This window comes from Trichosurus vulpecula, chromosome 1, assembly GCF_011100635.1.
Source record: "Trichosurus vulpecula isolate mTriVul1 chromosome 1, mTriVul1.pri, whole genome shotgun sequence".
NCBI classification, from domain to species: Eukaryota; Metazoa; Chordata; class Mammalia; order Diprotodontia; family Phalangeridae; genus Trichosurus; species Trichosurus vulpecula.
In genome coordinates this window covers 253991924-254135567 of record NC_050573.1, presented here as the reverse complement: position 1 = coordinate 254135567, position 143644 = coordinate 253991924, and the positions used below count along the sequence as shown (strand labels likewise).

Here is a 143644-nt window from a genome sequence, read left to right as displayed (position 1 = left end):
GTCAGGACTTGGACCCAGGCCTTCTGACTTCAAGTCTTGGACTCTTTCCAATAGACTATTTTGCTTATCCAATATTCATTCATTCAACAAATACTTACTGAATGTCAGGTTCAGAGAAAGTACCTTGCAACGGCCTATGGGAAATACAAAGTTCAAGAAGCATCTTTACCCAAAAGATTGACAATTTAATAGCTGATTTGTATACTTGTTAAGGGTGGGACTTCTAGTGGCTATTTATATCTTCTGTGATGATTTCAATAAGGATGAGATATTTTAATGTACTGCTGGTATAGCTGTGAATTGGACAACTCAAATTATGTAAAAAAAAATTATTAAACTCTTCATATCCTCTGACCCAGAGATCCTGCTATCAAGTTTAGACTTCCAAAGAAGATGAAAGTAAGATATTCATAGGTTTAAAATACACGTAACAGCATTATTTAGATGATTTCTAAACCTGTGATTTCATTGGTAGAGACAATTCCCATATGAGGGTACTCCCTCTACCAATGTAGTTTGGCTCCTTCTCTGCAACTGAGTCTTAGAGAATTGTCTCGAACACTGAGCCACTGAGTAACTTGCCCATAGCCAGTATATATCAGAAGTGAGACTTTAGATCTGGTCTTCCAGCTTTGAGGACAGCTTTCTAACCACCATGGCATGATTTTTCTCATTATTTATGCTAACAAAAAACCAGACAACTGGATGAGGCTAACAATTAGGGAAAAACTGAACAAATGGTGGTTTAAGAACATTGCTGAACCTCATTGTTTGGTAAGAAATGACAAATAAGAATTAGAGAACTGTGAGAAGACTTAAATGAAGCGATATAGAGTGAAGAAGGCAGAACCAAAAGAATATGCTACATAATAACTATAACTAATTAAAAAGACATCATGAAAGGACAACAGAATTCAGACCAAATTCAATGAGCAACGCTGATACCACACTATCAAAATTAGAGCACAATCCTTCCTTTGTGTTAACAAGGGGTAAATAACAAACCAATTGTTAACTGACAAAAGTAGAAAATGGTATTATGACATTCACAATCCTACAAGTTATCAGTTTTGGGTAAATTGTTTTCAAGGAATATACTTTGCTAGTGGTTTGAGTATTTGGTGGGAAGGGTTTTAGATCAAACAAAATGTATTAGTAAAAAAAATCTAAATGGGTGAGACTGAAATATAACCTAGAAGTAGATAGCTACTTCTCCCCTACTTGTTCCCACCTCTACCTCCATGCCCTAATAACCTGGGAAATACCAGAATGTTTTTGGTATACATGGACTCTGACAGTAAAACTCATGCTGGAAGAACCATTTAATGGTAAATCAGAATGGATGGTATGTCATAACTCCATCCTTTCCATTCTATCCCACGTGGAAAATGATCTTTTTCAGAAGTCGATAAGCCTTCACCAAGACTTCATCAGGAACAGGATTAAAAGCATTGCCAAGGAAACAGGCCACTGTCCCCTAACTAGCAACAATGAGGGTTAAATACAAGCAGGTCTTTGACTTCAGGTAACTTCTCAGCAGGGTGGTCTGGCCTGGGAGATTGGATTGTGCCTCTTCAGAGGCTTATGTGACCTACTCTCAGCAACCTTTATGTTTAGATTTGGATGAAAGGAGGCCCTTTTATACTTTTAGAATGGTTAGCCCCTGGCAGAAGGTAATGTTTTCCTGGGTCCTTGAGGGACATTTTTAATAGATTGTTTCTATTTTTAAAAATTCACAGTGAACAAGTACTTGACTCTTATCCAAGTAGGCAGAATCTGGGACTCAGTATTTATATCCAGTATCTACCAGGGAAATGATACTAGTGTTACTCTGTTCCCTGACTCTAACAATGTAAATGATTTAACATATTTTTGGAGGGTTTTCTGACCATTTCTCAGAAGGAAAACTTAGTGACTTCAGGACTCAGATGTAAATTAGTCATCCAATCTGAGTTAAGTGTTGCAAAGAGGTGGAAGAACCCACAAGGAAAAATTCTAGTCTGGGTTTGATTTTTTTTAAAGCTTTCCCATACTATTTCATTCATTCATTTATTTATTTGTTTGTTTGTTTGTTTGTTTATATTCTTTGAATTTTCCCCCAATTATATGTCAAGATAATTTTTAGCATTCATTTTTACAAGATTTTAAATTCCAAATTTTTCTCCCTCCTTCCCTCCTCCCCATTCTTAAATGGTAGGCAATTTGATATAGGTTATACATGGGCTATCGTGTAAAACATTTCCATATTAGTCACAGTTGTGAAAGAAGAAACAGATCAAAAGGAAAATAACCACAAAGAAGAATAAAGAAGTAAAAAAAAAGTATACTTCAATCTGCATTCAGCATCCCTCAGTTCTTTATCTGGATGTGGATAGAATTTTCTTTCATGAGTCCTTTGTACTTGTCTTGGATCATTGTATTGCTGAGAAGAATCGTTCATAGTTGAAAATGTTGCTAATACCATGTACAATGTTTTCCTGGTTTTGCTCATTTTACTTTGCATCAGTTCATACAAGTCTTTCCAGGTTTTTCTGAAATCTGTCTGTTCAACATTTTTTATTGCACAAGAGTATTCCATTACATTTGGATAGTAGCTTGTTCAGCAATTCCCCAATTGATGGATATCCTCTCAGTTTCCAATATTTTGCCACCATGAAAAGGGCTGCTACAAATATTTTTGCACATGTAGGTCCTTTCTCCTTTTTGTATAATTTCTTTGGGATACAGACCTAGAAGTGGTATTGCTGGATTAAAGGGTACGCACATTTCCATTGCCCTTTGAGTATACTTCCAAATTACTCTCCAGAATGGTTGGATCAGTTCACAACTCCAACAGCACATTAATGTCCTAATTTTCCCACATGCTCTCCAACATTTATCATCTTCCTTTTTTGTCATATTAGCCACTCAGATAGGTGTGAGGTGGTGTAATACCAATTAAGTTGGGACTTTTTTTTTTTACTGTTTTAGAATGATAAATTAATTAGTTGTCTTTGATTAAGCCTTACTAGGTGCAAAGCCCCAGGCCCAAACCCTTATCTACTAGGTACTAAGCCTATGTGGGCGTGAAGCCCTCAGGGTTTTAAGGGGAGTTGCTAAGACCAGAGCCAATAGTAGGAGCCTAAGTTCTGGTTGCTCAGATGACATTTGATGACAGCTAAAGAGTATATAAAAAGAGAAAACAGAGCTATTTGTGGGGGGCTCTGAGCCACAGGAGGAGTGGCTCATGACTCTGGGCCAGCCATTGTTATGAGCTCCCAGGCTCCTGAACTCAGATGTTTATGGTTCTTTGTTAACTATGAATTGTATTTAGTCTGTTTATAATGTATATTTGTAATTTGTTTGTATTTGCTCTGAAGTGCAGGGTGCTGGCTTTTTCCCTTGAACTAAGTGAATGAAATAAGATTATTAATCCCCTAACACTACTTTCCTTAGTGAAGCAGATCAAAAGAACCTATGCTGGCAGCATCTTTGTTGTTGGGCTTGTGTTGGTCTTTCACCCCCACAACAGCTGCTAGCCGAATTGTTACAACAGGTGGTACCTCAGTGTTGTTTTAATTTGTATTTCTCTAATCAGAAGTTATTTAGAGCACTTCTGCATATGCCTATAGATAGCTTTGATTTCTTCATTTGAAAACTGCCTATTCATATCCTTTGACCATTTACCAATTGGGGAATGGCTTGTATTTTTATAAATATGACTCAGTTCTCTACATATTTGAAAAATGACGCCTTTATCAGAGATCCTTGCCGTAAAGACTATTTCCCAGCTTTCTGCTTTCCTTCTAATCTTGGTTGCATTGGTTTTGTTTGTACAAACTCATTTTATTTTAATATAATCAAAATGATCTATTTTATATTTAATAATGCACTTGACTTCTTCTTTAAGAATTTGGATGCTATACCACTTGGTTCGTATATGTTTAGTATTGATATTACTTCATTGTCTATGGTACCTTTTAGCAAGATGTAGTTTCCTTCCTTATCTTTTTAAATTAGATCTATTTTTGCTTTTGCTTTGTTTGAGATCAGGATTGCTACCTCTGCTTTTTTTTTTCCGTTTTGCTGAAGCATAATAAATTCTGCTTCAGCCCCTTGCTTTACTCTGTGTGTGTCTCTTTGCTTCAACTGTGTTGCTTATAAGCAACATATTGCTATCTGTTTCCATTTTATGGGAGAGTTCATCCCATTCACATTCATAGTTATGATTGCTACTTGTGTATTTCCCTTCATCCTATTTTTCCTTTTGTTTGCCTTCTCTTTCCTTTTACCCTTTCTCTTCTTGGAAGTGTTTTGCCCTTTCCTCTGTCAGTCCTCCCCCTCTTCTTTAGTTAATCTCTTCCTCTCCAGATAGATTTCTATATTCAACTAATTGCATATATTATTCCCTCTTTGAGCCAATACTGATGAGAGTAAGATTCAAATGATGCCCATTGCCCACCCTCCCATCTTTCCCCCTCCTGTAATAGGTTTTTCACAACTCTTCTTGTGAAATAATTTACCCCACTCTACCTCTCCCTTCCTTCTGTACCTAGTATATTCCTCTTTCTCATCCCTTAATTTTTTATGTCATTCCTTCAACTTCATCTTATACCTGTACCCTCTTTCTATGTATATTCCTCCTAGCTGCACTATGAGTGGTACAATTTTTAAGAATTACAAATATCATATTCCCATGTAGGGATGTAAACAGTTCAACTCCATTGAATCCCTTATGTTTTCTTTTCCTTTTTTTAGGCTTCTCTTGGGTCTTGATATTCACTATCAAATATTTTGTTCAATTCTGGTCTTCTCCTTATGAAAGCCTGAAATCCTTCTACTTCATTTAATAACCTTTTTTCCCCTTGAAGTATTATGCTTAATTTTGCTGGGTAGGTGATTCTTGGTTGTAGTTCTAGCTCCTTTGCATTCTGGAATATCATGTTCCATGACCTCTGATCCTTTAATGTTGCAGCTGCTGTCCTGTGTAATCCTCATTGTGGCTCCCTGATATTTGAATTGTTTTTTTTCTGGCCACTGGCAGTATTTTTCCTTGACCTGATAGTTCTATAATTTGGCTATAGTGTTCCATGGAGTTTTTATCTGGGGATATCTTTTAGGAGGTGATCAGTGGATTCTTTCAATGCTTATTTTACCATTTGGTTGAAGGATTTCAGGGCAGTTTTTCTTGGTAATTTCTTGAAAGATACTGTTTAGGTCCTCCTCCTGATTATGGCTTTCAGGTAATCCAATGATTCTGATATTGTTTCTCCTGGACCTATTTTCCAGGACAGTTGTTTTTCCAATGAGGTATTTTACATTTTATTTTATTTTTTCATTCTTTTGAATTTGTTTAATTGATTCTTCATATCTTATAGAGTCATTAGCTTCCACTTGCCCAATTCTAGTTTTTAAGGAGTTGTTTTCCTCAGTTAGCTTTTGTACTTCCCTTTCCATTTGGCCAATTGTACTCCCTAAGAAGCTCAATTTTTCTAAATCTCTCTCCACTTCATAGCACATTGTCTCTGATTCTCATAACTACCCTGTGAAGTAGATTCTACAAATATTATTATTATCTCTTTACAGATAAGGAAACTGAGGCAGAAAATGTTTAAGAAATGTATTAATGGGTCACACAGCTGGTAATGGTTAGAAATAGCATTTAAACTCAGATCTCTCTTGTGAGTTCACATCTCTTATCCCATACAATATCCAGCACAGTGTTAGGCTCTTGATAAAGATTTGTTCATTGATTTATTCTTGTCTTTCAACATCCTGTCATATACACTCTGGGGACACCTTAGTTCAATCCCCCTCATCTTTTATCTTGATTATTGCAGCAGCCTCTCAGTTTGTTTCCCTGCCTTCAGTCTCTCCCCATTACAGTCCATCTTAAATATTGCTGCCATAGTATTTTGCCTTAGTTCCAGATCTGACCAGATCATTTCCCTACCTAATCAACTCCAGTGGCTCCCTATCACCTCTAGAATAAAATACAAATTCCTTTGCTTAGCTTGTGAGCCCTATACAACCTGGTCCCCACCTTTCTTTCTAGCCTTATTGGATATTATTCACCCTCGCCTACTCTTTGATCAAGCCAAACTGGCCTTGTTGGTGTTCCTCACACAAGACACTGCATCTTCCATCTCTGTAGCTTTGTCCTGGTCACCCCCGCCACCCCTCCTACCCATACCTAGAAGGCATTTCCTCCAAAACTCCGCATCATAGGGCCTCTTTCTTCCTTTAAGATCCAGCTCAGTCACCATCTTCTTCATGAAGCCTTTCCTGATCTTCCCCAACTTTGAGGGCTCTCCCTCCCAACTACTTTGTATTTAAATACTTCTCATTTATTTGCATTTGTTAACTTTATTCTATATATCATTTTATAAGTGCTTATGTCCTATCCATTAGAACATAAGCTCATTTTGAGTAGGGATTGTTTGATTCTTTGCACATGTATCCCCAGGTCCTGGTACAGTGATGGACACATAGTAGACATTTAATAAATATTTGTTGATTGATTGACAGGAGTAAGGGGTCCCTGACCTATATCAGTGCTTCCAGAATCGCAAGAGAGTCTCCCTTAGTCCTTCCACTGCTATAGCAGTAAGGGATGGATCTGGGACTTACTCCTTTTCCTTGGCATTTGGGAACCCTTTGGAAGGGGAAGCCTTGGCTGAAAGAATCACATGGGCTAGTGAACATCTGGGCAGTGGTTTGGTGCTGAGGCAATTGACTTGCTATATAAAAAGTTGTTCCCAACAACATCAGTGAAGCCCAGTGGTACATTAAGGCATCACCCGAAGCCAGTAAGATGATTTAGAGACAGATGATGGAACAATATCCTATCTGGGGTGGGGAACCTCCTAGGTACTTGAGTGTGGCCTTTTGACTAACCCTGAATTTTACAGCACAAATCCTTTTATTAAGGGGATTTGTTCTGTGAAGTTTGGAGTCAGTCAAAGGGCCACACTTGAGGATCTAGAGGACTACATGTGGCCTGGAAGCTGCAGGTTACCCACCCCTGATTAGGCTATCTTAAACAAGACTTACTTATGAGTACTTTTCCTAAAGGCTTGTGGAAAACTGGAAGTTTTTTGAACTTCTGAGTCTACAGATGGCTCAGTAAAAATGAACTGAGCCAAAAATGGAAGACGGTCAAGTAGTTACTTCCAACTTTTTTATGTTATGTCCTAGAAAATGTTGGTAATTGGGGTTTTCCCCAAAACTCCAGCCAGGGAATTTCCATGTTTCCTTTTTTTCTATAATAATGACAATAACTACTCACATTTTTATTGTGATCTGAGATTTAACTGAGCATTTTTTCCACAAGAACCCCTCAAGGTAGGTCATGTGGGTATTGCAATCCCCCTTGAAGACATGAAGACACTGAGGACCAGAGAAGTGAAGAGATTTGCCCAAGGTCATTGCCTAAAAGGAGGTAGACTTCCAACTCAAACCTATGCCTTCTAAGTCCAAGCTCAGTGCTTTTTACACTCCAGAACACTGCCTTCCCTGTTCTGGTGAGCTCAGGATCCTTTGGGGGAACTACTTGGGGTACAGAAAAAGGAATCAAAATTCAGGAAATGGGACATGCTTTAGCAAGAATGGTTTATTGACTTTGCCCAAGTTAATAACAAAGCGAAAATACTGCTTTGTGGAAAAATGTGATACTATTAACTCCATAAAAGGTGGTCCTTTCTCCCCTGTCAAACCTCTATTAATAGCTATTTGCCACAGAGAAAAATGACATTTATTTACTCTGTTGGATTGCTGACTACAGCTGTGGTTGAAAAAGAGTATGGACTCAGTTGGGCAGCAATGGTGTAATGGCGATGACCAGCATCATTGGCGGTGAACACCACCTGGAAGGCAAAGCAACCACTGTTAGAATCAGTGCCTGGAGAGTGAATGTTATAGAGGATCAGTTCAAAGTTTCTGTTGCAGGAACTTTCAAGCAGGTTTCCTCTTCCCTCATAATTTGCTCACCCTTTCACAATATGAGGACTTTTCCTAACAAGAAGAGCAGTGCTAGAAAATGAAATGAAGTAGTAAAGGTCCTGTCTATAGAGTTTGTGAAGGAAAAAGGAGGGGGGAGAGAAGAACCCCATTGTAGGACATGTTATAGATTCATGTTGCAAGTATGAGCTGGATAATGGGGCCTCTGAGTTTCTTTCTAATTCTACCATTCTGTGATTGTTAGACAAATTCCCTGCATGGACTGGTTTTTGCAGAAAGGAGTGGTATCATTTTTTTTTGTTGTTGTTGTTCAAACAGTTTGGAAGGGTTTTAACAAGGAATGGAAATCTAAATATATTATTGACTTAAATGACTGACCTTATGTTCCTTCCTCAGAGAAAAGAAAAACAGTTCCTCCCCAATACAAAGAAGAAAAAAAGAGACAGTTTCTGTTTTCAAGGACTTTAGAATTTACTATATTAATACTAATAACACTTAGAATTAAATAATGTCTTTATTTGTCCTCCCCCCGCAACTTTCTCCTTAGTAGAGACGTGGAAGAAGCCTATATTAGACATAGGGACCACTGTGGACACAAATGAATAGAGACAGAAGACTACAGGGGGTGGCACAGGATGGATAGTGGTCTGATTTGGATGAGAGAAGGGTGAAATAAAGCTGGAAAGGTAGCATGGAACCAGATTTGGGAGGTCTTTGAATGCCACAATCAGGAGTTTTTATTTTATCCCATATTCGGAAGGGAGTCACCAAAGCTTTTAAGGTAGGAAGAAAAGTCTCATAGTCAAAACAATGCTTTAGGAAGATTACCTTTTCAGATATATGAAGGAAATATTAGAGAGGAGGGAGACTAATGGCAGGAAGACCTGCTGGGATGTTATCACAACAACCCAGAGTCCCAAACTAGGGCAGTGATTGTGGCAATGGAAAGGAGGGGACAAATATAAGAGGTATTCAGATAAGGGAGGGGGAAACAGTGAGAGAGAAGAAAGAGTCAAATATGACTCTGAACATTGGGAGTTGTGTGAGAAATTATAGAAGGCTTCCTCAGTAGAAATAGGAAAAGTGGAAGAGGGGGACAGGTTTAGAGGAGACGATGATGAATTCCATTTTGCACATGTTGAGTTATAGGTGCCCTGGTGGAGATGTCTAGCAGGCAGTTGGAGAGGTAGCTCTGGGATTTAGGGAAGAGATTGGAGCTAGATGTACCAGTTTGGAAGTTTGTTAGATAGGATAAAAGGAAAGGTTATATGTTCTTTGTTTTTAAGAATATTGGAGATCTGAGCATGGTTACAGGCAAAGGGGAAGAAGCCAATAGAGGGGAAGCAAATGGGGATGAAAGAAAATGTAAGGCTAGTTGCTTTCAGAAGACAGGAGATGTGGCCAAGACTGAGGTGGAAGAGCCTTTACGAGGGAGACTACCACTTCATCTTCTCGGACTGAAGGGAAGAAAATGAGATTTTGAGGTTTGGAAGAAGGGAGGCAAGTGAAAGGCAAGGCCATTTGTTGAGGGTGAAGGAGGTAGGAGGGTGTTGGAAACTTGAGGAAAGATCAGAAGGTTGGAGACAGCATCTCTAGCAAGCAATAATATCAGTAAGTTATTTTTTAAAGGATCAGTGTGCTTCTGTGAGGGTCTAGCTGAAGAACAAGAATTTGTTGCAGGTCCAGTCAAGATTTTTTGTGGCTTCTCTCATATGTACTTTCGAAATTCAGCACTTACAAATCTGATTTACCTCGATCAAGATAGTGCAGGAATCTCTTCATGGGGGCAGAGGAGAGAGACAGAGAGACCTTTCTTATATTGGTTCTCTAGTAGTTTTGTAGACAAGGGACAAGGGAGCTTTGGGAACCAACTACTGTATGCTCTGCTGAGGGTGGGAACCTAGCATTACTTTTATAACTGGTTTTATTTTCAAACTGAAGAACAAGTGTTTATTATACACATAAAAAACTGTGATATTGAAGGGAAAGTAAAAATGTCTTAGGTGCCACTGACTACTACAAGTACGAAATAGAAATTCTGAAATCAAATACATTGGGTCGAGGTAAAATAATCCAATTCTACTTGGTCAAGTTAGTTGGTCAAATTTTTATTCCTCATGACAAACCCAGGATTGACCATGTACTAAAATGTGACCAAGCATCCATCTTCGAGCGATGCCTCTGTCCCCTTTACAAATGTTTACAGTTAGATGCATGGGATAATAGGATTCTCTTTCCCCATCGGAATGTCTTGCTCTTTAAAATCCAGGGGACCCAAACCTTTGCCTGCTAGGATTGTCTTGCTGACTCAAGGAAATACTTCATGGTCCTGACTGACTATGGGGTAAACTTAGTACTTTCTAGACATCTGTTTTCAAAGGTGAATCACAAATGGACTATTGTATTTTTCTTTCCCGAGATGAACTAAGAAGTATTAGTGTATGCATAGTAACGTCATCTGTTGGTCACCCGAATGAAAAAGAGAAACCCAGTGTTTCGTTATACTCACATCTGCATACTCATGGAATGGGGAAACACCCAGGGCTTTCCAGTAGGAGATGGTGTCAAATTGCACTTTGTATAAACCCTCTACAAATTTGTCATCAGTTGTGAGCTCATGGATCTCTCCATTGTCATTGGTTTTCCTGGACAATGTAAAAGTGAATGTTAAATAGTGTATGGCTCTACGGGCATCAAGGAAATAATTAGCAAGATGTCACTAACACTGGTAAAATATAATTATGTACATAATATAACCCAAACTACATTTCTGCTATTTAATTTCAGTCACTTCACTGCGGTTGTTTCCATAAGGGCACCAGATGTTTATGAGGCATATAATGGAAAAAAACTCCTCATTATTTTTAGTCTACAATATTATTTTCCTTTGTGTTGGAGGTGGAGAAAATATCCATGCATATTCATGCAGGAGTCCCCAGTGCTTTGCAGGGGACTAAGTGCTTAATCAATGTTTGTTGAATAGCATTATATACAGTGAGCGGCTTGGATTAGATGATCTCTGAGGTCCCTTTTAGCTCCAAATCCTACGAGATGAATTGAATAATTCAGTCTCCAAATGCAGTTCTCACACTGAGATTGCATTTTCCTCTCACATGCATGAGTTTTTTTTTGTTTTTAACAATTCAGGGAGATTTGGATGTGCAAGCAGACACCTAAGGTACGAAAAAGAACAGGAAGCTTATCCCTTTATTTGCTTAATCTCCCCAGTTACTGATTTACAAATGGAATCTGTCTGGTTTTTGTTGTTTCCTAAAGGTAAAGTGCAGGATCAATCCAATAACATCACTTGGGCAGAGGGTGAAGCGGTTGCAAAAAACAGAGGGACAGGGAAGGTGGCCATGTTCTTGATAGCTTTGTACCTTCTCTTTAGTCCTTTCTTTGATTGTTTTCATTTTTCTTCTAATACTGAAACAATAGCTCAAGTTGGATGCATTATTTTCTTTTCCTTGACAAGTCATCTGAATTCTCTGTTGTTGGAATGGCATTACCTGCTTAGAATACTCTATTGGCCTACTTTTCAAATTCTGCTTGGAATTTGTGTAGATAAAAAATGAACAAACAAATACAAATTCAGTTAAAATCCCCTCAAGAAAATAGACTTCCTAATGATGGGTGAAGAATCATAATGTGGTTATTGCAGATTCAATTAAACCACAAAAGTACTCTTTCCAAGGGACATAAATACTAAACAGCTTCTCTTCTTCCATTCAGTTCTGTAAGGCTAGGTTGGCTGCTCTGTCTCTAGATCAACTTGGGTTTCTTAACAGGTGCAATGATTTCTCTGAAGAGCTTCAAGGGTAGGGATGCCTTAGTGAGCAGGATCTAGCACTCACTTTTGTGTTAAATGGCAGGTGTTACCTGAAAGTAGACTATAGAATCATAGCTCCAGAGCTGGAAGGAATCTTAGAGGTCATTGAATCCAATCCCTTCATTTCACAAATGAGTAAACTGAGGTACAGAGAGATTGTGATTGCCCTGGAACATATATCTGCCTAGGTCTCAGGCAGGATTTGGGCGTATCTCTAACAGGTTTTTGAGGTATCTAACTGAGCACTGGCCCAAGTGTTGAGACTTGAAATTTAGTCCTGGCTCAGCTGCTTACTATCAGTAGGAGCTTAAATAAGAAATTTCATCTCTCTGGGTCTTATCTGCAAAATGGGGATTAAAAACATTTACACGACCTACCTCCAAAGGTGGCTAATGTCAGTAGAGCTTTTTTTTTGAAGTGTGAAGAACTCTACTCTTCTTTGAAATATCTGAGACTTCATGAATGTGAATACTCCCTCCACTGATTTAAATTACACCCCTTCTATGCCTAAGTAGATGGACTTCATGAGATGTTTGTGGCTAATCTTCTGATGATCTTTTTATATAGGAATTACAATTTTTGAGGGCAGGGACTGTTTCATCTTTGTGGCCCCAGTGCCTAGTATGCTTAGTATACTAAATGCTTAATAAATATTTGTTCATTGATTGCACCACTCTGAAATAACCTAGGATGGTCCTCAGACGACAGGCATATAATACAGTTAATCATTGGACCTGAACTAATTGTCTCTCTAGCTTGGTGGGATCTGTTGGAACTTTATCCTCTGCTGACATATGATTGAGGAGCCCAGGATTGACTACATACTAAAAAAAGTGAGCAAGCATTAATCCAGAAGTGATGCCTCTGTCCCCTTTCCAAATGTTTGCAGTTAGATGCATGGGATAATAGGATTTTCTTTCCTCATCTTTAAAAAAATGGTAGAGAAGCAACTGGAAAAATTAATAACCAAAGGCAACATTTATATAATGGATGTAAATCATTTTACAAAGGGCAGGTGCTGGTCACTTACCCAGCTGCAAAGAGCTCCCAAGTTTGCTCCTCAGTTTTTTTGAACACTTTCACATCCACATTGACTGCTGGCCTTCCTCGGACTGCATCGAGGACTTTAACCATCAGAGGGCACTTGGAATCCTCACCTCCATGGGGCTGTGGAAGGCAACAGAAAATCTCAGTGGGGTGTTGGAAACCTGATGTGAGATAGGCAAGTGCATGCTTTCCTCATTCTTAGTATTCCCCAAAATGACTTTGGGGTCCCATTGGAAAGCTGTTTCTCATGTGCGGCCAGCTTTTGCCCTGGGGTATCTTGCCACTGCAGCAGTATCTACAAAGCTCTTGGAGATGCTGAACAAATTAAGCCCATTCATCTAGATTGAATTCCTAGTCAGATGTAATAGGAGGGGCACCCGGACTCTTCAAACCTGTGGTAGGAGTTGCCCCGGAAAATATTGGATAATTGGATTATTTAATGGGGCAGCTGGGTGGTGTAATGGATATTGATGGACTTGAAGCAGAGAAGCCTTGAGCTTGAATCTCACCTTAAACACTTATTAGCTGTGTGACCCTGGGCAAGTAACTTAACTGCTCTCAGCTTCAGTTTGCTCCTCTGTAAAATGGGTATTATACTGGCACCTACCTCATAGAATTGTTGTAAGGACCAAATGAGGTAACATAAGAGCTGTGTAAACATTAAAGCGCCAGGTAGGTACTAGCTATCCACAATGATGATGATGCCTCTAGAGTAACTTTAGAGTCAATGGCGTATACTTTTTAAACATTGGATAATGATCGTTAGCTGATGCTTAATTTAAGGTTCGAAAAGTATTTTACATATCTTATCTCATTTGATCCTCACAATAACCCATCAAGTAGGTATTATTGTTAGCTCTGTTTTACAGATAAGGAAATCGAGGACGGATGAAGTTAAGTGACTTATCCAGGGTCACATAGTTGGTGTCTGAGACAGGGTATGAACTCAGGTCTCCCCAATATGCAAGCTTCCTTCTCAGGATAATTTTTACAGTAGATGAAAGAATTAGGTAAGAATGTGATCAAACTTTATCCTTTCCAAATCAAGAATCTTTAAAGGTTCAATGAGTATGTCACAGGATCGCAGAATTTCCAAGTTGGAAGGGACCTCAGGAGCCATGAAATCCAACCTGTACTTGAGTGAGACTCCCTTCTATAACATACTTGGCAAGGGTCATCCAGGCCTCACTTAAAGACTCTAACAAGAGGGGGTCCCCTCCAGCACAAGGCAGCTTAGTCTACTTTGGGACGGCTTTATGTTTTGAGAAGTTCTATTGCCTTCTGGGGCCAGGGGGATATGTTACGCAGCCAGAGGATTGCATTATAGTCTCATCTACATTTGTTCTCCATGCAGAAATTTTACAAAGGCCAGGACCCCTGGAAAACTAGCATTAATTCCACTCCTATTTCTATTATTCATCAGCAATTACTGAGGCACCAACTGTTCCAAAGAAGCAGTAAGAACATAGCGGAGAATGTTAAATTCCCTGTTCAATTCAGTTGACATTTGATGGAACTTAACCCTCTCTGGGGGTTACTTCAATTTAATTGCATTTTAAAAGATAGACCATTAATTATAAAAATTTTAAAAAGTAACTTAATCAGAAGAAGTCATTTTTACCTTGTCCACTATGGATATGAGAAGTTTACCGCAAAAGGACTACTTTCAGGAACCAAACTTACCACAGATGCAGCCTCAGGCACAAACAGCAGTCCAGTAAGGCAGAGGAGCAGCAGGGAATGAAAAGCCATTTTGCTGGTAATGAACAAATCTGTGTGCCAACCTCTCCCAGCTTGAGGCTTTTATACCCCAGTCCTTTGATTTAAGCCGCTTATCCTCGCCTAAAGGACCTCAAATCTGCTGATTCTGATTATTTACCTAGTCAACAGTAAGAGAATAAGTAACTCACTCAAATATGAACCTTGTCTAGAGAGATTAGGCTGTCAGAACATTCTCTCTATGGAAAATTGCTAGGATTCATTTGCTTGTAATAATAGAATCCATTTTCATTGGAATGCCATTGGAGATTGGATTATATTGGAATATCATTGGACAAATATCACTGGATATATTTGCATGGAATATCATTCTTAGTAGACTAAAAGATTCAAAGGGTTTAGAGCTGGAAGGGAATCTGAGTGTAGATCATCAAGTCTAGCTTTGTTGTTTAACAGATGAAGAAACTGAGGCCAAGGAAGGCTCGAACAAGGTCATACAGGTAATAAGTAGCATAGTCACTACCTTAACCATAACCTAGTATTCAAACCCAAGACAATTCAGATACATAAGCTGTGCAACCCTGGACAAGTCACTTAAGTTTTCTGTGCCTCAGTTTCCTTATCAGTGAAACTATGGACTTGGCCTTGATGATTTCTGAGTTTTCTTTTATCTTTGACTCTGTGATCCTGTGATTCTGTGACCTCTAACTTCAGGTTCAAGGCTCCTGCTCTTAGATTATGGTCTTGGTTGTTCCTTTATAGCCCCCCTGTATACTTCCATGTTTTTCTTGCTGTTTGTTCAGCTACAGATGAATTATTTTTTTCCTTCAACCACAGTGTTTATCTCTCTATGCTAAAACGGTGCATTAAAACACATCACATGCCTTTATATATAATGATGAGCCTACAGAGAAACCCACCCACCCTTTTCCTATGACAGCATCTGAATGTAAAAAGGTTTGGTTTTAGCCAAACTAATTCACCAGAATGCTTTGCCGTTGTCAGCATTTTCTCTCCCGATTTTTTGCGCTTCCCGCATTGAGACTACCTAAGCCCAAGGTAAAATGTCTCATGCCTAACAAGAATTGGCAAGAATGAGCAGCTGAGGCAACCAGAACAGTGGTGACCATCCAGCATCTTCTCTCCCCTGGCACACCCAGCCCCAGCCTGACCAGCTGCCTTCTGTCAGAATCAGAATTGCAGGGGTGTGATCAGACAGCTGTTAGAACTGGAGGCAGTGATTACCATAACATTACATTCATCTTGACAGTCTTGCAAGCCCAGGAACTGAAATCATCTGATTGCATTTATCAAATGCCAACCCATGTGCGATGCTGTTTAAAGTGCTATGCCGAGCAATTGAGACAGAGCTCATCCCCGATGGAGACACTGACATAGGCAAATATTGTTGAGAGCATAGAGAAGATGAAAAATACTCAACAAATATTTGGCCAGGGGATGGACATTTTGGAGCCAATCCATTGTTAAGTTTTCTAAGCGAGTATTTACACCTCAGATATTGGCAAGAGTTCGATTTATTATTTTGTGGATTGTCTACTTAAGAAAGTGTTAACAATGCAAATCCAACTTAAAAGTGTGTATGCATACATTCCCTCCTCCCCCCCAATTGCTTTTTGCAGGCAGCTAGGTATCATGATGAATAGAATTCTGGGCCTGCAGTCAGGAAGACCTGAGTTCAAAGTCAGCCTCAGATACTTTCTAACTGTGTGACCCTGTGCAAGTCACTTAACTTCTGTCTGCCTCAGTTTCTTCAACCGTGAAAAAGGGATCATAATAACAACTCCTTCACAGGGTTGTTCTGAGGACCAAATGAGAACACATTTGTAAAAGCTTAGCATAGTGTGGCACTACTTTCCCCTTCCCCTCTCTAGAGCTGGTTATTAAACTTTTATGAGCACATCCCTATTTTGCTCTATAAACATTGTTTGGACTCAGTAGTAGAAGAATCAGGGAATGGAGTCATCACCAGACTGCAGGCTAATAATATAATAACAATAATAATGAAAACAATCAAGGTTTGTGACATTCATTACATCCATTCTCTCATACAAGCCTTACAATATCCCTGGGTAAGAGCCATTAGAAACCCAATGTCCAATAAGGGGTGGTGGTCTATAGGAAGTCCTCATATTTCCTTTGAACAACCCATGGAGAATTGTCATACAAGCGGAGATGGAAGGGAACTCGAGGCACAATGTAAGTTCAATCACCTGGTTATACTCCCTCGTTTTTACAAATGAGGAAACTGAGGGTCATAGAAACCATATAGACAGTATGTAACAGAGCCAGTGTTCAAAACTATGTCCTTTGACTTGAACTCCATTGTGCTAGGAAGAGTCAAAGATGGGGAAAATGAAGCAGTTCTACCATCTTTGTGCTTAGTTTGGGCTGATATCGTATATTCAGTTTGAGATGGCTTGGAGATGGACTATTAGATGGAGTATTATGCAAGATAAAGAAATCTGCCTGTTATCTGCATGTGACTAGAGAAATTCATGGGACTGTGGTGGCAGCTGCAGAGATGGCCGTGGAGATGGGGTCAGAGGCCTCCGTGTGCCAGGAGGACTGGTGACTGCCTGTGTGAACAGAAGCCATCCTAATGAGGTACCCAGACTCAGGAAGTGTTTGAGGGGGCAAAGAGCAAGACAATGTTTTAAAGTCAGTTTTCAATTTTCTTTTTTTCCCCAGCTATGTATGTGTCACTGTCTTCTGGTTTTGAAGGCACCCCTGCTGATAGGGTTACACCTTGTCTAGGTAACTGAGATGAAAAAGACCATTAAGACTTCTGTACTCATCTTATTATCCCAGTTGATTAGTGAGTGTTGCTGGGATATTCGGCTGTTTAAGGACCCATCCAACCCTCTGACTCATAATAAACAGGTTTATTTCGTGTCATAGAGAAAAATTATAGCACCTACCTCACACAGGATCAGATGGGAACATATGCAAAACACTTCATATACCTTGAAGCATTACGTAAATGCTAGCTATTATTACTAAATTAGGTGATCTGACATGATGAGAGTGAATCTCTCCAACCTTTGGTCATGCACTAGTCACCATTAATGCCTTCTTTCACCATTGTTAGGGGTCAGCTGGTTAGAGCCACAGAGGTCAACTGTCAGTCTGACCAGTTAGGTCAAACACATAGAGAATATGGGTCAGAGATGAGACCTGAACTCAGGTGTTCCAGACTCTGGCTTTTTATCCATTACCTCATGTTGCCTGAAAAAAAATATAAGCTTAGGCTACATAATGTCCACAGAAAAGGAGGGAAAAACTCTTTGTCTGTTTTTAGATCATATCTGGAATACTGTGTTCAATTTGGATGACACGTTTGAGGAAGGCCATTACTAAGTTGGAGTGCTGCTTTAAGAGGCCAATTAGATAAGAGAATTGAAGGCCAATAACGGCGTGTGAGGATTGGGAGATGAAACTGGAGGTGTTTAGTTTGGAGATTTCTAATGCAATTGATAGCTCTCTTCAAGAATTTGAAAAGTTCATGTGGCAGAAGCCCAGAGGGCAGAGCGAGTAACAGTGAGTAGAAACTTCAGAAAAAGAAATTTCACCTTGAGGTTAGGAAAATTTTCCTAGCAATTAGAACCACCCAGAAATGGAATGAGCTGTCTCGAGAGGTGGTGGGCTCCTTGCCACAAGAAGTCTCCAAGCAAAGGCTGAATGGACACTTTGAGGGATGTCGTAAAGAGGAGCCTTAGGTATGGGTCTGAGTAGAAGATCGCTGGGGTCCTTGCCACCTCTGAGCTTTTTGTGTTTCTGTTCACATTAGATTGAAAATAGATTTCAGAAATACTGTTTTCCCATCTTTCACTCATATCTTTTGTGGAGGAAGCCTGAGCGCTTTGGGCTCAATTTGAATCAACATATGTATTAAATCTGAAATCCTTATGCATTAATCATTTGTCAAACTCCATTAAGAAAGGGTGACAAGAGAACATTTATCTCCAGCCTATGGCAAATTACCAGCATTGTCGTTTCTTGACTTCCCAACGTCTAAGAAAAGTGCCAATGGAATTCCTCCAAGTGTGTCTAAAAATTGGTGAATAGAACCTAAAGCATGTAAGTAATGGATGAAGCTCACGTGGGAGGAAGAATAACTCAACGGAATTGCCCTTTCGGAAATCTCAGCTTAAAGGAGTTTGATATACAAGCCTTCATGTGGTTAAAAGCATTGGATGTGTAGAAGCCAAGAATGTACTCCAGCAGAGCAGCGATACCCATGGCATGTCTGCCTCCATAACGCTTATCCCTGGCACCTCTTAATAGTATGCAAATGTGCAATTTCTAATATGTTGGAGAGTTGTGTACTTTTAATTGTCATTTGTGTACAATGTGTATCTTTAGTTATACTATAATTTATTATAATAATAATAACAGCTAGCATTTACATGCTTTCTGGTTCACAAGCAACTTTATAAATATTAACTCCTTTTGTTCTCACAGCAGCCTTGAAAGGAAGGTTCTATTATTATTTCCAATTTACAGTCTGGGAAACCGAGGCAGAGTTTAAGTGACTTGCCCAGGATCACACAGCTAGTTAGTGCCTGAAGCAGAATCCGAATACAGGTCTTCCTGACTCCAGGTTAAGCACTTTATCTCCTGCTGTCTAGTTTTCATACTGGAATATTAAATGGTGATTAGGATTGGTCTGGTAGATGGTGGGAAGCTAAGTTCTGCCATGGACTCAAGAATAATCATGTATTAAAGAGCTTTGTCCCATTTCAAAGGAATTTCAGGCATGTGAGAGGTTCCTGTGGTGGAAAGACTTTCCCTTTTTTGCCTATGAAATCACACTAAACCTACTCCCAAGACCCACCTTGAATGTCAGTCTTTTCCTTTCCTTTCTTTTCTTTTCTTTTCGAGGGAGGAAGGCAGGGCAATTGAGGTTAAGTGACTTGTCCAAGGTCATACAGCTAGTAAACGTGTCAAGTGTCTGAGGTTGAATTTGAACTCAGGTCCTCCTGACTGCAGGGCCAGTGCTCTACTCACTGCACCACCTAGCTGCCCCTTATTTAACTCTTTTAGAGTTTTCATTCTCTTTTCCTAAATGTGTCCCTAGGAAGAAGAATGAAGGCTGGCCTGGCATTGGCTGCTGGAGGGCCCCTGACTTCTCGAGCTGCAGAGAGGGAAGGCTATATTCTGCCATCACTGGCTATGTCCAGATAAAGCCCCTCGAGTTTGGAGCTCACTTTTCTCTTTGCTTCTGCCTGCTCTGGCCTCTCCTTTTGTGTCCTTTCCTTGCCTTCTTTCCTGCTTGAGAATAGATTGTTTTATCTCTTCCTCAGCTCAAACTTTGTTTTCCCCAAACCCAAAGGCTACCAAATGTCATGAATCCAGGGTCCAATCTCCCTCTGCTGTGCTATCATTCCTGCCTTGAATCTTTGCCTTCCGGCCGCCTGAAGCCTCATGACTCTGGGTTCTGCCGTCTCGTACTCTTTAGCACCTGAGCCCAGAAAGGGCGATGAATCACCTAGGGTATTGTTGAAGAGGAAATATGATACAGATCAGTCATTGTAGCTCTAGGTCTAGCCGTGGATAGAGTTTTGGACTTGGAATCAGGGAGACCTGAATTCAAATCCTGCCTCAGACACTCACTAGCTATGTGACTCTGGGCAAGTAATTTATTCTTTCTGTGCCTCAGTTTCCCTATCTGTAAAAGGGAGCTAATAATAGCACCTACCATTCAGGGTTGTTGTGAAGATCAGATGAGATGATGTATGTGAAGTGCCTTAAAACCTCATAGTGCTATATAAGTGCTTGTTATTAATAATAATCAAGAGATATATGGTATATAGTAGCCATTCTCAACCCTTGTGGACTGTGTATCCTTGAGATACTCTTAGAGTTGTTGCAAGAGGTCTACAAATCCATAAAGAAACAAATATACTGTCAACTGAATAAATGTACAATTTCTGAAATGTATGATGTCATAATTAATAAAATGCATTAAAAGGGCATTTCTGAATTCTTAATAGCTTTTAGTCGTTTCATGTTTTCTCAGTCAGCAGCTGTAATAGTACAGCCACCATGTGGTGGTGGTGGGAGAGGTGGCTAAAAAATCTAACACTACTAAATGTTCCTTATATTTGAAAAGATTGAGAGACACTAATGCAGCAAAAAGAGCATAGAATTGAGGACTGCTATATAATGGAGTGTTACAGTAATCAGAGTGAGGTGACTTGGAGTCAGGAGGACCTAGGATCAAGTTCTGCCTCTCACACTTAGTTATGTGATCCTGGGCGCGTTACTTAAACTCTGTGGTTCAGGAAAATCCGTCTGATGTCTACCAAGTCACAGAGGGGCTGTGATCTGCACTAACATGTAGAAAGTTCTTTACTCCAGGTAAGAGTGACCATGAATGTATCCCTTCCTCCACAATTGGTTGCCAAGGGAAATTACAGATATTTGCAGGCTTATTAATCAATTAATCAGTGTGGTATCCATGTGATTAAAGATCTTCCCTGCCCATTAATCCCCTTAATAGGCCTCAGGTGGAGCTAGTTAAGGGAAGCTTGATTAGGAGAGGCTTGTTTGTAGGAAGGCCCACACCCTTTTGCTCATTAGGTAACAAGAGGTGTGAAGTCCTCAAAAGTAGCTGTTAAGCTCTCAGAACTGCAAGGGCTTTCAGAACTGCAAGCTTTCAGAGCTGAGGGAAGAGGGGGCGCAGGCAAGCAGACAACTACAATTTGTGAGTGAGTGCTTACGGGAAGGCACCAGCAGAGGGGAAGGTTATGGGATGGCTTGGCTCCCTGCTGAGATACTGTGTTTTAATTTCCTTGCTGTTATAATGAAGTGGACTTACTGGTTTTGGGATACAATTGCTGCTATGTTGAATTGGGGCTACTGACTTTGGGATTTGATCCTCTGGTGTCTGAATAAATGTTTTACTTCTTTTGCCTTTTATATGGTGAGTCTCTTATATTCTGTAATACAGAACTATACAGGCATATTCATGGTCACCATCGATATTGTGACACCTGCAATACAGATACAACCAGCAAAAATGTTTTGAACACCTATTATGTGCAAGGCACTGTGCTAGGGCATACAGACAGACAGAAGTAAGAAACAAAGTTTATGCCCTGAAGTTCATTTGAATCCATCTGGGAACACCAAAGGTATTCTGCACATAAAACAAACAAAAACCAGTAGAAGGTCACAGGTAAATTCTGTGAGTGGTACAAATAATTCTGAAGGTGAAGGAATCATGTTGGGCTGCAGCAATCAGGCAGGAAAGGCATGAGGAATAGCTAGAGAAAAGTCTAGAAAGGGAGGCCAAAGCCAGATTGTGAAGGAATTGGAACACTAGGGAATTTGAGTTTTTCCAGTAGGCAAATGGAAGATTTTGATTCATTGGAGGTTTTGAAGGAGTGAATGTTGTGAAAGTTAAATTTAATAATGGTATGCAGGAGGGACTGGAGAGAAAGGAGATTGGAGGTAGAAAGCCTGGCTAAAAGGTTATGACAGCAGTCTAGGGGGAAATAATAGGTGATAAAGATCTGGTCTGGTAGCAACGGAAGTAGAAAGGAAGGAACAGATGTGGAAAAGAGCAGATCTTAAGGCATTGATTAGCTAAGTAGAGTGACAGGCAAAGGCAGTGGACTGAATCTAATAACATAAAAGCATAAATATAAAGTCTTATACTTGGATTAAAAACCCAACTTCACCAATATAAGATGTAAAAAGCATGGCTAAACAATAATTTGCCTGAAAAATAGTGTTATAGAGCTGCAAGCTCAAAATGAGTTCATAATGGGATGTGACAACCAAAAACAATGGAAGTGATCTTGAGCTATAACTAGGACAGAGCACTACTAGGATAGAATAACTAATTACTCAGGTCTGGAAGACCTGAGTTATAATGCAGCTTCAGACACTTCCTAGCTGTGTTACCCAGTTGCTTCAGTTTTCTCATCTGTAAAATGATCTGGAGAAGGAAATGCAAACCACTTCAGTGTCTTTGCCAAGAAAACCCCAAATGGGGTTGTGAAGAGTCACTCACACCTGAAACAAATGAACAACAAGAGGCTACCACAGAAACCCTGTGTCCAAAATAATAGAGGTCATAGTTGCACTCTACTCTGCCCCCATTAGACCATCCTAAGGGCTTTTTGTGTTCCATTCTGGATGCAATATTTTTGGAAGGACATTCATAAGCTGAACAGTAGCCAACAGGATGAAATTAGGGCAGTGAAGGGCTTCTAGACCCTAGAGAGGGATTGTAGAGAAAGGTTCTAGAGAGAGGTGTGAAATGTAATTGGAAAATGTAAAAATAAATTAAAATATAGTACAACATAGATAATGTTTATTTGTGGTTTTCTTGAGATTGATACCACTGCTCTAGAAGGCTCGCTGGTAGCAACTAGGGATGTTCAGCCTGGAAAAGGAAAAAAAATTAGGTGGATTCCATAGCTGTCTTAAAATATATTTTAAAAATTCTATTTATTTTTTAAATTTTTATTCATTTATTTTTAATTTATGGAATAAAACAAGCATTTCCATGACATAGCATAATAAAAAATGATTGCACATGAAACTCCAAATCTATTATGTACAGCTTGCTATTCCTATTAAATACATAATAAAGTTATCATATAAATTACTTTTTTTCCTTTTTCTTTTAAAGTCTATCATATAGAAGACTTATTCTCCTTAGCCCTGGAAGGAAGAACTAGGAGCAATCAATTAATGAACAATAATTTATTAAGTGCCTACTATGTTCCAGTCACTGTGCTAGGCACTTGATATTCCTAAAGTGTATGTCTGAACTATAGCATCCCTCTCTTCATTCAATAAAATCCAGTGGCTCCCTATTACATCTAGGATGGAATATAAAATTCTCCTTTTGGCTTTTAAAGATCTCCATAACCTGTCCCCTTTCTACATTACCAGGCTTCTCACATCTTAGTCCCCTCTACATACTCTAAGATCTATTGACACTGGCCTCCTATCACAGATGGTCCTCCACATCCCAACTCTGGGCATTTTCATTGGCTGTCCTCCGTGCCTGAAATGTTCTTCCTACTCCTCTTCACCTCCTAGGCCTGGATTCCTTCAAGTCTCAGCTAAAGTCCCGCGCTTTGCACTCTCTCAGTTCCCCTCAATACCAGTACTCCTTCGGAATACCCATCTGTCCTGTGTGTATTGTGTTTGTAACTGATTGTTTGCATGGTTTTTTTTTCCTCCATTAGCACATGAGCTCCTTGAGAGCAAGGACTGTTTTTTGCCTTTCTTTATATCTTTAGTATAGTGCCTGGCGCATAGTAGGCACTGAATAAAGGCTAGTTGACTGAGGATACAAAGATAAAAAGCAAGATAGTTCCTGCCCTCCAGGAGCTTACATCCTATTGGGTAGAAAATGTGGAGAGGCAGATTCCCAGCTTGATGCAAGGAAAAAAGCAGTGCTAGCCAAAAGTCGAATGGATGGTAGGTAATTCCTCACCAGAAGCATTTGAGAAAAGGTTGGGGATGTTGCAAAGGATATTTCTGTGAGGCTATGCTTTGGACTTGACCTCTGAGGTCCTTCTGACTGAGATTCTGTGATTTTATGAACATGGAAAGTGAAAACTTGCCCCCATCCATTCTTGTTTCCTTATATTTGGTAGGATGCAGAAGGACATAAGAATAAGAAACAACTTTAAATACTACATGAATGAAAACCATTATTTTTTTTTTCTGAATGGAACTGAACGGCACATGGAAACCGGATTGGTCTACTCCCATGGAGAAAACTTCAAGCCTCGTTAGGGTGGTGGATTTGTGATCTCATCAATGCCATTATTCCTTTCATTGACAGAGGTTTCAACTCACCCATTCCCTCTCCTTCTTCGTGATTTTTTGACCATGTTTTTCCATACATCCTCTAGAGAGAGATGACCCATAAGATTTACCAGACCCTCCTCCCCCTCCCCCTGGTAACTCTGGCTTTTTGAATATTTCACGGATGTCAATCCAGCAAGCGTCTGTCCATTATTTATCATCCTTGTAACATCTACATTTACTGTTTTATACATCCTTGACCAGAGCTTTTACATAACTTTTTACAGGCAAGTCTGATTAATTCCTGTGGTAGAGTTTCTAAGGGATGGCATCCGAAAAGTTTGAAATAAATAGGCCCCCTACAAAGATGCCTACCTGTTTACTGTGGGGGTCCAGGCCAGCCCAGCAATGTGTACCACTGGCCAAACGTGTAGCTAGTGTCTATTTGGAAAGAACAGGAGCAATCTGGGCCTCAGTTGAGTAAGCAAAAGTTAATGTCATCTCTTTCAAAGAGTCCAGGATGAACTGTGTTTATTTCAATGGGTTAGGAAGCCCTGGGTACAAGCACTGACCAGGCTAGAGGCCAAAAGCAAACAGAAATATCCAAATCCAGCTTAGCACAACAGTGGTGCTTTAGTTGCTTAGGAATTCAGTGGAGGCACCCATTTGCTGATCTCTGTTTGAAGAGCTTAGCCTGCAAGGTCACTGGTCAAAAAAGGTTTGTTTCTTCCAGGGAGGCTGGCCATGTCATTAACAGCTGGTACCACTAATGGATTCCCTTGGAACAAAACTTCTGTTCTTTCCCTTAATACATATTCAAGCTAACCAGCTAATCCTTCAGGCTAGACAAATGATTGCATGGGAAACAAAATTAATTTCTCCATAACTTTAATTGAATCACACACAAGCCCAGCTGGTGTCCTCCCCTCTGTTTGGCTCTGAGAATTGCTCTGAAGTTGTAATGAAGCTAAGTGATTCTGTTGACCCACTTAGCTTAGCTGCTTGCCTCCTGGCAGGTGGAGGTCACACAGGGGATTTGCATTCTTTTACCCTCCACCCAGAAGAGATGTGGAAGCTCTTGCAACTTCTAGAAAAATGCAAGCCCTTTTCATCTTGTGTAATGTCTATAAAAGAATGATATAGTGCTGGAGTTCTAATCCGAGGTCTGTAGACCACTAAGGGGTTCGCAAATAGATTTTGGGGGTGTGAACTGGGATGGTACAAAAATTCCTTATTTTCACTAACCTTTAACTGAAATTTAGCATTTCCCTCAATTATTTTCAAACATTACTTGAAGAAGGGGTCCATAGATTTTATCAGACTCCAGAGGGAGTCCGTGAAACACAGAAAAAAGTGAAGAACCGCAGGTATATTGAAAGGATTTTTGGATCTGGAGTCTGGATAAACCTGGAGCCAGGTGAATCTGGACTCTGGCACTTACAAGGCATGAGTAGCATCAAATTGCTTAACTTATCTGACCCTTAGTCTAGTAATATCTATAGTATCTACCTCGTTGGGTTATTGTGAGATCCAACTGGGAAAATATCTACAAAATACCGCCTGAATGTCATTATTATTCTTGGAGTTTATTCCTTGAACGTGGCTACAGAAATTCTGAGGAGTACAGAGCGTGTAACACCAAAGCTCTGTTTTTTTAAAGTGACCCATGAAAGCAGTCATACATGTAATAAGTCATACAAGTCTGAATACTGAAAGCCTCTTCTTCTGCAGGGCCATGATGAATGCATGATGACTGAGAAGCAAGTTCCAGGCACCCCACAGAGAGGCAAGATTCTACAGTATGTCTCCTCCACCTTTGTGCCCACCTCATAGTGAGTGCCTAGGGACACAAAGAGAGATAAATGACACAGTCTTAGCAATCCAGAAAGTTATGCTGACATTCTGTTTTAAAGGCAACTGTAATAAAATGAATGAAGAGCTGGACTTTGAGTCAGGGTGACCTGGGTTCAAATTCTGCCTCCGACATATTCGCACTGTCTCCCTGGCTGTAAATTGTAGAATAGCTGTTGATCTGCATTAGTAGAGGGAGTTTTCTGGGAGCTCCCTCCACATGATGAAATCATGGGTCCAGACCACAAATTAAGTACAAAGGAGTAGTGTGATAACCACAAAGGAGTGGTCCAGACAAAGTTCTAAGTGAAATGTGAGACAGGAAGGATAGTTTTTAGAGCAAGGGTGAGGATGTGTGTGTGGGGGGGGGGGCGGGATGGAGGACAGTTAGGAGTGAGTTTCACCAAAGACACAGCAGCTGAGATGGACCTTGAAGGAAGGAGGCACTTCAGCAGCAAGAGACAGAAGAAGGAAAGAGAACTATATTCCAGACACAGTTGACAAAAGGAGAGGTATAAAGGAGAGAAAAGAGTCCACTTTAGTCTGAATGCAGAGTTTGTTAGCGAAATAGTAAGTATGAGATAAGGTTGTAAGGGAAGGATGGAAGTGGATCACAGAGGGCCTTGATTGTCAGGAACAAGAGTTAATAATGAACTTGTTATGTCTACCACCTCCTTACTGGTGTTTCTCTCTGTCATCAGTGTTTCTCTCTCTCTCTCTCTCTCTCTCTCTCTCTCTCTTTCTCTCTCTCTCTCTGTTTCTCTTTCTCTCTGTCTCTCTCTGTTTCTCTTTCTCTCTGTCTCTCTCTGTTTCTCTTTCTCTCTGTCTCTCTCTCTCCCTCCCTCCTTCCCCCATCTCTTTGTCTCTTCCTCCCTCCTTTGTGCTCTCTTTCTCTCTTTCCCTCCTTACCACCCCCTCCAGATTCTCTCACTCACCTTAATTCATATGTTTGCTTACATGTTATATACCCCAGCAGAATATAAGCTTCTTGAGGGCAGGGAACATTTTCTTTTTCTTTTTGTCCTGAGGACAACTCTTGCACATAGGAAAGAAGAGGTGAGGGGAACAGACATTTATTAAGTACCTGTTATATGCCAGGCACATAAAGCTAAATGCTATACAAATGTTATTTCAGTTGATAGGTAGGTGCCATTATTATCCCCATACTGCAGTTGAGGAAACTGAGACAACCAGAGGATATGATTTGTCAGGGTCACACAGCTAGTAAGTATCTGAGGCTGGATTTGAACTCAGAACTTCCTGTCTCCAGGTCCTATCCACTTTACCAGATAGCTGCCTATAGCTACAAAGGATAGTTAATGAAAGATTTTGAGTAGAGGCCCAACATCAAAAGAATATATTATTTGGAAACTGTGAAGATGGATTGGAAGAGGAATAGATTGGAGGCAGACAGATTAGTTATTAGACTATTACAATAGGCTAGCTTAAAAGATATAATCAGTCAGTCAATAAACATCTATGTGTAGGCATTATGCCAAACAATGGGGATATAAAAAGAAGCAAAGATGGTTTCTTCCCTCAAGGAGCTTACAATCTAATGAGGGAGACAACAAGCAGACAAATATGTACAAACAAGCTATAGGCAGGGTAAATTAACAGAGGAAAGGAACCAGAATGAGGAGGTACAGGGAAAGGTTGGGATGGGATCTTAGTTGGGACTTGAAGGAAGCCTGAATAAGAACCTAAATGAACGTGGTTGCAGTTTGTGTGGAGAAGGGGATGGATGTGAGTGAAAGCAGTATTAGAATGGCAGGACTTGGCAACTGTTAATTTTAGCTGTCATTCATACATCCAAGAAAGCACTTTATGTACACTATCTCATCAGATCTTTACAATAGTCCTCTGAGAGAGGCAGTGCAGATGTTGCTTTCTCTCACTTGTAGGCAAATGACCGGCCCAAGGTAATATGGTTAGTGAGAGAAAAGGATCTTGAACCCAGGTCTTCTGACTTCGAATCTAATGCTCTGCTACAGCACAAGTGCCTCCTACGATGACTTAGATAAGTGAGGGTGAGGGCTGGGGAAAGAGTCAAAGAAGATTCTGATCTTAGGTGACTGGGATGATGGTGGTGTCATTAACATAAACAGGGAAGTTGGGGGGGGCAGGAGGAAGGCTAAGTCATAGAGATGAGTCCAGGTTTGGACGTGAGTTTGAGGGGCTGGAAGGATATCCCGGCAAAGACGTCCAGGAGGCAGCTGGAAATATATAGGACTAGAACTCTAGGGAGAGGTTTGGGAATCACCTTTCTAGAGGTGATCATTGAAATTATGGGAATGGATGAATTCATCAAGGAAGAAAGTGTAAAGAGGGAAGAGGACCCATAACAGAACCTTGGAGAACACCCAAGTTTAGGGGGTGGGAAGAGGATGAGGAACCTGAAAAGGAGACAAGAGAGGGAGAAGGAGAACTATGAGAGGGCATCTCTACATCAGTCAAAAATGGAGAGGCCATTAAGGGGTGGTCAATAGCATTAGATGCTGCAGTTGGTTTTAGGTATAGGAACATGGAAAAAAGTCCATCGTATTAGTCTATGAAGAGGTCAACAGTTGGATAGGATAATTCAAACAAGGCAGGAGTGGCAATCTCTTCACCAATCCTCTTCTGGCTTTTGCCTTTACCAGTCAGCTAGGAGTAAATCATATCTTCTTTCCCCCCAAACCCTCACCAGAAAATGGGAGGGCAGAGGAGGTTCAGTGATAGACCTGGCATGGAGCACGGGAGTTACAGTCATCACTAGAAGACTTCATGGAGAAGCAACCATGACGTTGGAAAAGGGGATGGAAATAAGGTGTCAAGGAGGGAGTTGATGGTAACTGTCAACTTCATGTGGGCAAGGATTCTGTGTTAATTATTTTTGTATTTTGTTGATAGTGAGCCCATAACTGTTGAATGAGTGAATGGATGAATGAATAAATGTTTGCTGAATGAAATTGTTCCACGTCGTGACTGCTGCTCCCTGGAGTCTTCCAGTGATGACAATAACTCCCGTGCTCCACGCCAGGGCTGTCATCACACCTCCTTTGCCCTCCCCATTTTCTGGTGATGGTTTTTTTTGGGGGAAGAAGATGTGATTTACTTTCAGCTGATTGGTAAAGACAAAAGCCAGGAGAGGATAGGTGAAGAGATTGTGAGTACTGCCTCATTTATCAGCCACACTTGTCACCAAATGCCTACTCAAGGCCAATCTTGGCTGTATCTGGATTTATTTTGTATACTCTGTATAGACAATTGCAGGCCTAGCCCTTCCTGGTCAGTTGTGTACTTTGCTCAGTTCCCTGCTGTTTTGGATAGCAAATTGGTTAGTCATACATTTCCCTGAAGGTCGGTTTAAAACCCATTGCATTTTACTCCTGAATGCTAACTCTGTCACAGGAAAATACTTAGTATGGGGAGGAAATTTTAATCTATGGTTTTCTTCCATTTGATAGGTTTCTGCTTCCTGGTATAAAGCACTGAGTTGAATAAATTCTCATGTCACCCTACTAGAGGTCTCATCGATTTTTGTGGTATTCACTGTGCAGAATGTCAATAACACAATGGACTGTTTAGTAGAAACAGTGGTGGTACTGTGAGCCAGGGAGGCAAACAGCCCTTGTGCTACTATTAACACTGTGATATGTCATCAGACTGGATGGGAGATCTGCAGCAGTGTATTGAACTACCCAATCTCATCACAGGCAAAACTGTAGAGGACTTTAAGGTTTACTAAACACTTTTTCTTGCAACAACCCTAGGTAGGAAGTGGAGCTCTCATTGCCTAGGAAGCCTCAGAACCATGACACAAACTGGGTCTCCTGACTCCAAGACTCGCCCCCAAACCCCTACCCTTACCCCAAGCCCTGTGAGCACTGGTTCATGAACAATCTCACCCAAATTAAATATCAATATTATTAGCTTTTCTAAAAATCCAAATATCTTTTTTTGTTTTTCACTGTCTGTGTTTACACTTCAGATATCTGTCTATCCCAGCATTTCTAGATTGCCTGACATTGTAGCATCTAGCAAATTTGTCAGGGCTGGTTGTTTGTTCATCAGTACAAGGAGCAGCTAACCTTTGCCCCAGGCCTCCAGGCAGGTATTCATAGATCCAAAAGTTCCTCTTGTGATAAGCTGAATGCTAGAACACAGAGAATTGATTTCTGTCTCATTTGGAGTTCGTGACAAGGGTATTTGGTCACAATGTTCAACAGTTACCCAGGCAACAAAAACAGCTCACATTTCTATGGTGCATTCAGGCTTATAAAGATTTTTCCTCGCAACAACCCTGTGAGGTAATAGCCTTCTCTCAAGGAACTCACCGACTAATGTAAGATAAGACATCCACACACAAACACTGTAATGCAATGGAGAATGTGACTATAGGCAAAGGAGAAGTCTCAGCAAAATGTTCTGAGAAGCTGATGTAGGTGTAGGGAGGTAGGGAGGTGTGCAGTTAGGGAAAGTTTGGCGGAGGAGTCAACAGCTGAGCTGGGCTTTAAAGGAAGAGAAGGATTTCAAAGACAAAGTAGGAGAGTAGAGAGAGTTCACTCAAGGGCAATGGCCCAGACAGAAGCATGAGAATGGGGGACAGCATGTAGTCCAGTTTGAATGGAACATAGAGTATGTGACTATAAGCTCTTTGAGAGCTGGGGCTGGCTTTTGTTTTTGCCTTTTTTTGTATTTCCCATGCTTAGCCTGGCACATAGTAGGTGCTTAATAAATGTTTTTTGGCTGACTGATGTAAGCGCCTGCAATGTGAATAATCTGGGAAAGACACAGCAGGACCTTCTAAAAATATGAATATACTGTAAATCTGTCCATTAACTTTCATTTTTATTTTCTTTAATTATGGATATCTTATGTATTTAATCACCTAATTTCTTAATGTATCCTCTTACCCAGTGAGTCATCCCTTGTAACAAAAAAATAAAAGAAAGGTGTGTGTGTGTGGGGAAGCAGTTAGGCCAAACTCATCAATGTGTCAGTCTAATTTGATAATATATGCAATGTCCCACATCCATAATCTTCTTCCTCTGCAAAGGAAGGAGAAAGGTACATTTTCCCCATGTCTTCTTTGGGGTCGAGTGACTAATCTTGATTTTAATAAGACATATATAGAAGCTGGAAGCAAAGACGTGACTAAGGGTGAATATAGGAACCGCATCAACCTGCAAGAATAGTGTCAGGACTGCTAAGCCTCAGAAAGAGCTGAGGCTGTTGATCAATGATTGCTAAGGATTGCCGCTTGAGGTTGGGGTATAAAGGCAGTGGGTATCAGATGGAACGGAAAGCAAGTCAAATTTTATATGAGAGGCAAAGCTACATAGTACAAAGATTATTGCACCTGGAGTCAGGAGAGACCTGTGTTTAACTCTTACTAATTGTATAACCATGAACATATCTATTGGCCTCAGTTTCCTCATCTCTACGATAAAGGTAATAATACTTATATTTATCTCACAGGGTTGTTATGTGGCTCATGTGATCAGTAAAGCATGATTAAAATGTCATATTTTGTTCCTGATTTCTCTACCAGAGAGAATGAACATTAATTAGATTAGTAAGAAGAGTGGGAAAGGGTGAACTGGGAGTTGATGGCAAAGATAAATGAGGAGTGGGTAAGAAAGCACCTAGTTGTGTTCATTGAGTAGAAGCCAACAGCCCCAGATGAACTACATCCCAGAAACAACTGCCGGGTTTGGTTGTTGAACAACCACTATTGATCTTGGAACAGTCATAAAGAACGAGAGAGAAGCTGCAGGACTGGAGATGGGCAAGGTCTTGATTTTCAAAATGGAAAGAGGGCAAAGTCTCCAAGTTACAGGCCTGTGAACTTGATTTCTATTCCTGGAAAAATTCTGGAATATACTATTAAAAGAATAGCTTGTATATATAGCAGCAGAAGGGAAAAATATTTCTCAGTAAGAGCCAGCATGACTTCACTGAAAGCAACTCATGCCAGATTGATGTCATTTCCTTTTTTGAAATAGGTTACTAGACTGAAAGGGTTACCAGACTGGTAGATCAGGAGGATACAGATATAGTATACTTGGATTTCGCCCAGGCAGTTGGCAAAGTCCCTCATGCCATTCTTGTGAACAAGATGAAGAAGATATGTAGGCTAAATGATAGTATAAACTGTAAAATTTAATCTGGTCAATGAATGAACCCCAAAAGAAGTCATTAATGGATAAACATTAATAACCTGGCAGTCACTGCTGGAGTGCTCCATGGACCTTTCTTTGGCTTTTCCACAACCTGATTGGTTCCGGAGAGGGGACCTGAGATTCAAATTCATCATTTTTATTATATTTTTTCCCTGTATCTCAACTCTGAGAGCAATTCAAGTTTTATATGCGAATTGGAATATATTCGAACAGAAGAGTCAAAGGAAAGTCTCACACAAGGTTTAGAAATTTCCTATGGATTTCTATGAGACTTGTCTTCCATTAGCAAAAAACAATCTAATCTTTATTGCATAATGGTTGCCAATTCAATCTTTTGCATAGCCTGGCATGCAAGAAGGCTCATTTTCCATTCGGCTGGGTGGCAATGGATCCAGTGCTGAAGAGGCAGGAAGATCTGAATTCAAATTCAGACACTTACTAGCTGTATAGCTGGGGAAAATCACTTAATCTAGTTTAGCCTCAAATAATAATACTACTTATGTGATCATGTTGCTGTAAGAATCTAGGTTGCTCGGCTCCTCTGTAGAGGAATCAGGTAGAGGAACTAGGTCCCCCAGTGTTCCAATTCTGCCCTCACCACAGATTCCTGAAAAAAAATTCTATTTTTGACTCTATTCTAAAATAGTCTAGTCTTCTCTAGTTTATCCTTCCTCAGAAGAGGAAAAAGTAGAAGAAAGGCAAAAGAAGCTGCCTAGAGTACAAACATGAATCAGAAATAAATCACGCTGTTTTATTCCCACACAGAAAGGCAATGTTAAGCAAAGGAGAATCAAAGAATGATTGTAATCAGTAGAAAGTTTAATATGCAAGCCTCTAGGGACCTTTGCTACTGTTCTGGAGATGAAACAGTTAATACTTCCTGGGCATGGTCTTGGAATCAGGCAGTAAGATGGCTGCAGGTAGGGAGTCAAGTGAAGTATCCTTCCTCCTCCCTATAGAGAGAGCCATCCCTTATAACAATAATCAAAAAAAAAAGGCAGGGGAGGAGGGGAGTTGTGTGTGACTAGAGAACAGTTCAATTAAAGTCTAGTAGTGTATGCAGTGTTCAATACCTATAGTCCTCTTGTTGTTGTTTGTCCTTTGTTCTCAAAGAGGACCATGATATCAGGAAGGTGATGCCATGCTGAATCGGATTTAAGTGATGGAGGGCTGTGGAATGTCACCAACCTCACTTTCTCCTCCGGAGCCATCTGGGCCCAGTGGAGATGGCCCAGGATGCAGTTGGAGACCTTGGCCTTTTTAAGCTAAGGTCTTTTCCAGGTCTCAGTTTGACTGAGGCATTCAGTGATTAAGGCTAGGTAAGAAATGAGACAAAGAATGGCCTCTTCTACCTAGTCAAAAAAATCAGTCTGGGAAGGGAAGATCCTCAGGGTTTCTGGTCAAAATAGAAACTAGTTGCTATTTACATTCACTCTGAGCCATCAGGGCCCAAACGATGACCAGGGGGGCTTGGGCTGGGACCTATTGTTGATCAATCAATGAGAGCCAGAGTGATTTGGGTTTAAGGCATGGTCCTAAAGCAAGAAATCTAGCCCATAAACCCCAAGATATCTTGTGAGGTTTCAGCGATCCAAAATTTACATTCCTTTGGGCAGAGTGCCCTCAAGGTAAGGGCATTATATGATGTGTGGATGGAGGAGAGAAGAGAAGAGGAGAGGAGGGAGGAGAAGGGAGGGGAGGGGGGGAAGGGGAGGAGCTTCATTGCCCAACTGGAATTAGCCAGTTGGGTCCCCAGTGGGGCAGGTTGTACTACTCACTGGTTGTTGTTTGCCCTTCATTCTAGAAGGGGACCGTGATGTCAGGAAGGTGATGCCATGACTTGCAAATGAACTGTTTCCTACCTCTGCAAAGAAGGGATAGGGGTGCATTCTGATATTTCTTGTGGAAGTGACAGTGGAGTTGTAGCAATAAAGTTACCAGTTTAGACTGGGACCACAAAGCATGTTTGAGCAAAGGCTGTTTTTCTGATTTCGTCACAGGGACAAACCTATGACTGGTGATTGATTCCTCCTTGCAATCCTCCTTCCACTGCCACTGTCTTCTTGGGAGAGGATCTGTATGTTCCTGAGATGTATCTATTTCATTAAAGTTTATTTATCTTCCTTTTTTACCTTGTCTTTAAAACCAGATATAAGATAAACGGGATTAGCTATTGCATTACTTATTATTTAAGTGGAGCAGAAAAAGAAAAAGTGAATGAGATGCTGGGACAAGAGAGAAATAGATTTCATAACTATTACATATAAATAGGCAACTGCAATATATGTACATATATTTATATGTATATGTGCATGCGTATACATACATACATATATACACACAAACACATATTTTTCAGAGTAGCTTTCCTTGTTGGGGGCTCAGGGCTATAGAGAAAGATTTGTTGATTCAATTTCATAACTCCCTAAAGCAGAAAGAGAAACTTAGATCGGTATCTTCTAAGTAATGAGTCAGTTAATTTGTCTGGGGGTGGCTATGATGAGCTGGGACTGATATGAGAGTTTGGGGGAGTGGGGTTTGGTCATTTTCCGTTGTATTCCAATGGCTGGTATCAAAGGAAAACTAAGCCTTGCAACTGCCAAGGGAGAAACTAGAAAGTCTTTCCTGAGAGGAGAAGCCTAGGAAGTAGCTTGGAAGGAATAAACTTAATCTACACAAAGGTGGAGGCCAGTGAGAGGGAGTGATAAACCCCACTACTAGTCTAGGACAGTATTATATTGCCACCACCACCAAGCAATCAATCAACAAGCGTGTTTTGAGTGCCTATGTTCCAGGCACTGTGATAAACCACTGCTAGACAACTATTATTTCTTTTCTCTTTGTTTTAACATTTGCCTTTCTTCTCACACAATAGGAAGGAGTTGTATAATAGAAAGCGCTTCCTTAGATAACTGAATGGTTTTATTTTAGGCCAATGGGACTTAAAAAATATATTTTCAATAATCCTAGTCATCTCTGAAGATTAAAGGCCTGACTCCAAAGTTATCTGACAAAACCTTTTTTACTTTGCTTTGTAAAAAGTACCCTTTTACCTAGTTGTGGTTACCAAGATGGTTTGTTCTCATCTTTCCTGACTAACCTATATGTTTGACCTGGTTCTAAAAGCAGTGCCCATCAAGCTGTGGTAGAAAGAGTTCTAGATTTGGACTCAAGAGCAACAGGCTCCAGGCCTCATTCTGCCACTGTATGATCTTGGGCAAGTCTATGTCTCTGGGGTTGTTTCTTCATCTGTGAAATGAGGATGTTAGACTAGGTGAAATCTAGGGGCTCTTTCACTTCTAACATCTTAGGGTACCACATGTTTTTGTATACACACAATTAAAGATACATATTTTAATAAATATTTATGCATTTGCACAGTCACATACATGGCTACATATGCATCTAGATAGATAAATAGATGGAGAGGTGATAGAGAGATAAATGGATAGATAGATATATGGAGGGATAGATGTAGCTAGATAGCTGATAGCTACATAGACAGATAGATGATAGATAGGTAGATACGTAGATTGATGAGAGATAGAGAAATGAATAAATGATAGCTAGCTATCTAGATAGTACACAGTATGGGGCCATTCCCCAGTTTTTCTGTCTTTCTGAGCTGGGGCTGGTGCTTTCACTCAACCTGCACAGAACACTGGGGTGGTTCTTCAAAAAGGTATGTAATACTGGAAATGTGTATGTGTACATACTCATATGTGTGTGGATACATAAATGTGTGTATACATACATATACATGTATATATACATACACATGCATATTTGTATATGTATATATATATATATGTATAGGCTGGGCATCCCAGCAGTTAGTAAAAACATGCCCTGTATGAAAATCAAACAATATATTAAAATATAACAGTTTTGTAATCTCTGCACTTTACAAATTCTTTTCTTAAAATTCAGAGATTTAGCATGATAATTTTCCTATTGCTTGTGGTTATGCTCCCATAAGGAGATCTGTCTCTGGGCTACATGGAACTGGTTCATCTTGGGAGTGAGACTGACCCCAAAGAAGGAGATCAGGTTTTTCTCAATTTGTCTAGCTCTATTTCCCCTCACCCTGGAGCAATAACTTTAGGGAAATATGTATGATGTGTATGTTTTTATTCACACTATTTTTAGGCTATGCATATTTAAATATATGTATATATACACAAACACCTATATGTATGTATATATACATACACATATGTATGTGTGTGTATATATGTATGTGTGTGTGTGTGTGCGCGCGCGCGCGCGCGCGTGTGTGTGTGTGTGTGTGTGTGTGTGTGTGTGTATACACACACTTCTCATCTCCCCCAGGAGAATATAAGCTCCTCGTGACTAAGCATTATATCATCTTTTGTCCTTGTATTCCCAGCTTCTAGTGTAGTTCCTGACATAGAGAAGGTACTTAATAAATACTTATTGATCTATAGAGATTGATTGAAATCTCTAAAACAAAAATTAGGTGTGGCTCACATGTAGGATCTCTGCAAGAAGTGGATAAGAGTGTCTTTCCTAGGGAAAGTACTCAGCGTACAACATGGGTACTAGGCATAGGTCAATAGCTTCTGTCTTCTACCACTGAAAATGTTTAAAGCCTAAATAACTCAAATATTCACCTTAACAACTAAAGAAAACATAAAGCAATAACCCATCACACACAACGTGCTCTCCCTAATCCCAGGAAGCAAAGATGATATTTCCTATCCCCCACAGATCTGTGCTGTCTGAGTAATTCTCAAGGACAAAAAGTTCTCTCAGCCAGTCAGAGCATGGCTTGGGCTTTTTTTTTAGGTGTTTTTTTTTCTTCTTTTGGATGTACCAGCCTTTTGGAGGTGACTTTTCTTCTGTTCTAAGAAATGGTGCTATTTTGGTAATCAGTCCTCAGTGGGCAGCTGAAAACGGATTCAAAAACTTTCAACCTCTGATTTCATAAGGTTCCCACCTGGACTAGAAACATCCATGTCTCATGATGGCTGTTTGCCATAGGAAGCAGGAAAAAAATAGTGACCAAGTGTGTTGGTAAGCAAAATGGGCTCTTAGCACTTAGTTCAACCAAGTGCCCTTAAAGAGTTTGGCTTTTGTTTCCTTTGAGTAATTCAGTGTATTTCATTGAGTCTTACTAAGTGCTAAGCCCCAGGCTCTAACCGCTATTAGGTGTTAACCTAACCTATGTGGATGTAAACCTCCCAGGGTCCAATGGGGAGGGGCTAACTCAAGAGCCAATCATAGGAGCCTAAGTTCTAGTCATTCAGATGATGTTTGATGACGTCTGAAATTCTATAAGAAGAGAAGACAGAGCCATTTGCACAGGGCTCTCACTCTTGGTGGCGTGTGGAGACTCCAGGCAGCTGTAGCTAAGAAACCCTCCAGCTTGTAAACCTGGATGTTGGGACTTTGTTAAACTCTGGTAACTATGTATTGGGATTTGAATCAGACAAGGTCTGTCTGTTGATGTTTGTAATTTGTTTGTATTTGTTCCGAAGTTCAGGGTGCTGGATTTTTCCCCTGAACTAAGTGAATTGTATTTGTATGCTGAATTAAAGTAAGCTTGTCAACCCCTTAATGTTGCTTTCCTTAGAAAAGCAGATCAAAAGAACCTGTGCTTTTGCAGCATGCTGGTAGTGTGCTTGTTGTTGGGCTTCTGTTGGTCTTTCACCCCCACAACAGCTGCTAGCTGGATTGTTGAAACACCAAGTTGGGCTGTCTTGCCTTGGCAAGCACATGTTTTCGCTGTCATGTGTTGATAGCTGCCATTTTGCTATTGGAGAGAAATCCTCTCTCTACCCTTGTTAGGAGTCCAAGAGAGAAAAAGAACTGGAGGAGTCCCCAAAGATATTGCTTCTTAGTTCTTTTTATAAGTCTTTCAAGTGGGCAGCTCTTTCTGACTCCTTGCCCAATCGATGCAACACCCATCAGTGCGGACCAATCACGAGTTGCTGCACCACTTCAACAAGGTTTATGTCCTTCAGCAAGGGAGAAGAACACATGCCCAGTTCCATGGGAGGTGTCCCATTTCAGCAATTTAGGGGATCCCTTTGATTGCCACCATTTCATGTACATTTTTTCTATATTTACTTTTATACCCATTAAGATGACTTTACAGTCTGAAGTCTTACTCCTCTCTACATACCCTGCAATCCATGAAATACTAGTTTGCAAAACAGGAACACTTAATCTCCTGACTCCAACTGGCTGTTCCCTGTATCTAGAATGCTCCTCCTCAGCTCTACCTCTTCATGGGTCTTCATGTCTTCATGGGCTTCTTTCAAGTCTCACTTGAAGTCTCACCTTCTGCAAGAAGACTTTGCTAGTCCTCAATGTCTACCCCCTGAGTCTACACCCAATTTATTCTGTTATATCTTATTTTCTGTGGTTATTTGCATGTTATCTCCTCCATTAACCTTGAGCTCCTTGAGAGCAGGGACTGGGTTTTGTTTGCTTGGTTTTCTTTTTTGGTCTTTCTTTGCATCCTCATTATTTAGCACAGTGCCTTGCACACAGTAGATAAGTAATAAATGCTAGTACCTATGACTGATATTTATAACAAGGAGTAGCTTGTGGAATTGTAGAAGATAACAACAGTAAAGACCAATATGAAGTGCAGGAGGCAGAGATTTGGGGAACAGGGTGAGGGAGAGGTCAGTAAGGGCAGGGTGTATGGTTACTGAGGCAAAGCAAGAGATCAGTAAATGGTGAAAGGTTCTTCCCACAGTTGCTATATTTGCAAATCAAAACAGCATCCACATATACCCAAAGTAGAAAGGGCTGGTGTTCATTTTTTCATCATAGATAACACTATTAGAGTAAATTGTGCATTTTATGCCCAAATAGAGCAGCTATCAAAGAGCGCTTGAAAGCTTCAGACACCAGGGTATTTTTTATCTTCTACTATGAAGAATGATGATTTGTTAGTATAAATGAAACATTCTTTAGTAATACTTGGCATTGTGTAGAAATATTGGCCAAACTTGATTTTTATTGGGTAATGTAAAAAAAATTAATTCACACCTATTTATGGAAATTAAAATACATTATCATTCATTAAAAAGTGTCAGTGGTAATGCCAGGGAGATTGGTTTCAAACAAATATAGGATTAGAGTTGATAACAGAAGTGTGTGTAGAACTCTTAATTATTGAACTGGATAATCTTTCCTGCTGACATTAACTGTTTTAATCTAGACTATAGTATGCATTTTCATTCTCTTCCTTATTTGGAAAGGCATAGGGTAACATAGGAAAAAAAATGTGTTGTACATTTCCAGAAATTCCTATCACAGTCTAATTCAACAACTTTGCTACACGTGAACTGGAATTTGCATGCTCTTGAGAACTGTATTTGAAACACTATAAATTACATTTTTCCATGCCATTGACCTGTCGATATTTATTTAAAATTGGAAAACATTGAAATACTCTACTGTTTCAAGCATTAACACATTTTTTTCTCTTGTTCTCAAGCCATGCAGTTTATTTATATCAAGTTTCCCCATCCTTGTGGCATTATCTGCTAGAACATTTACCCAACTTTCTCTACAGCTAGGTCTGTTTTCTTTTTTGAGATTGAGTTATTTAAAATCTCTTTATAGCCTTATGATAGTTTGGGTATTTTATATTTCTAAAGGCATTCTTTTATTTCTTTTATCTTCTCAGTTTTGTCAGCATATAATGGTGCATAATATGTTCTGATTATTCTTTTATCCTTGTTCTGTTGTTCTGTTGTGACTTCACCTTGCTCATTCGCTATTTTATTGATTTGAGTTTTTGACTTCTTTTTTAATCAAATTAGTTTAAGGTTTATCAATTTTACTTTTCCCAAAGAACCAGTTTTTATTTTCTATTATGTCTTTTTTTGTTGTTTCCAATTTATCTATTTCTCCTCAACTCCTACTATCTCCTCTTTTGTGCTTATTTTAGGTTTGTTTATTTGTTGGATTTCTAATTAGACATTCAGCTTACTAATCCTTTCTTTTTCTATTTTGTTAATGTATGTTTGCAGAGATATAATTCTTGCCCCTCCTCCAGGACTGCTTTAGCTACATCTCAGAAATTTTGATGTATTGTTTCATCATTTTCGTTTTCTTTCACATAATTATTATTTCTATGATTTGTTCTTTGACCCATTCATTATTCAGTATTTTTATGTAAAATCTCCAGTTGGGAATGTGTCTTTTGTTTTTGGTCTCTGAACCAAAGACTATTTTTATTATATCATGGTCTGAAAAGAATGTATTAACTATTTCTACCTTTTTGCATCTGTTTGCAATATCTTTGTGCATTGATACATGGTCAATTTTTGTAAAAGTTCCATGTGGTGCTGAGAAACATACATACACACAAACGTATGGATATAATATAGACACACACATATATAATATTATGTACATACATATAGGTATAAATATATGTTCTTTTGCTGTCCCATTTAAAAGGTCCCATAAGTCCTTTACCTCTAGTTTTTCCAGCAATTTATTCAGTTTAATATTTTCCCTTTTGTTTATCTTCCCATTAGCCTTATCCAAGATTGAGAGAGGGATATTAAAGTCTCCTTTCCCTGTTGTGTTACTGTTTATGGCTTTTTGTAGCTCCATTAATTTTTCCTATATAAATTTGGATGCTAAGGCATTTGGAGCATATAAGTTTATTACTGATATTGATTTGTTGTTTATGGTTTCTTTCACCATAATATAGTTTCCTTGTCCCTTTTTACCTTTTGAATATTTGTTTTTGCTTTGTCAGAAAGCATGATTACAGCACCTGCTTTTTTTGGATTCACTTGATGCGTATTACATTTTTTTTCATGTTCTCAGTTTTATTTTGTGTTATGCCTTTGTTTTTAAAAATGTGTGGTTTTTTGGTAAGCAACAGATTGTAGGGTTTTCTAATCCAATCTGTCATTCTTTTTGTTTTATTGGATAGTTTGACCTATTCATTTAAAGTTATGAGAATTATGTTTATATTTGCCTCTAATATTGGTTTTTTCCCCAAGTTATGATTTTTTTCTGTCTTCTGCTGTAAATATAGTAGTATGTTCCTTCAGTTACTTCAGCTTATTCTTTTTTTTTAAGATGTCCCTGTTCCCAATGATTCTCTTCTTCTTACCCCTTATCCCATCCTCCCATTAGTTACCCATTTCCCTTTGGGGTTTTGCTTACTAGTTCCTTTTTCTTTCCTGCCTCTCCTGGAAGATAGAAGAGATGACCATCTCTGTTTGAAGTTGAGGGAAAACCATTAGATTTAAGGAGATTGATTGAGGAATTGGAAAGCAAGAATATTTGAGAGAAAATAATATACAGTAGAATCTCGGTTTACGAGTAACCTGGTTTACGTATGCTTTGCTGGACAAGGAAAAATGTTTTGCAAAATTTGTCTTACAGGACAACCAAAAATTTTTAGTAGGAACATCATGTTTGGATTTGAAAAAAAAAATCAGTGAGTCAAAACATGAAAGTGATTCTAAAAAACGAAAAATAAAGTGAAGACAGCAGTGTTAGTCCTACTTCTAGTGAAAGTAGCATAAGAGAGCACTCCTGACATTGATATCCCTAATGTTATCATGGAAGGTGATTCTTCTTTCAAGCAATAACCCTGGCCTGGACCAGGGCAAATGGTGCAGAGAGTTCAATGCCCAGCAGGGAGGACTGCACTCACCCACTATGAATGTATTTATTTCTGATTCAAAATGCCAAGTCAGCTTAGATCCATGGGCCTGAAGGGGACCAACTTGAACTCGTTGCTGCTGCTGCTTTGTCTTAAGAGGACGCCCCCTCCCCGTTTGTGAATCCCTCCCCGTTGCTCACAGGCCATGGCCTGGGCTCTCCTAGCAGCCCCCGCACACCTCCTTCCTGCCATCTGAGTTGAGGTGGGAGGTGCCCTCTCCCCCACCTCCCTGACCCCCCCCCACCCCCGCCCCTGCTGCTGCCCCTCCTGCCCACGTGACCTGATCTTCTGCTCCAGTCCCAGCCCATTAAGGCCTCCTCCACGCTGGGTGCTCAGACCAGCTTGGTGCTTTGTGGTATCACTGCCAAGTAAAGAGAACAGATGTGGGGTGCAGGGGTTTGGGTTTTTTTCTTCCTTTTGTCACTTTAAAGACCAAAAATGTGTGCTTGTAGCCAGGCGACTGTCACTGGCTTAAATGTACAAAGATCCCAAATAAATCTGTGTGTCAGTAAAAGCCTCTACAAAAAATTTGTTTTATTTTCAGTTTATATTGTGTACCAATCATTGCTATTGTATTTCAGGTGTATTAGGGACAAAAAAACTTACTTAAAATTATAAATAATTATTTCTAAATGAATATTTTTGGGGATGTGGTACCAATCATCCCACTTCACATTATTTCCTATGGGAAAATTTTGCTTTCCAATAGGAACAAATCACATGATGAACAGAATCTCGGATCGAATTAAATTGGTAAACCGAGGTTCTACTGTATATGTTTAACTCCCTTTGCTGAGGACAAGAGTGGAGACAAAGACTGTGAACCAGGCAATGAATTCATTGAGAAAAGAGGGACAACGTCCTGGGAGTTGGTAGATTACAGATTCCAAGACCTGGACTGGGTGCTAATTTTGTATAGAGTGAACCCCAAAAGCTGATAAGTGATGATGTTAGAGGGAGAGTTTGGAAGCTTCAGTGGGGAGCAAGGAGTATCCCAAATTCCCCTTCTGGCATATTCTCTCATCCTTAGGGATATGAGAGAAAGGTAACCAGTATGAGAAAGGATGGACAGAGATGAAATATCATCTGGTGGGATCTAAGTCTCAGTGAGGGCTAGACAATGAAAAAGGAGTATGGGAGGAAGTGGTCTAAAATGAAGAGAAGTTTATTGATTATAAAATGTGAGTTCCAGAGGGCACAGTGGAAGGGGCGGGCAGTTCTAAAGTGGGAAATTACAGCGATATGGTTGCGATGAATTGAGAGAACCTGAAGGGTTGGGGATGGTGGTTTATTCTCAGGCAGTTAGGGACTCAGTATCACTGGAATTTGGAAAGTAAGAGGGGCCAGAAGTTTGCTAATTACTGGAGAATGCTTTAGTCCAGGCAGACTATCAGTTGATGGGAGTAGCTCTGCTCATGAAAGCGGGTAAGTAAAAGTTATTCAAGGTCTTGGCCTGGTCTTGGTGTTTTTGAGTTACATTATGGGAAAGAGGAATAGGACCTGGGATAGATGGGATGATAATAACTATTAACAGAAGACAAAACTATTCAGTTCACATTTATCAGCTTGGGAAGGAGAGAACAAGCTTGTTAACAGGATATTGGAATCCAACATAAGTTAATAGTTGGTCAGAAAACACCTAGATGCCCTCCAGTAGTTGAAATCATTAGAACAAGATAACAGCAAAGAATTGGGCAGGTGATTATTTAGCCAACAAACGTAGCCCTAGGAAAGATACTATGGGATTGGAGTCAGACAAATGTAATGTAATAATAGTAAAAAAAAATTCATGGACTCCTTATATAAGCTTCCTTTGTGTAGTCAAGATGCTTATATAAAAAGATTATGTTGATCAAAAGTCTTTTTTTTCTCAATCCTGTGTATAGATTGTTATAGAATTAATTTAATTAGTAAATCATCTTCAAAGAGGCGGTATATTAGGAAGGCAGAATTTATGATTTCAAAGAGAATCTCATATGTGCCTAAAAGGTCCGGAACCACAGGATATAAGGAATTCTCTAGGCAGAAGGCAGGAGAACTAAAGCATGTATTTACACTCCACAATAACAAGCCCACAAACCAGCGTCCCCATTTTGATATTTTCATCAAAAGCTTCCAGGCCCAATAAGTCCGCCTTATAAGGGTAACCAGGAGGCCACAGAGAAGCGAGATGGTATAAGGCAAAATCGTATACATGCTTCCCCTCTACAGTAAGAAGATTACCCACTAGCCTCTAGTCAGCTCTGCTACCGGCAGCTCAGCTTCGGCTGTAGGTGTCTCTGGCTCCAACCGGAAAAGGAAAGGAGGATCTTCAAGCTGTCCTCTCCCCTCTTATAGAGTTTTTGACATCATCAAGCGCCGCCTGAACGACCAGGGCCGATTGGTTCTTGACTTGGCCCTTCCCCCTAGCGTAGACCACGTTAACACACTTCCCCTCAGCCAGCCCCACGACTCATCACACAGGAAGCTCTGGTCCTGCCCCGGAAGAGCAAGCCCCAGCGTCCAGGGAAGCTCAATGAGGCAAGCTGAGTCATTCAAAGAAAACAAAGTCCATTCTGGCTACAGGCGGTGACCTTAACTTTGATTTCTGAAAAAACTCTAGAAGTCATTATTAAAGGCTTTGTGAGCCTATAGAAAGGGAAGCAGTACTCCGTAAGAGCCAGCTAGCCTATCAAGAACCATTAAATCATGCAGACTAACTGAATTTTTATTTTTGATAGATCAGGGGGATAGTATCAACACAATATATCTATATTTTGGCACAATAATTTGACAAAGTCCCTCCTCATAACCCTTGTGAATAAATAAAAGGGAATTTATTAAGTGCTTAATATGTGCTGAGTACTATGCTAAGGACTGGGGATACAAATATAAAAGCAAAGACAGGCCCTGCATTTAAGGAGCTTACTTTCTACTGAAGAGGAACAACTTACAAAGTAGATTGGGAGCCATGGAGGGGTACTTGGTCTTGAAAGCTACAGGTTTGGTGAGTATGACCAGCCCACAGAGGTGTGCACCTTGATATTCTCCAACCAAGAAAAATGACAGAGTGATTTGATCATGGTTTATGGCTCCAGAACTGATGTCAGGGAAGGAAGGGGAGTGAGGATGAAGGGCTACAGAGTAGGGACAAAGTGGTTGGCAAGGAGATGGATAGAATATAGAGAGGCAGGGAGTGGAGTGAAGTGTGTTAAGCGTGTTAAGGCTTTTCTGAAAGAATGGTCCAGAAGAGGCAAGGCACCAATCAGCACAGTGTAGCCACAAGGTAGGAGTGGCACTGAAGACAATATAAAGAAAATAGGCTGGACAATAACACAGTTAGGTGGATTTGGAACTCATTGAAGGCTTGAACTGGAAAAGTTTCAATCAATATACAGATGTTTCCTTGGAGGCAGGTTTCTTGCAAAGTGCTAGAGAATTCTGTCCTTGACCTAGTCATAGTCACAATTTTTATCAGTGACTTCAATGAAGACATAGATCACATGGTTAGAGAATGTGTAGGTGTCAAGACACTGAGAGGACACTCTGGTGGACAGAATCAGGATCCAGAAATTTTCCTTACAGTTTAGAGGAGTGGGTTGAATCCAAGAAAATGAGATTCAATAGCAATAAGTGCAAAATCCAACACTTGCAGGTTTGAAAAAATCCATTGTACAAATGCCTGTGGAGGTAGGGGCATGGTTAAACAACTGTTCATGTGAAAAATATCTGGAGATTTCATAAAACTATAAGCTTAATTTTAGGAGGTCATTAGTTTGATATATGGGAGCTAATTTGATCTTGACTTATATAATAAAAAGAAGCAGGCTGCCCAGACAAAGGAAAAGTGATGGCTCTCTTCAAATGCTTCACTGATCAAACCAGATTTGGTGTCACATTTTAGAAAGGGCCTTGATAATCTGGAAAATGCTCAGAAGAAGGTGGCCAGGATCACAAGGGGCACAGTACCACGAACGTGGATCATTTGGCCGGGGGCCAGGAGTGGAGACTGTATGGTGGAGGTTTAACTGCTATGAGAAAAGATCTAGAAGCAAAGTAATAGTTGTCTTTAGATAGTTGAATAGCCACTCTATGGAAGAGAGGAATAGGAATAGGCTTTTTTCACTTGACTCTATTGCACAGTTCTAGGAGGTATGGATGAAAGCTTCAGGGAGGTAGATTTCATATAAATATAAGGAAGAGTTTCCCAATTATAATAACTATCCCAAAGTAGAATTGGGTGCTGTGAGAATAATAAGTTTCACAGCGCTGGACATCTTCAAGTTTAGGCAAGATGACTACTTGTCAGAGACATTGTGTTGTGAAGATTTCTACTCAGATAAAGGGCAGATTAAGTGACCTCTGAGGTTTATATCAGCACTGAGATTCTATGAGAGAGAGAGCTTGGAGCTTACAGCCAAGATTGAGGAACCCTCATTTGATATTACTTTAAGCCTTGCAAAGTGATTACATTATCTCATTTGATTTTCACAACAACCAGGTGAGGTTAATACTGCAGATAATGCTATCCCAATTTTACAGATAAGGAAATTGAGTCTAAGAGAGGTTAAGTGGTAGTGTATGAAGTAGCATTTCAACTCCAGTCTTTCTAATTCCAAGGTCACTGTGTGCCATCTGTTCTAAAACCCTGCCTCTCAACATCACATGCCAGATGATAGCACAATTAGGTGGCAACTCTCATCCATTGGGAACAATTTAAATGTATGCTGGCTCATGGTGAGAGGATGGAGTGAATGGTTGAACTCCCCAAGGTCTTTTATAAGTTCTCTGAACATTTTCTACTTATTAGATATTTTTTTTTTTTTTGGTTCACTAGTGAAATTCCATCTTGACCTTAGACCTTGACCTTAGATCCTTTTCTAAGGATCTAAAAGCACTTTACAAACTATCTTCTTCATCAAGAGTTACGTTGTTTTCCATGTATAAAGTTCAGAGAAGTTGGGGAGGGTTGATGACTTTCTCAAGGTTACCTTGTAAATCAATTGCAGGATAAGATCTAGACCTACAGACTCCCACAGGCCAAGGCTCCAATGAGTTTGGCCATTCTAAAGCAGGGCATGCTTTTCTAGCCAAATTAAGAAAACTTGTGCTTTTGGGCAGGAAGTACACGTTCTTTTGGCATTTAAAGTCCCTGGCAGTGATTTGCAATAATATAGATCTTTTGAATAAAGAGAGGAATGTTAATCAACCTGGCTTGCTGATCTCTGTTTGTTGTCTTGTTGCTAAGTGATGGCTTAACGAAGATTAGCAAACCCAGGTGAATGGAAATTTCTATATTGTTCCTTTGTTTTCAGTTATGAAAAAGGTAGTACATTTGGGGTGGGGGTGAAGGTGGGAATTGATCTTATATTCATGTTGATCTTGGATTTTTAAAAATAAATTCTATTTTCCCCCCTTCCATCCCCTCCCCTTTGCTTTTCTTTGTGGTGTTGTTATTCCTTTAAAGTAGGATTGGCATATTTGACACCATTTCAAGATCAGAGTCACGTTATCCTAAAGTGAAGCCAAACGTTTGTTTGCCTAGAGGTCTCTGGGGAAACCTGCACATTCTGTACTGAGGAAGGAACAGAGAGACCCACTGCTTCTGGGAGTTCCAAGCAGTGGTGAGTCAGTGGTTTGGGTTCTGGTCTTGTCCATGCTCCACAAATTAGTGGTGTGATTGTGGACAAGTCTTGAAATGCAGATGATAATGCCCAGCAAGCTTATGTTGAAAGAGATGTCCAGAGAAGCACCTGATTTAAATAGCAATAGCTCAAGTTTATAGGGAGCTTTGCTGTTTGCAAAGCAGTTTCCTCATAGTCACCTGGTGAAGTCAGAAGTACAAATATTAGGTTTCCCATTTTGCAGAGGGGACAATGAGGAAGCTGAGATCTCTTGCTACAGCAAGTAAGTGGCAGAATTGAGGAACTGCCTAGGTCTGACTAAGCAGTTAGGGCTTAATATGTTGGACTTGAAGTCTGGAAGACCTGAGTTTTAATCCTGCTTCTGGCACTTACTGGTAGTATGAGTAGCAACTGGGAAAGTTGTTTAGCTTTTCTGTGCCTCAGTTTACTCATCTGTAAAATGAAGGTAGTAATAGTACCTACCTCTTAGGATTGTTGTAAGAATCAAATGAAACTACATATGTTAAGCATTTTATAAATGCCAGTTATTGATGAGGTGATGGGACCTGAATGGATTCTTTTGAGGCAGACCCCCTGTACCCTTGCATTTTTTGGGTTCCCAGTACCAATATTATTATTAAAAATATAAAACACCTCACAAATGTAAAGATAAGATGAAGAAATCATGTAGGGCCAGATCATTGGACCATTTAGCTTAGTGATGTCTCTGAAAATAGTGTAAGGAATATTTTAATGGAGGACATAGCTGTCTACTATGACATGAACCATAAACATTCCTGGCTTCTTCCCTTAGTAACTTGTTACAGACCTATTAGTTATATTTAAGACAGCTGAAAGCCTGAAAAAAAAATTTTAAGCATTTTCTGGTCACACGGACATAATAAAAATCAATTAGTCAATTAACATTAAGTGCCTACTATGTGCCAGCCACTGTGCTAAGCACTAAAGATACAAAAAGAGGCAAAAGACAATTGCTCTTGTGTGAGGTAAATAAAATGTGAAGATTTCACAGGGAAGATATGTACAAATATATATACCTATATCTATACTAAGAAATGTTTAAAAATCAAGAAATAGGGAAGTGAAAAAAAAATTATGAGGCCGTGAGAGTCTGATGGCTCAGGCTCTGGGAAAGTTTACCCTGAAACTTTTTGTTCTTTCTTCTGGTTCTGGTTTAAAGATTTGCTCAGTAAGGATAGGGTCACTATGACCTGCTTTCCTTTGCTGTAAAAGTACTGTAGAAGAATGGAGAGGGTCTCCCCCTCCCCTTATCCTATTCTCCTTCTTTAGATTTATAGCTGTCACCTCAGTTGTAATCATTAACTAAGGGAATGGGAATTGGAGTTTCTGTGCCTCAATTTCCCAGTTCTTTGTCTAGTCTTCATGCTCAGATTGTAAGCCCACCTCCCAGCCAATGTTGAGAAGGGTCAGAGGTGGGCGGGAATTCTCTTGCGTTAGGTATAATTATTGGTGCTTTGCTCCTTGTAAAGCGCCTCCCTTGCTAGATCTGTTCTAGCAGAGGATGCCCAGCTCTCGAGAATTGAATAAAATTTATTTCTGTTTCCACTCTGAGATGGCTTCTTATTATAAATTTAATTGGTGAGGGTCTTTCATCCCACACACTCTCTTCAAGGAGCTCACATTCTAATGGGAGAACAAACAAGCCATATTCAGGATAAATAGAAAATAAAGAGGAAAGGCATGAGAAGTAAGAGACATTAGGAAAAGCTTCCTGTTAAAAAATGGAATTTTAGTTGGCACTTAGAGGAAACCAGAAAAGCCAGTAGGGGGAGATGAGGAGGGAGAGCAAATCAAACATGGGGGACAACCAGTGACAATCTCCAGAACTGAGAGAGTGTCTTGTTTGTATAACAACCAGGAATCCAGTATCACTGGATCAAAAAGTAAGGTGTAAGAAGACTGGAAAGGTAGAAAACTTATGAAAGGCTTTGAATGATGAGAGGATTTTGCATCTGATCTGGAGGAGATAGGAGTTTATTGAGTGTGTGGGTTGGGGGTAGAGGGGTGACATGGTCAGACCTACATTTTAGGAAAATCATGTTAGTTTCTGGATGGATTGGAGTGGGGAGAGACTTGAGTCATGCAGACCCACCAGCAGGCTACTGCAGTCGTCTAGGTATGAGGTAATGAAGGCTGGAACCAGAGAGATAAGAATGTGAGGAGAAAGTATGTAACTATCTTGGCCCTTGGTTTTAACTTTGTGTCTCTGCTTAACTGTGTGGGAGAGCTGAAGTGGTTTTGAAACTAAGAAACAGAATTATGGTGTCCTATCTATCCTTGTCCTTCCCTCCCCTCTCCTTTCCCACATCTAAAGTGGATGTTAGATTATGCCAGGCTTTCCTCTTCTTTCCTATGATCAGATTTAAGGTGAAGCGATCACTTCTTCCTCCCCAAGGTCTCCATTGTTTCTATAGCAACCAATTCCTCTTGGTGAGTATCAGATCCTGAACATATTCTCTCACTATTTCCTCCACATTTTGACTGAAGCAAAACTTGATAAATACTTGTTGGCTCCTTGATTTCTTTTCTAAGTGCTCACAAACCATCTATTTAATAGATCATTTGCAAATTTAAGTCTATAATTCCAGGATCCATCTTGTTCCTCTCATTGAAAATTGGGACATTTGGAACTTATGGTTGTAGGGTCATAACTGGTGAGCCAGTAAACAAGTTGTGGTATGTGAATGTAATAGAATACTATTGTTGTGCTATAAGAAATGATGAGCAGGCAGTTTTCAGAAAAACCTGGAAAGATTTACATGAACTGATGCAAAGTAAAGTAAGTAGAACCAGGAGAAAATTGTACACCGTAATCAACTATGATTGACTTAGCTCTTCTCAGCAATACAATGATCCAAGACCGTTCTCAAAGACTCATGATGGCAAATGCTATCCACATCCAGAGAAAGAACTGATGGAGTCTGAATGCAGATCAAAGAATACTATTTTCACTTTCTTTATTTTTTTTCTTTTGCAAAGTGTATTTTTTTTTTTTGCAAACTGTTTCTTCTTTCACAACCTGACTATTATGGAAATAGGTTTTACATGATTGCATATGTAGAATCAAAATCAAATTGCTTACCATCCTAGGGAGGGGAGAGGGGAGAGAGAGAGGGAGAAAATTTGGAACTCAAAATTTTATAAGAATTAATGTTAAAAATTATTTTTACATGTAATTGGAAAAAAGAAAATACTATTTAAAAAAGAAAAAAAAACCTGGTGAGCCAGGACCTTGCTCCCCAATCCTGTTTTCAGACTCTCTCTCTATATCTATCACTCAGCAATCTCTCTTCTGAAGTTCATTCCACCCCAATTTATCACCTAATTCAGATTCTGGTAGCTGTTATCCACTGTGTGGGTCAGAGACTACTACTCACATTAAAAATATACAGAGACCATTCTTGAGAAAAGGCAAAAAGGAGTTTATTACTTTCTCATGAGAAAGGACACACCCCAGAGTGGCCTAAGATGATGCCAGCATGTGTGTGTGTGTATGTGTGGCATACAGCTCAAAGTAAGTTATATAGACCTTAACACAGAGTGCCCCCACCCTCTACTGGCTCTTCTTCCTATTGACTGGGTTTGGAGCTCACATTCTAAATGTGGAATCTTTTCCTGCAACAGAGAACAAAGAACAAAAAGACAGGCATGAGACCAGAGATTGGTATTCAGCAAAAAGGGAGTAAAAGCTAGATAAACAGGACCTTGCAGGTGTCTGTCCCCTGATGGAATTTCTTATCTCTACTTTCTCAGCAGAGCAGTTTCTAAAAATATAGAAGGGGTGCAGGGTGGGGGTGGATAGTAGGAGAGGTAAGGTCTTGTCCCATACTGAGGGGGCTTCACTATTTCAGCATTCCACTCACTATTACCCCCAGAACATTCTCTTTTCTTTCTTAATTAGTTCAGTGCCTGGCTTATAGCCTTCTCTGAACCCCAACTACTTCCCTCATTTTAGGGGACTTCACATACATGTAAATGTTTCCCCAAACATTCTAACTTCCCAGTTCTTCAATCTCCTCAACTCCTAAGATTTTCTTCTCCATTCCATCCCAGGGAAGGTCAGACCTTTGATCTTGCCATCATCCATACATCCAAGAACCCTGAATTTCCTTTATATGACCATGAACTTTTATCTTGCCATCTTTCTCTATTTCTCCCTCCTCCTAAACATACTTTTCATTTTCATCATAATCTCCAATTCGTCCATCCCTCAGTATTATCCCAGCTCATCAATTCTCTTCTGTCTATATTCTCCTTCCTTCCTAGTTTCCACTCTTTGGTGAACCAGTTCAACTCTACATTTTTCTATATTGTGTATTCTTGAATTACTTGTTCCATTGCACCATTGCCAATTATTCCTTGTCAAACCCCAACCCTGGCTTAGACCATTTGCCTACTTTACTTCTACTCTTATGCTGCTGAACTGGAGGAGATGATGAAATTGTGTTGACTGGGTCCACTATAAACTAATGCTATCTAATCTCAACTGATTCTTCTCTATAGCAAGACCCACCAGCAGGCTCCTCCTCCTCCTCCTAAATTGACTCTTTATCCTACTCACCATGACAGCTATCATAAACCTTTTCTTCTTTCTCAAGTCTCTTACAACATCTCTCCCCTCATTTTACTGAAAAACTTTAGTGCATTCACTGAGTTTCCTCTTCTCCTCTCCTCTTACCATATTTCACTGCATAATCATCACAGATTTTATGCCAATTTTTTTGCAAAAAAGTGGGGTGCAACCATTATGTGAAGCTTTTTTTTAAAATCATGCCTGTGTTACTTAAAAATCATTTATCACTATATTGTCTTTGGTGCAATATCAGGATGCACGGCATATTCATGAATATGAGTTAAAATTGGGCAGATGCAAGTCTTACCATATCATGGAACTTACTCATGGCAGCTTCACCTGCCCACCTGCTCCCCTTGCACTTATGGCTCTTCATTGGGTCGAGTGATGATACCGTTGGTATTGCAGCATTCTAAAAAAATTATGCAAGTCAGTTTTCAGAAATATACTGACAATGCGCATGGGCTGAGAATTCTAGGCTCCTGGCTCACAATGCACAAGAGATAAATGCGTATCCATATGACACTGGTGAACACATTGCTGCTTTGTTTACCTTTCATGATGAAAGGTCATAAACCAATTTTTGGACTGAAAAAACAGGGTGTGATGATTATTCAGTGGGGACGATTACATGGTGAAATACGGTAATATCTATCTGATAGTCCCTCACTATTTCCTCCATTCAAGTCAGTGGGGGCAGCTTGGTGGCGCTGTGGATAGAATTCTGGGCTTACAGTGAGGAAGACTTCTCTTCCTGAGTTCAAATCTAACCTCTGACACTTACTAGGTGTGTGGGCAAGTCCCTTAACCCTGTTTGCCTCAGTTTCCTCATCTGTAAAATGAGCTGGAGAAGGAAATTAAAAACCTCTCTAGTATCTTTGCCAAACAAACCCCAAAATGGAATCATGGAGAGCTGGACACAACAGAACAACAATAAAAGTCATTGAGGAAGAGGTGATCCTTCTGTGTGTGTGGTTTGTTCTTCATTGTTGAAAAGGATCAGGACATCAGGGAGATGACTTGTAGTTGACTTTGATTTAAATGAGGAGAGCTGTGCAAAGTCACCAGCCTCACTTTCTCCTCCAGAGCCATCTTGGTCCAGTGGCCACATATAGATCAGGACAACTGGAAATGGCCCAAGGTGCAGTGGCAGACCTTGGTCTTTTTACACTAAGGTCTTTTTGAGTTCTCACTTTGAGTGAGACAACACCCATTCAGTGAATAGGCCTCTTTAAGAAGTGAGTCAAGGGATGGCCCCTTTATTAAAAAAATCAATCAATCAATCAAACTGGGAGTGGCCGAAAGAGAAATAGTTACTATTTATATTCACTCTGAGCCAGGAGAGTCAAAAAATAAGCACCGAGTGATGTTTGGGCAGGAACCTATTGTCCAATAAATGAGACCCAGAATGAACTGGGTTTAAGGCATGATTTTTGACAAAGAACCCTAGCCAGTAAACCCCAAGTTATTTTGGTAGGTTTTTGGCCATCAAAATTAACCTTCCTTTGGGCAGAAAACACTGAGAGGAGGGGAGGGGAGGGCAGGGGAGAAGAGGGGAAGGGAGGGGAAGGGAGGGGAGGGAAAGGGAGGGGAGGGGAGGGGAGAGGATTTTACTGTCATAGTTTTTATTTTATGTTTATACTGGTGCAAAACTATCATTCAGCCCACATTTCTTAACATTGTTCACAGAGATTTCATAAAAGACATTTGTGAACAACTTACTGGACTCTATGGCATTCCCTACTCTACTATTCTGGTAACTTATACAAAAAAGAAGAAATGAGACTTTTTGCTTCTTTACTCTCCTCTTTAGAGGAAAAATTATCATATTCTGAAAAGCATTCTTTATTGAATGCAATGTCCAAAAAAATTGAAGCAGATTTAAATCAAAGGAAGGGGAAAAGAGCCCATTAGGACAAAATGCCTACTGAAAATATAAAAATGGAAAGTAAGCACCCCCATACAGTGAAGGGGGTGAGGACTTTAAAGAGGAGAGAATCTGGAAAATAGCAACATAAAAAAAAACAATCTTGTTGACTTTCTTGCTTGTCATATTTTGGAAAAGGGAAGGGACAGGTCATTATTAAGTTGTCCCTGGGTCCCAGAAACACCCAGAGCTAGAGAGCACAAGAACTGGCCAGCTGGGTCCCCTTCAGGCAGCTCAGACTACTCACAGGTTGTGGTCTGTCCTTTGTTCTCAAAGAGGACCATGATGTCAGGGAGATGATGACATGACTTGCAATTAAATTGCAAAGGCTAACCCCTCTACATTAACCTTTGATCCCATCCACTCCCATCTTCTCCAGCAGATTGTTTACTTTATCATTCCCATTCTCTAGCTAATCTTCAATCTCTCTCCTATCTATTGGTTCCTTCTTTGCTACCAACAAACACACCTGAGTGTCGCCATTCTAAAAACAGAACAAAACAAACAAAAAACACAACTTACTAGGTCAGTGATTCTTAACTTTTTTGTGTCAGGGACCCCTTCTCAGAATAACATTTTTAAACAATTGAAGGAAATGCCAAATTTCATTTAGAGGCTACTGAAAATAAAGGCATAATTCTTTCCCACCTGAATTCATGGGTCTCTTGAATTACAAGGACCCATTCACAGAACATGGATCCCGGGTTGCAAACCTTTGTGCTGTATCCTACCATGTCCTGTAGCTACCATCCTATGTTTCTCTTCTGTTTCTCAGCTAAACTCCTAGAAAAAAAAAACATCTACAATCTGAACTTCCTCTTTCTTTTCACACTCTTCTAAACCTGCAATCTGTCTTCTGACACCATTATTCAACTAGAACTGCTCTCTCCAAATTTATTAGTGATCTTTTAATTGCAAAATCTAGTGACTTCTTAATCCTCATTCTTGCTTTCTCTGCACCATTTGCATTGCTGACCATTTTCTCCCAAATACTGTCTCCCCTTTTAGTTTTAATGACTGCTTTCTTTAGTTCTCCTTTTACATGTCTGTCAGCTCCTTTTCACTCTTTGCTGGCTCTTCATGCCAGGTATGCCCACTAATTGTGGTTGTCCTGCAAGACTCTGTTCTGGTCCTTTTCTCATATGCTTTATGTTTTCCCACTTGGCAATCTCATTAACTCCCATGTATTTAAATTATCTCTAAGTTAATGATTTCCAGATCTACATATACAGCCCTAGTCTTTCTCCTGAGCTCCAGTCCTACATCGTCAACTTCCTATTGGACATTTTGAATTAGATATCCTGCAAGTGTCTCAAATTCAATATGTCCAAAATAGAACTCATTATCTTTCCCCACAAACCCTCCCCTCTTCCCATCTGTCCGATTACTGTCAAAGACACTCATTCTTCCAGTCACCTAGGTTCACGGCCTCAGCTTCATCTCCAATTCCTCTCTCTCACCCCACATATCTAATCCATCACCAAATCTTATAATTCCTTTCCCCAAAACATCTGTCCCCTTCATCAAATATATCTCTATATCTCCTCTCCACTCATATAGCCACCACTCTAGTTCATGCTCTTATCACTTTTTGTCTGTACTTTCCCTCTTCTTAAAGTTAAATTTTATTTTCAGATTCTTATTCTTTCTTTCCCCCCCTCCCAATGAGAAAAGCAAGGAGAAGGGGAGGGAACTTCTGTTTTAAAAATGTAGTCAAAAAACCCCACAAATTCCTACATTGGTTCTCTCTTTGTCTCTCTGTCTTTTACTGTCTGTCTCTTACTGTCTCTGTCTCTCTTTGTCTCTGTCTCTTTATCTTTCTCTCTCCATGCCTATATATATATATATATATACATACACACACATACATAAATGTATATATAATATATACACACATATGTGTATATACATATTTATGTGTGTGCACACATGCACAGACCCTTTTGTCTATCATCTATCTATCTATCTATCTATCTATCTATCTATCTATCTATACTGAATCCATCCCCTCTATCAGGAGGCAAGTAGCATATTTCATCGTGAGTCTGGAAATGTGGTTGGTGATTGTGCTGGTCAGAGTTCCTAAGTCTTTCAAAGTTTGTCTTTATTGTATTGTTGTCATTGAATGAATTGTTCTTCTGGTTCTGTTTATCTCACTTATACCCCACATCATACAAGCCCTGCAAGGTTTCTTTGAAATCGAAACCACTCCCTTCACCATTTCTTATAACAATAGCATTCTATCACATGCATTTAACTTTTCAGCCATTCCGCAAATGATAGACATTCTTTCAGTTTACAATGCTTTGTCTCCACCAAAAGAGCCTTTCACCTAGGCTGTTACAATAGCCTTCAAATAGTCTCCCTGCCTCAAGTACTTCCCCACTCCAATCTGTCCTCTAGACAGCTGTTAAAGAGATTCTCCCAAAGCATGGGTCTGACTGCGTCATCCCACCTATTCAGTGAACTCCAGTGGCTCCCTATTACACCCAGGGTCAAATACAAAATCCTTTGTTTGGCTTTAAAGTTCCATTTCTTAATTTTCTAGTCTTCTTACATTACACTTTCTTCCATATTCACTAAGATCCAACCATACTGGCCTATTTATTTTTTCCTTGACCAAAACACTCCATCTACCATCTCTGTGCTGTTCACTGACTCTTTCCCATGCCTGGAATTATCTTCTTCCTAGCACCCCACTCTTAAGATCTGGCTTCTGTTAAGACTCAACTCTATCTCGCCCTCCTCTAGGAAGCCTTTCCGGGTCCCTCCTGCTCCCAGATATTAGTACCAATGTCTCTAAGGTTACTTCCTAACTACTCTATATTTATCTTGCATGTCTGATTTCTATATGTTGTCCCTCCCTGTAAAATACAAACTCCTTGAGGGCAGGGACTGGTTTTGCTTTTTCTTTGTATCCTCCACACTTAGCAGAGTGCCTAGTGCACAGCAAACACTTAACAAATACTTGTTGATTGATTGGGAGAGTATACTTTTCTCATTTCTCTCCAATTCTCTTTTTGCTTCTCCCAGCAGTCTCTCTTGAATCTGAATAAGTCTCTTCTCCACATACACAAATCTGCAGCTTCATGGGCTCAGAGGTCTGTCTGTCCATCATCAGTCACCTCTCTGTCAGCCTCCTCTCAGGCAGGGCTGTTCTTCAGGAAACTGCCCCAGGCATGAGGAGACAGCAGGGTTACACTGATATTTCTGCATATAAAGTAGATTTTTACTGTCATAGATTTTACTTTATGTTTATACTGGTGCAAAACTATCATTCAGCCCACATTTCTTAATTTTGTTCATAGGGGGATTTCATAAGAGACATTTGCGAATAACTTACTGGATTCTATGGCATTCCCTAATCTACTATTCCAGTAACTTATAAAAAAAAGAAGAAATGAGATTTTTTGCTTCTTTACTTTCCTCTTTAGAGGAAAAATTATCATATTCTGAAAGGCAATAAAGAATGCAACGTCCAAAAAAAATGAAGCAGATTCAAATCAAAGGAAGGGGAAAAGGATAAAATGCCTGCTGAAAATATAAAAATGGAAAGTAAGCACCCCCATACAGTGAAGGGGGTGGTGGGAACACTGGAGGAGAAAGAATCTGGAAAATAGCAACATCAAAAAATCAATCTTGTTGACCTTGTTACTTGCCATATTTTGGAAAGGGGAAGGCGCAGGACATTATTCATTTGTCCCTGGGTCCCAGAAAGACCCTGAACTAGAAAGCACAATCATTGCCTTGCACCTAGTTAGGGTATAAAAAGTATCTGCTAAATTGGTTTGGCATGTTGGTCATAGTAATCAAAACCAATTGTCCCATCATCTGCTTCAATTAAAATAATTGTGGGAAGGCTGGCTTAGTGAGAATAGGGCCAAACCCTAAATTTCTGACATTGAAATATAAAACTATTAGATTTCCAATCCCATTCTCTATCCCCCAATCCACTTATTGCCAGTTTTATAAGCTAAGTTAGAGAAGGATTCCCCAAACAGTGTCACCATTTAGCAAGATCCTCTCCCTTTCTTCTCTCTCCATCCCATCCCCAGAGCAGCATGGTGCTGCTAACCTCTTAGCTGTCTCCATTGCTTCCTGGGGTATTACCTCATCCTCTCTCAGCCAAGAGCTCTCTGATTTCCAAGATGACAAACTGATAAATTCATTGGGTTAATGGGAAAAAGCTAATAAGCTCCCTCCACTTAGACTATACATGTGAATTAGAGCAAGGGCCTTCATAAGGCAATAAATAAGTGTTATTTGGTTTTTGTATTCTATTGACTTGTATCAATAAAATAAAATAATAGGAAATGTATAAACCAGTACATAACATAAGGGGAAGGACCATTAGAATGGGAGTTAGAAAACCAGGGTTCAGATCCATGGTCAACTAATTACTGAGGGACCATAAGCAAACATTTCAGTCTTCTAAAAATCACTAGATTGGATTAGATGACCTTTAAGACCCCTTCCAGTTACTATGCTATTATAATAACTGCTCTTTGGTTAAGAAGATGTAAAATCTATCTGCCATTGATTGAATATACTTGTGTGTGTATCTGTATTTTTCTCAAATATTTTATTTTTTTCCAATTACATATGAAAAGAATTTTAACATTTATTTTTAAAATTTTGAGTTTCAAATTCTCTCCCTCTTCCCCCCCCCCACTCCTTTCTTTCCTCAAAGATAAGGCAAGCAATTTGACATGGGTTATTATCTGTGTATTTTTTATGTCTTCATAAAATGTGGTTTTCCCTGGTTCATAGGAATATAGTATCACCTGAAGAACATTAGTTTTCAAAAAGGTGAGCCTTTGTTTCAGGGAGAAGCGTAAGTTTAACAAATGCACCATTTAGTTTCACAAAGGCAAAGCAGCCTAGTCTCCTTCAATTCCAATCTGGGCCCAACTGATTGTCCATTTGTAGTATCTGTCTAAGAGACAGATACAGTGATGAATCAGCTCACTTGGTTATCCATCCAACTGTACATGTCTGGTGGTACTTTTCACCTGCTCGATTTCTCCACATGAATAGTAGTATTTTTTTTTACAATGTTTTTAGGCTTGATATAATCAACATAGTGTCAGCTATCTGACAGGAGTATCTGAAGTATTTCCCCATTATAGGTAATTTTTCTTCCATTTGCATTTGGTGATAAATACATTCCATGAGGTAGCTGTAACAACAAGCACCCTGGCACACCCAGGATGGCCTGGTAGCACAGGTTTTATCTGCTTTTCTTAAAGGAAAGTAACTCTTAAAGGGGTCAACCATCTTACTTTAATTACATTCACTAGTTCAGGGGAAAGGTCAGCATCCTGAATGTGGAAAAAATACAAGCAGAGAAATTTGCACAAAGATCAACAGACAGGGTTCCAACTGCCTGACCAAAGTAATAAAGCCACCTACATACACCACTGGACAGGGGACCACAGATACATCTGAGTAGTTGGGAGGCTCTGAACAAATGGCTACTGAGAATCCTGTCCAGGGAATCAAAAGATCATTCTCACAAGTGAACCCTCAAAGCAAAATACCAAATATATATACACTTCTCAGAGCCAGAAGGTATCACAACCATCGTGACTCAATGCTTAATTAGTATAGTACCAAAAGGTGTGAAAGACTTCCTGTCAGCAAGCCTCCCAGTAAGCAAACCTCTCCCTAAGCAAGCTCCTCCTTAGGCAAGTTCTTCCCCCAACGGGCTCTATGTGACTACTGTGATTGAACACATGTGGTCATATTGGACTATTAATGGATGGGGAAGATCTTCCTATTCCATTAACATTACAGTAGCTAGTAGTGGTTACAGCACTAAACCTGGAATTGGGAGGACCTAAGTTTAGATCTGCTTCAGATATGGGCTAGTCACTTAAACTCTCTCAGACTCAGTATACTCATATGTGTAATGGGGATAATACTAAAACCTTCACAAAATTGCTGTGAAGGTGGTTTTACTAAAAAAAAAAATACAAGTAAAGTGCTCTATGCCTTCCAATTTTATACCTTGTTTGATATCAATATTCAGAGGAACATCAAACAAAATTACTTCTGTCATTGTCTCTTTCAAGGAATTACAGACAGCCAGATGGATAGAGCTCTGAATCTGAAGTCATAAAGACCCCAGTTAATATTTGGTCTCAGACACTTATGAGTTGTGTAGCCCTGGGCAAGAGTTTTAATCTCTGTTTGCCTCAGTTTCCTCATCTGTAAAATAGGGATAATAAATAGCACCCACCTGACAAGGTTGTTGTGAGGATCAAATGGGACGATAATTTCTTTTTTTTTTTTTGGAGGGGGGGAAGGGAGGGGAATTGGGATTAAGTGACTTGCCCAGGGTCACACATCTAGTGAGTATCTGAGGCCAGCTTTGAACTCAGGAAGGTGGGTCTTCCTTACTCTATCCACCAGGTCACCTAGCTGCCCTACTTGCACATAGTAGATATCAAATGAATGAACGAATATATTGGAAAAAGTCATGACTCAAGACCTCCCCAACACCCGTGAACAATTAACCCACATCCAGGTTTTCTTCCAATGTTCAGTAGTTTTTGCCAGGTATTGAGTGTCAGCTGACCTCAGAAGTCAGACCCTTTCTTTGTTAATGTAGCAGAGTAAGTTTTGTTAGATTCTTGCAATGTAGGGCTTATTTCCCAGATAATTATTTAGGATGAGAGACCCTGTCAGTGAGGAGCATAATTCATTAAAGATGACCACATCTTGTATATTTGTATATTTTTTGTATATTTCTCTGACAGTAATTAGATGTTCCCTTGGGGAAATCCTGTCATTTGACCTTGCTTCCTGATTGTGATGTGAGTGCCATCTGGTGGTCATAAAGTAGATGGCACATAGCTAAAGGGTCATCCTGAGCACCTTGCTTGGATTTGCCTGGGATGACCTGGGCAGATTTTGTTCTTTATTATGGGGCCATAGACAGTGGAAGCATTATGGTGTTTCGTGTTCTCCATTCTTACTTCTGCATTTCCATGTATCCAAGGGGGAAGGATAATTTTGACTTTGATCATAAAAGTGACCTTGGTCTATTTTGCAGAAGCAGAGAAACAACACATTTTCTGAGTGATATCTCTTACGCTACTTTTTGCCCATAAATCATTTGGTGATATGCCTGTAGCCTATTTATACCTCCCATTCACTTTCCCATTGGTCCACTTGTAATTTTAATTCTTTAGAGAATTTGATGTTCTATAAGTTGAAGTCACATAGCATCCCAGAATAATAGTATTAAAAATATTTTTGTGTACACACACATTTATGCCAAGGAGCGGCTTGAGACACAGGCTTAATGTGAACCTCGGATTTGAACTCAAGCACCATTCCTGGGATTAGCAAGACTAGGATATCTGGAAAAAGCCTAGCACTAACCATTTGGGTCCTCAGAGCCTGTGACTAGGGATGGAAACATCGGGACTTCAAACAAAGGCTTAGTTCCATCCCAAAAAGGTCTCAGTCACCAGCTTGAATTTGAAAATGACTAGAGTCATGGTCACTGGGCCTGACACAGAGCTGTTTGTTTCTTTGCTCTTTGCTCCTTTATGATTTAAATACGGTAGGCACCATCTATTAATTTAGTCAAGTTCTTGGGAGATAGACCTTTGCCACAAATTCCCTGCCACCTAGTTCTTCAGGATTTAGAGAAGGGGACACTTGCTATAGTGGAAAAAGCACTGGATTTGGGGTCACGGAACCTGGTTTCAATACTGGCTCTGCTACTCACTGCCTATGTACCCTTGGGCAAATAACTTAAATTTAGTGGATATTTCTGATCTGTAAAAATAAGGACATTTGGCCAGGTGACCTCTGAAGTCCCTTCTAGTTCCACACATGTAATCCTACAACTGGTCCTGACACCTCCCGACATCACGACAGAAACCTGAAAGGGTCCAACCAGCTAGGCTTTCTCCCAGGACCACAACGAGCCAATGTTTATGTCCTGATGATTTAGAGTTGCTAACTCCCAATGCAAAACTTCATCTTCCGCTGCAACCTCTTCCTGTTCTTGCCCCCATCCAGCTCAGTCCTAGCACTCTATACCATTCCTTTTCTCACCTGCCCTCCTGATTCATTGGGTCCTTTCTTTCACCCTTTCCACATGCTTGTGCTTATGGAAACCTGACTCCATCCAGAAAATATAGCAATCCTAGATGCCTTCTCCAGTGCTGGCTGCTCTTCCCGCATATCCCCTGATACATTGAGTCAGGAGGAGATGACGTACTCTTTACTCCCTACTGCCACTTTCAAATCCTCCCTCTGCTACTAAACAGAAACCTTTTCTCCTTTGAGATTTGCTACATCCATCTATACCATCTGTTCCGGATCTTTGTTGTTCTCATTTACTGACCTCCAGGCTGCTCTCCTTCCTTTCCCTGGTTTATAGTCATTCTTGCCAACCCAATCCTTTCTTGCTTGCTTAGGGAATTAAAAATTTTTTTTTTTCTCATGAGCAAGCATTTTTTTCTCTTTTCCTACTTCTCTCCATCCTGAGAAAAATACAAAATCAAAATCTTTGTGACAAATCTTCATGGTCATGCGGAACAAATTCTTGCACCTTCTCACCCTGCAAGTTTCATTTATCCCTGTGGCCTTCATACCCTGGAACAACCCTTTACCTCTTCCACTCCCTTTCCCATTGGTGAGTCCCTCCCAGAACCTCCATTTTGAGGAAGGCCCAGATGGGTCATGTTTTTTATTCTTGCTTCTGACTCTCTGAACTTCATCACCCTACCCCTTCACAGGTATCTATCTTTTCTCTCTTTCTTGCTTTTCAGCTCCCTTTTATGTGTTTTCTTCCTCCATTAGAATGTAAACTTCTTGAGAACAGATCTTTCCTTTTGCTTGTATTTGTATCCCAAGCTCTTAGCATAATGCCTGGCACATAAAAAGCACTTAATAAATTCTAATGGACTTGTGTTGACTTCACCATTCTGTCAGGAGATGGGTAGCAGGCTTTGTCATGGAATCATCATGGAATCTCTGAAATCATGATTGGTCATGGAGTTGGTTGAAGTTCCTGAGCCATTCAAAGTTTGTTTTTACAGTTTTATTGTTTTTGTATAAATTATTTCCTGGTTCTGCTCATTTCCCTCTGCTCCATTTTATGCGAATATCCCCAGGCTTCCTTGAAACTATCCCCTATATTTCTTGTAGCACAATAGTATTCCATTACATTCATACACTATAATTTGTTCAGCTCTTCTCCAGTTGACGGGCATCCCCTTAGTTTCCATCTCTTTGCGACCACAAAAAAATCTGCTATAAATATTTTTGTGCATATGAGTAATTTATCTATTTCTTTGATTTCTCTGAGGTATAATTCTAGTAGTGGTAGTTGGCGATTTCAATATACATTCAAATATCCTGGCCTTCTGCTTCAACAATCTCAAATCCCATGATCTATACCTTCATAGTACCTCAGTTACTCACAAATGTGGTTATACCTTAAATCTTACGATCACACATACATTTGTCATTTTGAACGCTAAAGTTTTAAACTTTAAAATTCTCTTTAACCATAAGACATGTGAGACATGAAGATTCAATCAAAAAAATCTAATAAAAAAAATAGAAGAAAATATAAAATACCTCATTAGAAAAACAACTGACCTAGAAATTGATCCAGGAGAAATAATTTAAGAATCAATGGACTACCTGAAAGCCAGAATCGAAAGGAGGACCTGGACATCATATTTCCAGAAATTATCAAAGAAAACTGCCCTGATATCCTAAAACAAAAGGCTAAAATAAGACATTGAAAGAATCCACCAATCACCTCTGGAAAGAGATCCTAAAATGAAAACTTCCAGGAACATTTTAGCTAAATTCCAGAACTCCCAGGTCAAGGAAAAATTATCGTAAGTAGCCAGAAAGAAACAAACTGAATATTGGGGAGCTACAGTCAGGATTACGTAGGACTTAGCAGCTGTAACATTAAAGAATTGGGTCATGGAACCTGATATTCCTGAAGGCAAAGAAGCTAGGGCTACAAACCAAGAATCACCTACCTGGTGAAACTGAGAAAAAGGAGGGGAATAGACTGAAATGGTGTTGCAACAATTCGGCTAGCAGCTACTGTGGGGGTATAAGACCCACCAACAACCAGCACACAGAAAGTTGCCAGCACAGGTTCTTTTGATCTGCTTTACTAAGGAAAGTAACATTAAGGGGTTAACAATTTCAATTTAATCAAACATACAAATATCATTCACTTAGTTCAGGGGAAAAAGCCAGCACCCTGAACTTCAGAGCAAATACAAACAAATTACAAACATCAACAGACAGACCTTGTCTGATTCAAATCTTAATTCATAGTTACCAGGGTTTAACATCCGGGTTTACAATCTGGGGTGGCTCTTAACTACAGCTGACCAGAGTCTCCACATCAGCACTCTGCCAAGAGTGAGAGACCCCTGCAAATGGCTCTGTTCTCTCTTTTTATACACTCTTTAGCCATCATCAAATGTCATCTGAGCTACCAGAACTCAGGCTCCTACTATTGGCTCTGGTCTTAGCCACTCCCCTTAGGCCCCTGAGGGCTCCACACCCACATAGGCTTAGCACCTAGTAGATAGGGGTTTGGGCCTGGGGCTTTGCACCTAGTAAGGCTCAATCAAAGACAATTAATCATTTTAAAACAGTAAGAAAGTCCCAACTTAATTGATATTACAAATGGAAGGCTTTAAAGTTTTCCTAAGAAAAGACCAAAACTGAACAAAACATTTGATTTTCAATATCAAGACACAAGAGAAGCATAAAAATATAAAAAAAGGAAAGATAAAACATGAGGGATACGATAGAGCTAAAATGTTAATATCCCTACAAGGGAAGATGGTACTTGTAATTCTTAAGAATTGTATCACTGTATTTAGAAGGAATGTACATAGAGGGCATGGGAATAAGGTGAATTTGAGGGGGTGACATGAAAAATTGATTAAGGGGTGAGAAAGAGGATTGTACTGAGAGCAGAAGGAAGGGAGAGGTAGGATGGAGTAAATTATCTCACATGAAGCAGTGTAAAAGATCTATGATAGTGGAGGGGAAAATGGGAGGGTGAGTGATGGGCATCACTTGAACCTTATTCTCATCAGTATTGGTTCAAAGGGGGAATGACATGCATAATCAGTTGGTTATAGAAATCTATCCTACGATATGGGGAGGTAGAAAGGAAGATTAAATAACGGGGTGATGGCAGGAGGGAGGGCAAATTGGGAGAGCTGGTGGTCAGAAGCAAAACACTGTCTAAGAGAGAAAGAGTGAAAGGAGAGAGAGGACAAACAGGAGGAAAAATAGGATGGAGGGAAATATACAGTTAGTCATCATAATTGTGAATGTGAATGGGATGAACTCTTCCATAAAATGGAAGCAGAGAGCAGAGTGGATCAAAAATCAGAATCCTACAATATGTTCTTTATAAGAAACACATTTGAAGCTGAGGAATACACACAGAGTAAAGGTAAAATGTTGGAGCAGAATCTATTATGCTTCAACTGAAGTTGTTGCTGTGTTTGTCTTTCCTTTTTGAAGAGGACTATAGCATCAGGGAAATGATGACATGACTTGCAGTTGACTTTGATTTGAGGGAGGGAGGGCTGTGCAAGGTCACTAGCCTCCCTTTCTCCTCCAGAGCCATCTGGATCCAGTGACCAGATATTCATCAGGATGACTGGAGATGGCCCAGGATGCAATGGGAGACCCTGGCCCTTTTAGGCTAAAGCCTTTTCAGGTACTCAGAATGAGGCAATGCCTATTCAGTGAATAGGCCTCTTTAAGAAGTGATGGCCTTTAAGAAGGGATGGCCCCTTTAATTAGGAAAAAGAAAAAAAATCAAGCTGGGTGGGGAAGACCCTCCAGGTTGCTGTTCCAAAGAGAAACGGTTTCCATTGACATTCACTCTAAGCTAGGAGGGCCCAAAATACAGCCATTAAGTGGAGCTTGGGCAGGAATCTATTGTGGTCCAATCCATGAGCTTCAGAGTGAACTGGGAGAGATGGAATAAAGAAAGGAAGAAAGAAAGAAAGAAAGAAAGAAAGAAAGAAAGAAAGAAAGAAAGAAAGAAAGAAAGAACAAAAGAAAGGAAGGAAGGAAGGAAGGGAGAGAGAGAGACAGAGAGAGAGAGAGAGAGAGAGAGAGAGAGAGAGAGAGAAAGAAAGAAGGAAGGAAAGAAAGAAAGAAGGAAGGAAAGAAAGAAAAAAGGAAAGGAAGAAGGAAAGGAAGAAGAAAAGGAAGAAGGAAAGGAAGAAGAAAAGGAAGAAGAAAAAGAAGAAGGAAGGAAGGAAGGAAGGAAGGAAGGAAGGAAGGAAGAAAGAGAGAAATCTAGGCAGTAAACCCCAAGTTAAGTGGGCAGCTTCTGGTCATCAAAATTTACCTTCCTTTGAAGAGGAGAAGGAGAGGGAATGGAAGAGGAAGAGGAAGAGGACTAGCTGAGTTACCCAACTAGCTGGGTCCTCATTCAGGCAGCTTGGTCTACTCACAGGTTGTGTTTGTCCTTCATTTTCGAAGAGGACCATGGCATCAGGGAAATGATGACATTTAAAGAAAAAGAAGGGTTAGCAATTCTGATCTCAGACAAAGCAAAAGCAAAAATAGACTCAATTAAAAGAGATAAGGAAGGAAACTACATCTTGCTAAAAGGTACCATATGATGAAGTAGTATTACTATAAACATGTGTATACCAAGTGACATAGCATTCACATTCTTAAAGGAGAACTTAAGTGAGTTACAAAGGAAATAGATAGCAAACCTATACTAGTGGGGCACCTCTCAGAACTAGATAAATCCAACCAAAAAATAAGCAAGCAAGAAGTTAAGGAGGTGAATAAAATTTTAGGAAAGTTAGAGATGAAAACTGGAAAAAATTGAATGGGAATAGAAAGTAATATGCCTTTTTCTCAGCAGCGCATGATATATACACAAAAATTGACTAAATATTAAGGCACAAAAGCCTCAAAATGCAGAAAAACAGAAATATTAAATGCATCCTCTTTGGATCATAATGTAGCAAAATTATATTCAACAGAGGGCAGTGGAAAGGTAGATTAAAAATTAATTGAAAACTAAATAATCTAATACGAAAGAATAAGTGGGTCAAACAACAAATCATAGAAGCAATCAATAATTTTGTTAAGGAGTATGACAACAATAAGACAATATACCAAAGCCAAAGCAGTACTTAGGGAAATTTTATTTCTCTAAATGTTTACACCAATAAAATACAGAAAACACAGATCAATACATTGGGTATTCAACTAAAAAAAAACTAGCAAAAGGACAAATTAAAAATCCCCAATTGAGGACCAAATTGGAAATCCTGAAAAGCAAAGGTAAGATTAATAAATTGAAAGTAAGAAAACTATCAAGCTAATAAATAAAATTAGGAGTTAGTTTTATGAAAAAAACCAAAAAGATAGGTAAAACATTGGTTAATTTGATAAAAAAAAGGAGAAAACCAAATATCCAGTATCAAAAATGAAAAAGGTGAATTTACCACCAATGAAAAGGAAATTAAAGCAATAATAAGGAAATATTCTACCCAATTATATACCAATAAATCTGACAACCTGATCAATGAATATTTGTGAAAATCTAAATTGCTCAGATTAACAGAAGAGGAAATAGAATAAGGAAATAACTCCATCCCAGAAAAAGAAATTGAACAAGCCATCAATGAACTCCCTAAGAAAAAATCTCCAGACCAACATGGGTTCACAAGTGAATTTTACCAAACATTTGAAGAACAATTAATTCCAGTACTATATAAACTATTTGGAAAAACAGGCAAAGAAGGAGTCCTACCAAGTTCCTTTTATAACACAAACTTGGTGCTGATACCTAAACTAGGAAGAGGTAAAACACAGGAAAAAAAACTATAGGCCAATTTCCCTAATGAATATTGATGCAAAAAATTTAAATAAAACACTAGCAAGGAGATTACAGCAATATATCACAAGGATTATACACTGTGACCAGGTGGGATTTATGTTAGGAATGCATGATAGGTTCAATATTAGAAAATCTATCAGCATTTCGATAACAAAACAAACAGAAATCATATAATTATCTCAATAGATGATGAAAAAGCTTTTGACAAAATATAGCACCCATTCCTTTTAAAAACATTGGAGAATATAAGAATAAAGTCAGCTTTCCTTAAAATGATAAGTGGTATATATCTAAAAACATCAGCAAACATTATCTGTAATGGGCATATGCTAGAAGTTTTCTTTATAAGATCAAGGGCGAAGCAAGGATGCACATTATCACCGCTATTGTAAATAAACCCACATAAATCATCAGCATTTCTATACATTACCAACAAAGCCTACCAACAAGAGATAGAGAAATTCCATTTAAAATAACTGTAAAGGCCACTGCTGCCGCCCAGAGACCTCTGAACCTCCCATCCATCAGTCTGCCGCCGCCACTCACTCTGGGCACAGAACATTCAGTCATGGATAAAAATGAGCTGGTGCAGAAGGCCAAATTGGCTGAGCAGACTGAGAGATATGATGACATAGCAGCATATATGAAGTCTGTAACTGAGCAAGGAGCTGAATTATCCAATGAGGTGAGGAATCTTTTCTCTGTTGCTTACAAAATGTCATAGGGGCCCGAACGTCATCTTGGAGGGTTGTTTCAAGTATTGAGCAAAAGATGGAAGGTGCTGAGAAAAAACAGTAGATGGCCCGAGAATACAGAGAGAAAATTGAGACCGAACTAAGAGATATCTGCAATGATGTACTGTCTCTGTTGGAAAAGTTCTTTATTCCTAATGCTTCACAAGCAGAAAGCAAAGTTTTCTATTTGAAAATGAAAGGAGACTAGTACCGTTATTCGGCTGAGGTTGCTGCTGGTGATGACAAGAAAGGAATAGTGGATCAATCACAACAAGCATATCAAGAAGCATTTGAAATCAGCAAAAAAGAGATGCAACCAACGCATCCTATAAGATTGGGTCTGGCTTTGAACTTCTCTGTGCTCTATTATGAGATCCTGAACTCTCCAGAGAAAGCCTGCTCCCTCACAAAGACGTCTTTTGATGAAGCCATTGCAGAATTTGATTCATTAAGTGAAGAATCATACACTAATAATGCAATTACTGAGAGACAACTTGACATTGTGGACATCGGACACCCAAGCAGAGGAAGCTGGAGCAGGAGAAGGAGGGGAGAATTAACCAGCCTTTCAACTTTTGTCTGCCCCATTCTAAAATTTTCACAGTAGACCATTTGTCATCCATGCTGTCCCACAAACAGTTTTTGTTTACGATTTATGACAGGTTTATGTTATTTCTACTTGGATTTCTATATTTCCCATGTGGTTTTTATGTTTAATATTAGGGGAATAGAGCTAGTTAACATTTGGGGAGTTATCTGTTTTCATCTGAGGTGGCCGATATGGGGATATGGAATTTTTATATACGTTTTACACGTTTGGCATAGTACTTTTGGTACATTGTAATTTCACAAGGCTAGTGATAAAACAGCTTCCATGTCTAAGCAAAGAAAACTGCCTACATGTTAGTCTGTCATGGTGGGGGGATAAAGGGATAATTGGTTCCAGACACAGGTATAGTTACTGTGGGTACTTTAGGGTTGGAGCACTCACGGCTGTGGTAGAAACAGATGTCCCATAGGTACTACATGTCATTCCATGTGTATCTGTGGAATACACAATCTCAACATGTACACCTTTATGATTGCAGTTACAAAAGTGTTCCTTAAGACAAAGTTTTAACCCAGTCAATTTACTCTGGAGAAAGGCAGAAATGGTTCACATTCCATTATTTGTACAGTTACCTGCTGTTCGCTTACATTATTTTTGCTACACTCCTTTTATTTGTATTTAAACGGTTTAGGCAACCTAAGAACAAATGTACAAGTAAAGATGCAGTAAAAATGAATTGCTTGATATTCATAAAGTCACTGTATACCAAGCACAGCAGTAAAACAAAAAACCCATGTATTTAACTTTTTTTAGGTTTTTTGCTTTTGTGATTTTTTTGATACTTGCATGTGCTGTAAAAATAGTTAATAGGGAAATAACTTGAGATGATGGCCAGCTTTGTTTAATGTCTTATGAAATTTTCATGAACAATCCAAGCATAATTGTTAAGAACATGTGTATTAAGTTGATGTAAGAGGAATAAAAGTTTTATGGATGGAAAAAATAACTGTAAAGAATAGAAAATACTTGGGAGTCTACCTGCCAAGACAAACCTGGGAACTACATGAACACAATTATAAAATACCTTTCGCACAAATAAAGTCAGATCTAAACAACTGGAAAATGTCAATTGTTCATGGGCAGGCTGAGCCAAATATAATAAAAACGACAAGTCTGCCTATACTAGCTTACTTATTCAGTGCCATATCAATCAAACTACCAAAAATTATTTGAAAAAGCTAGAAAAAATAGTAACAAAATTCATCAACAAAAGATCAAGAATATCAGTGGAATTAATGAAAAATAAATGCAAAGGAAGGTAGTATAGCAATACCAGATCTTAAACTATATTGTAAAGCAGTAATCATCAAAAGTATCTGGTACTGCCACAAGCAAATTAGGATAGCTTGGAATAGCTTATCTGTCAGATCTATAGCTAAGGGAAGAATTTAGGACCAAAGAAAATATAGGGAGCATTACAAAATGTAAAATAGATAATTTTGATTATATAAAATTAAAAAAGTTTTGCACAAACAAAACCAATGTAACCAAAATTATAATGAAAGTGGAAAACCGGGGGAGGTGGGCAAAATTTACAAATACCTCTGATAAAGGCATTTCTCAAATATATGGAGAACTGAGACAAATTTATAAAAAATACAAGTCATTCCCTAGCTGATAAATGGTCAAAGGATATGAATGGGCACTTTTCAGAAAAAAGAAATCAAAACTATATATAATCATATGAAAAAATGCTCTAAATTGCTACTTATTAGAGAAATGCAAACTAAAACAACTCTGAGGTACCACTTCATGCCTATCAGATTGGCTAATATGACAGAAAAAGAAAATGATGGATGTTGGAGGGGATGTGGGAAAACTGAGACATGAATGCATTGTTGGTAGAGTTGTGAAATGATCTAACCATTCTGGAGAGCAATTTGGAACTATGCCTAAAAGGCAATCAAACTGGGCATACCCTTTGATCCAGCAATACCACTGCTAGGTCTATATCCTGAAGGCATAAAAAAAGGCAAAGGGATTTATTTATATAAAAATATTTATAGCAGCTCTTTTTGTGGTGGCAAGAAATTGGAAATGGAGGGGAAGCCCATCAATTGGGGAATGGCTGAGCAAGCTGTGGTATATGAATATAATGGAATACTCTTGTGTTGTAAGAAATGACAATCAGGTAGATTTCAGAAAAACTTAGACTTACATGAACTGATGCAAAGTGAAATGAGCAGAACCAGGAGAACATTGTACACAGTAACATCAACACTGTCTGATGATCAACTATGAATGATTTAGCTCTTCTCAGCAATACAATGATTCAAGAAAATTCCAAAGGGCTCATGATGGAAAATGCTATTCACATCCAGACAAAGAACTGATGGACTCAGAACGCAGATTGCAACATACTATTTTCTTTTTCTTTTGGTCTGTTTCTTCTTTCATAACATAACTAATGTGGAAATATGTTTTATGTGATTGCATATACACAAGATGAGAGGGGAGGGTTGTAGAGAGAAAAATTTAAAACTCAAAATTTTGCAAAAGTGAATGTTAAAAATTTTCTTTACATATAATTGGAAAAAAAATGCTATTAAAAGAACTATCTGAGGTCAAATTTGAACTCAGGTCTTCCTGACTCCAGGACTGGTGCTATATCCACTGTGCCACCTAACTTTTAACTAGCCCCTAAAAGACACTAAGCCCCACCCCCAATCTAGGGCTATTTAGTAGTGTATGCGGAAATCAATCAATATCAGTCAATTAAAACAGATGTACCCACCTCAGAATGGAAGCAATCAGTGACAGCATAGTGCCATAAATGATGTTCACAGTGAAGACCTTGAGTCACTGAGAATTCAACATATGTGTTTAAAATTTTTTTCTATTCTGAACTTAATAAATACTAAATAAAAGGGCATTTCCATATTCATAGAAGAGAGCTGTATCTGAAACTGCAGATCTCAACAATGTGCAGTTTGCTTTTCTTTTTAAGTAGGTAAATTCAAACTGTAGCATTCAAAACTATTCTGCTTATTTGCACTTTTTTCTGAGAAAAAAAAAAGATGCTTCAAAGACCTTCTTTCTTTCATCCTTAGTTGCCTTATTTCTGTTCCCTGCACACTCTTCTACATCCCCAGTGGAAAAAGAGAAACCAAACCATTGTATGGTCAAACAAAACAACTGCCCACTTCAACTCAAAAATTTTTTTTATTTCATAGCTTGAGTTCATTACCTCTCTGTCAAGAAGTGGTGGGCATGCTTCATTATCATTTACCTGGAAGTGTTGTTGGTGTTTGCATTCATTGATCGGAGTCCTTAATTCTTCCAAAATTTTCTTTATAATGTCACTCACTTGGCTTTGCATCAATGCATCCAGGTCTATCCAGGTTTCTCTCAGGTTACTCATTCCATCATTTCTTGGAAGCCATTCCCCAAGATTGGCATTTTCTCTTCCCATTTTCTGTGCTACTGAAAAAACGCTGCTATAATCTTATATAGTCTTTTTCTTTCTGGATTTCCTTGGGGTAGAGGTCAAAGGGTGTACACAAAATAACTTTAAGGGAATAGTTCCAAATTGCTTTCCAGAATTGAGGGGAGGGACCAATTTATAGCTCCACCACCATTTGTGTCCCTTTTTTCTTTTAGCCCTTCCAACATTTGGGGCTAAATAACATTCAATTATACTTTTAAGAAGCTGTGAAATGTGCAATAAGGTTTTTAAAAGATTTACTTCAAAATGATTTAAAATACACCATTTTGTCTCCTAGAAGGGTGTTTTAATTATCTGCAAAGTTCTTTTCATGTTAATGCACTGATATAGTACATGATACAAAAAGAGGTGAAGATTCACTTTAAAATAATCTTTTTTTCCTTTTAGAAAGATTGTTTTAGTTATCTGGAAAATTCTATGTACGTTTTGTTTTTTAAGTTCTATGTATTTTAATGCACTGATATACATGGTATATAGTATTTGGGGCAAAGATGTCCCAACCTATCAGTTGAATGCATTGTTAATGTGTGACTACATGAATGCAGCAACATAACAGTATGCTGACCTTCACGATATTTTCTCCTCTACCTTTTTAACTACTCTTTTCCTCCAAAGCATTTCCTTATTTGTACAGTGATTTCATTTATTTAGTGAAAGATTCCAGCCTCTCCTAGCCAAGTTTAACTGGTTTCCCCAGCTTTGTCACCTATACAAAAAGGGGATTTTGGCCTGTAGAATCAGCGAACTATGACCTTCCAAGGAAAGGAGCTAAACAGTAAACTAACTGGAACTTCAGCAGAGAAAGCCTAATTCACACTTGTCTTTAGGGCGTCACCTCTATCTGGCACTTACGACTGAAACCTAGTCATTTAAAATGTCACAGAGCAATGAAAAACATGGGAAAAGGTCACTGTCATAGTCTTTTTATTGAAAGTTTTCATGACGATACATACAAATATAATTATCCAAAAGAACAATGTAAAAACTAACTAGCTACCCCCTCAGGAACAAAGAAAGATAACTTCAGTGTGATGACCCTAAATACAGGCTGAAAGTAAAGTACGCAAACTTTTACAATTTTAATATTTTGTCCTTTTGAGTCTCAAGTTCTACTTAAGCCAGCTTCAATTTTTCTCCCATTTCCTTACATCTCAAATTTCACACACAATTTGCTCTGGTTTTAGTTTTGGCAAAATGCCACCAAGTACACTGTTTCATTGGGGCATGGGAAGTGTCCTTGTATTCTCAAAGGGTATACCAACAGAATGCAAACACTGGCCAGATCCATTCGAAGCTGGAAAGGCTCAAGGCAAGGAATCAGACTAAGTCTCTTCTGAGGCCCAGCCCAGGCAGGTCTGGTGAGGATACCAGGGGATGAATATTTTTGGTCACAGCAACTCACTAGATTTGTCCACTAAGGAGAGGAGGAATTATGGTCTATGCCAGTGGACTTGAGTGCTCACCCAAAACAGATTAAGGACCCATGAAATAGAAGTAAAATGTCACTGGCAAAGCTACAAATGAAAGTAAAAAATGTATACTACCATAGTGGGAAAAGCAATGCATTAGAAGACCACCTGTGTTTGAATCTTGGCTCTGTTACTAATTGTGTGATCTTGGGCAAATCACATATTGGGACCTCTGTTTCCTCATCTGTAAACATGAGGGGGTTGGATGAGAAAACCTCCTTTTAGTCCTAAAGTTCTATGATACGAGCTACTTAAAAAAAATCAATAGGAAGGAATTTTGCGATATGATAGATTTTGTCATTTATAGGGAAAATTCCAATTCTCTGGATTTGGGACATTTCTTTGCCTTAGTCATGATGGGCAAATCATTCATATCCATTTTCCTGCACAGGGGTGGGGAAATCAAAGCTAACATAAATCAACTTTTATCTGGCTAACAGGAGTGAGAGGAGTGTCTAAAGTTTATTGAATTTGTTAGATGAAAGGAATCAGGAAAATCACTTATGTTAAATCAATAATACAAATAACCACTATTAATTGAGAATTTAAAAAAGTTATTTTCTCAGAAAAATATCTACGAAGTCCTGAAACCACAAATTCTTTAATGCTCTATTGTAAATTACCAAAATATTTTTCTGTGTAAGAAATATTTACATGTATGCATATTCATGTATTCTGAAACATATACATTATCAACACAGTGTTGACCTTAAGTACACATAGCAGGCACTTGATAAATTTAACTGGAATTGAATCAACTCTTAACTAAGTTTTCTTTGGTAAAGGAGTCTTCAAAAATTGAGAACAAACTGAATTTTATCACCAGGCAAAGTAAAGAGTAGGAGCTAATTAAAACCAAAGTAATTTTAAATGGGAAAAGTGCAAATGTGCAACTCATTCTAAAGTTCCTAGCATGTAGAAAGCAGGTCAGATTGCTTCAAGCTGAAGCTTTACAGTTTTAGATAGGACCCCCCAAATTCTATTGGAATTTGCAATTGGATTTGGGAGGCAAATTCCATGTTATCATTGGCAGCTTTTGGAGAAGTTAGAGGAGGGAAGGGGATTGTTTGCAGAAAAATAACTGTAACAAAGAATCTATTGACTTAGCTAGATTGGGTCTTAGCTACCTAGTTTAAAAAGAGATATCCTATATACTTGCTTCATGCTACAGGAAAAGTATTCCAAATTAACTTAGAAAAGGAGCGGCTAAGATTAAGCACTTGAGTTTTAAGTATGTATTTTTAATGATTGCCTGGGAGGAAAAGAAAATGTGTGGTGCTTTCTGTAAAGCCCAAATCTGATACAATATAACTCAGTGTGGTCAGATGAAATCCTCAAAATCAGTTCATCTCACAGATGGATCAGAATCTTTGGGTAACCACAATGGCGGACTTGAGAACAAGGTAAGACTGGAATAGGAAACTGCTGAAACAGGTTGTTGTAGGTAATCTAGTATAAGATATAAGGCCTCCAAATAGTTTATGGGGATGAGAAAAGGGGAATAAGGCAATAGAAGCTCACCCAGGTTAGGGTAACTTAACTCTACTTTTCAACAATGTTCTTCAGTAGGTATTTTCCTCCTCATTAGATCATAAGCTCCTTGAAGGTGGGGGCCGTATTTTATTTCACCTTTGTATCCCCAGGGCCTTGAGCACTTAATAAAAAAAAGTGACTAATTCTTGGGTTCAAATCCCCTGTTGATTGCTATTTGTGTGACTCACGACGTCACTCAGCTTGCCTGGGTCAATTTCCTGATCTGTAGAATGGGTGTGTTTGTGTGAACTAAACAGCTTCCGAGTTCCCTTCTTTGTCTGCACCGATGAGTTAAGGTACTTCACGTTTGCTGAATTGAAGGTGGATTACATCTGTGTAATTAGCTTCCTATATTGCAGCTAACCAATCTCCTTCCTCCAGTTATTTTGTTTGTTGGCAGCTAGGTGGCACAGAGAAAGCCAGGCTTGGAATCAGGAAAACACGAGTTCAAATCCAGCCTCGGACACTTACTAGCTGTGTGACCTTGGGCAAGTTACTTGATGTCTGTTTGCTTCAGTGTCCTCACCTGTAAAATGTAGCATCTACCTCCCAGGGTTGTGGTGAGGATCAAATTAGATAATAATCGTAAAGCACGTAGCACAATGCCTGGTGCATAGTAAATGCTATACAAAAGTTAGTTATAGTATTGATTATTATTAATACCCTCAGTAGAACACAGGAGGTCCCTGAGAACAAGGTTGGTTTTCTTTCCTATCTTTATATCCTCAGTATGTAGCAGAATGCCTCATACAGAGAAGGCACTTAAGATGTGCTTGTTGAGTTGAAATGAGAAGAATTATCAGGCCACTTAATTAACATGATCATTTTTATGCCCCCAGCAGGTCAGAAGGCATTTCTGCAACACAAGCTTAGAAGCAGACAGAGGACTCTGCCCTCCAGGCCTCTGCTCATTAACTCAGGATAGCTGCTCTCCAGTACTAAGTGACTGGACACCTGCATCAGTTCTACAAGCAGGGCCCACCCAGGGACTGGACACTTTGAAAACATAAAATCATTAGCTGCAAGTGGAGGGGCTGACTGCTGTTTTATGAATAAGAATGCTGGACACTGCTACGCTTGGTGACTCTGGTAGAAGACGTGGTTACGGTAGAATTTGATGGAACGGATTCCTGTAAATCTAAATTTTGCAGGGGGGCTGGTGTTCCAGCTCCAGACACCACAGTCTTTGAGGCTTGCAGATTGGAGGCAGGTGTGAGCACTCTTTCTGTTACTGTCATATTCTGTCCTACTGCTAAACTGGGGACATTCTGAATGGGCTGCAGGCTTGAGCTTGGGGCTAGGATCCTCTCTCTTTCCTTCACGACAACATAGTGAGAATCGGGCAGATCCTGAATGCTTCCTAGACCACTAGCTATGCTGCCATTAGGCTGGATCACATGTTCGGTGACCACTACATTGCTTTCACTGGCATGCTTCTGGACAAACTGCTGGTCTACCAAACTAGAGGCAGGAGCGTACACCCTCTCTGTAACCATGAGGTTCTGTGGTTGGTTGGCATCGAGGATCAGAGTACTTGGTGGTAATGTGGAGCCAGTGGCATAGGACGTTTCTGTTATGACAATATTACCAGCAGGTAATACTGGATCAGGGAGAGGTCTTACGACCTTCAGCCCCTGCCTGTTAGATAAAGATCTTTCAGAGACTAATTCCTGAGTCAAGGTCTCTGAAGTTGACTGGCTCATTGGCTTTGGAGCCTGCAGGCTGGTGTGAGAGGAGGATGAGGAGGAGGAGTGGGACTTTTCTGCCTGAAGAGTATTCTGCTCATAAACTGAATGTGAAACTGTATTCATACTGGCTGGGGCGGGAGGTTTGTGCCTTAGGTCTGTTTCGCTATCTGTCTCTATTTTTTGGCCTGTGCATATTTCTGCTAGTGTCTTGAACTTGATTCCCAAATCATCCAGGTAACGGTCATCCCAGTCTGCCTCGATGAAGCTGCAACAGCCAACAGAACCATGAAGAGATTGCGTTTCTTCCTGAGAATAAACTAGAAGACAGTCTTTCCCTGTTAGAAGTTCATCATTGTCATAATAGGAAGCAGCTTTCTAAAAAGAAAATGAAAATAAAAACATACATAGTTTACAAATAATGTCACTTTCAAATAATTGTGTATATCAGAATTTAGAATAAAGAAAAATAATTAAGTAGGGCCCCAAAATCTTGGGGAGTTTAGAAAAACAAATGCCTTTTTCCTATTTCCTCTATTTTCTTAATTTTACCAAACAAGAGCACATTGCTTGGCACATAGTAGGCTTATTTCCTCCCCTCTCCCTTTCCAACTATAAGCACACCCTTATCAATCTATTACTCTGGTAATTTAGACATGACAGAGCAGAATTAAATTTGTAGAAAGAACTAGAGAAACATCTCTCAAGCTTCTTGCTCCTTTTCCCCAAGCCTATAAATTCAACCATAGTACCTATGGACAGTCAGACACTATTCTAAAGAACCCCAAACTCTTAAAAGGAACCTGTCCTCATTCCTGCCCTTAACTCCCAACTACCAAGAGAGAATATTTGGGGAAAAATACAAAAAAAACCAAAACCCCAAACCAGTCAACCAAACCAAAAAAGCCACCTCCATGTAGCATTAGAGCATCATTTCCATTAATTAAAAAGGAAAATACAAATGGTAATAACAGTTACCCTCCTTTTAATTCCCTTTAAATTTCTCATGAATAATTTTAATTATTTGCTATGTACTATCATGTTAATAGTAAAATCAAATATTTCAGTTCAGAACAATGTAACATGTAAAGGGTTGAGGCCTATTTTTGCTCATTATTTCTAAACCTGCTTAAAAAAACTGAATTAGCAAATGTCTATTTGGTTTTAAGTTTGTGACTATTCTTATAAACTTGTCACATTCATACACACATGATCCCCAAACTGATCCTTACTTCGTTGAAGTAGCTTCTCAGAAATTCTTCATTTACTGCAACAGTGGTTGTCCTGGATCCAGCAGTCCCCATGGTTGCAGCTGCCCCCACTGTTGCAGCACCACTCATGGCTCCAGAAACCCCTACTGTTGCAGCACCATTAATAGCTCCAGCTGCTCCTCCAATTCTTTTAATTCCACCAGTCAGAAGGCTTCTGCGCTCTTCCCATGCTCCATCTACCAGAGTCATAGTACGCTGGCCAGAGCTACTTTCCCTCCTAGTTGTTTCACTGCCTATCATGACTCCTGTTCTACTTCCTCCTCCAACAGATGGTCCAAAATTTCCCCCATGATCTGTTGTCAGGAAAGATGTCACAATCTATGAAAACAAAAAGTTACATTAGAGATTCAGAAGGGGTATAGGATCAATATGTAGTTTTTAGACCCTGGGGCTCATGAGAATATGGGCAGAATGAGTGACTTACAGTATCTGAAAGTAACAGGACACTTCCTTGCTGAGGAGGGGGTGGGGCTTAATTTGGACCAATTCCCTTTCTTTTCATTATGTTCATGGTAGTGTCTCTTGGAGCCTTTGAGTAGCAACCCAATGCAAGAGTATCTATAATGGCCCTTTATAAGTCTGAGATGTTACGCTAATGCTCTACAATATAACTGAAATTCAAAAAGAAAATATTTTTATAGCATCTAATAGACATGCCTTGTCTTCAGGTGGTGCCCCTTCATTGTTCCATGGATGCAGCATCTCTACAGTACCAGGTATGGCTGTGAAGCCTTTGGCTCCTCCTCCTGCTCCTCCACAATGGCACAGAAGTAGTAAGAGGGGTATAACTGGAGAGAAGGAAAAATTAAGTAGTGGATAAATTAGTTTCCATATGCTAAGAATAGCATGCATTCAATTCAGGCTTAGAAATAAGTTTGGCATTTATTCCTCACTGTGCCCTGTTAACTAGATCACAGCTTGAGAGCTGGAAGGGAGGATGTCTAGTCCAATCCCTTCATTTTATAAATGAGGAAACTAAGGCACATATGGTACATCCAATATTTGAACCTATCTCCCTAACTTCAAATCCAATAGTCTTTCAACTGACCCACAATGCCCCTATTTCTCACACTCTACACCTCATGGCTAAGTTCTTCCTCTTCATCTTGTCTCTCCTCACACTAAATTTGTTTTGTTATGAGCTCAAGCAAAGACTAGGGACTGCTGGCCAGAGGTGTCAAATAAATTGTTGGCCGGCACAACACTCCTGAGTGCTGTCCAAACCAGATCAAAAATTGGAAAATAAATTTAACAAAATAAATGAAAGTCCCAAAGAACATGGATAATGTTAATATGTAGTTTTCTAAGTCAATGTAGCTCACAGACATCCTTACATATGGTTTAGTGGCTTCCATTTCTATTTGAGTTTGACACCACCACTCTTGGATGCATGAGAATGTCTCAAAGGATCAAAGTAGACCGTTTCAGTTCCATGAAGACTGTCTAAGGCTGCTGTGTGTTTTAATGGAGTGGAAGGACATTTATTCTGGAGCCATCATAGAATATTTCTATCTCTTCCCTATTTTTCAAGATGTTATTCATGAACATGGGCAGCTGACTGGTGCAGTACGTAGAGTATGGGGCTTGAAGCAAGGAAGATTCTTCTCCTCGAGTTCAAATCTGACCTCAGATACTTCCTAGCTGTGTGACTCTGGGCAAGTCATTTAACCCTGTTTGCCTCAGTTTCCTTATCTGTAAAATGAACTTGGGAAGAAAATAGCAAAACATTCCAGCATATTTGCCAGAAAAACTTCAAACGGGGTCACAAAGAGCTGGACACAATTGATAAAAACTGAACAACAAATTCTTCAACAAGGCACTCACTCCTATTTTCAGGCTCTAAGTCAGGGATTCTTAACCTTTTTTGTGTCTTGGGACCTCCCTTTTGGCAGTCTGGTCAAACCTATGGAACTTTTCTCAAAATAATTTTTAATGCACAAAATAAAGTACACAGGGCATAAAAGAAATCAGTTATATTAAAATACTTAATCAAAATAGATTAAAAAACCAAATTCATGGACCCCAGGTTAAGAACTCCTGCTCTAGCTTATAATATCTGAATACAATAAATGTACTAATATCTAAATAATCACAATCAATTTTAAGGTTCATTGCTAAGTCTTAGAACTTGACAGGGAGATCTCTAATATGGGCCAACTTCTCTAAAAAAAGAATATTCATAACACAAGAAGAAATCTTCTGAGTTTAAAAAAAAACCACAAAGCAAACTACATTTGAACCTTGCCATAGTTTCATTAGAAAGCAAAATTCAAATTCAGAAGCACCAAAAGAATTGCACCTTACATAAGGCAATTTCATATCTTAGGTAGTTTCAGGTCACAGGCTTCCATCTTGTTTGGGTTCTCAATGAAGAAGGAAAGATGATCTCTATTTTACAGAAGAACAAATCAATGTCATGAGAATTACTGACCTGATGAGATTCAAACAAGCCTGAAGTTGTGATAAAAACATAGATGGGTATTTCTGAATTCCTTAGTCCAAGATGGCTGCCTCAGCATTGGCTGATTCATCATGTCTTTCTTTTACCAAAAGGTAGAAACATTTATTCTAACAATGGCAGGCAGCCGATTCTGCGTCAATTTATTTTGCTGCTTTTGCTAACTTTATGTGAATTTACCACCTTTCATAATTCTTCTTTAATGTAGAAGAGCTAGCAAAAAAAATGGTGTGTGTGTGTGTGTGTGTACACACACATATCTGTAAGGCCATTATAAGCAGTGAAAAGACTGGGATTGAATTGCGGTAATGTCCCGGTCTAACAGAACAGGCACCCAGGATGTTGTCTTTTGGCCCAGTGTTCAAGCCTGTCAAGGTTCTTAAAATACTGAGAAGTCAATAAAGAGAGGTGATTTTAATACTTACGCAGCAACAGAAGAAGTGCGAAAATCATGAGCCCAACTGCTCCAGAGCCCAGCCCCACATAGGGGTCAGTCAATGGTTGAACGCAGCCACTACCACTCACGCAGCTGCAAACTGTCAACATAAGGATCTGCTTTTCAGGACAGCTTAGTCCCTGATTATCACTCACTGACAGGTGGACTTCACTTCTGCCCACTTTCAATTCTCTTGGTATCAACCATGCGCTTGTATCTGGGGTGTACAAAGGAGAGAAAGAGGAAAGTGAAAAATAATGTTTAATAATAGGCATTTTTTCCAGTCACTAAAAAATATTCTGCTCCATTCATAGATTTAATTTTTATTTCTGTCCTTACTTAATGAGTTCCTACATATAAACCACACAGTTTAGTAGAGAAGGATCAAAACTGCATTAGAGCCAAAAATGATCTATTTGAGCAAAATGACATTTCTATTATTTTTTCTGCTTTTCACAACAACCCTGGGAGGTCAGTTTGTAACAAGTCCAATTCTTCTTCCCCTACTATGTCACTGTACGTCTCCTGATACTGCCTCCTCTAACATGCTTTCCTTGATTACAAAACCAGAAATTACCACTCCCTCTTCTGAACTCCTTAAGCATTCCATTTCTTTCATGCTTAAAGCAATTATCTTTAACTACTTTCAAGTACAGTTGGTACTTGGCACTGGTTTTTGTCATCAGGAGAGATTTAAATTGTACCTCTGACACTTATTAGCCATGTATTTTGGGCAAGTTATTTATTTATCCTTTCTGAGTTTCTGATTCTTAATCTGTAAAATGAGGAAAATAATAGTTGTAGCACCTGCCTCTAACAGGTTTTTCTTTCTTTTTTTTTGGTGAAGATCAAATGATATAATGCACAAAAAGATCTTTGTAAACCAGTCCTATTTAAGTGTGGGCCATTATTATTGTGTACATGCTTATCTCTGCTATTAAATTTTTTTTAAATTTCACAATAATTTATACATCCCCTGTGGTACCTATAGCATCTTCCACACCGTAGATAGTATCCATGTATTCGCTATAATATAGATGTTATTATCCTTTGACCACAAAATTACCATGAGATTTTGCCATAGTGACATTTCAACCTTTACTTCACGTTATTACTCTATGCTTGAGACAGGGGTTTCAGTCAAGTTAGGGCAAAATGAGTTCCTCACCTGAGCACCGACTATATTTAAGAAAAAGTGAACCTTCCCTCATACATCCCTAAAACTTTCCCAAAGATAATCACAACAGATTTTAGGCACAGCAAGAGCAAGTGATTTCTGAGTTTTGATACTATTCAGAGTCTCAACTGAGTTGCAAGTAACTCAGGAGGGACCTTAAGAAGACTGCAATCATCAGGATGCTAGGGTCCCCTACCCTTTCTACTGCTACTAACAACAGCTAGCATTTATATAGCACTTTAAGGTTCGCAAAGTGTTTACAAATATTTTCTCATTTTATCCCCAAAACAACCCTGGGATGTATTACTTTCTGTAGTTACCCTTCCCACTACTAACTATGGCTAGCTTTTATATAAATGCTTTCAACTCTGCAAAGCAATTTACAACAATTATCACACTTTGTTCTCCTAACAGCCCTGGGACACAGGTAACTACTCTTTGTAGCTACAAAAGAGAAGTTATTCCTTCATTTGAAAAGCTGTATCAGAATACATCTATGGAGCTATAGAGTCTCATTTTAATGTGTAGATGTCTAATATTTAGGGAAATATGAGAAAGATGAGTCTGTTTTGCAAATAAAAAGGGAGCAGTAATTATCAAAATGAAACGGGGCTTCCTGATTGTTTACCTTCTTGGCGTCCAAAGTACCAGTTCTCTGCCATTCCAGGCGGTTCGTCAATGACAGCAAAGCTGAAAGGAGAACTATACGGATGACCATCCAAGTCCTTAGCAGTAACATTCACATACTCTGAATCATCACAGATAGTTTGTACTGGATTTACGAGTTCTGGACAGTTATCATTAAAATCTTGTACCACTATTTCAATGGTACCAGTGGCTGTCCTTCTAGGAAAATCTGAAAAAAAAATATACACTGGTTAAAAATCTTGAAAGAAGTCTGCATTATGGGCTTTCTTCACAATCAGGTATAATGAGGAAGAGAATCTCACAATCACATCTTTTTTCACATATCTCTCTCTCTCTCTCTCACACACACACACACACATACCCCTCATTCACATGACATAAGGTTTTTAATCATGCTATAAGTAAGAGGTGGAGGACCTGTGGCCTTCTAGGTCCTTGGGTGCAGCCTGTCCACTGAGTCCAAGTTTTACAGAACAAATCCTTTTACTAAGGGGATTTGTTCTGTGAAGTTTGGATTCAGTCAAAAGGCTGTACTTAAGGACTTAGAGCAGGGGTGGGGAATCTGTGGCCTTGGTTCCCCACCCCTGACCTAGAGGGCTACATGTGGCCTTGAGGCCGCAGGTTCCCCACTCCTGCTCTAAGAGAACAGAAGTGCCAGTATTATATACACTTAGAAGATTATCCGACCTCTTACACAAAATCAGAAAGTAGGTTTGAGTATCAGGAAAAAAACCAAAATGACGCAACTATTTAAAACCTTACCTTTAGTTATAGCCAAGATCTTTGCAAAGTAAGTGCCATTAGTGACATATTTAGACTCATAATCAGGAATTTTAGCAAGTTTGATTTCAGATGTGACTGAATCCACCGTAAGCCAATTGTCGAGATCTCCTTCTTTGGCATACCTGTTCAGAGATTACAAATAAAAATGATTAGGTTGTGAACAAATTGGCCATTCTCTTTTTACAGAAGATATGGAAGAGCCAAATTTAAATATGATATCAAGAAAAAACTTCATAATGATTACAGCCATCCATAAATGGAATGAACTGTTTTCCTTTAAATCCCAGCTTCTCTTCTTCTATAAGAGGTCTTTCCTAAGCTCTCTATTTTAGTACCTTTCCTGTTTATTATTTCCAATTTATCCTGTGTGTATGTACATATATATGTGCACACATATACATTTCTTTATATCTGTCTGCACATTGTTTCCTTCATTAGATGGAGAACTCCTTGAGAGCAGGGACTGTCTTTTGCTGTTCTTTGTATTCCCAGTTCTTAACACAGACCCTGGAACATAGTAGGTGCTTAATAAATATTTATTGATTGTTTTAAAGAAGAAGGGGTGGGCTCCCTTTCAGCAGAAATCATCAAGAATCAGGCTAAATGGCCATTTGTCAGGTATGCATCTATTTTTTTCTAGGTATGGATTGAGTTAGATGGCTACTGGGGTCCCTTCTAACTCTCAAATATTGAGATTCCTTCACTTCCAATTCCAGGATTCCAATATCTGTTTCTTATGTGTCACACACACACACACGCACACACGCACACACACACACACACACACACACACACGTGCGCACACATCTTACCAAAAGAAACTAACTTATTACAATTTCTCTTGGAATGAAGGAGACATGGTACGTATGAACACATCCGGAGTACTGTGTTCAGCTCCGGAAGGTCACTGACAAACTGAAACACACCCTGAGCCAGGCAACTGGGACAAGGAGAAGCCTGGAGACCATGTTATAAAGGGCAGATGGGAGGTACTCAGGAAGACCTAAGCAGCTACATACTGTCTGGCCCTGGAAGGCAGAGCTAGGTGAAACGAGAAGCTTGCAGAGGGTCAGATTTATGCTCAATATTGAGAAAAACAAACAATTAGCACTGTTTGAGGTTAGAACTTAGCACGGTGCCTGGCACCTAGGGGGCACTTAACAAATACTGATTGACTGATTGAAAGTGAAATGGACTGCCTCAGGAGACAGTGGAGTGTTTTTCCCATCCTGGGAGGTCTCTAAACCAGAGTAAGTTGAGCTGCTTTTCAGGAACGTGAGAGAAAGCAATCTTACGTGAGTATTAGAGGTTTCTTCTTTGGAGCAATACAAAGAGTAGGGCCTGGAGATCTCCAATGGGATCTCCAAATTCCATCATTATCTTAATGAAAGTTAGAAACAACTTATACAAAAAAAAAAACTTAATAAATATCTTACGTTACTTGTGCTACTTGTCCAGTGTCCTCATCGTGGGCTTGAAATCTTCCAATAGTTTTACCTAATTCTGATCTCTCCATGTGTTCACTGGTTTGAATCACGATTTTTCTGCTTTTAAAATAAGCACCCTCCACAACATTTTTCACATTGACCTTGACAGGAATGGGTTTTGCTACAAACTTATTTCTAATTGATTTGTGAAATGGTGCTTTGTTGGTGACAATGATCTTCAAGTCAAGGGTCTTCATTACTTCATAATCCACTTCCTAAGAAAGACAAAAATGGATGCCTTTTTGCTTTTATTAAAATCTTCACGACCCGGGCCTAATGGGGAATCATTACTTTTAGCTTAAATTTGCAATCAACATTTTCCAACCTTTTAAAACTCGGAACACCTACCTTAATAAGAGTCACAATTCCTTCATTTGTTTGAGTATCTGTTTGTACGTGGAAATAACCCCCTTCATTTCCTGAAAGGAATGTAAAATTTGCCAGCCAATTATCCGAGCCTACTTCATCCAAGTCAGTTACTTTTATACGCATGACTTCCACGTTCACTTGATTTTCTTCAATTGTTCCCTCATACTACAACAGATGGACACATTGCTTTGAGTTAATTAATCTTCATTCAGTCCAACTTAACATAAGCTGAAATTATTTTGTTATGGTTAGATTGCGTTAGTACACAAACACGTATACATGTCTGGTGTAAATACTCACCGTCTCAAATTCAGCCACAGGTATATTGTCATTGACATCTAAAATGCTAATCTGCACTTTGGCTTGATTCACTGGCTTGTCTGTTTTTTCTCCATTTCCATCAGTTGCTGCGACAACCAGACTGTAGTGGTTACATTTCTGTTTTTAGCAGTGAAAAATAAGCATCAATTAAAGTCAATTACGCAAATCTGAGTTTCTGGTATAATGGAAAAAAAAAAGGATTTAAAAGAATCAGGAGATGTGGGTTTTAGCTCTGGGTTCTGTCAATTACTAGTTGTGTTTTAGACAAGTCACTTAACCTCCTTGGGCCTCAGTTTGCATGTCTGAAAAAATCAGAGGATTAGATTAAATAACCTTTTAGGCCTCAACCTTCTAACTCTTCAGGTTTATCATCATCTGGTTTTGATTATTTTCATAAAAAACCACTCCTGTATCTTTGTGTTGAGCTTGGCCTCAGACACTTACTAACTGTGTGACCCTGGGTGAGTCACTTAACATCAGTTTCCTCATCATTTAAACAGGGATAATGATAGCATCTATTTCCCCGGTTTGTCATGAAGACTAAATGAGGTACTATCTGTAAAAGTGCTTCACAAACCTTAAAGTGCTTTATAAACAAATGCTTAGCTATTAATGTAGTATTTGTTGGTGTAGCAATAAACTGGTCCAACCATTCCATAAAATAATTTGAAATTATGTGAAGAAAAGTGACAAAGATATCCCACGTTTGACCCTGAGATCCCACTAGTAGGCGTGAAGAGGTCTGTGATAAAAAAGGTCCCTCCCCAGCCCCCAATTACAGAGCAGCACCTTTTGAGGTAGCAAAGAAGTAAAGACAAAGGTGCTCATCAACTGAAGAACGGCTACCAAAAATTTGGTTCAAGAATGTTGTGAACTACTACTATACCGTACGAAATTATGAATGTGATAAATACATGTTAGCATGGGAAGACTTGTGTAACTAATGCAAAGAGAAGAACTGGGCAAATGACGTATAAAATGACTACGCAGCGTAAACGTAAAGAATGACAACACAACAACTGAAACCGAATGCAATAAAATTACTCTTGCCAGGGCTGGCTCCACAGTAACGTGAGAAAGGTACCTATGTTCATGTACACAATATTTTAGTCACTTCCCAATCAGTGGGCATCCACTTGGTTTCCAGGTCTTTGCTACCACAAAAAATGCTGCTATGAATATTTTGGTGTAAATGGGGCCTTTCTTTCTGTCTTTAACTTGTTCAGGATAAATGCTTGGCAATGAAATCTGTGCTTCAAAACGTAGGGCATTTTAAGTCATCTTTTACATATTATTCCAAATTGCTTTCTAAACTGTCTAGAGCAATTCATGTATCCTCCAATGGCACATTAATGTGCATTTTCTTACTCAGTAACCTCAATCGTTCCCACAGGTTTAATTATCATCTTTATGCGGATGATTCCCAGATCTGTTTATCCAGCCCTTGTCTCTCTCATGAGCTTCAGTCTCACATCACTAAATGCCTTTTGGACATCTGGAATTGGATGTCTCACAGGCATCTCATACTCATCATGTCTAAGAGAGTTCATTTGCTCCAACCAGCCCAGCAGTGACTCAACCAAATAACAAGGGTCTAGAGATGCCAGCTCAGAATTCTATACTGTTGGCTTTGGACCTGAAGAACAGAGATAAATTATGAGTCTAATTCTTTTCTTTGTCCAGAGGCTGAGGTGGCATAGGATGAATTACGGGGGCAGCTAGGTGGCACAGTGGATAGAACCCAAGCCTGAAGTCAGGAAGATTCATCTTCCTGAATTCAAATCTGGCCTCATTTACTAGCTGTGTGACCCTGGGCAAGTCGCTTAGCCCTGCTTGCCTCAGTTTCCTCATCTGTAAAATGAGCTGCAGAAGGAGATGGCAAACCACTCCAGTATCTTCACTAAGAAAATCTTAAAATTGGACAGAACTGAAACAACTGAACAACAATGAGAAAGGGTAGATTACGCTCCCAAGGTGTTGGGGAAAATGTTTTAATATTTTTTCCTTAGTGTACCTTTGAAGCAAATAGCCCTCTGTAAAAGTGGTTAAATGGAAATGGAGTGCTAGTCACTGGGTCCCTAAAATTGTGGGGAGCATATTCAGTTGGGCCTTAAGCCAACTGCAGAGAAGAGAAACTTCCCAACACCTTCATGGTTCCAGAGAATATGGTGTAGGTTAAACTCTTACAGGCCTTGCCCTCAGTGAGGAGTCAGTGTCGTTAATGTTACAGAAGCCTGTGTTGTGACTTCTCGAAGGGGACACTGAAAAACTACATGAACTGCCCATAGGGATACCTACTTACTGACTTCTGAAGTCAAATATCAGTCTTTGGGAAGTTCTCTTGTGTGTAAACACATGATATAGTATTTAAATGAAAGTTTTACTATTCCATGACCAAAAGAAACCCTAAAAATAAAAGAGCTCATTATCCTTTTCCTCCAAACCCTACCTGTTCCTGAATTTGCCTATTGCTGTGGAGGGCACCACCAATCTTCTGGTCACCCAAGCTATCAAGCTTGGTGTTATTCTTGACTCCTCACTCACATTCATCCCACATACCCAACCCTTTGCCAAATCCTGTCATTTCTACCATCACAACATCTCTCATATATAGTCCTCCTCTCCATTTACATAGCTACTACCCAAGCACGGTCCCTCTTCCCCTCTCAACTGGATTATTACAATACCTGTCTGGCTGGTCTTTCGAGTGTCTTCCTACTCCTCCTGTTCTAATCCATCCATGATTTTCCTAAAGTGGGGCTCTGACCACACCACTCCCCTACTCAATAAACTCTAATGGCTCCCTATCACTCCTAGGATCAACTAAAAAATACTCTGGTATTTAAAGCCTTTCGCAATCGGGCTCCTTCTTACCTTTTTTAGGCATCTTACATTTTACTTCCCCACCCCTCCCAGCCCATGTAATCTACAATCCAGCTGCACCAGGCTACTTGCTGTTTCTTGAGTATGAGATTTCATCTCTTGGCTAGAGCTGTGTATGCTGACTTTTGGCCTTGTCTGGAATGCTCTCCCTCCTCATTTCTGCCTTCTGGCTTTCCTGGTTTCCTTCAAGACGCAACTCACATCCCACCTTCTTTCCACTGCCTTCACCCACTGCTAGTGCCTTCCACTTGAGATTACCCTCCATTTACACTACATATATCCTGAACTTACACTTTTTGCATAGTGTCTCCCTCATTAGCTGGTCAGTTACTTGAAAGGGAGGAGAAGGTTTTCACTTGGTATGTATCGAGTACTTAGTAAATTTGTACTGACTGACTGACTGTTTTAGTGGAGGTAATAAATAAAGCAAGATAGAACAATGAAGGTGAAAGTAAAAAAAAAATAGAAAAATGGAGGAGACTAAAATACACACGAGAGTGTCTGGGCCTGGAGAGTTGAAACAAGAATATCAAAGTACTATTTTACCTCTCTATCCAGAAGAAATGTTGTTGTTAAAATCTCTCCTTTGTCTTTATCGAGGAAGAAGACAAAAGGCTGGGCAGGCTCCTGAGAGACAATCTTATAAGAAATTTGGGAATTGATATGACCTTTCTCATCAGCATCTGTAGCACTAACTTTCATCACAAGAGTATCTGAAACAGAACAAAAATATTTTCCACTTGATTCAACCTCTTCTTTCCATAGTTTTATACTTTACGTGGGCTCTAGTTTAACTTTGATTTTCAGGCTGGCATGCCAAATGTGTGAATATAACCAAAGAAAACTAACTCTTTACTTTCATTTTGTATTAGAGGTAAGTATGCTTGTTTTCCTATTTCCAAAATGTGTATATTTATACCTATCACCCCAACACCACCCTGTGTGCACATGCACGCCCACCCATATATATATATTACATAAACCCTTTTGAGCTTTTCAAAAGAAAGATTGTACTTAGCCTAGAATAATTTTATTTTTAAGTATTTATATTCACGATAGTTCTTTTATTCCAATAAGATATACAAGGGTTAAGAGTACAGTTACTCAGATACTTTAAAAGTACTTTAAATGTTTATTAATAAAATAGCAAGAACTTACTTGCTTGGCTTAGTTCTTCAACAGATCCAACAAAGACATCTTGGGTGAATACTGGCTCATTATCATTTATATCAAGAACCTTAATTCTCAATTCCAGCGGTTTTTCCACGTTGTTCCCCCTCTCATCCAAAGCATAGCCTGTTAGCTAAAATTATATTGCACAATTAAAAAAGGAATTAAATATTTCATGTTAAATAAAATTAAAAGGTGATTGGAAAACTAAGGTAACAAATTTCACAACATCAAAACAAATGGGTAGCAGCTGATTAAAACAAATGCAACATAAACCCACTTACTATATACATTGGAACTTCTTCTCGGTCAAGAATCTTTGTAACATTTAATTCACCAGTATTTTTATCAAAGACAAATACACCGAAAGGTGGATCTGTAATCCCTTGTCCAGTGTAACGATATGTAATTTTTATGTTTCTTTCCTGGGCAACATCGGAGTGTATCTGGCAAAAAATAACAGATTGAACACATTTATACATTTTTTTTAACCCTTTAAATTTTTAGGTAAAAACTTTGGCAAAGGAAAATTTCCTTTGAATGGGTCAAGATGCTACAAGGTAGGGTTACTTTCTTCTTGAATGTTCTTAAAATCTGGAAAAAGGTATTGGATTTTTTTTTTTTTAGAAATATGAATAGTGATACCTCACCTTTTTGAAGAGAACTAACTATCCAGGAAAACAAGCAAGAATGATACCTCTGAGATGTAGATACAGCTATTCAAGTCCCTGCACTAAAGCTAAGGGAGTTTATTCAAATGAGTGCCTTAGGCCCTTACACCTAAAACAAGGCCTCTTGTTTTAGTTTAGTTATTGTGGTTTAGTCAGTTTTAAGGTAACTTTCTCTTATTTCCTGGACCACAAGAAAATAAAAGAAGACAATAGGAAGGGCAGGACTCAATCATATTGAAGGTGACACTGCATAAGAACTGAAGTCTTTGATGCTCAGTCTATTCATTGAGGAAGTACTGAAGTATTTTTGGAATGCCTTCCATCAGAGACTGCTCAGATAATAAAGGGGACTAAATAAATGTTACCTGGAAAATTCACTTATGTGAAATATGAGAATACCTCATTCCCCAATGAGGTTGGACAAAAGATACATTGATGATCTTGGATAAAAGAGTATAAGCTTTAATACTAGTCCATGGTTTTTGAAAACTAAGGATGTTATAAACCAATAACTTAAGGCATCATTTTAACATTTACCCAAGATCTAGGATAAAAACCTGAATTCGGTCCTGCCACACAATCCATGTATTTCAAATAGCACATGGGCATTTACCTTGCCTCTCAGACTTACTTTGGCAATTGGATTCTTCTTTGAGAGGTCCTCCCCTTCCCTAAGGGACACAGGGGCAGTGATCCACTCTCGCTTTTGTCGAAATAAGAACCCTTGTGGAGAGATCTGACCATTTTCATTACTCGAATGTAAAACCTATGAAGATAAAAAATAAGATAGAATTCTGAGCATCTTAACTCTTTGAAGTTATACTATAGATATATACACAATTTTTAAAGAAAATTATACTGTAATAATAAAAATATACTATAATAACAAAATGGTAAATTATATAATAATAAAAATAAAAGTATACTCTAAGTTTATTTGTCCAAACTAACTTTCAAATGCCTATTTTTACCCTCTAAATTACATAAAAAGAATATATACAACTTTCAGTTGTAGAATACTGGTTTTTGTTTTTTATAGTAGTAAAACCTTTGTGGCCTTTACTTCATTTTCGCTGAAGGCTGAAAGGCACACAAGAATTAATAGAGCTTACGAACTAGTAAAGTACTGGTAATTAGTTACATCACAATTTATTATTAAATAATATCTGAGGTTTCATTTTTGTATTAAATTTTAGAGTAACCGCTGGTCAACTGTTCAAAGTTATAAGAAAAAAAATCTTAATGAAAAGTTGACTTAACTTTGGCTAATACCAAGTAAAATTACTGGCTTATAACAAATTTTATAAGATTTAAGGAATGACAAAGGGAATAAGTTTCTCTTGCTTTCAGAAGCCATCTTGGCAAGCTCTTGAAAATGTTAGTTATTAGGGGCAGCTAGGTGGCGCAGTGAGTAGAGCACCGGCACTGGAGTCAGGAGCACCTGAGTGCAAATCCGGCCTCAGACACTTGACACATTTACTAGCTGTGTGATCTTGGGCAAATCAATCACTTAACCCCAAATGCCCTTCCAAAAAACCAAATTATTAAAAAAATGCTAGTCATCAAAGCAGTCAAAATGACTTTCAAAAAATCAAAATAATAACCTTTTACCGGAAAACTAGGCAACTTAACCAAGATCAGACCATGATACAAATACCTCAAAATTAGGTCCTTTCCCCCCTCATTCCGATGTTCAAAATCACATGAGTAATGGGGGAAGGTAACATTAAGTGAGAGCTTATTTTAAAATTTTTACAATAGCCGTTACAAGGTCTTCTCAAGACCTTTATAACAGGTGAAACATTTCTTTTATCAATAAGCTTCTGCTCTCCAAATAAACTATTCCCTTTCCCCCAACTCAGGTGCCTACCTCTAAGTGAAGTCCATTTCCAAGGTGAAAGCAGATCTGTAAAATAAAGATATATTTTTTAATTATAAGACATATGTTTACAGAGTAAAGATAGATGTTTATTTACTTTTATACTCAATACATCCTATCACCACGATGGCTTGCTGAGTAAAGCAGTACTATTTTAAAGAACAGTATGATTAAAAAACACAGCTTAGGAGGTTGTAGAAAGGAAAAAAATTACCATTATTTTCATGACCACTGTTATTGTACTTCAGAATCAAAATGGACTTGAATTCAACACACTAAACAATTTGTTGTTGAGTCATTTCAGTTGTGTCTGACTCTTTGTGACCCCATTTGGGGTTTTCTTGGCAAAGATACTGGAATGGTTTGCCATTTCCTTCCTACTTTTGCTTTGACCGCAGTAAGTGAATTTGGCTTTAAGGTCATCAGTGGCCTCTTAAATCCCAACGATGAACTCTGAAACAAAGGATGTTGGCCTTGGGACCGTAGACCATCCCCTTCCTTTCAAACCTCTTTTGTCTTTTAGGACATTTCAGGAGCAGAGGAAAGTAATGGGGAAACAGTTTTGTACCTAGAATAAGGAAAGACCCATGTTTAAAACCTGCATCACTTAATTTCCCCTTGTTACTGTTGTTCAGTCTTTTGGTCACGTCTGATTCTTCGTGACCCTGTGGACCGTAGTACTGTCCATGGGATTTTCTTGGAGTGGTCTGTGTATCAGCTATTAGTTTGCCATTTCCTTCTCTGGGTAACCTTCCTTAGTTTCTGCTAATATGTGTTTCATCTATTTCACTGGCTTTTGGTGAAGAAACTGCTATTAACTGAGTTATTTCTCCTACCTCCAATTCCTACCTGCTCCTCCTCTATTGGCTCCTCTTTCTTCTCACACTTCCCAAGCTTCTTCCCGAAGCCTTCTTCTCAAAACAGCCTTTCCTTACAATCTCATTCTTATAACACCTAGAACTTACCTTTAGCCTGGATGCTCCTCAAGTCAAAGACTCATATTGCTAATAGCCTGCTGTAAGGGATAGCACACTGGACTTGATGTCAGAAAGACCCATCATGAACTTCTGCTCTGGAGGCTTATTAGCTGTGTGACCTTGGGTAAGTCACCTTCCTCACTTCATCAATAAAATGAGATGGTTACACTCAATTCAGTGGCTTTTAAAGTACCTTGCTCAGTTTTAACTGAGTATTGACAAGAGCCTGAATTGTGGTGTGAGGACTACAGGACAGACGCTATTCATTTTCTCCATTTTCAGATGAGAAATTGAATAGTGAGTGTTTGAGGTAGGATTTGAATTCAGGTCTTCGTGACTCCAAATGCTCTATCTACTTATGCCACTAAAGCTGCCATTCAAAACCCATTATCATTAAGGCCTCTGAAAATTAGATTTTTTTTTTTCCTAACAGCCTCCTAAATGTGTGGTGAAGGAGAAGGAAGGCTCGATTTGGAGCCAGAGGACCAGGATGGCTGACCATGCTTCTTTGGGCAAATCACTTAGCTTCTCTGGGCCTTAGTTTCACCATCTGTCAAATGAAAGGACTGGATGGTCTAGTGACTTATGAGGTCCCCACTAGTCCTAATTCTTTTCCTCATGTCTTTAGAGTTCCTTGTTACAGACCATGGACAAAAGTATTGTGCTCAACTCTGTTTGGTGTCCCAGTTCTCTTCCAGAATCAAGACTGTATCTGATCAGAAGGTGGGAACTTTGGCAATCAAAGGTCAGCCCCAAAACAGCCTTTCCAGGATCTGTGCCTGAAAGGTCATCGTTAGTTCTTTCTTCAGAGCTTTGCTATGCAGATGGAAAAGTCTTCCTTATTCATAGTAACAGCTGCTGACAGTGGTATATCTTTATTAAACTTATTTGTTCTAGATTCAGAGGCACAAATTATAGAACACAATTATAGAATGATTAATAATGTAACCTTTCATTTATGGAAATAGTGGCTTAATCCATCATAAACAGTATGCAATGAGGGCCCATTTCTTTAATAGATTGCTTTTTTATAGTATTTTAAGGGTTGCAAAGCTCTTTACAAATATTATCTCATTTATCTTCACAACAACTTCGGGAAGCAGGTGTTATTATTAATCCTCATTTGACATATGTAAAAAGTGAGGTTGACAGAGATCCACTGCTTCGCCCAGGATCAAACAACTAGTCACTGCTTGAGTCTGCATTTGAACTCGGGTCTTCCTGACTTCAGGCTCAGCACTCTAGCCTATGCCTCCTATGCTATTTGTCCCAATGGTCTCAATCTATAGTGGACATGAAAACTCTGGATTTAGATCCCAGCCCTCTAACTGCAGGTTGTTAGCCCAGCTTCAGTCAGGGAGGAAGGTCATAGGAGTTCCAGGGCCATATAGAAACTAAATCCATAAAACTCCAAAATGCCTGAAAATGTTGATATCTTTTCCTCCTTTCCCTTTCTCCCTCCCCTCCATTTTCCCATACTGACATTTATCCTTACATCCTGTAGGTACCTCCATCTCATAAACAAAACATCCCCAGGAACCAAATCTGTCTCATCTAGCACCCTAGCCTCACAATTTCTGACCTCCCTACCTCCATGTCCTTCATTTAAGTCTCCCCTTGAGCATATTCTAATTTGTCATTACCCCACCTCAAAGATCTCAAGCTCCCAGCTTCACCCCTCTGACCACAGCTTATTTGCTTCCAATCTATCCTACTCCTTTTCTCAATTACTAAATCTGATCTTTCTCTCTCCACTCTAATTGCTCTGATCACAAGTCCTCTTCTGGCTTTATTTATCTTTCAACTTAGCTTGGACACCAAAGATCGTAATTCCAAAGATGACCTTACTAATGCGTTAGAACAGTGCTCCGCAAATCCTAATTCTGAGTCAACAAATGATCACCCGATTGCTAATTCCAATGGTATTTTCTAAATTCCACCTGACTTTTGAAGGAAACTCAAATGTAATACATTAAAAACCAAACGTCTCTCCTTTCCCAGAAAACAAAACAAAACAAAACCTTTTTCTTGATATCATTATCTCTGTTAATGACATTTACACTCAGGCCACTCTGGTTTAGATACCGGCCACCCAGAATCATTCTCGACTATCTCTTCCCTCAAATGGCCGAAGAATCACCATTATTAAGATCCATACCTACATTTCCAGCCTCCTATTGGACACTGCTAATACACTCTGCTCTAAACACCATGCCTAGAGTCCTGGATCCAGATCTGTGCTATACTGTAAGAGGAAGCCACAACGGTCATGGGATCAGAGATTTAGAGCTAGAAAAGAGCTCAGGGGCATTCTGGTCTGACCCTCTCACTTTACAGATGCGGAAACTGAGGCCCTGGAAGTTAATGTCACACAGGTAGTAACTATCAGAGGAAGGATCTGAACCCAGTTCCTTTTACTCCATTGCCAGTGACTACTCCTCCCACTAGACCAAAACCATGCCATAGAAAGTTAGCTGGAGAAGAACAGACTTAGCGAAGCATGTTAGTCCTTCCCAAATATATGACAGGTTGCCATGAGAGGGAGTATAGTTGTTTTTGTGAGATAATGAGTTCCCCATCAGTGAAAGTACACAAATAAAGACTGGAAGTCCAACTGCCAAGAATTACTGTGCAGACTTAACTCCAGGTTTGCTAACAGGAAAATAGTAAGAGTCCGTGTGTTCCCTGCCTGAAAGAAAAATTCACAACTGAATCCTATTAACACTGAATGTGTTTTGGGAAGAACCATTCAAGCAGAAGGACAGAACTCGGGGTAGGGGGTGTGAGTGGGGTCAGAGGGAAGGCACTAAGCTTAAGGAGGACCAGGAAAGGCTTTTTGCAGAAGATAGGACTTTAACTGAGACTTGAAGGAATCCAGGAAAGCCAGGAGGCTGAGATAAAGAGGGAGGGCATTTCAGTCATGGGGATATAAGAGTCTGGGGTAGAATCTGAACTGTGGTCTTCCAGTATATAAATCCAACATTCTATCCACTATAACACAATGTATTTTTGTAACTCCCACCATTTTCATAAAATCAAATTTCACTTTACCAAAATAGCTGCATGGCCCCTCCAATAACATAAGAATTAACAAGTAATAACATTGATGATAACTCCCTTCTGGGCAGTACTTCCAGTGATTTAACTAACTCTAAGAGCCTTGGGGAAAAAAAATGCCATTTAAGAGGTTTGCCTTATGTTCACCAAGACCTCATGGAAAAACATTTTTCCTAATATTAGTTGGGACTAGAAGAGTATAGAGAGCATCTGCCTAAATGCTCTTATATTTATGGTTACTTTATCTACCCTGGAAGTCCTTCGAATTAAAAAAAAAAAAGTTATCTCCTTTTCCTACACAAACTACCCTAAATCTACTGAAGTATTTTTTCAGCTACTGAAATATGATCTATGCCTTCTGTTTGATAATGGCTAGATAACTTGCACAAGTTTAGAACAAAAAATAGGCAGAGGAATGTGGAAAAATTTAAACAACTTTACAAAAACATAATCCAAGCTGCTAAATGCTCCCTTTGTTCAGAGAGAGAAAAACTTCAGAAAGGGTAGCTGGTTTTTTCTGTTGACGCACCTCAGCTAGCAGAACACTGTTTCCCTAGTAAACTCAAGCACATTGCTATACCACCACCATAGGGTGCCCCACTGTGTTCAAATATTGACTGGGACTTCCTGGAACCATCACTAGAAACCCAATGATGTCCTGATTTGCCTCAAGAAAACATGGTTATTTCAGGCAAAAACCCAATTCGGTTCATTTTAGGTGGAAAAATACAAAAAAAACTACATAATTAAAATATAACGCTTCATTCCTGGAATACAGTACTCCAATCATGTGTTAGCCTCAAGCTCTCTGAAGTAGAGTTTGAATGCTTGGCAGTTCAGTTCGAGTAAGGACCTCAGTGTCTGGTACCTTATCCTGCCAGGTTATCTTCAGAATCTTCCTAAGACAATTCAAATGGAAGCCATTCAGTTTCCAGGCATGGCACTGGTAGACTGTCCAGGTTTCATAGGCATACAACAATGAGGTCAGCACCATGGCTCTGTAGACCTTCAGTTTGGTAGGAAGTCTAATACCTCTTTTCTCCCACACTAGCTCTGGCAACACACACGTCAACCTCATTATCAATGTGTACATCCCTGCAAAGTACACTACCACGGTAAATGAACTTATCCACAGCATTCAAAACTCCTTCATTTGCTGTAACTGATGGTTCCATGAATGGACGGTGTAGTGGTGGCTGATGGAGCACCTGACTTTTTTTGCTGTTAATTGGTAGGCCTGTGGGAGAGCATTCCAAGCTTGCATTGGTCTGCTCAGCCACAGCTGGACACCTTGAAACTTGACTCTAGTATAGTGATGTCATTTTGGTCCTCTTCGAGAACAAAGGATAACAACCAACCAACCAGCTCCAAGTCAAAATGAACCTGAGCTATTTACAATTTGTCTATCATCCTGATCATGTAATGAAAGACAAAAGACAGTGATGTTGGTGTTCAGGTCAGCAATTCTAACTACCCCGACTTTTCAACAAATATGTTCTGTGGCCATCAAGCATGGGAGTGAAAAATTCTCTCAACACTTGCAGAGAAACATGAGAAATAAGATTCAACCCATTTCAACAATTAACTGTTTTTTATGTGCAAAGCAATGGGGATTAAAAAAAAATGAAAAAGCAGAGCTAGTCTTCAAGAAGTCTGCATTTCGCCAGCAGGGATTGCAAAAAGATAAATATCTGTGCAGTTTTCCTGCTATGCACAAAAGATAAGTATATAGATAAGTGAGTTATTTGTAAATTTTATAGAGATATAGCAACAACTAAGGTGAATCAAGAAAGGCTTCATGGAGGAGGTGACACTGAGTTGAGTCCTGAAAGGAGATAAGGATTCTGAGAGGTAGAGATGTGTAAATGTATGGAGGCAGTATACAGAATGGTATGTGGAAGATCCAGTACTTCCAGTCTGGATGGAATGTGGAGTTCCTGGAGGGGAGTAATGTGAAGTATGGTTCTAAGGGTAAACTGAAGGAAGGTTGTGGAAGCCTTGAAATGGGAGATCTCAGTGCTTTAGGGGTGACTAGGTGGTGCAGTGGATAGAGTGCCTGGCCTGGAGTTAGGATGACCTGAATTCAAGTCCAGACTCAGACACTTACCAGTTGTGTGACCCTGGGTAAGACATTTAACCCTGTTTGCCTTAGTTTCCTGATCTGTAAAATGAGCTAGAGAAGGAAATGGCAAACCACTCCAGCATCTTTGCCAAGAAAACCCCCAAATGGGGTTACAAAGAGTCTGAAACGACTGAAAAAACAACTCAGTACTTTATTCTAGAGTCAGAAGAAAGTCCCTGAAAGTTTTTGACCAAGGGAATGAATGACACGCTCAGACTTATGCCTTAGGAAGAATACTTTGGCAGCTGTGTGGAGGATGGGTGGCAATGGGGAGATGATAATGGATTGAACTGTGATGGCTGGATGAGTGGAAAGAAGAGAAAAGGAACTGATGGGAAATGGAGGTAGGATCAATAAGACGTAGGGAGTGAATGGATGTAATTAGGGACGAGAGATTGAATAAATTTGGGTGAGTGAAAGGTAACTTCAATAGAAATAGGAAGTTTAGATGTGGGAGGGGGGAATTGAAGGAAAGATGATGGATTCTTTGGGAGGTAGACAAACATTCAGATGGAGATCTTCCAGGCAGCCTAGTTCAGGGAAAAGAATATTGCCTCTGAATTCAGAGAATCTCAGCTCAAATACTGCTTGTGATGCTTACAAACTATATGATATTGGACCAAGTGATTTAACCTTCATGGGCCTCAATTTCGTCATCTAGAAAAACGAGGGGTTTGGCCTAGATGCCCTCTGAAATCTCCTTCCTCTCTAAAACTATGATCCAATGTTTAAGCTATGATCCAATGTTTGCCAAGTAGCTGTGGTGTTGGACCACAGTTGGAGAGAAGGATTAGGTCTTGATGTCAAGAGGGATTGCTCGGGGCAGTCTGCACAGAGATAGGAGGGAACCTGTAGGAGAAGATATTGCCAAGGGAGAGAGATGCAAATACGGCCCAAGACAAAGATTTAGAAGATCCATCCTTGGATGGAAAAACGATACAACAAGGTAGACTGAGGACGGGTCAAACGAGGAGGAAGGGAACCAGCAGAGGACGAAAGGATCCGAAGGGAATGAGATTATCAACAACATCAAAAGCTGTAAAGAGGTTCAGGAGGGTAAGATGTCAGGGGAGAGCATTTTCAGCAAATCGATGATGTCAGAAGCCAAACTGTGAATGACTGGTGAAGCAGTGAAGACAATTAGTGTAACAACTGGAGAAGTTTGGCAGTAAAAGGGAAGAGAGGTATAGGACTAGATGACAAGGTTAAAGTAAGATTTTTATTGTTTTATTTTAAGATTGGAGGAGACCACAGCACATTTGTAGGTAGCAGGAAAACAGCACCAATAGATAGAAACAGACTGAAATTATTGGTGGAAGAAGTCATCCCTAAAGTCTCTTTTACAGTAATTAAAATAAAATATTTTGCTCTCTATTAACAAATGGAGATATCTACCTGTGGTTGGCTTTGTCCTGCTTGACCCCATATGATCAATAACAATAATACTATGATAAAAGGTGAAGACTGAGTAGTTTCCAATACCCCCTCCTGGATTAAGGAAATACCCATTAAAAAACATACTGTCCCAAAGGAAAAGTCCTCTATACACCAAATATTCATAACAGGACTTTCTGTAGTAGCAAAGAACTAGAAACAAGTGCCCGTCAACCGGGGAATGGCTAAACAAAATGTGGTACGTAAACGTATCGGAATATTACTGTATTATAAAAAGATAAATGTGAAGAATCGAGACAAGCATGGGAAAACATGAACTGACGTAGACTAAGTAAACACTGGTGATACCTAACATTTATACGGCATTTGCTATGTACCCAGCAGTACGTTCAGTGCTTTACAACTACTTCATTTGATCATCACAATAACTGCAATTTTACCAACAAAGAAACTGAGGCAAAGGGTTAAGTGACTTGCCCAGGGGCACACAGCCAATATCTGCAGCAGGATTAGAACTAAGATCTTCTTAACTCCAGACCCAGCTATAATCATCTAGCTGCCCCTCTGTGGAAAAACCAGGGAAACTGGAGAGAACAAAACAATGAAACTGGGCACTGTATAATTATAATGACCACACCTGGATCCTAGGAAGAAACGAGGAAATCCACCTTCCCTGTCTTTTTGTTATAGGCGGGGGGACTATGGGATTTGCTTGTTTGTTAGTTTTGCTGAAGTGTCTCATCTCTATTTTAAACAATTCTTTGTTACATGAGGTGGCTTACTGAGTTATGGAGGGGGCAGAATACGCTTGTGAATGAAGGTCATGTAAAAATAAATATCAATAAAAATTTTTTAAAATGGACTGCCAAGGCCTTATGCATCCACAAAGCTATGCAGAGTGTAAACAATGAATTTTATTTCCACAAGGTGTGATGGCTTTGCAGTGATCTAGCTACCGTCTCTCTGAGCCCCTTTAAATGGAGGTACACACGCTTTCGGGGTTTCATCTCAGCCAACAGAACAGAACTGTCATTCCTGGAAAGATCTCCCTTCTCATCTCCACCTCCTGGCTTCTCTGGCTTCCTTTGAGACTCAGCTCAATCCATACTTTCTGCAAAAAGCCTTTCTTTCTTTCTTTCTTTCTTTCTTTTTTTTGGTTAATTTATTTCTTTTTAGTTTTCAACATTCACTTCCATAACTTTTAAATTTTCTCCCCCTTCCCTCCCCAAGGCAGCCTGCAATCTGATATGGGCTCTACACATATATTCCTATTAAACATATTTTCACATTAGTCATGTTGTATAGAAGAATTATAAAGAATGGGAGGAACCATGAGAAAACAACAACAAAAAGAAAACCAAACAGCCTTTCCTCCTTCTTCTTACTCCCTTCCACCTCCCCCAGCCCTCCAAGCACCTTCTCTTTGGGTTTTCCATTAATGTACATATCTTGTAGGTACATAGTCATTTACACGCTGTTTCTCTCATTAGAATGTAAGCTCCCTGTAGGCAAGGGCTGTTTCTGCTTCTCAATGTATCCCCAGTATTTAGCACAGCACTGGCACATAGTAAGAGCTTCATGGATGCTTGTTGACTTGATCTGAAACTAAAAAGCTAACAGAAGGACTGAACCCAGGTCACTGGCTTATTTTGGTCTCATTTTGAGGGGCAAAAAAAAAACGTAGGTAATTTTATTTTGTGTTTTGGATATAACGGGTCTTGGACAGAATGCCATTTGGGGGGTTTAGGCTCTGAAAGGGAGGGAAGATAGAGGATGAGAACATGAGGGGATGGTAGGGTCAAATGAAGGAATTTTTTTTTTAAGGACAGGGGACTTGGGGATGTTTACAGGCAGCAGAGGAGTCCAAGAGACAGAGAGAGATTGGAAATTAGAAAGAACTGGGCACGATTACTGGGGCAAAGTTCTAGAGGAAAAATGAGAAGTAGGGCTCAAGGGCACAAGTAGGAAGGTTAGCTTTGTTGAAGAGGGATTAAAAGAGGAGAAAATGGAGGACGAGTTCAAGAGATCTTGAGATAAAGATTAGGGGGGAAGAGGAAACTCACCGTGAAATGGCTTCTACTCTCTCAGGGAAATATGAGGCAAGGTTCTCTGCTGAATATTATTCACTGAGTATCCTCAGAGTACTGAGCACATCACAACCAAATTATAACCCAATGAAGTTCTGGAGACATTATGAGCAAAACGCTGAACAAAAACCTAACGATAACTATGGTAAAATAAAGCAGAGGAGTTTGTGGTTTGCCACGAATTTCTTGAACAGTCTAGAAAGGACCTACTGAGTTACTATGTCTTTTCTCATTTAGTAATTCCACAAAAGATTGCTGAGGACTAACTCATAGAGTAGAATAAGATAAAGCTTAGATCCCTGTAGCTTAGCTACATCTATAAGTAATAGGATACATAAAAGCCAAGTACAACTTTTCTGCTTCTCAGAAAATAGAAATTTCCTCAACCCTGAGCAAGACCGTCAGCAAATATCTCAGTTAACTCCCAAGTTCTAAGCTACAAACATAATGAAGTCACCCTTTTGTGCCTGTGGGCTGAAATGTGGTTTATTGTACCTGTAGTAGCCACCCTGAAAGGGTGAGAAATGGTTACTAAGTGACTGAGTCATAAAATTTTCATGTCAAGGACTATTCCTGTTAGGACAGGCCACCTCCTATGAAAATGTTAACCATCTCTGTACCAATTTCCTTGGAAATTATTACAAAGTACAGTACAGGTGCTCTTTAAAAGCAAGTGGAAATAAATGAGGGTTCTTAATGCAATACCTGGGATAGAGATCTAGATAATATCTTAGCTGATTTGCGTTTTTTACGTTCAGTTAACACCTACAAAAATGTATTATTACTAATATGCATTCGAAGTCTAAAACAAACAAACAAAAACACACCATTGAAGGGTCTGACCATAAACTAATCTGGTCAAACAAGAAGCACTAATTTTTAATATTTCTTTATTATTATTTTTATTTTGAGGAATAATGCTGCAGTTCTACCACTTCAACAGGTCGTTGTGAAATAAAAGCTTTATTAACTATAAAAGCACTATATAGACACAGCAGAGTGTAGCAGATATGGCTCTGGCCTTGATGCCAGAAAGATCTGGGTTCAAGTCCTGTCAAGGATAGATTATAGTTGTATGAGCCAAGATAAGTCCTTAATTTCTCAGTGTTCTGGGCAACTCTCTAAGACTGTAAATTGTAGAGATGGTGTTACCCTGCACTGGCCAAGGGAGTTCCATTACCCAGAAGTTATCTACTGTATAGCAATTAAATGACAAGATTAATCATTAACTCTGAAAAAAATTAAACAAATGTGGGCTATTAAAATTATTACAGTTTTAGGAAGTATTAAAGACCTTTAGTCAGTTAGATACAATGTTTATTGTGTTCCTACTATGTGCAAGGGATTTAAGAATATGTCTTTGCTCTCAATTTGCAATATTTACCACTATGCCTCCAGAAAAGAGAAATATAAACAGGAATGCTAGAGTAATTCAGTAAGTTTTAGGAACTAGAAGGAGCGAAGGAATTTCTTTAGCTTTTATGAAGATTGGTTCTCTTCAAAGTCAGTTTCACATGAGGGCAATCACAATAAGCTATTTCATCAATACAGATTAATTTTGCATGCTTTTCTTTCTCCTTTCAGATACTAAAGAATCAAGTAACAGCTGGGACAGAAAAAGAGCTTGTTCAGCTCACTTGTAAACCTTTTCAGTCATAATGGTACAAAAGCTAAAACAGCCAAACAAACAAACAAAAAAAAGTTCAATGATTTGCTGCTATTGTACACGATTTAAAAGTTATTGCTCTCCTTTGAATGTATTTTAGGAATTATAGCATTTCTAGAGGAGTATCATAATCATTAGGGGCTGACCTCAGGAGTTAGAAGTGATCTGATGTTGCCTCTAGGCCAGAAGGAAGTCATTTTAGGAAGAGTCTTCCAGTGTGCCTAGCAGTCTGAAAGAGCTGAACTATCAAAGGAATGAGTGCAGAACAGAGTGCGACAGATTCAAACACCCCTGGTTTTTTGCCTTCTTTTCTTCTTTGTTAAATTTCTGCATTTAGTGCTTAGTTATTACCTTATCTCCTAAATAAATTAATGACAATTTGATTTAAGTTTTTGAAACTATTGACAAAGAACCACCACCAAGAGACAATATTCTGGTTTAATGGTTAATGAAGTGAGCATGAGACAATATTCTGGTTTAATTGTTAACGAAGTGAGCATTATAAAAAAAAAACGACTAGCTGCAGTGATATAAGTGGTCATTCTTTAGAACACAGACCTATTTACAAATGTGTCCAACACTACAAGAGAACCATGATGTGATGCTACATGTGCAGGAAAGTACAAGGGACCCCCTTAAAGCATGATAATGTCCTGTCTCCCAATACGATTTGATTAACACTAAAAGCCAAACATGGATGTTATCGCACAGACTAAAACGGGGCCAGAAAGTACTCTGGTCATAACCATTTGATTTCTTCCATCTTCAAGAAGGCACTTTCCGGTCTGCAGTAAAGAACTTAAAATCTAAAGTCAACTCTATACATAGCTACTTATATTTACTTCAGTCAAGCAGAAATGGTAAGCACAACAGGCTATTACATATGCCAACTTCCTATACCTTATATTTTGAAATACCCTAAATAGGAACTGTATAAAACACAGGGGAGAATATGAAGATATGCTTAAGTCTAACACCAAGAATTTTAAGGTTAGTCCAGTGGGAAAAAGAGGAGGGGAAACCGTTAGGTACATCTAATACTTAAGATCTTACATACTTTTTGGTTCCGTGATTTTTTTAATGCTGATTCAAGCGTATAATTGCATGTAGCACATGAAATTTTACACCACAAAGGTAATTATGAGCCAGTACAGGCACATTTTAAATCTCATGATGTACAAAAAAGTTTAGAAGTAATCCCCATGACCACAGAAATCCTAGTACTCAGTGCTCAGTAAAATAACACACTCAGTCCTCTGTACCTATCATGTCACCTACTGAGGATACCTCTTGCCAGAATCCTCAATGGATGTGAAGTACCATATTAGGAGGATTAGTTACCTAAGAATACTTAATTAGGTATTTCCAAGTGTTTTGTTATATTGCTAGGTTCCAGGCCTTTAAACCCAATCATGAACCATCCTTCTTCCTCCCCATAAATTACTGAAGGGACAAAGTCAACTCTATTTCAATAAAATCATTTTATAGTCAGTGATAGTGGGGGGGTGGGGAGAAGGAGAGCATAAAAAACTACAATGTAACTTTAAAGTTATACTACTTGTGCCTCTGAAGGGGACTTTAATTTTAATTTGACCCCACTGTAAAAAAATTTTAAAAATATAAAATATATTATTTTAAAAATAATAAATAAATAAATATATAAAAAATTATCAGGATTGAAATTTGAAGCTGTTTAAGCATCATCTGCCCAAGATTACTGAAGTATAGCAAGGAGATTAGAGAAAGGAAATGGTGTTAGTGAATCCTTCATCAAATTTTGGCCTCCATTTCAAATTCCTGCTTCAGACTTTTCAAGTAAACATGCACATTTCCAAAACCATGGTACTTATCTATATACACCAATACACCAGCTGTACATTGTCCATTTCGCTGCCTACAAGAGCTGCAGTTGCAGATTCCGTGACAAGGTAGGCAATGTCAGTTTGGGTCCTGCGATGATATTGCGACCTCTTCACCATAATGATTCTGAAGACAGAGCCCATAGAACTGTCCCCAAACTCCAACCATTCTGGGTTTCTGAAGTTTGTCTTGGTGTCAACAGTATTCTGGCGACACAGTTGGCAGGTGGCACCTAATATTTTCCAGCTCTTCCTCTTGTAATCTCTTTCACTGGACTAACAATATGACAAAGGGTCATGGTGCCTGGGCAACAACTTCCGGGTGTGGCATCATCATCCATATATCCATCGACGCTCTTCCTTTTTCTCACCAACATGTACTTGTCCTCAAAATCTACTCGTCTTCTAAGTGCAGATTTGGAGGTCCTTTGATCAGAGACTATGAGCTCTTCCTTCAGAGTTTCTCCTTGAGGCATCTCTTGGTAAGGGGCTCCTTCCATATGGCTTCCACCTGAAAGTGATCTCCCCAGGAAACTCTGTAATTCTGACATTAGTTCTGTAAGCACTGACTTGTTTTCCCTTTATATTTAGCACCCTCTTTTCCAAAAAACTTGAGGCTTTCTCTTCTTTTGAGTTGGAATCAGAAGTGGAAGTGGGAACCTCTGGGGCTTTGGGAAGGGCTGCTTTCTGCTTCCTTGCCCCTTTGAGGTCTTGGGTTGGAAACTTCAGAGCTACCTGAAAAGGACTCAAACATTTAATTTGACTTCTAGTCCTCCTCCCTTCATCATCAGAATCCAATTTCATTCCATCTTGTATCTCAGTTTCTGAGAAGCCAAAGAATGATTCATCATCAGAGTTGGCATAAAAAACAAAGGCCAGTTCCGTAGTGGTATCTGCCCCGAGTATGGGTTTGCGTAAAATTCCTCAATCCTCTCCTAAGGTCTTGTGCCTTATTTTCTGGAAAGTTACAGAAAGATTCATTAACAGAGTCCTATAAAAAATATCTGCTAGTTTTTCATTGATATTTGACCTGAGTTTAGGCTTTGTGTTTGCAAAATTATCAGAAGCAAACTGTCACAACTGTCATCAGAGGTTTCCATGGAAGGCAATTTCACATTTCTGAAATCTGTGAAGTTCTTTACAGAAAGGTCTTTTTGCTGCATGCCTAAAGGATCCATGAGTGGTGGTGGGAGTCCGCAAGGAGGGTGCTTTATTTCTGTTTTCCAGGTGTCTATGTACTAGATGAAAACTACCTTCATGTAACAACTGCAACTCTATCTTTCCCAACTACAACTTAACAAGGCAGAAATTTTCTTTAGAAAATGGACTTTACTTAAGTTATAAATTAAAAAAAATTAACCGCAGGGTTTATTGACCAACATACAAAACACATGGATGTATACACATACAAGAAAAAGACAAGGAGATTATGACTTCTGTTTAAAAGATAAGCTCCTTGGGGCAGCTAGGTGGTACAGTGAGTAGAGCACTGGCCCTGGAGTCAGGAAGGCCTGAGTTCAAATTTGACCTCAGATGCTTGACATGTGTGACCTTGGGAAAGTCACTTAACCCCAATTGCCCTGCCTTCATCCCTCCAAAAAAAAGATAAACTCCTTGCATTTGTATGCCCACAAATACAGACTGAAGCAGGCAGCTAAGAAGCCCAGTGTATAAAGCATTGATCCTGGAGTCAGGAAGACCTGAGTTCAAATTCAGCCTCAGAGATGTATTTACTGTGTGACCCTGGGCAAGTCATTTAAACAGTCTGCCTCAGTTTCCTCAACTGTAAAATGAGGATAATAATAGCACCTACTTCCCAGAGTGGTTGTAAGGATCAAATTAGATAATATTTGGAAAACCCTTGGCACATAGTAGGCACTTCATAAATGCTCCTTTCCTTCCTTCCTCTCTTGTAAACTATAAAGAGCTGCACAAATGAAATGTCTTATTGATAGTTTTTAAAGGCCTGGTTTGTATGTATTGAACCATTAAGGAATGGTGGAACAAATTAGGGTATATTAATATAACACGATCATCACACTGTAAGAAATGAGAAATTTGAAGAATTTACAGAAATATGGGAAATAAATATGAAGTGAAGCAAAGCCAAAATAACCTCATCTCTGGCACTTATTATGCTGATCAAGTTGCCTAAACTCTGTGGGCCTCGGTTTCTCTATCTGCAAAATGAGGGGGGTTGGACTAAGTGACCTCCACGGTCCCTTTCAGGTCTACATCTATGATCTGATGATTCTTCACACTGATTCAAATTCTCATAGGGTAGAGAAGCTCTTGGTGGGGAATGGTAGGCTACAGGATATTTTCAATGATGATCAATCATTCAGAAAATGCATTAATAGAAAAGCAGGTGAGCCAGTCACATGAGGAGAGTGAGGGACTAAAGACTGATAATCTGGGTGTTGTACTGATATCCATTAATGTAGAAATACTACTTTTAAGTAATAAATCAAGGTCATCTCTAGCCAAGTACAAAGTACTTATTATATGTGCACTTTCTTCTAAATAAACACACTTACTGGTGTCATATTTAGCGTGCCTAAGATAATGTATTTTATTCTAATTAGAAGCCATTTTTGTTCATTCACTAAAATATAGATAGATACGGGCCTCCTATTGAAGAATTGGCTTCTCCTTCCCTGACCACCCAAAATGTAGATCAAATTACATTTGAATACTATTATTTTTACACCTGACTACACATATGTCAATTTGGGTCTTTTCTCCTGAATTACTGTTATTATATGATCCATAACAAGCGAATTTAGTTGCTGTTTTTTTAATGCAGAGAAATTTTAATTCTAGCAAAACTGTCCCCCAGACTGAAAATAATACACCGGCTGAATTCTCAGGCTGCTTGTTCTGAAAAGAACTGGGAAATCTGTATAATAAAAGGGAGGTAGAAAAGCAGGGAACCACGAGCATATATTAATCTGACTATAGAGCTGTAATTCTTCCCTTAAATCTGGCTTATATAAGACCAGAAAATGGGTAATAATCTGTGTTATCTGTTCAGTGTATGCCTATGTACTTTTTCCTCCCTTTCAAAAGAGCTCTCACTTTGGGGGCATTCAATCTGCATTTGGCCAACAATCTTCCCCTGCCCCTCCCCCTTTTTTCTTCTAGCGCAGGAAGCGAAATAAAGAGATCATACAGGAGGCTACCACCATGCTAAATTGGAATGACTGAAAAGATTAACTTGGGTTTGTGAGACTAAGAAGAAATGGTGGAGGACAAATTTTGTGGCCTTCAAGCAACGGGGGAAGCCAGGGCCCTTGGCAAAATTGAAAAATTTGTCCCATTCTGAGCCCTGCTTCCATCTTTCTGCTATTGCTACTTACCTTTCCATGTACTCATATTCTAATCTCCCAACCAGCTTCTAGGTCCCCAAAGCACAGGACGAAGGCACCCTAATTTAAACTCAACAACCTGGGGGTCTCAGATGACCTAGTTCTGTTATTTTAAAATAGACTCAATTGTAACCCAAGAGTTGAAGTGATTCTCTAATTCATTCTTGATGTCAGCAAATGGGGGTTGGGGAGGAGCTCCTTGGATTTTATGAGAAATTCTGAAAACTGTGTTACACTTTGGAAGGTGGCTTCAGCAGGCTACCAGAATGAACCATTTTTTAACCTAAGATATATAAAAATATATAAAACTAGTTTATCGTACTACGTTACAGAATGGTGTTAGTTTTTAATGAAATGAACAAGTCACTTAATCTTACTTAGTCTCAGTTGCCTCCCATCTATAAAACGGGGATAATATCACTTAACTTATGGAGTTGTTGTGAGGATATTACCATCCTCAAAGCGCTATAAAATGCCAGTAACTGTTATTAGTGAAATCAACCAAATATTATTTTACATATTCATTAAAAGGCAACTTTTGAACACTGAATTTTAAACAGGCATTTTCATGTTGAAGATGCTGAGGACAAACCTATATCAGCCAAATGAAGAACTGAGGACATTGAGAACATTATTCTAGCAAAAAATTTTATTTTTCACTTCGTTTGAGATATTTCAGCAGGAAACTTTTTTGAGGACTGGAATGTACATATAATTTTGTGGGCATGATGAGGGTACAGTCTCTGGGAACCCCCTTGAACTCTCCTTGAATCTTCCCACTAGCTCAATAGATTGAATCTGGCCTGCCTGTGAAAACAAGCGTCACAAAGGGTGGGATTTCTTAAGACAACCCAATATGGTGAATCCTTAACAAATTTTGTCTTTTTCCTTGGCTGAGAAGGCTTGAGTCGAATTCATTTAGCAGGACACAGCGTGTAGGTATTTTGGGGTCTTCAGCACCCCTAAAAACCTATGGTTGGTTCCCTTACTTCATCATTTTTATTTAACCTCATCAGGCATATATGCATATACATGTACACACACACACACACACACACACACGAGTAATCTCACAAACTTGAAATTTAGCTCAAATGATAATTGGTAAAAATTTCCTTTTGTAGATTATATTTACTATGACTACTTACTAAAAACCCTTCTGCTTTATTGAAACATTATTTTTAATCTAACGAATTTATCACCGATAGGCCAAACTGAAGTGGATAAGCCTCTTGGTTCTAAGCTAGGCTTGCCAGTACCTAGACATCAGATGCTGATTTTTTTGTTAAGCATTCTTTTCCATGAGTCATACTTTGGCTGTTAAATGTGATAACATATGAGCTAGCTAATCTTGCCTAAAAATAAATATCTAGATTCTTAGATGAATATAACATTTAAAAAATGAATGAGGAGTGTTCAGTGCAAAAAGCTCTGGATTAAAAGTCCGAGGTCCTGTTACACCCAAACTGAAGCCCACCATGAAGCCCACCATTTGAGCCCACCTTTAATCCCCTTTGAGCCCATCATTAATCCCCTTTATATTCTCGTCTTTGTCTCTGTCCTACACCCTGAAATGGCTTGAAACTGCTTAAGGCATAATTCTGGGTACTGCCCAAGGCTAGTCCCCTGACCCCCACTTCCTCATGATTCAGCATTCTGTATATTCTCTCTACAGCAGCACCAGGTGCAAGGATCAGTTGCTAGGGTAAGGTATGGGTTTATTTTGGGGAGGAGCCCCCCGGTTGCCAGGTGGCCCCACACCCTGGGTTATGGTGCAGCCATTCTGCTGGCCAACCCAGGTCCCTCTACCCAGACCATAGCTGATCAAGTAGAGGTTACTTTCTGGGAAATTTCACCCTGAACCCTCCACCCAGTTATAGGTAACCGATTACAACCCAAGAGGGCCACCCATTCTAGGAAACTGACCACCCTGTGTCACAGGATGGTTGCACCCCTGAATCTTGCCATATTTCCAAACTAGCTCTTGAGCTGCTTCTGCTTCTGCTAACTGTGTAATTTTTTTTTTTTGCCTTTATGAACATTGTAGTCCCCCAGTTCGGGGCTGCCTGATTTGAGTGTATACTCTAGGTAGTCTCGCGCTTGGCCAATAAATCCACACTTAAATTTACCTTGAACCCAGGTCTCGGCTCGCTGTTTTTTCTACACAACAGTCCTACTTTCAAACCTCAGCTCAACTACTAACTACCAGTATAAACTCAGGCAAGTCATTCACCTCTTTGGTTTCTTCAGGTGTAACACCAAGAAGGTGGACTAAGTAGTTCCTAAGATCCTTTCACATTATAAATTTGTGATCACGTGAGTGCTGATATTTTCAAGTGTGGGAAACCAAGACTAGTACAAGAATTTTCCTATTCCCCCATTAAGAGCAGGGAATGTTTTTTTTTTCCTCCTGTCTTTATATGTGCTTAGCACAGTACCTGGCACATAGTAAGAGCTTAGCTGACTGATTACACATCTTAAAACGACATATGAAAAATCCCACAGTTAAAGAATTCAATACAAATGGAAAAGCTTGAGTTGCTAAAGGAAAAAATATGTTAAATTAAGTATCCATTGTTCTTCCGATATGTGCTTTCCTTCAGGCAGGCTCATCCCAAGCCTTGAATTAGTTCACTATCATATATTTTCTTATTTAGTAGTAACTAATAAACATTTTTTTTGTTTTTTTTTTTGGCAGGGCAATTGGGGTTAAGTGACTTGCCCAAGGTCACACAGCTAGTACATGTGTCAAGTGTCTGAGGCCGGATTTGAACTCAGGTCCTCCTGACTCCAGGGCTGGTGCTCTACTGACTGCGCCACCTAGCTGCCCCAACTAATAAACATTTAACATCCAAAATGTGCTAGGTAGCTTACTAATCTCTGTTTACTATCTTTATACACTACCAAGAACTTTTGTTTGCTTTGTTCTTTCTTGAGATAAGAATGAAACACAATTTTAAAGTTATAAAGGTTTTATAACAGTGTCTGAATGTGCAAGGACTTTAAAACAGGTAAAAATGGAGGGTTGATGAGATGTCTGGATAATGGAAGAAAAAAACTGGTGAAGAACTGAGAAAATTACTTAGATAATGAGAGAGAGAATGAGAGAGAGAGAGAAAGAGAGAGAGAGATTGATTGATTGATTTAAAGGATAATTGTTCACAATTCCAGTCAAGCATATTTAATTTAAATCGCAAACAGAAGGACTTGATTTCATTGCTTTTTCCCCTAAAATATATTTTTTGTAAGTTGATATAACATAAACATGTTACTTCAGAAATAAATATAAGGTTGTTTATGAAAGCTGTGTATCATTCATTTGGAAGAAACAGATTAAAATTATTTTACTAAAATATAACAAAGCAATGCTGATTTAGTTTTGGGCAGTTAGGTGGCACAGTGGATAGAACACTGGGCCTGGAGTTGGGAAGACTCATCTTTCCAAGTTCAAATATGACTTCAGACACTTACTAGCTGTGTGACCCTGGGCAAGTCACTCAACTCTGTTTCCCTCAGTTTTCTCATCTGTAAATGACCTGAAGAAGGAAATGCCAAACCACTCCAGTATCTTTGCCAAACAAACCCCAAAATGGAATCATGGAGAGTTAGAAACAACTCAACAACAGCGATTTGGTTTTATTATTTACCGAACTGAAACTGAAACAAATTATTTGCAGTCACTTGAGTATCCTTCATCTTTTTAGCTACCCCTATATGAGGCCAGAGAATCCTTCAAAGGAAACACTCCTCCACAATCATATTCGTGTATTTCTGGCTAAAATGATTTTAACAAAACAGTCAAAAATATTTTACAAATTTTTTTGGCCATCTGCCTTAAGTACAAAAGGTACAGATTTTTTTAAGTAAAAATCAAATAAATCTATTTCGTCCAGATTCAATCAATAAGCATTCATTGATTTAGTGTCTAATACGTGTCAGGCATTGTAGTAAGTGGTAGAGATAAGAGAGACACGAAATGAGTCTGACTTCAAGAAACTTACATTCTAAGGGACAAACTATTTCCCATTATCTTTGTGTTTTACTCTTAAGCCCTATTTTTTGGGGGAGACAAATCCAATTTTGAGAATGGAAACAAAGTTTAAGAATCATGGACCATCTAGGACAGGGGGCCCCTAATTCTCAGGATAATACTTCTGGTACTTAAAATACAGAGGATTACAAGGGAAACCAATTATATTGAAATCTTGTTATCAAAATATTTTTTTAAAAAATATCTTAATAGGACCCCAGGTTAAAGAACCCCTAATCCTAGACTAGAAGGCAACTAGGTGGTGGAGCTGATAGAGTGCCGGGCCTGGAGTCAGGAAGACCCATCTTCAATCTAACCTCTGACACGTACTAGCTGTGTGGCTCTGGCCAAGTCATTTACCCCTGTCTGCCTGAGTTTTCACATCTGTAAAAGGAGCTGGAGAAGGAAATGAAAAACCACTCCAGTATCTTTGCCAAGAAAACCCCAAATGAGGTCATGAAAAGTCAGAAACGACTGAAACAACTCATCGACAGCGAAAATCCCAGACTATTCACTGTGTAGTGTTTCTTTTCTTTGACCTTAAAAGGAGCATTGTTTTAGGGGATCAATGAGGAAGATACAAAATCTAGGTGACTGGTCCCTGCCCTCATAGAGCTTACATTATTGTAGAAGGATCACACAAACAAGGATGACACAAAACCTAGAATAAAAAAATGTATATTACACCTAATATTAATACATTTTTATATATACACATATGTATATATGTATGTGTGTGTGTATATATATCTATGGAGAGAGCAGCAAAGTGCTAGCAAAGGCCCAAGGAGATAATGTTATTACCATCTATTCCCCTTTTTGAAAAATATCACAGGTAACCAGCGCATGCGGTTCTCAGGGTCTTCTATGACCACTGCTTTGAGGAGATTTTAAAAAAATTAAAAATCAATTTATGAAAACCAAATTATCTGTATCGTAAATCTAGAATGTAAGTCCTTATTTAGTAGTACCTATTAAATATTACACATCAAAAACGTGTCCTAGGCTGTGTTCGATTACTTTTCTCAACATTTCTTATCTTTATATACTAGCAAGAACTTTTGTTTGCTTTGTTTTTTCTTGAGATACGAATGAAACACAATTTTAAAGTTATAAAGATTTTAATAAATGTGTGAATGTGCAGGGGCTTTTATCTTCCTTGAAAGAAAGAAGGCGGAACTGCTTCCATTTGTCTTTATCCTTTTTTCCCCAGCATCTAGAAGTTTCTGGAACATACTAGGAGCTTAATAAATGCTTGCTGAGTGGCACTGATTTAAACCAAACTACTTGGCTTTGCTCCCAGTCCTCCACGGGCCTGACTTTGCATGGGCGTGGGCAGTCTAAAGGCTTGCTTTACGAAGCTCCAGGATAGGGAATTGCTTCCTTTATCTATCTCAAGAATAGGGACGGGGCTCCGTGGGTAATAATAGTCTTAACTCCCCCCCTGCCCACCCCCGGTAAAGAAAAGGAGACCCAAACTCGCTTCGGTCTGCACGCCCAGGTGTTGGGCAGCCCTGGCTCCAGAAGCCGGGCATTAGGAGGCTCCGGGCCTAGGTGTGGCGGGAAGGGAGAACAACGGTAGGCGCTGACAAGCCCGGACTCCCACCTTCCTGCCCGGGAAGATCCGTTTTGGGGCAGCCGGGGCACTCCCCGAGATACCATCTCGCCCCAGCCCTTTGCCAGCCTCCGGGCACGCAGACTGAACCGAGTCTGGCAAGCTATTAATCAATCAAGCAAGCTCGTTAATGAGCTCAATTGAGGCTGGAGCTAACAGGTCCAGGGCGCGGCTGCCCATCCCTCCGCCCGAGGCGCAGGCCTGGGCGTGCATCAGCCCGAGGAAACCCCCGGGGGGACCCCAACTCACCAGGAGCAGCAGTGCGCCCAGCCTCCCGGCTCCCCGCGCCGGGTGCCCAGCCATAGCCGAGCCTCCTCCAGCCGTGTACTGCGCCTGGGGCGGCTGTCCCGTCCGGACCCGTCCAGTCCCGTCCCTCACCAACGCCCCGAGCCCCGCTCCGCCCTAGGGCAGGTCCCTCCCAGGCCCTCGGCCGCCCTAGGGGTGCGCGGCGGCACCGCCCCCTTTTTCTGCTGTGCAGATGGTGCGGTCCCTGGGGGCACCCACGTAGCTCCGATGTGGGTGGCTGTGGCCAGGTGTGTCCCACCCTCCTGGGAGATAATGGCGCCTTGGGCCGGGCTGATAAGCGGAGGTGAGGGAAGGCTCTGGGAAGAGTTCATGGACCCCTCTTCCCTTTTTCCTCCTCCCCCAAACGCCCATAGGGACACCTGGGATCGTGACGTCCCCAGAGAGGGGACCTTGGCTTGCAAGCTCCGCCTCGCTGCTTCCTTCTCCTCCTCCTCCGGGGAACCACCTCCCCCATACCACTGGGGTCTGTAACTGGGGAGGGGAGGCCCCCGGAGAGAGCGCAGGGCCTGGGACCGTGCAGCCTACGTAACCTTTGCTAGGCGAAGGTTGGGTCCGCCCCTGCGCCGGGGGAGTTTATCTGCTCCCGTGGGGCCTGCAGCAAGGGACCTGTGACTCTGGGAGAGTGGCCTGCGGGCTGCGCACCAGGGCTGGGAACGGTGCGTGCGTTTCCAGAGCCAGGCAGGTAAAGGAGGAGCTGGGCAGTGACGCGACTACTTAACGACTGTTGCTTTCCTCGGCGGAGGCTTCGTCTTGGGGAGAAGGGCAGATAAAGGATTTCAGGCCGCTGCCTGGAGAGAGAAAAGTCCCCAAACACTATCCCCGCAGCTTCTGCCTCCCAGCTAGGTTATCTGGCCGTGGGAGGAAGAGAGTTATTAATAGGAAAGAGCTCAGGCAATGTTCTGGATTCTTTCGGCTACCACTGGCTTAGGCTGAATTTGAAGACTTTTTTTTTTAAATGCGGGTTTGTTTGGGGTTTTTATCACTATTTTAAACATTTAGTTAGTATTTTTATTTTTCCCCAATTACATGTAAAAACAATTTTTGACATTCCTTTTTAAAACTTTGAGTTCCAAATTCCCTCCTCCCTCTGCAATACCCCCTCATTGAGAAGGTAAGCAATTCGACATAGGTTATGCTTGTGTAGTCAAGCAAAACATTTCTATTTCATGTTGTGAAAGAAAACATAGACCCCCACCCCCCAAAAAAACTCTCAAGAAAAATAAAATTTTAAAAAAGTATGCTTCAATCTGTATTCAGACACCGTCAGTTCTTTCTCTGGAGATGGATAGCATTTTTCATCTTAAGTCCTCCAGAGTGGTCTTGGATCATTGTATTGCTGAGAAGAGTTAAGGCATTCACAGCTGATCATCTCACAATATTGCTGTTATTTTATATACAGTACATTTCACTTTCCATCAGCTCATGTAAATTCAGGTTTTTCTGGGAGCATCCTGTTCACTTCTTATAGCACAATAGTATTCCATCAGAATCACATACCACAGTTTGCTCAGCCATTACCCAATTGTTGAGTATCTCCTCAATTTCCAATTCTTTGCCACCAGAAAAGAGTTGCTATAAATATTTTTGTACATATAGGTCTTTTGTTTTTTATCTCTTGAGATACAGAACTAGTAGTATCACTTACTATTTTAATCATTTATCTAAAGTAAGTATACATATGCCCATTTATTAGCAAAGAATTCTTTCTCCACCTTAGCTCCTTCTAGGAACTGAATTATGAATGTCTGAAGAAAATAACTCAAGTGTTAGGAAAACTCTAGAGCCCTAGTCTGCTTCTGCACAGGAAAAGTATATGCTTTCTCGTGAAGTCCAGGTTTTAGTATATTTGGAAGCATGTGAATTTAGAAGTGGGATTAGTATTGGTTAGAGATTAGTATAATTACTCTTCGTAGGAATTACTATACAGGGAGAAGCATCTGTGTGATCTTTGTTCATTTTCTCTTTTCCCTCTCCCTCTCTCCCTCAAGAGGTCCTTCCAAACTTCAACCCCCCACTTTTATGCAAATCCTATTCTCCCTAAAAGGCCCAATTCACCTCTAGGAGGATGCACTGGGGCTAAAGCCTCTGTACTCCATCTAGGCCAATGCCCTCCTGTTTGGCATTTTAAGCCCTACAGAAACGGACTCCGGCCTAGGTACCAAGTACAGTTATTACAAATTACTCTCCTTCACAGACCCTTCATTCCAACCAAACTGACCTCTTTGTAATCACGTATGAGAAATTCCACCTCCCTCCTTACCTTTTCACACTTTGGCCCCCATGCCTGATACGCACTCCCTTCCTAATGCCCCTTTTTAAGCATCCTTAGCTTACTTCAAAACTCACTTCAAAAGTAACATCCTTCAGGAGACATTCCCTAAGTGCTCATGTGCCCCTCCTCCACAAAACACCTTTTATTTACTTTGAGTGTGTTTTATCATTTTCTTTTCTGTATACATGTTATTCCCTCCCTTTCTCCCCCATAAAATTTAAGTTTCTTGATGGCAGGGATTATTTCAGTTGTTTGTTTGTTTGTTTTTTTTGTCTTTGTCTCTGTATCAACAAGCAAGGTACCTGGCACATTATAGAGCATATCCTTTTATTAAGGGGATTTGTTCTGTGAAGTTTGGATTCAGTCAAAGGGCTGAACTTGAGGACCTAGAGGGCCACATGTGGTGGCCATGGAACCCATTAGGTTCCCCACCCCAGTACTAGATGATTTTTAAGTGCTTTCTGAATAATTGCTCTTATTCCTCTGAATTCATAGTATTTATTGTCTGCATCATTCATTTGGTGCTTCATCAGACATTGCTCGTTACATTTGATTAATTGTTGTCTTGTATTTCTGTCCTGTTTCTGTATTATTGTTTAATGTATGTATCTTTTTTTGTCCTGGTAGTGTGTTACAGTGGAAAGAGGGCTAGTTTTAGTGTCAGAGGAGCTGGGTTTAAATCCCAGCTCCACCACTACCTTGGGTAAGTCACTTAATTTGTCTCTGCCTTAGTTTTGTCATTAGTAAAATGAAGATCAATCCATTAGACTGATCAAAATAAAAATCAATCCATTAGATGATCTGTAAGGTTCTTTCCAGCTCTAAATCCATGGTACTATAATATTTAACCTGTTTGATGGTCCTTCCTATGATAGGTTCTTAAATATTTAAATGAATGAATGTAAGAATAACCCCTAGGATCATTATTCCATTTCTTTTCTGTTGTCCCTCCTAAAGAGAAAGTCAAAGATATTGGCATCACTGATTGGGATGCTCTTTCACTATCATCAAGGCAACCTTTCTAATCAGAAGTGCAGTCTTTTCTTGTCAAAACATTACCCAAAAACTATATTAAATTCCATTAACTTAGCATGGTGCCTGGCACATAGTAAGTGTTTAATAAATGCTCTATTATGTCTCTAATGTCTCTTTGTAATCTGTGCCTGCCTATCTATCAGTCTATCCATCCATCCAGCTATCTATCTATCATCTGACTGCTAGGTGCCACAGTGGTTAGAGTGCTGGCCTTGGAGTCAGGATAACCTGAGTTCAAAACCAATCTCAGAAACTTCTAGCTATATGACTCTGGGCAAATCATTTAATCCTTTTTGCTTCAGTTTCCTCATCTGTAAAATGTGCTGGAGAAGAAAGTGGCAAACCACTCCAGTATCTTTGTCAAGAAAACCCCAAATGGGGTCAGGAAGAGTCAGACACAACTGAAAAAGATTGAACAACCATCTATCATCTATCCGAAAGAATAAGTAGCTTTGTGCCTTTCTAGTTGAAACCTGAACCCAAGACTCATGTTTTCTGGGATTCCCATCAAGTGATGGAAGACTGAACTTTCAGCATATGAAACAGGCAGGATTTTTTTTGGGGGGGATGGGGTTATGATTACATGAGAAATTTTTTTGCTCATTTAAAATAGACTGTTAAACTTCCTCATGATGCTTTCCAATAGAAATTCGAGGGTAGCATTCCTCCTAAAACAAAGCACATTCATTTTCTAAGACTTTGACTGAAGTAGTTAGCATTGAGTAACATTTGTCCATAGTCACTACATCATTAAACATCATAGCACCTAGTCTGTACTTCTTATTCATTTGTCCTTCATTGTCTATAGTATAGTTGTTTGTGAATGAGTTACATCTCCCTACTAAATGGTAGGTCCGTGAAAGCAGAGACTGTGTCTTGGTATCTACCCTAATGCTTAGCACAATGCTTTGCATGTAATCGGCACTTAATAAGTATTTCTTGGAGTTTGCTGTACATTATGTTTTATAATGGCTTATTAGATCTTTCTTATGGAAACCAGTGAATCAGTTTTGAGACTTACTGAATGATACGTGAGCCATTGATTGAAACCATTTCCATTGACCTCACATTTATGACAACATAAGAATTAAAAATTTGGTTTTTAAGAATTTAATAAGTAGCTGTGAAAGAATAAAATGCAACAATTATTGAGCACCTATATTTATTGAGTATCCATTACGTGCAAGGCCACAGGTGCTACTAATTAGGTTCAAACTGCTGGGTGCTAATAGTTTTTTTTAAAGTTCTATTTGACCTTAGTTAGCCCTTTACTGGTGCTCATTCAATCCTGTATTCAATTCTGATTAGTTTTTATTTTGTATTCCCTACAAAATTGGTTCCAAATGTATAAAACCATTCTCTGTGTAACAGAGGTTTGGTGTAAGCACAGAATACCTTGGATGGCATCTCTCCATATGAAGAGATGAAAAGCCTACTTCTGGGTGCATTGTGATAACATAGAATGGAAATGCTTTAGAGAGACTGTGGATCATGAGTTGGTAATCTATAACTGGTTCTGGATGGCTAACCACTTGGTGAATGGGAAACTCCTGGCCGCTGAGACATTCAAAGGCTCGAGTCAGCCTTACTCCTTTAGTCTGCCCTGTTTGTGAATAAGCTTCTTCACTTATGGAATCTAGTGATAGGACCGTGTCATAGGGAGACCATGGGGACTTCTCCCATTCAAAGCCATGTGACTCTGTGAAATTGACCTTGGTCCTTGGCCTTTGTGTTGGTCTTTTTTCTTTTAGTTAAAGAGAGTAGTGCCTCAATCCTGTGGGTTTCAAGAGGTTAGTAAGGCACCCTGGCATCTTGGTTCTAGAGTCTGGGTTTGCAGTGCAGCATTAATGCCCAGAGGGGTAGGGAGTAACTTTCTGATCCCAGGCCAGCAGGAGCTGAGAGGAGGACTCATCTGCCTTGGTGCATCTAGATGTGAAGTTGGCTTGGACTTCTTCAAGATCGATGTCCCAGAGGTATTGAGGGGAATGTTTATACTTTGTTAGTGCTCTATTTTGAAGTAAATTTTCCTTTGTAAAGGTTAATTGAAGTTAAATGGAATTGGAGAGTAGTCACTGAGATCTAACAGTGGTGGAAACACATCTAGTGAGGGTTCAGAGCTGATGGCAGTAAAGACACCCCAAACCTCTCAGGGTACCCTGGAACCCTAAGGTGGTACAGATGTAGCCTGCTTGGCTTTGGGAGAATGAGCCAGATTTACCAAGTGATTTCCTTTTTATTGGAGGAAGATTGAGTCAACCTAATCTGACTTCCCTCGGTAGTACCTTAGAGTTCCCTCAATTCACTAACATCTCTGAACGTCTGTCTTTATCCATCTTCTCTTCCTCCTGGCACTGTGAGAGAAAGAAATGTTTCTTTTCTCCACAAAGGTTAGCCTCTCTACCTGTACCCTTCCTCTTAATTCCCTCTGACTTTCCATGTGTGTTGGTTTGATTCTGGAACCCTAGGGAAATAAACACATCCACACCCACTTATGATAATATAGCTACAGACTTAATAATAATCTACAAACCAATACCAGTAAAGCACTTACAATGGATCCAAGAAGATATATGCTTCCACATCACCATCAGGGGTTTTAGCCCTGTTGTTCCGGGAAATAAAACTGCCCATATGTAATGAAGAAATAGGGTCCATCTAGTCTATAGACATATTCCAAGTGGTCTGTGATTGGGAGTGGGGAGGATAGGCAAAGGGTCTTACAAATGTAATAATAGGGTAAGCAATATAGGGTAAGCAAACCCTAAGGATATTTGAATATACCTGATTAGATTGGGTAAGAATAAAGAATTATTGGTAGAATTCCTTTGAAGTCAGCGACTGAGCTCAGATTTGTCAGTTGTTCTAGTGTTTTATATCCTCATTTCCCTCTAAAGGCAAGCAAAGTAGGATTTTGCTGTTTTTTCTTTTGGAGTTAAGTTTCTGTAACACATTAAGTGCTTAATGTAAGGTTAATTTAAGTGCTGACTTCCAAGCTTCTCAGCACTAAGACAATCAAGTGCCTTTGATTGAGTCTTGCCTTTGATTGAATCAAGAGTCTGATTGACCACAGTATATATTGCATTGCTTGGAGGGAGAGAGAGAGAAGTGTGAGCAGATATGGGAACTTACTTGTGGGGAGGCCTAGCGTTAATGTCTCAGACAGAAGTCCTGTCTGTTGGTGTATGTTAATTTCTCAGACAGAAGTCTTGTCTGTTGGTGTGTGTTAATTTCTCATACAGAAGTCCTGTCTATTGGTCTATGTTAATTATGGTGCTGGTAATGTGTATAAATATTGTTGTAGCTCTGTTAAGCTTTGCTTTCCCAGAGACAGAAACTTTGGACAGGAGCCCCTGGAGCCTACTGTCAGGCAGGAGCAGGAAGAACTTGAAGAGGAGCAGTCCCTGTGAGCTGAGACAAGGAGCAGGAGCAGAGAGCTGCCTGTGTGTGTGTGTCTGTGTGTGTGAATCTAGGCAAGAGCTGGGAATGATAGACCCATGGAGGAGGAACCATGGGGTTTGGAAGTCAGCCTTGAGTCAAGATAAAAGAGGACCTTACTTAGACACTCTGTATTGACTGAGGAGATTGTAACTTACTGTGACCTAATGTAGCAACAGTTTTGCTAGCAGTAGTTGTTGAGGTGTAAGACCCAACAAGACTAGGAACAAGAGCTGCCAGCACAGGTTCTTTGATCTGCTTTACTAAGGAAAGTAACGTTAAGGGATTAACAATCTTACTTTAATCCAACAAACAAATATTGTTCACTTAGTTCAGGAGGAAAAGCCAGAAACCTGAACTTCAGAGCAAATGCAAATAAATTACAAACATCAACAGACAGACCTTGTCTGATTCAAATCTCAATGCATAGTTACCAGGGTTTAACAAAGTCCCAACATCTGGGTTTACAAGCCAGGGGCCTCTTAAGGGCTGCCCAGAATCTCTTCAAGTCACACACCACTCTTCCAGTGAGTGAGAGCCCCAAGGGAAAATGCCAACATCTGGGTTTATATATTCCGCTCAGGGTCAAAGGGCGTCACAACATGCGACTCACCCATGTGACCTAAAATCGTCACAAATATTCGACTCAAACCTATGTGGCCTAAAAGCCTCAGGCACCAAAAACATGTGACTCAAACCCATGCAAATCAGGCTTTCCCTTGAGGCAAGCAGGTCATTAAAGACTCCTGATCCAATCAAAGAAACAAAGGCCAGACTCTTCAAAGGCACTTGATTAAATAAGTGCTAAAAGAGAAAACAGTAAAAGAAAGTCCCACCTTAATTACCAATACACCTAGGGGTGGATGGTGTTTGTATTTTCTGCTACCCCTTAAGGATGATATGTTATGCTAGAGAAGACCCTGGCCTGAGACCCCCTGCTTGTGTAAACAAGTATTTTAGGGAATGCTATTGGATGCAATGACATATGCTGTGTGGGTATTCTGAAAAATGCTATAAGATATATTGAATGATTTATTTAAGACTATGAGGCCACCTTAGTAATAAATTATTATATTGTTGTGAATGTTATGCTTTAGTTCTGAGTGGAATACAAGATTGTGAAAGCTTCCCTATGAATAACTCAGGCAAGGCAATATTCAAAATAGAGATAGTACTTAAAAATTTAGTTAGGATATGAACCTCACCAGCCCTAAGTTTCGTTTTCCTGTAAATCATATGATTTTGGGGAAACTAGATGATATTCCCCTCTCCCCCTCCACTCACCTGTTTTTCAAACTGCCACCTTAACAGGAGTTTCCCTATAAAATAATTCTGTAGTTTTTGTGCTTGTATCATCAAGTAAACTTATTTCTTTATTCCTGGTTAGATTGTGAGGCCACTTGTCCCAGCCAATGGGGATGGGGGTCCAGCCTCTGGGGTGGGATTTCTTAGAATTGTTTGTACAAGGGTATATATGTCCCTGCTTGTCTTCTCTTCCCTGCCCCCCCCCCCCACCCCATCACTGCTAGTCCACCCTGGTAGTGAGAAAGATGCCCAACTGTCATGAGATTTGATCAAATAAAGCTTCTGTTTTTCCTATGAGAAACCTCTATTTTTTTTTTACTTGAGTCGGTAGTCTTCTGACCCACACAATTCCCTGAACAATGTTTAGTTCTGAATAGAGAGTACATTATACTATGCAATTAGACCCTTAAGGTTATTCACAGCAGCGGTCCTCAGGTGTGCTACCATAACTGGCTTTATACCCTCCTCCTCCCTTTAATGGAAGGGAATCAGTCTGAGCACCCTTCCTCACTACTGTGCCCGTTCCATTCCTCTCCTATTGATTGGTTCATCACACCCCCTCTGCCTATAAATATACTCAGGTTTCCCTTGTCCTAAAACAACCTTCAATTTACCCTGATGCCTTTTTAAACTCTCATCTTTTGTCTTTCCCTACCATGCTTCTAAAAGTGGTCCCTTCAAAGCCTGTCAATACCGTCCTTATCACAAAGAGTAATGACTTTTCCCCTAATCTATATTCTCTGAAGATATAATTATTGACTAATTTTAACTGTCTCCTTTGTTGGCCAATCTTTTTCCTTTCACTCTCTAACAATAGGTTTTTCCCTAAGTTCCTTCAGTGGACTTCTTATTTTTCTCCATACATTCCATTATTTATATCATTAATTCCTGTGGCTTCATTTCTCAGATCTTTATTTCCAGCTCCAGAGTTCCTCCCTCCACCTGAATTCCACACATTCATTTCCAGATGCTTACTTGTATGTACATCCCCAGTTAGTGGGTCAATAAACATTAATTTGGTGACTCCTATGTGTCAGGCACTGTGATAAGGACTTGAGATACAAAAAAAAGAGGCAAAAGACAGTTTGTTGCCCTCAAGTCCCATCCCCTAAGGGGAGAGACAACGAGTGAACTATTATGTACAAACAAGCTATATACAGGATAAATAGGAAGTAATTAAGAGAAAGAATGTGCTAGAATTATGAGAGGTTAGGTGTCCTGTTGGATCCTCAAATTTAATATGTACCAAACTGAACTCGAGCACTGTACTAAAGACTCATTTTCTTATTATTTTCCTATAGTTTCACTACCACTATTCTCCCAGACACCTCCTTGATGTCTCCTTTAACCAGGTACATCTAATGTTACCAAGTACTACTGACTCTTAACTCCAGAATCTCTCTTACAAGTGACCATTTTTGGCAATGGAATCCAGGTCTTTTGGATTATATAGACTGCCTCTCTACTTCCTGTTTTTCCCTCAAATTTATCCTATACACCCCTGCCAGGTTAATTTTCCTAATGTTAACAGGATGTTACTGAGCCAATCTCTTAACCTGAAAATGACAAAACAGAAGGGCAGGAACAAAGTGCCAGTAATCAGGCAGCTGCTTAATTAATTAGTTTCATTATGAGGAACAGATTTGCAAATTGGGAATTCTCCTGATCAGAATTCTGCCTTGCTGAAGTGAAGACAGAGATTATATACATAAATCACAAGTGGGAAGGGAGAGAGGTAAGTGGATTGCAAACAGTTGTTCCCTGGGCCAGAGTGGTTTGGCCAAACCCACAAATGGAAGACATTACAACAACTCTGGAGGCCTGTGGGAGCAATGCTGCTCAAGTCCTTGGGGGTCATTACTTGGTGAGTCACAGGACCAGAGTTCTGTGATGGGAACAGGTTCTACAGTCTTTGATTCAATTTACTTCAGGTACGCAGGCAGAAGGATGCCAGGGATTGTGAGCCTTGTCAAGATTTGATTGATCAGTTCAAGCTGCATTGTGAATCTGAATCACAAGCTGGAAAAGGCAGTTCTACAAAATCTAATCTATTAGTATATTCATTACATATATATTATTATAAAAATCACAATTCCCTCCACACCCGTATATAGCTTGCTTTCCCTCCACAGTGACACACTGATCTAATTGTATCCAGGGACTCCTTATTACTCATGAAATAATATTCTAGTTCCTTATGGTAGCATTCAAAGCCCTCTATAATCAGCCACCCACCTATCTCATTCACACACACGCACAAAAATGTACTGCTGTACAATTGTAAAATTTAGGGTCTCAGCTCACCCACTTCTCACACTTGGAACGCCCTTCTCTGCTGAAATCCATACCAACAATCTTTCAAAACCTAGTTTATTTACTGTCTCCTCTGATTCTTTGCCATCCTGGACCAGAAATGTTCTTCCTCCCCTTTGGACTCCCATGAAACTTTGTACCTCTCTTAGGCATTTCAGCCTCATGCAAGTTAAAACTCTTAACTGTCTATGACTCAGTAGGTAAATCTTAGGGAGTTGACACAGATTTTAAGTGATTAGTCCAGAATTAAACAGCTATTAAGCGTCAAATGGGAGAATTGAATTTAGTGAGAAATTTGGATTTGTCTAAAGCTTTGGGCAATTTCCCTGGAAGTTATTTTACTCGTCCTCTTGCTTGAATGTGACCCATGCTTTAAACTATATGCAGATATGGAAAGGAGTGGTGATTGCATCTGGTGTCAGAGACTTCAGGCTTCCTTCTAAGGAAGCTAATCACACCCCTGGGTGTGTGGGACTCAGTTGATAAGGCCTAGGGAATTACCTGAGGCATTTAGGGACTTCCTCTTGGTCCAAACTGTTAGTGAGAGTCAGAGGCAGGATTTGACTCCAGGTCTTCCTGAACCTAGCACTTTAACCACTAGCCTGGAGGTAAGGGGTTATGGGAATGGGGATGGGGTGAGGGAAAGTCTAGACCATACTTATCAGCTGTTCTTTTGTATTCTGGTTAGTTAAGTTCTTGTCTTCCCATTAGATTTAAAAAGCCTTGAGAGAAAGGGACCAGTTTATTTGTTTATTTGTTTTATTCATTCATTCGTTTATTCATTCATTTGTTTATTTGCAGCTGGTGTCGAAGCTCTCGGCCTGGAGTCGAGGAAGACCTCTGGTCAAATTCTACTTCAGACACTAATAGCTGTGTGACCTTGGGCAAGTAACTTAACCTCTGTTTGTTTGTCCTAGTTTCCTCAACTGTAAAACAAGGATATGAACAACACCTTCCTCGCAGGGCTATTTCGAGGATCAAATGAGATAATATTTGTAAAAAGCACTTTGCCTGGCATATAGTAAGTGCTATATAAATGCTTATAACCTTCAATTGCCTGTATTTACCTTGGTATTATTAGTGCTTTGTACACAGTACTCACTCCACATATGTCAAAAGATTCCTAAGATTTAGGACTTTAGGCATTATCTAGTCTAAGGGTCCCTATAGACTTCAGGAGGTGTGTGAACTTGGATGGGAACAAAAATACATCTTCATTTTTACCAACGTTTGGTTTCTTTTGGGATACTGTGTAGTTTATACAGTTAGAGCCTGCCAGAGGAGTCCACAACACCAGAAAGACTAAGAACCCCTGATTCTAGTCCAACTCCTTTGTTTTATAAATGAGGAAAATGAGGTAAAGTGATTTGCCCACAGATGTTAGTAGCTGAACTACTGGGATTCGAAGTCAGGTCCTTTGGCTCAAAATTTAGTGCTTCTTCTACTAAAGTTTAATTGAGAACTGAAATTGCTCTACAGTGGCAATACTGTCTTATAATAGATTTTTATTTTTCAGGTTGTGCATATGTCAGGTGAATATAGCAAATGATTTATGTATATTATGTAAAGCTGCAGTCATTTAAATGTGTCCATGATTCATGATTTGAGCTAAGTGCTCCCTCCTAATCCCAATGGTTTGTTTTTTTTTCTGTCATCTTTAAATGGAAAGCCCATCAAAATTGTTTTTTTTTTCATTTTTAAGAAGGTCTTAGTTTTTATTTTACCACAAGACAGTTTTTGTTTATTTATGTGTGCATTTTTTGTTGTTGTTTTGTTTTGAAGGGAATCAGGATTAAGTGACTTCCCCAGGGTCACACAGCTAGTAAGTATCTGAGGCCACATTTGAATTCAGGGCCTCCAGACCCCAGAGCTGGGGCTCTGTCCACTTTGCCACATAGCTGTCACTAGACAGTTTATTTGTAAAGAGGGATTGGAATCCTGGTAGTCTCAGCACTTCTTTATTTCTCCAAATAATACTTATTTTTAGAAAAAAACAAACAAAAATCACATCTTGGCATAAAATATGACTGAACATTCAGAGGAGAAGAGAAAGGTAATTCTACCTTTTTCTTGGACTGAAGAACAAAACAGAAAAACCTGCAATTTGCTTTTTTAAAAATGTGACCCATAGACTGAGGCAGTCTTGTGTATATGTGTCCTCATTTAATTCATCTGGTCAATTCTCCCTCCTGTCTATTTTCATACAACTATTAGCCTAGTCTTGGTCCTTGTTACTTTTCACCTGGACTATTACAGTCACCTTCTCAATGGTCTCTTTGTATCCAACCTCTTCGCTTTCCACTCTATCCTCCGCACAGCAGACGAATTTATATTACTAAAGCACAAGTCTGTGTGTGACTCTTCTGCTCAAGAAGCTTCAGTGGCTCCCCATTGTCTTTAGCTCAGAGGTTGGGTCTGACTTATCTAACCTTAAGCCCTGCCCCCCTATTCCGGTGTGTGCTCTGAATTGTTGTCAGCCAGTGAACCCCAGTTCCATTTAACCAATTAATATCATTTAGCTTTTATAAGAGGATGTCTACTGAAAAAATATAGCAAGAACAGAAATACAGATATTTTCCACTAACACCTGGGGGGCATACTCTCCTCTATACCATCTTGAGAAATAATTCATTTGGACAACTACTCTATTCCAATCAGTTTATTATTTTATATATATCATATAGGGATAGATAGGTTCTTATCGTGGGCCTTAAACTTTAATATAACGTTCAAGACTTGTTTACCAAGTTGTGAGGCTCACTTGTGCAACCACAAGAATGCTGACAAAGATATCTCTATCCTGTTTTGCTCAAATTTCGTGTCCAAACCCAGCATGGGTGGGATGCCTTGAGGCTTTGGAAAGTCCCCCAATTTATTTGAGTACCTCCAGACCTCTGTCTTTTGTCCAACCTGAGCAAATGACCATCTTATAACCACTTAGTCAGTGGAGATGCCCCATGTTTCACCCAATCTGTGACCTCCCTGCTAATATGTCATTTTTGGCGCTCAAGAGCAAGGTCTATCAACCAATCAGATTCTGTATTTTGCTGTGCCTCTTTTGCCTATTTGGGTATCAAACCTTGTGTAAACAAGGTGCTGGAAGAAGGGGGCATCTCAGATCATGAGGAAGATCTGAGGTCCACTTCGTTAGAGGGGACCATGGACTCTTTAAATAGAGTGCCATTGGATCAGAGCTCTTGTCCTCAGTCTTTTTTCTCGTAGGTTGGTGGACAGTTTTAATTCCCATACCTTCTTGGCCCTAGGGAGGGTGGGTTCAAATTTAAAGCAGTTTCTACATAGCATTCTGCCCTACTAGGTTCACTTCCAAATATGGCATAGCTGCTAGGTGATTCCTTATCTCACTTACCTCTGACCTGAAGGACATTTCCACATAGAGGTGGCAAGAATGGCAGAGGTAAAGGTCTTTTTGGAAGCAGGATCCTCAGCCTATTCCACATGGGGATTGCGCCAGCCAAGCACACTATGCATGTTCACTAGCCTCTGTTACACATCTAAAAAGAAGAGAAAAAGAGGCTTTTTATAGGAACTGTGAATCTCTGACACAGTTTTTTTTCCCCCAAAGCATGTAATAAACTCAACATGTTAGGTAGAAAGCTGCCCTGCTTGTCTCTGTCTGTCAACCTGGACACTTTATTCTGTTCTCTTCTGAGCATTTTAACATTATTTATGTTCTTCCTTTTCTTTTTTGGGGGAGGGATCTATCACTAGTCCCTATTCTCACTTCCCCCCTCCGTATACTACTACTTTTTTTCATGCATACAGCTAGCTTGAAACATTAGTGACAAATAATAGACCATTGGTTTACTTTTCCCACACAAAAGTCACATATTTATCCATCTTAACTTCCTAAGACACTTAAAAAAATAATATATCATTACCAAACATGTCCTCGCCCTCATACTTTAAGGATTTGTGAGTTTTTTTTCTCTATGGATTCACCTTCTGCTGACCCAAAACATGACCCCTCTACAACTTAGTTGTAGATCTATGAGAGGTTTTGTACCTTTAGTGTTCATCAACAGCCCAGGGATTGAGCTTTTCTGAAGCTGGTTAGGCTAATCCTTGAACAACTGACACAGAGCCTGTCTCTGAATGCATAATCAAAGCTTTTCCAAATTCAGTAGACCTAATGGAGGTGCTAGGCTAGTACGCTATTCACTTATCAGAGTTCCTCTCCTTCTTTAATCTTAAAAAAACAAACAAACAACAACTTTGTTAAAGATAAACCAATAAAGGATTTCCCATCACATTTAGAGGCTACTTAATCTGTTTGCTGGAGGTTATCAGAACGAGGTTTGCCCAATGATTGAATGTCTATGTAATTATATAATGAAAAACCCGATGAATAATTTGAATTTTTGACAGTTATGTCTTTTAAGAGGAATGTAGAAGGACAGGACTAAACCAAAGTTTTTAAGCCCCCTGTCATACTGAAACCAGTGGATGTATATTTAAAATAACTTGGGGGCTGAGTGTTGCAATCTCTTACCTTGCTCAGCATTCCATGAATAGGGAATCTGTTTTGACAAGAAAGACAGTCCTATGACAAAATATTCCAAGGTGGTGTTAGAAGACAATATAGGCATCTTTATCTACTATTTAGTTGAGTCAGAGTATATTATACATGAGGTTGACCACAAAAGGAATGGAACAAGAAGGTGTACCAGGCTCAGGGCTATTATGAAAAAGTAACTCAGAACATAAGCTCTATTGATGCTGGGTCAACAGCTTCTATTTATGTTGCAAAAAAGATTTAGCTGGAACTGAGGGGGAGCCACCTAGCATGATAATAGCACACACTTTTAAAGCACTTTACAATTCACAAAAGACTTTCCTTTGGAAAACTCGTGAAGGTGGTAGTGCAAGTATATTCATTATAATTTTTATTATTTATTTCTTCAAAAAATCTGTGAACACTTTGGGTGCTCTCTCCGTTGGGGCAGATCACAATCCCTCTATCCACTTTATTGTGGAAGCCTATTCAAAATAACTTGGGGTCTGCATTGGAAATTATAGATCACTAGATGTATGTGGATTAAACCTGTGATTCATTGATATTGAGAATTCCCAGTGAGGGAATTAGCTTTATCAAGGCAGGTAAGTCATTTTGTAATGGCTAAGGGCACAGTCTAGGACATGTCTGAATATAGAAGGTAGCCAAAGGAAGAGAATTGAGCAAGGAGGTGGGGAAAGAGCAGTGAGAGAGTTAGGAAGAGGAAAGCTCATCATCTCCTTCCTCAAACCAGCTTCCCTACTTCTGTCCACAGCACCAACATTCTTCCAAACACCCAGATTCAAGATGTTGGAATCATTTTTCATATACTTCCTCTTCCTTATCCCCAATGTTCAACCAGTCACCAAGTTTTGTCCTTCACATGTTAGATTATCTGGATTGTAGCCTGAGAAGTACAGCATGGTATAGGGAAAAGAACATTTGATGTGTAGTTGGAAGACATGGTTTTCCTATCTGTTTGACAGTTCCTCTTTTGGATGTGCATGTGTAAAATGGAGATTATATTGTTTTAATCCTTAGGAGAAAATGAACTTAGTTTTACACACGTTGAGTATGAGGCATTGGGAGGACAACCTAGGATAATTTTGGTCAGACAGTTGGAAATTGGGCTTGGAGTTCTGGAAAGAGGCCACGGCTGGAGGCATCAATTTGGTAGCATAAAGATAATAAAAATAAATAACTAATGCTTTAGGGTTTGCAAATTCCCTTGCTTATATTATCTCATTTGATGCTCAAAATAGTCCTGTGAAGTAGGTGTTATCATTATCTTCATTTTACAGATGAGATAACTGAGGCAGAGAGAAGTTAAATGACCTGCCCAGAATTGCTCAAGTAGGTATTGGCAACTAGGTGGTACAATGGGCAGAGTACTGGGCCTCCTGAGTTCAAATCTGACCTCAGACACTAGTGGTGTGACCCTGGGCAAGTCATCTGTTTGCCTCAGATTCCTCATCTATAAAATGAGCAGGAGAAGGAAATGGCAAACCACTCCAGTATCTTTGGCAAGAAAATCCCACATGGGGTCAAGAAAGGTCAGTCACGACTCAACAACAATTTAACACAGATCTTGCTGACTCTACGCCCTGCCCTCTCACTCACTCCATCATCTAGCTGCAGAATGAACAAATAAAGTCTGTGAGTGAGAAAGGAGAGAGAGATCAGAGAGGGCTAATGGCAGAATCTAGGAAACACCTGAATTTAGTGGGTAGCAAAAGGAAGACCAGGAGCCACGAGAGTGTGGAGGAGAAAAAGCCAGAATGACCCAACGTAATGGAAGCTAAGGATAAGGAGAGAATATTCAGAAGAGGTTAGTCAAAAGTTCCAAATGCTGTAAAGTCATTCCTTAAACATTTATCAAGCACTACTATGTGCCAAGCACTGGGGACATAAAAAGAGGCAAAAGACAGTCCCTGCCCTCAAGGAGCCCACAATCCAATGGAAGGAGACAACAAGCCAACAATTATGTACAAACAATTTGTATATAGAGTAAATAGGAAACAAAAGAACAAACACATTTTGGTTACTCTTTGAAGTAGACCTTCAGGATATAATTAATTCATAGCAAAAAATCAAGCCGTATAGTAAGTACATCAGATGGAAAGAGTGTTCTCTCAGCCAGGAAAGTACACCACAAAACCACTCCCACCCGAAAGTGTGAGGAATACCCACAAAGCAGGTGAGTCACAGTGCCTGATTGCACCACCCATCGCTCCCAGACTGAACACACTCCCTGTGAGTTAAGTTGGTAGGGACTGTTTTGTCTCTGTAATGCTCTCTGAAAACCTCAGGGTTTTTTTGTTTGTTTGGAAAGAGGGGGATTGAGGGAGTTGTTACAAATTACAAAATAGAATCTGCTACAGCAGATAATTCAAAATTAAACATCTTTGGAGACAAGTAATTTATAGATTTTCTTATTTTTATAGGTTTTATATAAATGGCCATGTATGGCTTAAATGTGTTATAACTTAAGAGAAGTTTTTGTAGCCTTAATGAAGTTTCTGTTATCTGTTTATTGTAGTTGTAAATACAATATAGTACTAAAGAAACACTTAGAGTCAATCTTACCCTTAGAGTAGACAACCAAAAAGTCTTATTCCCAGAAATATTCCTCCTCTCCACCACTGATCCTGAAACTCTTAAGTTAGAGCTTAATTGCTTTAACTTAAGGATATTGTTAAAATGTAAATACTTCTATGAGGAAAATATTTTAATCTGTTGTAAGTCATTTATACCTCAATATTAATAAATTTATCAGGTAATTTTCTTAGTTCAGTTTTTTTTTTTTGGGGGGGGGTGTGAGAGACAGTAAATGGAGGGAGAGAAATCAAGAGTGCGCTGGGCGCACCTTTGGGAGGTGGGGAAAGAGAGCCACTGGAGAGGGAAAAGGGAACAAAACTATATGGTATGAGTGTTTAGGAAGTGTCACTGAAGACAAGATTATCCTTCAGTATGATTTCCCCTCAGGTAACAGTTGTTTAAGTATGTGTTATTCTTCACGCCTTGTCTTGAAGTGGGGAGATAGTAAGAGGATATAGAAGGTATGTTTGAAAGATAGCCTTGTAAATGGGACAGAGCAGAATCAGGGGATATGGGTTAAAGTCTCACCTCAAATACTTGTCAGCTGTGTGGTCATAGGTTAGTCACAACCTCTCAAAACTTCAGTATGCCCATCTCTAAAGTGGAAATAGTTATATTTGTATAGCATTTGCAAAAAACGAAAAAACTGCTTTGCCAGCTGAAAAGCGTTATATGAATTGTTACACACCAAGGATCTTGGTGTGTAATTTAAATTCAGAGTAAAGCTATATATAACAGAAGTTGTTTCTGGAAATTCTTGAGCTGATAAGGGGCATGCCTAGGCTACCATAGACAGAAGTGATTGTTTATTAGCAATGACGCTAGAAAGGAATCCACCCCCAAGCAACACAGGCACACAGGCTTAGCCACGTAGTATGGGAAGCATAAGCATTTATTGAGAATGTCAGGGTTAAGAGAGTCACTGCTCACTGGATGTGATTAATGGAGATGGAGTTACTTTGTTGAGTTTACTTTACTCAAAAGACAGGGCTGAGATTTGTTTCCTGGTAGTTCACTTATTTGATGTGAGAAAAAGTGGAGTTATCATTTACAGTGAAAATGGTAGAATAAGCTGGTAGCTTTGGAGGATGCAAGAATAGTTATGTTGCCCCACCCTGTGGGAAAGTGATGATGGCAAACTCCTTGGGAGGAAGATGCTGATAAATCCAATATAAGAGGAAAGGACCCAAATGTGCCAAGTTTCTAACCCAGCCTCCTCAAATTCACTTTGAAAATTTGATTGTTTGGGGAGGATGATGACTAGATTTGATATTTCATATTTACTTAATATTATTGAAGGGTTTTTCTGGGGCGAGATAGCAATGAATTATTATTTACATATAGGTATTTTCTTCTTATAATGAAAGTGAGTAAATATATAAACATGAAAAAATCATATTATTTCACCAAGTGTCTGTCACAGCTACCCATGCAAAATGAACTGGAGAATTATATCAACTATGCAAATGGTTTGGTTAAGGACAAGTTGTGCTTCTATTATCAATTATTTACTTTTTACTGGAATAGTCCTTAGCTAGAGCTTCAACTCGTTTTTCAGTTTGTGTTCTCTAATGAAAGGCAGACCTGGGACTGGGTATAAACTAGGTAACAGATATTACTCCAGATAATTGAGAATTGACCATAATCTCAAGATAGTAAACCAGCTTGTGCTTGGATATTTATGCTTAGATTTCTTTTCTATTATGATTAACATTCATTGTTTACCTGGCTCAGAAACTCAGTCTTTGTTGCTAGGCAATTGTTGGTCGGTTTTTGATAACGTCCTATCATTAGAATTTTCCTAGATGTCTGGCTTAATGGTTTTTGAACTTTATCATGACTTTTCATAGAGCCACACCCCTTTCCTGCTGAGTCAACTGCAATAAAGGTAAAGCAACAAAACCTGCTGGTGACTAATTTTTCAATGGGTGGGAAAGAGGAAGAAAGTGTATCCAGTTCATTATCTTTTTTCTAGATTTTAATTAGCATTTATCTGAACCAGCTCATATGTTAAATGGTGTAGAAAGAGTAAAAACAATGATTTCTGCAAAAATTTGCTTTGAAGGTTGTGATAAGTTACATATATATGTGTGTGTGTGTGTGTGTGTGTATATATATAAAATATAAAATGATTGCCTGCCTAGAATTTCCAATAATTGGAAGTATCAACAGTGAATTAGTGTCCCAATTTCTCCATATCCCCTCTAACATTTGTCACTTTCTTCTTCAGTAATTTTAACCAATTTGATAGGTGCAAAATGATATTTCAAGCCCATTTTAATTTGTATTTCTCTAGTTAATAATGATTTAGAGCATTTTTTATATGACTCTCAACTTTTTGGATTACTTCAAAGCAAAAATGCCTGTTTATATCCTTTGACTGCTTATCAATTGGGGAATGACTTGTGTTCTTAAAGATTTGACAAAGTTCTTTATATATTTGAGATATGAGACTTTTATTTGAGAATCTATCAATAAAAACATGTGCAATCATCATTTTTATTTTCTATTCTACTGTGTTATGGAAGTGCTTGTTTTATTTCTTAAGTTCAGAATAAAATAACATTGGGGCAGCTAGGTGGCATAGTGAGTAGAGCACCGGCTCTGGAGTCAGGAGGACCTGAGTGCAAATGTGGCCCCAGACACTTGACACATGTATTAGCTGTGTGACCTTGGGTAAGTCACTTAACCCCAATTGCCTTGCCTTCCCCCCTGCAAAAAAGAATAAAAGAAAATTTAAAAATAATTGGAAACATCAATCCATAGATTATATTTCATAATTCTTCTTAATTTAGTGAGGATATAAGAAAGTTTACTAGCAGGAATGCTAAATTTAGATGGAGATCTTTTGTTAATAGGTTTTTAGATACTTAGAATTTATCAGGATACTGCACCATGGACTAAATTTCTGTTTATTTTTATTGCTTTGTCTAATGGAGAAGAGAAGGAAGTTCAATGTCACTAATTCAGTTCTATGCGAAGTTGACCCTATGCTTAGGGCCAGTAGGTATCTGCCTAGTGTCATGATTAGAAGGGCTCTGGGAAAACTTCCTTGCCACAGAATAGGTCTCATGCCATACTTTTGTTTGTCCCTGAAATTTTACTATTTAACGCCATTTTTTTTTGGGTGAGGGGAAGGGAATTATAAGGAACTGTCTACTATCGAAATGTATATCCCTAATTTAGTTTTTCCAATTAATACTTAGCCAAGGACAGGTTTGGTCAGTGAGAGGACAAAGAGAAAAACCATTGGGAATGTGGGAGGAACTTGAATAAGAAAAGGACATTAGAAGGAGAAGCTGGAAGAGTAAATACAAAAGTCATATATGTGTATGTATATGTGTACATATATGTATATATGTATGTGTGTACATATATGTATGTGCGTGTGTATATATATATATGTATATGTGAATTTATAATTTTATATAGGGTCAGTCTTGCTTCAGTGGGCTAATTAGCTTTGTATCAAGAAGTATTCTGTTCTTTGGCCACAAACTTCGCCTGTACCTTTGGTCAACCATTTTGCAATGGTTGACCATTGATCACAAGGGAGATAAGCAAGAAAGCAAGAATGCTTCAGCACAAGTCATCATCATCACTAGTGAAGGTGGGCCAGTAGCATTTTTTGTATGAAATATAAGACATTTTTCAAAACATTTTTCTCAGTCTTTATGTACTGGTTATTTTAAGTCTGCCTGGAAGAAATAACAAAACTTAAAAAAAAAATCCTAAAATTCTTTCAACATGTAAAATGAAGGGGGAAAATAATAGTGTATTGTCACATTTGAACATTGCAGCTGGGTAGACCAGAAAAGTTAAGCCCCTCCCCCCTTCCCAGCCCCTCTCCCCAATTTTATTTGGAAGCCTTATATCTACTTTGCCAGGGATAATGAAATAAAGAATTAGCATTCATCTAGTGATTTCATCTAGTGATAGGTGTGTGGAAATAGTCACATAGGATGATTCAGGGGAAAAAAAACCTCACTTTTCTATCAGTTGCAATTTTACCTCAATGATGTTCATCCATCTATTTTCCTTTGTCTATGTAGACACAGTCCAAATATTTTTATTTCAAAAGTCCCTATAAAGAAGGAGCGTCATCGTCACAGTAAAAGGACGGGAAGATAGGAGAAACCCTCCAGGGGCACTTTAGTAGTTAAAGCACTTGTATTATTTTGTGTGTTTGTTTCATAAATGAATATATTTTGAGTCAATTTAATTTTTAATAAATTCCCAGGGCCTTGAATATATTTCTTACTGTGTGAATAGAGATGCAAGTTTTGCTTATGCTGGTGTTGGAAGTAAGACAGGAGGTTATTAAAAATGGTTACTGAGAAATCCAGGCATACTACGTAACTGGCAGTTCCTTCATTAAAGACCTAGTGCTTATTGCATCTGTTACAGGGTTTTCTTTGCTCATTATTTCCTAGCATAATATTCAAGGGCAGCCATGACTCCATCCTGACAGGCACATGATGTTTTCACACTCTTGGAGAAGAGTTGGTGGAAGAAGGGTAACACGTTTTGACCTGTTTCTCAGTCTGGCTACATTTATATCAATTCCAAAGTACTCTGTGTTCCTGGCATTGTGCACATATCTGGCTGAGTTTGATGGATTTATTTATATCATAGTATAATGAGAATAACATTAGAATTGGAGTTGGATTATCTCTTGGTTTTAAGTTCCTACTCTGACAGTTTTTATGTGACCTTGGATAACTCATTGGTAACTCTCTGAGCTTTAGTATCCTTATCTGTAAGATATGAATAATAATTCTTTCACTATTCTACAGTGTCATTATAGGAATGTACTTTGTGAATTGTGAAGCACTAAGTAAATACAAATTATTTTTATTATTATTATCTGCCTTCAAAGGATAGCCAGTTTCTGGGAGGAAAAAATTGTTTCAAGGTACAAATGATTGATACAGAGTATTTTCATATCCATCCTCTATAAAGTGTGATTCAGATGCATTACTGTGACATAGAATTGATGCTGGGTTTTCAGAGGCTTTGGTAGAAGAAACGTCGTCTGGAAGGTTCCATGATTCTGGGAAGGCTTTGAGTACAATCTAGAGAACAGACTGAGTCCGATTTCTGAGGACCAGCCTAGCTATGGATGAAGGGGCCCATCTTTTTAATTCTTACCTTGTCCTGCTGATGTTACATGCCTGCGGAGGATTCAGGAAGAATTAAAATTGCAGGTGATTCAAAGAGTAATGGAAAGATTCATAGCAAGTGTCAGTGGGTTGCAGCATGTTTGTCTTTTCGTGATGGTCATAATTTTTTTTTAAGAACAAAGCTTCCAACATGTTGGATAGTTCCTCAAGGAAAGATTTATAGAAAGACAAAGATGAAAATAACACAGGGCGAGAGATTGTGTTTTGTGAAACTGGATGGAGTAATAATAATGCCAGCAAGGAGAATGAAAATAACTGACATTTAAGCGAATGAACATGTAAAAAAAAGCATTGAAGTGAGGGATTGGGGGTCATAGGAAGACAATCTTGATTGTGACTGGGGGAATTGATTTCCCTGATGTCCCTAAGGAAAAGAGGGCTACTTTGGCAGGAACTGTGCTAAATGTTAGGATTTCAAATACAAAAAGCTAGACATTAAGGAGCTTACATTCTAAGAAGAGAAGACAGTACAGAGAGGGAAAGACTTTTAGGTTTACAAAGTAACTTTATGTGCTTTTTCTCTCATTTGATTCTTATAAGAGCCCTGGGAGGCAACTGCTACATCTATTATCGCCTCCATTTAAAAAAATAGATGAAGAATTTGGGTGCTTAAACGTTGAGTCCTCAAAAAGATCCATTTGTGCATCCAAGTATCAATGTCCACTTATAATCCTAAATATCGTAACATTATACTATTAAATAAATAAAATATTATGTGTTACCCATTACAGTTTAATTAAAATGCTGTTGTATTCCTACTTGGTTATGAAAGAATAGGAAAAACTGAGAAAAACAAGTCTTTAAGCTTTAAATACTACATTTTTGCTTATTATTATCATTAATGGACTCTTGTTTTTTCAAATGCAACAAATACTTGCTCTTTATCTTGTCATGTCAAACTAGTCACAAGAACACAAAAGGCACAGATTTCATAGCAACATAATAATAGTAATGATAGTAATAATGATGATGATGATAATGATAGCTAACACATCTATAATGCGTTAAGTTTTGTAAAGCGCTTTACAAATATTATCTCATTTTATCCTAACAATCCTGGGAAGGAGATACTAGTAATAATAATGATAATAGTGATAGCTAACATTTGTATATTGCTTACTTGGTCAGGCACTCTGCTAAGTGCTTATGATTACTATCTCATTTGATTCTTACAACAACCCTGTTAAGTAAGTGCTAGTATTGTCACCATTTTACAGATAAGGAAAATGAGGCAAAATAAAGTTAAGTGACTTACCCCGAGTCACACAGTTAGAGTCCAGGGTTGGAGTTGGGGTCTTCTGGATTCCATGTCCAGAGCTCTATCATTGACTGTATCATTTTACTGCCTTAGTGGTTCCCAGGAATGGGGATATGAAAACACAGTGGTTCCATGAAATATTTTGTTTTTAAGTTAAGATTTTTATAAGTCTAATATTGCCAGAATTTTATATCTACTTTCAGTTTTGCATTAGACATGTAGTTTGGATCAGAATATAGCTTAGAAAATAGCTCACATCTAAGGGATCCCTAAAATTGTGAGGTAAAAAGGTACTCATTGTGCAACATGAATCGGGTATAGGGCAGGAAATTTATTCCTACACACGAAAGAAATACTAAATACAGAAGATTCACAGCACATATCAACAGAATGACTTAAGTAGATTTCAGTAACTACTATTAGACTCTGTTGAGAGGCTGATAATTGAACTTCAACAGAATATCAAATAGTTTGCAAGATTAAGCATTTTACATTTTACCTTGGTTCTGCACTGTCCAAACAACTCCTGGTATATGCCTATTGGTAAAACTGGACTAATGCTGTCTCTCAGGGGCTGTCTTGTCCAAGAGAACTGGAGTAGTTGCTAGGGACTCTGACCCAATGGGAGCCAGGACGTCTGGACTTCTTGAATCTACAAGGCAGCCTCTAAACCTGGATATGTCCACTATTACTTGTTTGCCCAAGATCGAGAAAGAACAAATGCAAAAAGGGCAGCCGAAACTCAGGTTCAGGCTTGCTTAGACAAACCATGTTCTTTAGATGCCATGTATCTATGGCTGCAGTTAGCCAATAAGGGGAATCAGGCCCTGGAAAAATGCTCTTAGATGTGGCTAGGGGGCTTGATTTCATTTTGGCTCTTTTGTTTTAGGTACTTAGAGGTTTTATCCCTAACCCCTTAGGACCTGGAGCCTTGTTTCTGCATCTTGGCCAGGGCTGAGATATTTGGTTTCTGTTCCCTTCCTGTGAGGTCAGTGTTTGTTTACCACATATGCTAGGCTTGTTGTTCCTTGGAGAGTCCTATATTGTACTGAGATGAAAGAAGAGCTGGTCCTTATTATCCACAAGTTAACTCCCATTGGAAATCAGAACCAAAGTACCCATTACTTTCTCTATTGTTTTGGCCAGATTGTGCCAACCAATTTAATCTTTCAGATTAGTTCTGGTTTTTCCAATCGTTCAATAATTTTTATTGTTCTGTGGACTCTTCATAGTTTCCTTTATTGACTTTTAAACTACAGAGCCTAGAATTATCATTGTATCTTCAACTCATCGAGCATTTGTTCAGTGCCCAGCGTGGTATGGTGGAAAGAAAGAACACTGAATATGAAGTGACTGAGGACGTAAGTTTGAATTCTGACTGTCATTTACTGCCTGAGACCTTGGTCAAGTCACTAACCCTCCCTAAACTTCAGTTTCCTCATCCATAAAATGAGGGCGCTCAGACTAGATGATCTCTTCTAGATCTAAATCTGTGATTCTAGGTAGCAGGTACTGTGTGAGGAACTGCTGATATAAAAATTAAAAACAACAACAAGAAGCAGCAACAAACTACGACCCATCCCCAAATGATATAGTCCTTGTCCTTGAGAAACTTAGTTTCAGCCTCTGGTACCCCTTTTTAGAGGGTTCAGACTCTGGTTCCCATGTAAAAAACACTACACCAATGGAGAAAGAAATCTGGTCACCAGTGGAGACATTATCTGCATATCTCAGCTGTGGTAATATGTGCCCTGCTCATCTGCACGGCACAACCAAGGCAATGAGTTGACAAGCATTTTATTAAACCAGGCACTATGCTGTGTAAGACTTATTAAGAAAGGCAAAAATGGCCCCCGCCCTCAATGAAATCACATTTTAGTGGGGGAGACCAGATTGTCACAACTCCCATACTTTGTTTAGGCTCCTGGATGCCTATCAAATCGAAAAGGTTGGTCAAAGCTGGTACAGTAAAGAGTGGGATGGTGGTCTCTGGGTTCCAATATACAGTATTTACTTATATTTGTTCTACTTTACTAATTTTTCATGCACTCCAGGCATCACTGATTGACACAAAAGCATTGTCATTTGGTATCTTTCTAGGTGCATGGAGATTTCCCATTCCCTTCCCTCATTCCTCCACCCACTGTGAATTTTATTCCAATGGGTTCTAACTCACTTTGTCAACTGGCAATGAGATTTCTGGATGCTTGCAAAAAGAAAAAAAGAACCTTACAAACAGAATCAAATAAAATAATCCAAAGGAAAAGAGAACATTCAAGGAGTGTCATATGTCTTATGTTACTTTTGAAAGGTCAGCAAACTCAGGCTCAAGAAAAGCAGAGACAGGAGATATGGATTTTTCATAAAAATGGCTCAGCTTCAGGCACCTGAAATTTATTTAAATTATTGTTACTTTCTTCTGATTTTTTTCTCCCACAGAGAGTTTTCCAGCACATGAGAACAGGTCATAAATTGGAGAGTTTCAACTTCACCTTTTGTAGTATGAAGGAGGGAAACATGTCCTTACCTTGCATTTCTTACTTTCTTGGTCATTTCAAGTTGAATCTCCCAGCTCACCAAAAGCAAATGGTAATTTACCCACGTAACTGGGCCAGTACTAGTTTTCAAAAGTTATGGTAATAAAACTGATATTTTTTCTTCTTATTCCTTGTGCTTCCAATAAAAATGGTAAATAGATTGTTCTTGTTTGTCCTTTGTTCTCAAAGAGGACCAATGACATCATGAAGGTAATGACTTGACTTGTGCATGAATTGGATGAGTGGGGCAGGGCTATGCAAATAGGTAACATTTTTTATATTTACCTTACCTGTAAGTCTGCATTAGAAAAAAAAATCTCTTCCTGTAGTATCAGCTAGACACTTTTGACAATAATCAACATTTTTCTCTTTAAAACCATAGGGGTTCTTTGAATGCAATCCAGCTCCAGTGCAAAAGCATCAGGGTCTGGTAGATATCTCTTGCACAACAGCTGCTTTCCTTTCCTTTTCTTTCCCTTTCCCTGCCCTCATCTATAGCAGGCCTGAGAGTACAGTTATCTGTTCTTTTTTTTTTTTCTTCACCTCTATGACACGTTCCCAGTGGAATGTCAGGGTTTTTGCCTCTTAGGCAGATTGCAACAACAACAACAACAAAAAAAAGGAACCACTTTCAATAGCCACAGCCAGTCATAATCTTCCTGCCTTGACTATCCCCAATGTGGTCTGGGCATGAACAGAGGCTGTCCCATCCCTGTCCCTGTGCCTATATTTTGTGCAAATGTCTCCCAAAACCAAGAGAAACTACATTGAACATATAGTGCCATTTTTTCTCCTAGCTGCTCAAAGTGCTTCTGAAAATAGCTTTTGATACCTGCAACACATTAAGGCATAAGAAAGGGTGACAGCGAAATATTGGAAAAGAGTGAAATGTTGATTAAAAAAATCAGTATTTAGTTTCAGCTTTTTCCACCCCCACTGGCATATGCTTATTTTCTTGTAGCTCTGAGTTCAGCAATTGTGATTTGCGGATAATACTTTGACTCATACAAAATAATTAAGAAAATATTCACAAAACAGAAATATTGGCAAAAATATTTTAATATTACAAAGTTCCATTGTCAAGGGATACATATTTGCTATTTAGAATTAATAATACATACCAATAAAAATATCAAACTTTTTCATGTTGTCTTTACATCAATTTTACTTTAGCGAAAAAGTACCAAAAAAAGAAACATCTTAGTGTTGAATTGAATTCAACGTGGAAACTCAAAGCCACATTACAAATTCAAAGAACGGCACTTTTTCAACTTAAAATGCAATTCATCTTATTTTTTTCATTTATATAAACATCTTATTTAAACAAAATTCTACTCCCCACAACAAACAGAAACCTTTTCCCCCAAGTATTCATAAAGCTATGGAACCAGAAAAGACCTATAGATCATCTAGTCCAACCACCTGATTTTGCTGATAGAGAAACTGAGGCAAAAGGAGGTAGAGGAAGTCATACAGCAGGTTAATGATAGAGATAGGACTATGACCCACATCTTTGGGTTCCTAATCCAGTACTCTTTTCATCATGCTATACAATTCCTATTGCTTTTTTTCTGTTTCTTGTTAATGTAATGAAACACATTGTTATTACATAGG

General features: G+C 39.3%; 2 protein-coding genes, 1 long non-coding RNA gene and 2 pseudogenes across 3 annotated transcripts; 1 reads left to right on the top strand and 4 right to left on the bottom strand.

Moving 5' to 3' along the window:
- Positions 1-7573: 7573 nt before the first annotated feature.
- Positions 7574-14607, bottom strand: TTR (transthyretin). Its single transcript, XM_036755555.1, has 4 exons — positions 14498-14607; positions 12798-12934; positions 10448-10583; positions 7574-7844 (listed from the first exon to the last, which is right to left on the bottom strand). The coding sequence occupies exons 1-4, from the start codon at positions 14564-14566 to the stop codon at positions 7737-7739; spliced, it is 450 nt and encodes a 149-aa protein (XP_036611450.1). The 5' UTR covers positions 14567-14607; the 3' UTR covers positions 7574-7736.
- A 36504-nt stretch (positions 14608-51111) lies between these two features.
- LOC118843654 lies at positions 51112-54457 on the bottom strand. The gene is made up of 3 exons (XR_005009931.1): positions 54418-54457; positions 52551-52655; positions 51112-51285 (listed from the first exon to the last, which is right to left on the bottom strand). It is a non-coding gene; the product is annotated as an uncharacterized LOC118843654 (long non-coding RNA).
- Positions 54458-68635: 14178 nt separating this feature from the next.
- On the top strand, positions 68636-69364 carry LOC118833444 (annotated as a pseudogene).
- A 4402-nt stretch (positions 69365-73766) lies between these two features.
- On the bottom strand, positions 73767-115655 carry DSG2 (desmoglein 2). Its single transcript, XM_036755820.1, has 15 exons — positions 115525-115655; positions 93091-93126; positions 91852-91986; positions 90834-90995; positions 90538-90682; positions 89926-90092; positions 86476-86613; positions 86155-86340; positions 85756-86021; positions 84299-84441; positions 83517-83744; positions 81701-81928; positions 79475-79605; positions 78779-79135; positions 73767-77924 (listed from the first exon to the last, which is right to left on the bottom strand). Exons 1-15 carry the CDS (start codon positions 115576-115578, stop codon positions 76908-76910), a joined length of 3393 nt encoding a protein of 1130 aa, XP_036611715.1. The 5' UTR covers positions 115579-115655; the 3' UTR covers positions 73767-76907.
- LOC118855605 lies at positions 106174-107440 on the bottom strand (annotated as a pseudogene).
- Positions 115656-143644: the final 27989 nt, after the last annotated feature.

Bases quoted from the DNA above. Each gene is read 5' to 3' on its own strand.
- TTR (XM_036755555.1), bottom strand. From the start codon at position 14,566: ATGGCTTTTCATTCCCTGCTGCTCCTCTGCCTTACTGGACTGCTGTTT. The intron at 12,935-14,497 runs GTAAGTTTGGTT...TGCCTTCCACAG, and splicing joins TGCCTGAGGCTGCATCTGTG to CCCCATGGAGGTGAGGATTC. The intron at 7,845-10,447 runs GTGAGTATAACG...TTTGCCTTCCAG, and splicing joins CATTCCATGAGTATGCAGAT to GTGGTGTTCACCGCCAATGA.
- DSG2 (XM_036755820.1), bottom strand. From the start codon at position 115,578: ATGGCTGGGCACCCGGCGCGGGGAGCCGGGAGGCTGGGCGCACTGCTG. The intron at 91,987-93,090 runs GTAGGCACCTGA...TTATCTTCATAG, and splicing joins GAAATGGACTTCACTTAGAG to GTTTTACATTCGAGTAATGA. The intron at 79,606-81,700 runs GTAAGTATTAAA...CCTTCTCTCCAG, and splicing joins CGCACTTCTTCTGTTGCTGC to TTATACCCCTCTTACTACTT.